Source organism: Oryctolagus cuniculus, chromosome 19, assembly GCF_051225735.1.
Source record: "Oryctolagus cuniculus isolate XC-2025 breed Fujian yellow rabbit chromosome 19, ASM5122573v1, whole genome shotgun sequence".
In the NCBI taxonomy this organism is placed as follows: domain Eukaryota; kingdom Metazoa; phylum Chordata; class Mammalia; order Lagomorpha; family Leporidae; genus Oryctolagus; species Oryctolagus cuniculus.
Genome location: NC_142885.1, coordinates 22,008,560 through 22,152,738, shown reverse-complemented (window position 1 = coordinate 22,152,738; position 144,179 = coordinate 22,008,560). Strand labels below are relative to the sequence as shown.

At 42.5% G+C, this 144,179-nt stretch overlaps 6 pseudogenes across 1 annotated transcript; 2 read left to right on the top strand and 4 right to left on the bottom strand.

Annotated features, from left to right (window-relative positions):
* The first annotated feature begins 1,792 nt into the window (after positions 1-1,792).
* LOC108175934 (egl nine homolog 1-like) lies at positions 1,793-2,814 on the top strand (annotated as a pseudogene).
* A 15,711-nt stretch (positions 2,815-18,525) lies between these two features.
* On the bottom strand, positions 18,526-19,889 carry LOC138847162 (N6-Methyl-AMP deaminase pseudogene; annotated as a pseudogene).
* Positions 19,890-40,852: 20,963 nt separating this feature from the next.
* Positions 40,853-41,746, bottom strand: LOC138846906 (Krueppel-like factor 13 pseudogene; annotated as a pseudogene).
* Positions 41,747-83,129: 41,383 nt separating this feature from the next.
* Positions 83,130-84,003, bottom strand: LOC149120408 (protein-L-isoaspartate O-methyltransferase domain-containing protein 1 pseudogene; annotated as a pseudogene).
* Positions 84,004-84,040: 37 nt separating this feature from the next.
* LOC149120407 (SURP and G-patch domain-containing protein 1 pseudogene) lies at positions 84,041-86,097 on the top strand (annotated as a pseudogene). Its single transcript, XR_016226189.1, has one exon. The product of XR_016226189.1 is annotated as an SURP and G-patch domain-containing protein 1 pseudogene (transcript).
* A 4,510-nt stretch (positions 86,098-90,607) lies between these two features.
* LOC149120406 (homeobox protein SIX4 pseudogene) lies at positions 90,608-93,404 on the bottom strand (annotated as a pseudogene).
* Between the last annotated feature and the right edge of the window lie 50,775 nt (positions 93,405-144,179).

Here is a 144,179-nt window from a genome sequence, read left to right as displayed (position 1 = left end):
TGGGGTCTGGTTCCCAGGTATCTCAAATTACTCCAGATAATTCAGGAAGGAAATGGTGGGTGTGAGAGCGTGGTCACACTCCTACACCATTAGACTGATTTTATCTGTTTGCTGTGTACTGCTTGTTTTTTCAGTTTTAAGTTCACCTTTATTGAGCTCTTATAATGGGCTGAGCACTCTTCTAATTATTTACATATAATAACTTATCCCCCAAACAACCTCAGCAGGGTGGGATTATAATTCCTATTGTACTCTACCCTTAGCATGGGTTTTAAGATTTTGAGTTTTTCTGGCTCTGTCTCTGAAAAGAGGAGCAGCTTTTGAGTATTGTCTTTCTCACCCCTTCTTCTCTTTTTTTTAAAAAAAGATTTGTTTGAAAGGCAGAGTTACAGAGGGAGGGAGGGAGGGAGAGAGTGAGCAAGTGGGAGTGAGCTTCCATCTGCTGGTTCACTCCCCAAATGGCTGCAATGGCTAGGGCTGGGCCACACTGAAGCCAGAAGCCAGAAACTTCTTCTGGGTCTCCCACATGGGTGCAGGGGCCCAACCACTTGGGCCATTTTCTGCTGCTTTTCCCAGGCTATAAGTAGGGAGCTGGATTGGAAGCAGAGCAGCCAGGACTTGAACTGTCAACAACATGGGATTCTGGCATCTCAGCCAGTGGTTTAACCTGCTATTCCACAAGGCCAACGCCTTGGCTATTTTCTTAACTGCCTTTTTCAAAAAAATTTATTTGCATGCATTTCACAAACACAACATTGGGAACATAGCAATTTTTCCCACTGTACTTGCCCTCCCACCCACTCTCCCACCCCTCCTCCACCTCCTCCCTCTTACATTCCCCATCCTGTTATTTTTTTTTTTTAGCAAGATTCATTTTCATTGAACTTTATACACAGAGGATTAACTCTACTTTAGGTAATGGCTTAACTGCATTTTATCTATTTTCTCATCTGTAAAGTGGAGCTATGAAGAGTACCTTATTGCTTAGGGTTGTCCTGAGAAGTGAGAGGCATCATCTCAAGTAATTAACATTCCAGTGGCTAGGGAACTGTGCAACAATCAGCGCTAAATAGCAGGGAGCAGATGAAATATTCTAGAATAAAAACGAAAGGTCCAGTACTGCAGAAGGCAGATGTCAGTGTCAGTCAGGAACAGGGAACAGAGAAAATGGCCAACAGTTTGATGCTCCTAGTAACCGCAGTTCCCCAACTTGAGGCAGAAAGGGCTCAGGGGTCGGAGAGATGGGGCTGGACCCTAGGCCGAGGCCATGTCCTGCAGAGTGCAGGAGATCTAAGGAGGAGGCCTAGGTGCCACACCTGCGACCAAGCCTGTAAGCAGCCACTGCCCCCCTTGGCCCTCCTGCAGGCCTCTCATGCCTCCCAACTGGGTCTCAAGTGGGCTGTGGTGTACATACAGAGCAGAGTACGCAGAGATAGAGGAGTCTGCACACCCTGCGCTCCTCCAGAAACTGGGCCTGGCTGCCCGGGATGCTGATGAGGTGGCCAGGAATGCTGATGATCTTGTGTGCCCAGAGTGGAGATCCTTGTCCACCATGCAGGCCATACACCCTCGGCCCTTGCGAGATGAGGCACTGAGGCAGCCGCTGATGCTGCGGGGTCGTCCCCAAGGACGAGAAAGCAGCCTGGCAGAGGGCGAGGGGCGCTGGCCTGCTTGAGTAGAGGGGCGGCAGGCGCATGGCACGGTAACATTCCCTACAGCTCTCCCTGCTCCCTGGCCCTGGGCTAGACATTGCGGCCACCACCTCTCTTACTCGACCACCGCCGCTGCCACCATGGGCAATGACAGTGGCGGGCCTGGCGGGCCGAGCCCCAGCAAATGGGACCAGCAGTACTGTGAGCCCTGTGGGAAGATGGAGAACCTGCTGTGCTGAGGCCACTGCCGCAGCTCCTTCTGCTGCAAGGAAGGACCGGAAGAAACACAAGCTCCTGTGCTAGGGCAGCGAGGGCGCCTCTGGTCACGGAGCAGGCCAGCACCAGCACCCAGGCCGCTGCCCAGCGCCTGTGGGGTCTGAGCCTGGGAGGCCAGAAAAGGAGCGGCGCTTCGGGACAGCGTAGCCGCCGCCGCCGCCGCCGCCGCCGCCGCCGCCGCCGCCAAAGTTTCAGGCTGGCCGGCCGCCGGAGATGCGACCAAGGCAAAGGCCAAGTTCCTGGCCAACCCTGCAGTAGCTGCGTCCCTGCCTCCTGTGAACCCTGCCCTCCAGGGCCCTGCATCGGTTAAGGCGGAGCCTGGGAAGGAGGCACCACTGACCGGCTGGTCGCTGTACCTGGAGAAGGGGAACCTGTACCCACCAAGCAACACACCCAGGGAAGGCTGGGCCACAGCGTCGGCCTGCGGCCCAAAGGGCAGAGAAGCCGCTGTGGTCACTGAAGCTTGCGCTCGAGTACATCCTGTCTTGCATGAACAAGCATGGTATCTGTGTAGTGGATGACTTCCTGGGCAAGGAGACTGGGCAGCAGATCCGCAACAAGGTGCACCCTGCACTACACCTGCAGGTTCACGGATGGCCAGCTGGTTAGCCAGAACAGCGACTCGTCCAAGGACATCCCAAGCGATAAGATCACCTGGATCAAAGGCAAAGAGCCCTGCTGTGAAACCATTGGGCTGCTGATGAGCAGCATGAAAGACGTGATCCACCACTGTAACGAGAAGCTGGACAACTACAAAATCAATGGCCGGATGAAAGCCATGGTTGTTTGTTATCCAGGCAGTGGAACAGGTTATGTGCAGTATGTTGATAATCCAAATGGAGATGGGAGATGTCTGACATGTATATATTATCTTAATAAGGACTAGGGTGCCAAGTGGAGGTATACTTTGAATTTTTTCCAGAATGCAAGCCCAGTTTGCTGACATTGAACCCAAATTTGATAGACTACTGTTTTACTGGTCTGACTGGCACAACCCTCATGAAGTATAACCAGCATATGCTACAATAACTGTTTGGTATTTTGATGCAGATGAGAAAGCACGAGCTAAAATAAAATATCTAACAGGTGAAAAAGGAGTGAAGATTGAACTCAATAAACCTGATTCAATCAGTAAAGGTGTCTTATAAAGCCTCTCATCCAGCAATACCCTCAGTTCACTACAATAATTGCTGACACTGTTAACTTATGAATGCAAATAAATGGGATAAAGAAAAATAGACAACCAGTTGGCATTTTAATGAGGAAAAGATACAACTGTTTTGTGGTGCATCAAACAAGAAGATTTAATTGCTGTGACTTTGTACTGCATAATGTACCCCAAATCTGTGATTGCTTATGAGAGGAAGGTAAGCTATCAGTTGAAAGGGTTTTTACATCTGTACATGAAGTAAGTGCCCTGTGTAGAATTTTTTCTTTCTTATATTTTGTCCAATCTGTCATCTAGCTGAGTTCATCTCTCCCTTTTTTATATCAAGTTTGAATTTGGGGTAATTTTTGTATGATTAGGTACAACTTATCAAAACTATATTGAGAAAAAATTACAGTATTATTTCTCAAAATTATTATTCTCAATCTATTTTTATAAACCTCTTCATACTATTAAATTTTGCCCTAAAACACCTTAAAAATGATTGTTGCTAGTGACTGATGATTAATTAATTTTCTTTTCATTTAAAATAAGAAAAGGAGCACTTTACCAGTGGTTTCAGATGTTTTGTAGTTCAATCTTGCTCTATTTTGGATTCTTAAAGATTGCTGCCATCATGTTTTTGACATTGTTAATAATAAAACCTAACAGTAAAACAGTCACCATTTATTACCAGTAACTTTAGTTCATGTTTTATAAGGAAAAATACACTGTATGAAGGATTTATCTTTTCAAACTTGTTTTTTTTTTAACAAAACTAAAATGACTGCCTCTAAATAAACTTGAGATTATCCTCAGCATCAAGTTCCTAAGATAAAAGGCTTTCTTCTGCTTTCAGGTGTTTCCTAAAGAGTTAGATGATGATTTCCCATTTCCAATGTTTTCTCAAATTGATTGTACTTTTAAATTTATTGTTTTCTTCCTATTACTATGATCCATCTGATTTGCAGATCAGAACCTTGTTTCTTTTGAAGAATATCAGGGGGAGATTATATTTGCACTGAGAAGGAAATGTGTTTATGCAGACTTGTTGTTCAGTGAGTCTTCAGACAGCTCTTGAGGCATTCCTCAAATGTGATGCCAGCCTTCTTGTCAGTACTGATAGATGTATGCTTAGTTTAGAAAAACAAAAAAGTGCAAAACCAGACAATTTTATTTTGGGGGGGGTTTCTTTTTTACATTTTAGAAAAAGAAGAAACACCACATAATCACGCAAGGCCTCTAAGACTTCTGTTATTTAAAGAATGAGTTGAGATAGACTTCCTGGATTTCATTCTCTTAGGCCCTTTAGCAAAGAGCCCTTACTAATTTAAGTTTTCTATCCTCCTTCCTCTATCTTCTTTGCCGAAATCTGAGTATACAGAAATATTCCTATATATTTCAATTTACAACAGTTTTAGAATCTGTATAGTTTGTATGTAATTACAGACCTTTTCTATGGAAATCTCAGTAATTTTTATTAAAATATTGCTATTGTTCATGTAAAAAATGAAAAAAATTATTTAGTGAAACTGACAGTGTGAATTTAGAATGATTAATTATTTGATATCATGTTCTCACTTAGGAGAACCTGCAGGAAAAAAGGTGATAGTTTATTGCTTCTCCTTGCCCATGTTCAGCTTTGTCTTACTTCCTCCCCCAGATGCTAACATAACATCCCTACAGTAAGTTCCTCTCTGCCAGCCTGATCTGGGAGTGCAAGTTATTCTTGCCATCTCATCTATAGTGCAGTGCACTGCCTTGGACCATATCTTGAAAGCACTATCATTTTTAGGGTTAGTAGGAATTGTTTTATGTAGAGTGAAGTCTGTTAAAATGTATAGCACAGCTTTTTAATTTGGGAGCCCCTGTTGTTCAAATGTGTGTACCTTTGCAGTTGTACAGTTATCAGATTCTAATATCTATCGGTTGTGCTTGATAGACAGGTCTTAAATTGTATATTTTTTGAATAAGTTTATATACTTTCTTGGAGATCATTGTGAAAATATCAAGAAATAAGGATAGTCATTTATTTTAATATTCCCTGAAACTATTCATTTGATGTTAGTGGGACCGTTAACTTGTCACCGAGCAGGACTATAATTAAAACTAAATTGAAAATGATTTGTGGCATCTATGTGTTTAATCCTGGTTAAAGATAATTCTTCACAATGCTTATTTGTATTCAACACATTAACCAGTTGTAAAACACAGAACTTTATCAATAGTAGGCAAATAATTTCAGGATTCCTATATAGAAAAGACTATAAAGTCATAATTTGGGAAGCAGTGTTTCTTTATGAAACAGCTCTCAAGTTGCTTGTAAAGCTAACCTAATTAAAAAGATATATAAATGTTCTTGAAAAAAAATTTAATGGTTCCTAGAGAAAATTCTGGCATGACAGACCCCTATTTAGAAAATTACTTAAAAGAAAAACAAAAAGCCAACCATTTAAATGTTCTTTAAATGATTGGAAGGTCATACAGCAAATAAAAGAAAAATACTTACTGAAGAAGATCTTCTAAGAATCAGTAACAGCATGGAGATCCAGTGGTATTTCAATCCAGAACTTCTCTCTCTCTCCTGTCAGTGAAATGGGAACTCTATTTCAGATATGTGGAGTCAAGAGCATGAGGCTTCCTCTCCCAGCAGTTGGTTGGTGAGTATTCTGAGTGTGACAAGACATGCTCATTTTTTCTCCTTTCCCAGGTACCTGCTGCTGGTCATATGTTATAGTTGAGTGCAACTGAGAGGTAGGTTTCTGACCTCATTTGTTGATGGGGGCTCTACATTGTGCATAAGAACACTTAGATACTATCATCAACTGCATGTAATGTTTACAACAGGCAGATTTCTCAAAATAGTAGATTTCTGGTTGCTGTGGATTGGAGGGATGAGCATGAGCATATAGTTAAGAAAGAGTAGGCCGGCGCCATGGCTCAACAGGCTAATCCTCCCCCTTGCGGCACCGGGTTCTAGTCCCAGTCGGGGAGCCAGATTCTGTCCCAGTTGCCCCTCTTCCAGGCCAGCTCTCTGCTGTGGCCCAGGAATGCAGTGGAGGATGGCCCAAGTGCTTGGGCCCTGCACCCCATGGGAGACCAGGATAAGTACCTGGCTCCTGCCATCGGATCAGCGCGCCAGCCACGGTGGCCATTGGAGGGTGAACCAATGGCAAAGGAAGACCTTTCTCTCTGTCTCTCTCTCTCACTGTCCACTCTGTCTGTAAAAAAAAAAAAAAAGAGTTATAAGGCACTAAATTTGGGGGAGTTTTTTACTTTAACAAAATTGGCAACTTCTTTATACAAAAGGCATAATTTCCATCTTTTAAAAATGTTTTTAAAATTATATTTAAGTTACACAATTTCATGTATCTTCAGCATAGTGATACTTCCCACTCTTCCCTCCCTCCCAACCATGCTGAAACACTTCTTCCTCCTCCCTCTCATATTCCCACCCTTAATTTTTTTTGACAGGCAGCATTAGACAGTGAGAGAGAAAGAGACAGAGAGAAAGGTCTTCCTTCTGTTGGTTCACTCCCCGAATGGCCACTATGGCTAGCGCGCTATGCCGATCTGAAGCTAGAAGCCAGGTGCTTCCTCCTGGTCTCCATGTGGGTGCAGGGTCCAAGCACTTGGGCCATCCTCCACTGCCTTTCCGGGCCACAGCAGAGAACTGGACTGGAAGAGGAGCAACTGGGACAGAATCCAGTGCCCCAATTAGGACTAGAACTTGGGGTGCCAGTGTTGCAGGCAGAGGATTAGCCTAGTGAGCCATGGCGCCGGCCTCCACTCTTAATTTTTACAAAGATGTATTTTCAGCTTACATACTGATTGTATAGCTAACCCTACACTAAGTAAGAGTTCAACAAACAGTATGAAGAAAAAAAAAAAAAAACCACTGCTCCTCAACAAGAACTGCAATCATCAAGTTTCAAAATGCCTATTTCACTCCAATACATTACATTTTGGGCACTTTATTAGTTATCCCAGGTTGGGAAAAACATATGATATTTACGTCTTGGGGATGCACTTATTTCACTAAATATAATGGTGTCCAGATGTATCCATTTTGTAGCAAAGGACAGGCTTTCTTTTTTTTTATAACTGAGTAGTGATCCATAGTGTATATATACCATAATTTCTTTATCATGTCATCAGTTGATGGACATCTGCATCAACGCCATATCTTAGCTATTGTGAATTCAGCTGCAATCAACATGGGGGTACAGATAACTTTCATATGCTGATTTCATTTCATTTGGGTAAATTCCTAGAGTGGAATTACTCTTCATCCATTGCGATACCCATATGGTTTGTTTTTTTTCAATTTGTTAATGTGATGTATCACATCACATTTATTCATTTGAGAATGTTGAAACATCCCTATCTATAAGAGATAAACTCCAGTTGGTCTGGGTGAATGAGCTTTCTGATGTGTTGCTCAATTAGCTAATATTTTTGAGGATATTTGCATCTATATTCAGCAGGGATATTCATCTATAGATCTCTTTCTCTGTTGTTTCTTATTCTGGTTTAGGAATGAAGATGATGCTGGTGTCATACGAGTTTAAGAGGTTTTCCTCTTTTTCAATTGTTTTGAATAGCTTGAGAAGAATTGGAATTAGTTCTCTTAAAATGTCTTGTAGAATTGAGTAGTAAAACCATCCAGCCCTGGGCTTTTCTTTATTGGGATGGTTTAATTAGTGATTCAGTTTCTGTCTTGGTTATTGGTCTGTTAGATTTTCTGTCTTCATACTCAATTTAATTAGATTGTATGTGTGCAGAAATGTATGCATTTCTTCAGGACTTTCAAATTTATTGGCATATAGCTCTTTGTAATTTGTCCCAGTGATTCTTTTCATTTCTATATTATCTATTTTTATATTTCCTTTTTCATCTCTGATTTTATTGAATTGGATCATTTCCTTCTTTTATTGGTTAGTTGGCCCAGTCGTGTATCAATTTTGTGTATTTTTTCGAAAAAATCAGCTCCTTATTTCACTGATCTTTTTTTATTTATTTTACTGGTAGAGTTATAGAAAGTAAGAAAGAGGGAGACAGAAAGAAAGATCTTCCTTCTGTTGGTTCACCCCCCAAATGGCCACTATGGCTGGAACTGCACTGATCTGAAGCCAGGAGCCAGGAGCTTCCTCTCAGTCTCCCATTTGGGGGCAGGCGTCCAAGCACTTGGGCCATCCTCCACTGCCTTCCCAGGCCACAGCAGAGAGCTGGACTGGATGAGGAGCAACAGGGACTAGAACCTGGCGCCCATATGGGATGCCGGTGCCACAGGCAGAGGATTAACCAACTGACCCATGGTGCTGGCCCTCACTGATCTTTTGTATTTTTGTTTCAATTTTGTGTATTTCTTCTCTAATTTTAATTATTTCTTTTCTTCTACTAACTTGGGGTTTGGTTCATTGTTTTTCTAGGTCCTTGCGATGCATTGACAGCTCACTTATTTGGTGTCTTTCAATTTCTTTCCACCAGATCTTATCCTATGCCTCATCCACTTTTTTTATTTTATTTTATTTTATTTTTTATTTTTTGACAGACAGAGTGGACAGTGAGAGAGAGAGAGAGAGACAGAGAGAAAGGTCTTCCTTTGCCATTGGCGCTGATCTGATGGCAGGAGCCAGGTACTTATCCTGGTCCCCCATGGGGTGCAGGGCCCAAGCAATTGGGCCATCCTGCACTGCACTCCCTGTCCACAGCAGAGAGCTGGCCTGGAAGGGGGGCAACCGGGACAGAATCCGGCGCCCCGACTGGAACTAGAACCCGGTGTGCCGGCGCCGCAAGGCGGAGGATTAGCCTAGTGAGCCACGGCGCCAGCCCTTCAATTTCTTATGTAGGTTCCAATTGCTATAAACGTCCTTCTCTACACTTCCTTTATTGTACCCCATAAGTTTTGATATGATGTATTGTACTCTTTGATTCTTTCCAGAAATATTTTGATTTGTTCTATGACCTACTATTCATTCAGAAGCATGTTGTTCAGTCTCCATTTGTCTGCATATGTCCTAGAGATTCTTAAATTGTTGATTGCCAGGTTCATTCCATTGTGGCCAGAGAAGAAGCATGGTAGGATTGAAATTGTTTTGAATTTTCTGAGACTTGCATTATGGCATAGCATATGGTCTATCCTAAAGTTCCATGGACTGGTGAGAAGAATGTGTGTTCTGCTACTGTGAGATGGAAAGTTCTGTAGATATCTTTTAGGTCCATTTGGTCTACAATATTGATTAACTTTGTTGTATCCTTGCTGATTTTTTGTCTGGTGATCTGTCCATTGCTGAAAGTGGAGTATTGAAGTCCCCCATTACTATTGGATTGGAGTCTATATCTCTCTTTAGGTCCCTAACATTTCTTTTAAATATCCAGATGCCCTGTAACTGGGTACATATAGACTTATTATAATGATATCCTCCTGTTGAATTGTTCCCTTAATTATTACATAGTGCCCTTCTTTTTCTCTTTTAACAGTTTTTGTGTTAAAATATGCTTTGCTGATATTAGGAGGGCTATATCAGCTCTTTTTTAGTTTCCATTAGCATGGAATAACTTTGTCCATCCTTTCTGTTTCAGTCCACATGTATCTTTGTTGGTGTTTCTTGTAGGCAGCAAATACATGGGTCTTGTTTTTCAATCAATTCGGCCAGTCTGTATCTTTTAATTGGAGAGTTGAAGCCATTTGCATTCAAGGTGCCTATTGATAAAGAACAACTTAGCCCTGCCATTTTTCTCCCTTTTTTAAAAGATTTATTTATTCTCTTGAAAGTCAGAGTTACACAGAGAGAGGAGAGGCAGAGAGAGAGAGAGAGAGAGAGAGAGAGAGAGAGGTGTTTCATCTGGTTCACTCCCCAATTCATCGCAATGGGCCGAGCTGTGCTGATCCAAAGCCAGGAGCCAAGAGCTTCTTCTGGGTATCCCACTTGGGTGCAGGGGCCCAAGGACTTGGGCCATCTTCTACTGCTATCCCAGGCCACAGCAGAGAGCTGAATCAGAAGAGGAGTAGCCGGGACTCGAACCGGCACCCATATGGGATGCTGGCACTTCAGGCCAGGGTGTTAGCCTGCTATGCCACAGCACGAGCCCCAGCCCTGCCATTTTTCCATGAATATTCCTTTTTTTTTTTACTTTTGACAGGCAGAGTGGACAGTGAGAGAGACAGAGAGAAAGGTCTTCTTTTTACCATTGGTTCACTCTCCAATGGCCACCACTGCTGGCACGCTGCGGCCAGCGCACCACACTGATCTGATGTCAGGAGCCAGGTGTTTCTCCTGGTCTCCCATGGGGTGCAGGGCCCAAGCACTTGGGCCATTCTCCACTGCACTCCTTGGCCATAGCAGAGAGCTGGCCTGGAAGAGGGGCAACCGGGACAGAATCCGGCTCCCCGACCGGGACTAGAACCTGGTGTGCCGACGCTGCAAGGTGGAGGATTAGCCTATTGAGCCACGGCGCTGGTGAATATTCCTATTTCCTATTGTTTATTTTGGATTTCCTTTGTACTTTTACTAGGACATTTTATGTCTTCACTTTATTTCATATTGATGACCCTGTTTCTGTGTTTCTGTGTATAGCACATCCTTAAACATCCTTCATAAAGCTAAACAAGTGGGGTGAAATTTTTTCAATTTCTGTTTAACAGGGAAGGTCTCTATAGTAATTGTAGAATTATTTAATCATATGTCCATCTCTAAATGTTTTTGTTTCTAAGTTGTAGGATTTTCTTATATGCAATATATCTCCAATAATGATCTCTTCTGTAATATGAATTGTAAAGACTTTTCCCATTAAATGGGTTCCCTTTTCACTCTGATAGTGCTTTTTGTTGTGTATAAGTAGTTTTAATTTTATACAATTCCTGTTGCAGTTTTCTTTTGTTGCTTTTGAATCATTAATATTATATAAATAAGTTACTGCAATCCTATTTTATTATATAAAATAAGTTTCTCCCTTTTTTCTTAACATTTTAAATCCAAAATTAAAATTTGATATCATAACAAACTATTAAAATATTGTCATTTATTTAGAGAGCAATATTCAAATTAAATTTAATACATTTCCAGTTAGGGTGGCATCCTTTGCTACTATTAGCTTTTTCAGTGTTTTAAATATGCCAACTTTATTGGCTCAGTAAGCCTTGGCCAGCCTACATTCAAAGGGCAGTAGTTTCTACCTCAGATGTGAGAGTCACAAAGACATTCTGGCCTCCATGTATCTACCACAGTTGTCATTGTTATTTTGTATTTTTGTTTCATTCAACACAAATTCTAATTTTCTTTGTGTTTTTTTTTTTTTTTTTTTTTTTTTTTACCCATAGATTATATAGGTTATTTGAGTTTTAAATACCCAAGGCTTCCGGGCTTCTATTTTTTTATTGACTTCTTTTTAAAATTTTTTTAGAAAGCTTTCATTTAATTAATATAAATTTCATAGGTACATCTTTAAGAATATAGTGGTTGTTCCCCCCATACCCACCCTCCCACCCCCACTGTCATCCTACCTCCTACTCCCTCCCCATCCCATTCTTCATTCAGATTCATTTTTAATTAAGTATATATGCAGAAGACCACTTCTACACTTAAAGATTTCAACAATTTGTACCACACACACACAACATATAAAATACTGTTTGAAAACAAGGTTTATAGTTACTTCTCACAGTACAACAAATTACGGACAGAGGTCCCACATGGGGAGTAAGTACACAGTGACTCCTGTTGTTGATTTAACAATTGACACTCTTATTTATGACCTCAGTGATCACCCATGTGTCTTTTGTTTCATGTCATTTGATACTTTCTTTTGGTCACCTTAATATTTACAATTGTTATATCATTCAGATATATGATTCATTTATTTCCATGAAAAGTCTTAATAACATTTGCCAATTTTAGAGTAATCTATAGAGATAATTCTATATCTACACTTCAGGAATAAAATGTGACTTTCAAACCATTAAAGATGAGTATGAAGATTACAAGAGAAATTGCATCCAGGGCACATCATAGAGTATTGTAATTTAAGAGTCTTGGACTGTCAAGAAATTTTAGAAACAATAAAAGTGAATGGGTATGTGGCCTGGCAGTTAAGTCACAAGTTGGGATGCCCACATATAATATAGTGCCTCAATTTGAGCCCTGGTTCTACTCCAGATTCTGGCCTTGTAATATCAGACACCCTGGGAAGCAGCAGGTGATGGATCAAGTATTTTTTTTTTCAATTTAAAAATAGTATTTTATTGACATCTTCCCTGAGCAGCAGAGAAACCAAAGGACGCTATGTTATTTTACACAGTGAGGTCCATATTCCAATATCTCATGCTGTGGCCACCAAGCACCTGAACATTTCTTAGGCTTCACAAATCCCTGTTTGTCCAAAGTTGACATTTGTCAATTTTTAACAGATAAATGAGGAAGCAACCATTTAAGAGACTGGGCCAAGTTCTAGTGATGGTCTTGATGTGGATCTCATGTAGGTAAAATAATAAACCATGAGCTAAATACACCCTTAAAGGAGCCACTGTTTTGGCACAGTGGATTAAGCTGCTGCCTGTGACACTGGCATCCCATATGAGTGCTAGGTTTGAGTCCCAGCTGTTCCATTTCCAATCTGACTCCCTGTTAATGCTCCTGGGAAGGCAACAGAAGATAGCCCAAGTGCTTGGTTCCCTGACACCCATATAGGAGACCTGAATGAAATTCCAGGCTCCTGGCCTTGGCCCGGTCCAGTCCCAGTAGTTGTGGCCATCTGCAGAGTGAACCAATGGATGGAAGATCTTTCTCTCTGTTTATCTCTATCCTCTCTCTCTCTGTAACTCTGCCCCTCAAATAAGTAAAAAAATCTTTTCAAAAAATGTATGTTTTTAGCATAGGGCAGAAGCAGCAGCCACTGTGATATCAAGTAGGTCTGGGAAGGAACTCTGAAAATTAAAATAGAATGTACTCATAGGATGAATTGGTATTATCAGTAGAAACCGGGCATGTTTTTCAAAATAGCAGATCATGAAAGAAATCAAGGAAATAAAGTTCCAGAGGGTCTGTTCCATATCTACATATATGTAGTTTTTTGTAACTTTTGTTACTTTTTTTCTTGACATAATTTAAAACTTAACAGAAAAAGTTCCAAAAGACTCCTGTATATCTAATTTCACCAAAGTAAAGTTTTTGGAAATTTGCTTTAGATTCTTTCTGTATATACAGACATATACCTATGTACACAGTTGTTTGTTTGTTTTTACTTTTTCTTTCTTTTTTTTTTTTTTTTGGACAGGCAGAGTGGACAGTGAAAGAGAGAGACAGAGAGAAAGGTCTTCCTTTTCCATTGGTTCACCCCCCAATGGCCACTGCTGCCGGCACACCACGCTGATCGGAAGCCTGGAGCCAGGCACCTCTCCTGGTCTCCCATGCTGGTGCAGGGCCCAAGCACCTGGGCCATCCTCCATCACCCTCCTGGGCCACAGCAGAGAGCTGGACCAGAAAAGGAGCAACCAGCACAGAATCCGGCATCCCGACCAGGACTAGAACCCGGTGTGTGGGCGCCGCAGGCGGAGGATTAGCCTATTGAGCCGTGGCGCTGGCCCCTATGTACACATTTTAAAAGTCACTTGATTGGGGCCAGCACTGTGGCATAGTGGGTAAAGCTGCCGCCTGCAGTGCCAGCATCCTATATGGGCACTGGTTCAAGTCCTAGCTGCTCTACTTCCGATCCAGCTCTCCACTGCAGCCCGGGAAAGCAGTAGAAGATGACCCAAGTCCCTGGGCCCCTGTACCCAGTAGGAGACCCGGAGGAAGCTCCTGGCTCCCGGCCCCAGGCCAGCACAGCTCCGGCCATTGCGGCCATTTGGGGAGTGAACCAGTGGATGGAAGACCTCTATCTCTCTCTCTGCCTCTGCCTCTCTGTAACTCTGTCTTACAAATAAAAAAATAAAATAAAAAGTAAAAATCACTTGATAGCAACTAGGAGACACAGGGCTCTTTACCCCTAAACATTTCATATTGTGTATTTCTTAAGAACAAGGACGTTCTCTGAAATAACCACAGAATAATTATCAACATCAGGACATTTAAAATTAATACTCTTCATTCACATTTTTAAAATCACTCCACTAGTGTTCCTTATAATGATTTTTTTCTTCATCCAATATGCAATCCAGTGTCATGTCTTTATGTAAGGATTTCTTTATTTGAAAGAATGACAGAGAAGGATAGAGACAGGGAGAGATCCTCCAAGTGTGGCTGGTTCATTCCTCAAATGATAACAGCCAGGGCTAGGCTTGGCTGAAGCCAAGAGTCAGAAATTCCGCCCAGCTCTCCCACATGGATGGCAGGGACCCAAACACCTGAGCCATCATCTGCAAGTCACATTAGCGGGAGCTGTATCATAAATGGAGTAGCTACGATTGAAACTGGCACTCCAATGTGGGATGCACGCCCATCTCCAGGATCATATTTTACATCTGACATTTCTTTTTAGTCTCTTTTAAATCTTACCCTTCATTTTTCTTGACCTTCACACTTTTTGAAGAGTATTAGGTCAGTTATTTTTTAGAATGACCTTCAGTTTAGGTTTAATTGATGGTTCCTCATGATTAGGTTCAGTGTGTGCATTTTTGGAAAGAATACCATAAAAGAAATGTTGTGTCTTTTTGAGTGCATACTATCAGGAGACACATGATTTAGTTTCTCCCAATATTGGTGGTATTAACTTTGTTCCTTGGCTATGGTGTGTTTATTAGGTTTATTCACTGTAGTTACTGTCCCCCATTGTTATTAGTAATATGTAGGAATACTTTGAGACCGTGTTTCTCATTAAAAACTTTGTTTCATCCACCAGTTTTAGCATTCACTACTTTTTCTTTTTTTAAAGATTTGTTTATTTGAAAGGCAAAGTTACAGAAAGAGAGGATAGAAAGACCTTCCATCTGCTCGTTCATACCCAAATAGCTGCAACAGCTGGGGCCGGGCCAGGCCCAAACCAGAAGCTTCACCCAGGTCTCCCACATGGGTTCAGGGGCCCCAGCACTGGGACCATCCTCCGCTGCCCTCCCAGGCTCATTTGCAGGGGGCTGGATTGGAGGTGGAGCAGCAAGGACTCAAACTGGCACCCATACGGGACGCTGGTGTTACAGGGACAGCTCAACCCGCTACATCAAAATTCTGGCCTCCATTCACTACATTTTCTAACTCCATCATTCTTTCCCTATAATCATCTCTCAGTATCCATGGAGAATTGATTCTAGGACCTCCCAGAGATGCTCAAGTCCATGTACATCCTTTCACATACTTTAAATCATCTCAAAGTCACTACAATGTAATCACTATATAAATGGTTGTCACACTACTGTTTAGGAAATGATGGTAAGTAAGTTTGTACACACTCTTTTGTAGGAACAATTGTTTTTCTGAATATTTTCAATCTGCAGTTAGCTGAATCCACAGATGCAGAACTCACAGATACAGAACCCATGGATACAGAAGACTGACTGTATATTAGCTGACATGCTACTTTAAGGAAAAACTTTCCCTTTTCCTCCATATATTATTACTACTATAACTCAAATTTTTTATTTTGATGAGTTAAAAATCCATTATTATCCTGAGGTCAGCACTGTGGCACAGCAGGTGAAGCCACCACCTACAACGCCAGCTTATTTATTTGGATGCCAGTTCCTGTCCTGGCTGCTCCACCCCTGATCCAACTACCTGGCAATGTCCTGGAAAAAAGCAGCGGAAGATGATCCAAGCACTCAGGCCCCCGCTACCCACATGGGAAACCCATTTGAAGCTCCTGGCTCCTAGCTTTGGCTTGGCCCATCCCTGGCCATTCTAGCCATCTGGAAAGTGAACTGTCAGACAGAGGATGTCTCTAACTTTCAAATAAATGAATAAATATTTTAAAAAAAGTCTATTACTATCCTATATTTCAATGCTAAAATTATCTCAGAGTGGACTGTAGGAGTCTCTTCAAATTAGCTCTTGTACTCATTTTGCACTCCCTTATTTTCTGATGCAGTAAGGTGTTTCCCATTGTGTGTTCTTCTACTATAATCATTCACCTTTTTCTTCAACTGATTTTTGAATATTGATTTCTTCCTGTGACTGTTACTTCATTTTGTAGAATTCTTTTAGTTGTTTGTAGATTACTAAGTAAATAATCATGTTATCTGTAAATAGAAATGGTTTTTACTTCTTTCTTTCTCTAATCCTTCTACTTTTTACTTCTGCTTGCCTTATTATATTGGCTAGGACCTCTAGATCAGTATCACAGAGCAGTAGTTAGAGCAGCTGTCCTTTACTTGTACTGATCTTAAGTGAAAACATTAAATATTTCATGATTAAATTTGATGTTACCAGGCAGGCATTGTGGCTTAATGAGTTTAGTCAGCATTGGGATGCCTGTATCCCATGTCGGAGTACCAGCTGGAGTCCTGGCTATTCCACCTCTGATCCAGTTCCCTGCCAGTGCTCCTGAGAAGCAGCAGATGATGGCTCAAGGACTTGTGTCCCTGTTTCCCATGTGGGAAATCCAGATGGGATTCCTGGCTGCTGACCCAGCCCCGGCCACTGCGACCACCTGGGGAGTGAACCAACAGATGGAAGATCTCTCTTTTTCCCTGTCTCTCCCTCTCTCTGTCTTTCAAACAAAGAAAAAATCTCCAACCAATTTTTTTGATGTTAGTCATAGCTTCATAAATGTTCTTTATCAGACACTATTCTTGTTTATGTGATCCCTTTGGTTTTTAGTCCTATCATTATGATCAATTGTGAACAGAAATTGATCACTGGGACTAGTGAGATGGCATTGGTACATGCCACCTTGATGGGATTGAATTGGAATCATCTGGTATGTTTCTAACTCTACTGTTTGAGGTAAGTCAGTCAATCCACATATTTTGAATTCTGGAACCTCAAACAGGAAAAACCTATTCCATCCTCACTTTCCCACTCCCAATTAAAACTAGTATGACTTTCATACTGTGAAAAGAATTTCATGATAAAGCTAATAAACTAGAATCACTCACATCACTAACTTTCATATATATACATAAACACTTTAAGTGGCTGCAAAATATCCATGTTTTATGGATAAACCATTACTTTTTTACTTTGTGATTTCTATATGAGTAGATGGGAGTAGAGAATAATATAATGTTATACGAAGTTACAAACATACATCTAAGTACTTCAAAAACCTCAGAGCTTCCTTCACCCTGTTCCCAAAGAGAACAAATGCTTTTCAGAAACCCTTAGCAACTGAAATTAGTATTAGCCCAACTTCCTGATATCAAGGATATATATTCTAAGGAACAAAGCAATTCAAGTATACTTTGATATGTAATAAATTCTTTTTCTTACCATTCAGAACTGTTCTTAGTTTGTCCCTTGTCTTCATCTGAAGTAGACATGTTACAAGTGTGAGTTTATGTAGGCCTGCTCCAGTAGTCTGATAGTGTGACCAGTAGTGTGGTTACTGGTCATGTACAGAACCCCAGTAACTCCAGTTTTGCCACTACTAGAGAGATCTTTGCAAATGAAGAAAATGAGTAGTGCAGTAGAAATCTGGGTAGCTCAAGTGAAAAAAAGAAAAAGGAAAAAACTACAGTGATAGAGTTCAAGTGAAAGGAGTCTGATTAGAGTAAGCACAACAAAACACAGGGCTATCATCACAAGCTAGCAGGCTTATAAGGGTCTTGGTGGTAATTTATTTTCCCCTTTCTGCTTTACTGTAGGCTATCATTCCAAAACTTTTCTTGATAAGAAATTACTTTGATTCCTCTAGTTTTATTCCTCTAGCTATTGGGGTGGGACTGCTAAATCGAAGAAATCACTAGTGGAACAGGGAGTTTAGGTAGCAACAGCACTTAAAGTCTTTCCAAGTAAACAGCAGGGAAGTAAGCTACATCTCAAGGCCTTAGTCAGTTTAAGACATATTAACTGAACACCAGCCATGGATATGGTTCAGTAATGGAGCCCATGGTACTTGGCTGCTGTGCTTCCTAAAAGCAGTGGTGGACAGCTTATGGGATATAACAAGAAGATTGGTTGCGGCTGGCGTGGCGGCTCACTAGGCTAATCCTCCGCCTTGCGGCGCCGGCACACCAGGTTCTAGTCCCGGTCAGGGTGTTGGATTCTGTCCCGGTTGCCCCTCTTCCAGGCCAGCTCTCTGATGTGGCCCGGGAGTGCAGTGGAGGATGGCACAAGTGCTTGGGCCCTGCACCCCATGGGAGACCAGGAGAAGTACCTGGCTCCTGCCATCGGATCAGTGCGTTGCACCGGCGGCAGCGCTGGCCACGGTGGCCATTGGAGGGTGAACCAATCGCAAAGGAAGAACTTTCTCTCTGTCTCTCTCTCTCACTGTCCACTCTGCCTGTCAAAAAAAAAAAAAGAAGAAGAAGAAGAAGATTGATTGCAACACTAACCCAAAGGTAGTTGACTTCATTATAGCTTAAAATTGTAGCACTTTGGGCTTCAGATTATTCCACTTCTTCCTCAGTTCAGATCTGGTGCTATCAGAAGCAAAGATGTAGTTGATGGATTCATACAATAAATCCCACACCTGAGACTGGGTCAAATTAAATGTTTCAGCTTCCAGCCGGTACTCTTGAGAAAGGTATGTTGCAAAAACACCTTTATCATCAGTACAGGTCACAGAAGGATGTGCAATGCTGTACCAGAATCCGAAATGATGCTGGTCATAAGATGGAACTGTCTGACTTTTGATGTTTGAGGTCAAACACAGTTGCAGAGTTATCCAATGTTGCCTCACAAAGTCCACCAGATCCAGGGATCCTCCCTCAGAAGAGTTGAGGAAAGTTCCATGCCCAATTCTGTCAGGAAGTAGGTCCAGGAACATTTGGGTTTCTTTTCCTTGGTTTGGGATCTCTGAAAGATGCAACGCCAACTTCAGACCTGCATTTTTAGCTTCTAAAAGAGGTTCCAAGAAGTCTTCTGCTCGTCCTATAGTAGGGTCTCCACTAAGGTCAAGGCCAAGAGCTACATCCTCAGCAGAAAGGAAGAACTCCTCCGCAAGTTTAACAGTCTCCTTGGCAACTGAAGGGCCGCCTCTTCTGCCGATTGCTATCAAATACCTAACATTGATGTCTAAGTTTTCTTGTTTGGACTGTTTTATACCCTCAAGTATAGATTCCACATAACTCTTTTTAGTCATTCCAATAGCATTTTCTCTTCTGGGAGTGCTCCTTAGTTCCAGGTATGTGACACCATCATCCGAAAATTCTTTAATGACATCTTTTGTGATCATTAGAATATCTTCAGGACTAGTAGTAAGCTGATGAATTATCTGAAACATCTGGAAACATTCTTCAAGAGTTCTTTTCTTTCCTTTATCAATCATAGTCATCTCATCGTGGATTTTAAAGTCTGGCTTCTTGGCTATTAACTTCTTCATGGTATTAGAACTAATGGATCCATTCAAGTGGGCATGAAGTTCCACTTTTGGTAGTTCCAAGTAAAAGTCTGTCTTCCATGACTGTTGCTGTTCCTCCACCTCCACCATGATTGCAGTAGGGAAAAAATGGTTCTACTCCACTCTTACTCTTGGTGTGCAAAATACAGTGTATTTCAATCAGTAAATTCTGTGGTCCTGAATTTTCTTCAGATTATTTCACTTCCACATATTTTGATGAGATGAGCTCACTAGGTAGGTCTGGGCTCAGCTTCACCTGGAGATTTCGCAACTATGAGGCTCTAAACATGTTTTCTCTTCAGACTGAAAAGCTGGTACAGAAAAATGACAAGCGGTGCTCCCCTAACACACATGTCACAGGGGTAGCAGGCTGTCTTCCCGGCAGAACCAAAAAAATGTCAATTGCCCTCATATTTTAGCACAAGCTACCCCTTCCTGAGCTCATTGGCACCACCGGATCAAGTATTTTGATTCATACCACCTATATAAGAGATCTGGATTGGGTTCCTGACTTCTGGTTTCAACAGGTTCATTCCCAGTTCTTTTGCACAAATGGGAAATGAACTAGTGTAAGAGAGTTCTGCTTCTGTCTTCTCTCTACATGGCTCCGTCTCTCCATTTGCCTCTCAGATAATAAAGAGCAAGGAAGACAACAAATTTGCCTCACTTAAATTGCGTGCATTCTTACAAAATTTCCATTAAGAATGTATACTTAAATATAGACAAAGATGCTTAGTGTTTCAAAGGAATCCATTTGGAAACAGTACTTAGAAATTCAATATAGGGGCAGAGCCAAGATGGCAGAATAGGGAGGGCGTGCAACAATAGTCCGGGAAAATTTAGTTTAATAAAAGTGGAGTTACGGTAGCCTCAGAAAAAGGATCAGGAAAAAATTGCAGAGGAAACTCTTCCAGATCTAGTGGCTGTGACTCGGAGGACCTACTGGGAGAACAAGGTCGCCCACCACGCAGAAACCAAGCCGTGGGAGCCGCAGGGTCTGCGTGCCAGTGCAGGAAGGGGAGTGGATGTCACACAGACACCAGCGGCGAGAGTTGGGATACCCAGGGCTCCGAGTCCACACATTGGCGTTGGAAGGGGAGGTGAGCTCAGTAACCCAAGACATTGGCGGGGAAACGGCGCTCAGAATCTAGAGGGGAGTGGGAAAGTTCACCAGTCTGACTACAGGAGAGAAGGAAAAAAGGTGGGGGGGTACTGTTAGGGATGAGTTTCTCTCTCCACCAACCTTGCAAAGGTGAGCAAGAGACAAACAGCAGGCCCCCATTCTGGATTTACATAACAACAGGGGAGAGCTAAGGAACTGAGTTACTACAATTCAGTAGCCTAGGCAACCCAGTGGGAGTCCAGAGGAGAAACAGAGCCTGCACAGACTCTTTGGGTAGAAGCCAGAGGCCAGAAGCTAAATACCATAAATTCTGCACAGCCGTACGGTGCAGTATTACTTACCTCCTGAATAAATAAAATAAATAAATAAAGAGAGAGAGAGAGAGAGAGAGAGAGAGAGAGATTTACCACACATAACCTGAGGGTGTCACCTTTGCACACCTGCAACCCGGAAGAACCAAGCAGAGCTCTCAGGCCACACCCATCTCAAGCCTCCAAGGCTCCTCCAACAGCAGGCAGTCCACTTAACACAGACATAGTATAAAATTTAAAAAAAATAAAAAAAACGCACAGTGACGAAAGAAGAATTAACTATGCCAAGCAACAAACACAAATATCGAGGGAACAAGATCAACGAAGACACTATGATGTCTCCAAATAAACAAAACACCCCAAGCCAAGATTATGAAGATGATGAGATAGAAGAAATGCAAGATACGGATTTCAAAAAATTTATGATAACATTTATAAGTTTTCAAAAGCAAATCCTTGAAATACAGAAATCCTTATTGGACAGGATTGAAAATCTCTCTAGTGAAAATGAAATTTTAAGGAAGAATCAAAATGAAACACAGAAACTAGTAGAACAGGAAAGTGTGATAGTGAAGAGAAATCAAAATGAAAAGAAGACCTCAATAGATCAAATGACAAACACATTAGAGAGCCTTAAAAACAGAATGGGTGAAGCAGAAGAGAGAATATCGGACTTAGAAGACAGAGCACAGGAAAACATACAGTCAAACCAAAGAAAAGAAGAGGAAATTAGAAATCTAAAAAAAAATTGTTGGGAATCTACAGGATACTATTAAAAAAACCAACATTCGAGTTCTAGGAGTTCCTGAAGGCATGGAGAGGGAGAAAGGATAAGAACACCTTTTTAGTGAGATACTAGCAGAGAACTTTCCAGGTTTGGAGAAGGACAGAGACATCCTAGTACAGGAAGCTCATAGAACCCCCAATAAACATGACCAAAAGAGATCCTCACCACGACACGTGGTAATTAAACTTACCACAGTGAAACATAAAGAAAAGATCCTAAAATGTGCAAGAGAGAAACGTCAGATTACTCTCAGAGGATCTCCTATTAGACTTACAGCAGACTTCTCATCAGAAACACTACAGGCTAGGAGGGAATGGCGAGACATAGCACAGGTGCTAAGAGAGAAAAATTGCCAGCCCAGAATATTATATCCTGCTAAGCCCTCATTTGTGAATGAAGGTGAAATAAAGACCTTTCATAGCAAACAGAAATTGAAAGACTTTGTGGCCACTCGTCCATCCCTGCAAAAGATACTTAAAGATGTGCTACACTCAGAAACACAGAGACACGGCCATCAATATGAAAGAAGGTAAAGGAAGAAAAACCACCAGTAAAAGAGGATGGGAAGCTCAAAGCATATATTAGAAAATATCTCTGGGAAAATGGCAGGGCAAAGTCACTACGTATCAATAGTCACATTAAACATTAATGGTCTTAACTCTTCAGTTAAAAGACACCGATTGCTGATTGGCTCAAGGAACACAAACCAACTATTTGTTGCCTACAAGAAACACATCTCTCTAACAAAGAGGCTTGCAGACTGAAAGTGAAAGGTTGGAAAAAGATATTCCATGCCAACAGAAACCAAAAAAAAGCAGGTGTAGCCATATTAATATCAGACAAAATAAACTTTAATACAAAAACTGTTAAGAGAGACAAAGAGGGACACTGTATAATGATTAAGGGTTCAATTCAACAGGAAGATGTAACTATTATAAATGTATATGCACCTAATTACAGGGCACCCGTCTATTTAAAAGATATGTTAAGGGACTTAAAGGGAGATTTAGATTCCAATAAAATAGTACTGGGGGACTTCAATACTCCACTCTCAGAAATAGACAGATCATCTGGACAGAAGATCAACAAGGAAACAGCAGATTTAATTGACACTATTGCCCAAATGGATCTAACAGATATCTACAGAACTTTCAATCCTACATCTAAAGACTTCACATTCTTCTCAGCAGTGCATGCAACCTTCTCTAGGATTGATCACATACTAGGCCATAAAGCAAGTCTCAGCAAATTCAAAAGAATTAGAATCAGACCATGCAGCTTCTCAGACCATAAAGGAATGAAGCTGGAAATTAGCAACTCAGGAAATCGCAGAAAGTATGCAAACACATGGAGACTGAACAACATGCTCCTGAATGAACACTGGGTTATTCAAGAAATCAAAAGAGAAATCAAAAACTTTTGGAAGTAAATGAGGATAACAACCCAACATATCAAAACTTATGGGATACGGCAAAAGCAGTATTGAGAGGCAAGTTATAGCAATAGGTGCCTATATCAAGAAATTGGAAAGGTACCAAATAAATGAGCTTTCAGCGCATCTCAAGGACCTAGAAAAACTGCAGCACACCAAATCCAAATCTAGTAGGAGAAGAGAAATAATTAAAATCAGAGAAGAGATTAACAGGATTGAATAAAAAAAATTGCAAAAAAATCAGCCAAGCGAAGAGCTGGTTCTTTGAAAAAAATAAACAAAATTGACACCCCATTGGCCCAACTAACTAAAAAAGAAGAGAAAATACCCAAATCAATAAAATCAGAGATGAAAAAGAAAACGTAACAACAGACACTACAGAAATAAAAAGCATCATCAGAAATTACTACAAGGACTTGTATGCCAGCAAACAGGAAAATCTATCAGAAATGGATAGATTCCTGGACACATGCAATCTACCAAAATTGAACCATGAAGACATAGAAAACCTAAATAGACCCATAACTGAAACAGAAATTGAAACAGTAATAAAGGCCCTCCCAACAAAGAAAAGCCCAGGACCAGATGGATTCACTGCTGAATTCTACCAGACATTTAAAGAAGAACTAATCCTATTTCTTCTCAAACTATTCAGAACAATCGAAAAAGAGGGATTCCTCCCAAATTCTTTCTATGAAGCCAGCATCACCTTAATCCCTAAGCCAGAGAAAGATGCAGCACTGAAAGAAAATTATAGACCAATAATATCCCTGATAAACATAGATGCAAAAATCCTCAATAAAATTCTCGCCAATAGAATACAACACATCAGAAAAATCATCCACCAAGACCAAGTGGGATTTATCCCTGTTATGCAGGGATAGTTCAACATTCGCAAATCAATCACTGTGATTCACCACATTAACAGACTGCAAAAGAAAAACCATATGATTATCTCAATAGATGCAGAGAAAGCATTCGATAAAATTCAGAACCCTTTCATGATGAAAACTCTAAGCAAATTGGGTATAGAAGGAACATTCCTCAATATAATCAAAGCAATTTATGAAAAACCCACGGCCAGCATCCTATTGAATAGGGAAAAGTTGGAAGCATTTCCACTGAGCTCTGGCACCAGACAGGGATGCCCACTCTCACCACTGCTATTTAACATAGTTCTGGAAGTTTTAGCCAGAGCCATCAGACAAGAAAAAGAAATTAAAGGAATACAAATTGAGAAGGAGGAAGTCAAACTTTCCCTCTTTGCAGACGATATGATTCTTTACTTAGAGGATCCAAAGAACTCTACTAAGAGACTATTGGAACTCATAGAGGAGTTTGGCAAAGTGGCAGGAAATAAAATCAATGCACAAAAATCAACAGCCTTTGTATACACAAGCAATGCCACGGCTGAGAAAGAACTTCTAAGATCAATCCCATTCACAATAGCTACAAAAACAATCAAATACCTTGGAATAAACTTAACCAAGGACGTTAAAGATCTATACGATGAGAATTACAAAATCTTAAAGAAGAAAATACAAGAGGATACCAAAAAATGGAAAAATCTTCCATGCTCATGGATTGCAATAATCAACATCGTCCAAATGTCCATTCTCCCAAAAGCAAGCTATAGAGTCAATGTGATACCAATCAAAAGACCAAAGACGTTCTTCTCAGATCTTGAAAAAATGATGCTGAATTTCAATGGAGGCATAGGAGACCTCGAATAGCTAAAGCAATCTTGTACAACAAAAACAAAGCCAGAGGCATCACAATACCAGATTTCAGGACATACTACAGGGAAGTTGTAATCAAAACAGCATGGTACTGGTACAGAAACAGATGGATAGACCAATGGAACAGAATAGAAACACCAGAAATCAACCCAAACATCTACAGCCAACTCATATTTGATCAAGGATCCAAAACCAATCCCTGGAGTAAGGACAGTCTATTCAATAAATGGTGCTGGGAAAACTGGATTTCCACGTGCAGAATCATGAAGCAAGACCCCTACCTTACACCTTACACAAAAATCCACTCAACGTGGATTAAAGACCTAAATCTACAACTTGACACCATCAAATTATTAGAGAACATTGGAAAAACCCTGCAAGATATTGGCACAGGCAAAGAGTTTCTGGAAAAGACCCGGTAAGCACAGGCAGTCAAAGCCAAAATCAACTATTGGGATTGCATCAAATTGAGAAGTTTCTGTACTGCAAAAGAAACAGTCAGGAGAGTGAAGAGACAACAGACAGAATGGGAAAAAATATTTGCAAACTATGCAACAGATAAAGGGTAAATAACCAGAATCTACCAAGAGATCAAAAACTCCACAAAAACAAAACAAACAACCCACTTAAGAGATGGGCCAAGGACCTCAATGGACATTTTTCAAAAGAGGAAATCCAAATGGCCAACAGGCACATGAAAAAACGTTCAAGATCACTAGCAATCAGGGAAATGCAAATCAAAACCCCAGTGACGTTTCACCTCACCCCGGTTAGAATGGCTCACATACAGAAATCTACCAACAACAGATGCTGGTGAGGATGTGGGGAAAAAGGGACACTAACCCACTGTTGGTGGGAATGCAAACTGGTCAAGCCACTATGGAAGTCAGTCTGGAGATTCCTCAGAAACCTGAAGATAACCCTACCGTTTGACCCAGCCATCCCACTCCTTGGAATTTACCCAAAGGAATTTAAATTGGCAAACAAAACAGCGGTCTGCACCCTAATGTTTATTGCAGCACAATTCACAATAGCCAAGACCTGGAACCAACCTAAGTGCCCATCAACGGTAGACTGGATAAAGAAATTATAGGATATGTACTCTTTATTATACTATACAGCAGTAAGAAACAATGAAATCCAGTCATTTGCAACAAAATGGAGGAATCTGGAACACATCATGCTGAGTGAAATAAGCCAGTCCCAAAGGGACAAATATCATATGTTCACCAATCGGTGACAACTGACTGAACACCAAAAAGGAAACCTGTTGAAGTGAAATGGACACTATGAGAAATGGTGACTTGATCAGCATAGCCCTGACTGTTAATGAACAACTTAATACATTATCCCTCTTAGTATTTTTTTGTCTGTTCTACTTAATACTACTGGTTTAATTCTGTAATTAATACACAGTTATTCTTAAGTGTTGAAATTTAACTGAAATGTGATCCCTGTTAAACATAAGAGTGGGAATAACAGAGGGAAGAGATGTACAATTTGGGACATGCTCAAGCTGACTTGCCCCAAATGGTAGAGTTAGAAACATACCAGGGGGCTCCAATTCAATCCCATCAAGGTGGCATGTACCAATGCCATCTCACTAGTCCAAGTGATCAATTTCAGTTCACAATTGATCATAATGAAAGGGCTAAGAGTCAAAGGGATCACATAAACAAGTCTATTGCCTGCTAATACTAACCGATACAATCAATAAAGGAGAGAGTGATCCAACATGGGAAGCGAGATACACAGCAGACTCATAGAGTGGCAGATGTCCTAAACAGCACTCTGGCCTCAGAATCAGCCCTAAAGGCACTCGGATCTGGCTGAAAAGCCCATGAGAGTATTTCAGGCATGGAAAGCCAAGACACTCTGGCAAAAAAAAACAAAACAAAACAAAACAAAACACCTAAATGAAAGATCTCTGTGAGTGAGATCCCAGTGGAAAGAACAGGTCTTCAAAGAAGGAGGTACCTTTCTCTGAAGGAGGAGAGAACCTCCACTTTGACTATGACCTTGTCTAAACAAGATAAGAGTCAGAGAACTCAAAAGGCTTCCAAAGCCTTGGAAACTCATGACTGGAGCATAGGGAGATTACTGATGCCATAAACAGGAGTGTCCATTTGTAAAGTCAACAACAGGAGTCACTGTGCACTTACTCCGCATGTAGGATCTCTGTCCTTAATGTGCTGTACATTGATGCTTAATGCTATAACGAGTACTCAAACAGTATATTTCAATTTGTGTTTCTATTTGGGTGCAAACTCTTGAAATCTTTACTTAATGTATACTAAACTGAACTTATGTGAAAAAAAAAAAAGAAATTATCAATTCCCAACTTGACTCTCACTGGGATTAAACATGACAATAGGTCTGATCTGATTTCATCATCATTTAAAAAAATCATCTATTATTTTTCACTTTATGTTTCTGTGTGGGAGCAAACTGTTGAAATCTTTACTTAATGTATGCTAAACTGATCTTCTGTATATAAAGAATTGAAAATGAATCTTGATGTGAATGGAAGGGGAGAGGGAGTGGGAAAGGGGGGGGTTGCGGGTGGGAGGGATGTTATGGGGGGGAAGCCATTGTAATCCATAAGCTTACTTTGGAAATTTATATTCATTAAATAAAAGTTAAAAAAAATTCAATATAAATATGTTTTGGTAATGAATATGGTCAAGATATCTTGTAACTCCCTTCAGGCGTATGTAATGTAGATAGGGCATAAAGCCTATCCATTCTCTGGTAATGTTAAAAATGTAAATCTAGTACCTATTAATATGCATATAATTATTAATAAACAAAGCCTTAGTAATATGTATTTCATTGCTTACAGAAGTTGTATAGTGAATACACTAAATGTAAGGAAGGAAGTCAGTGTAGGGAAATGTCAGTCAGATTTTTAAAGCTATGCATATCTATGGGATACCATATGATGTTTCATTACATGTATCCATCCATGTTGGTGCATTTAAGTTAACACAATGGACTCCAGTTTCCAGCGTTTTGCTGCAAAGACAAAACTTCATCCCTTTTATGACTGAGTAGTATTCCAGTGTGTTTATGTACCATATGTTCTTTTTCCATTCATTTGAAAATGAAACTCCATTGATTCCATATTTAGCTACTATGAATAGTGCTGTAACTCTCTGATACAATTATTTTATGTCTTTTAGATATTTACCCAATAGTGGGATTTCTGGATCCTAATTATAAAGAAATTGTCAAAATTTATTCTGAATCTCTGCTAAATGCATAGATAGGAATTATATATTACTATAGTGCTAATAATTTTGTGACTATTTTAAAATTTAATTTATGTAAGTGATGTTGCATATCTTTTCATTTGATTATTGCTTATAGCCCTTGCCTATTTTTCTGCTGGATTATGGTACTTTTAATTTTCATTTGTTTAACTTTTACAAATTAGTAGAACCATTAAGCCTTTGACTATGATGTAAGTTAACAATCTTATTTCCAAAATATACTTATTAAATTAAAAACAAAAAGATATTCTGACAGTTTTCCATAGTTGTTAAATAATTTACATTACCACAGATATGTGTGAGTTTCCAATTCACCACATCCTTGCTTGCATTTATACTTTCTGTCTCTTTAATGATAGCATTTGAACAGCATTGAGGTGATATCTCATTGTGGTTTCCATTTGAATTTCTATTTTGACCAGTGATATTTGACCAGTGAGCATTTTTCATGTGTTTCTTGGGGATGTGTATATCTTCTCTTGAGAACTGTCTGCTCATGTCCTTTGCCCATTTCTTCCCTGGATTATTTTTGCTCCTGAGTTTTTGTTTCCCATATATTCTTAATCATTTCTTTGGTAAGTAGCTTGTAAATATTCTCTCCCATTTTGTTAGATGTGTCACTTCCTTTGCTATGAAGTAGTATCTGAATGTAATATAATTTAATTTATCTAGTTTTGTATTCCTTGCCTGTGCCATTTCGTCATTGTATTCACATATTCTTTGTCTACATCAATATTTTGAAGTTTGTTTCCATAATTATCTTCTAGTAATTTTATAGTTTCATGTTTTATCTTTAGGTCTTTATTCATTGTGAGTTGATTTTTGTATATGGTGAGAAGTATGCATTTTATTTTTTACATCTGTATAGCCAGTTTTGACAGATCATTTGTTGAATGGATTATCCTTTTCCCAATGTCTGTTTTTGACACCTGCATCAAACATAAATAGGATGCATGTGTATGGCTTGATTTCAGCATTATCTAATCTGTCCCATTTATCCTTGTGTTGGTTTTTATGCCAGTATGATGCTGTTTCAATTATTGAAGTTTTGAAATCTGGTACTGTGATGCCTCCAGTTCTATCTTTTCACTTGGGTTCTGTATCTTTTGTGATTCCACATAAATTTAGGATTTTTTGTAATTCTGTAGAGAATCCCATTGATATTTTGATGGAGAGTCATTATATCTGTATATTGCTTTAGACTGTATTGACATCTCAACACTACTAGTTCTTCCAGTTCATGAACAAAAATCTTTCCTTTTTTCTGTGACCCTGATGATACCTTTCACTGATGTTTTATAATCTTAAATATCTTTCACCTTCCAAAATTATTTCTTAATATTTAAATTTTTGTATCTATTGTGAAGAGAATTTCAGAGAAAAAGTCATTATGTAATAATGCAAAAGATCAATGAAATGAAGAAGTATTATTTTGAAAAATAACAAAATTGATACATCCATGGTTTAAATAACCACAAAAGGGAGAAGAACAACATTAACAAAATCAGAGATGAAAAAAGAGATGTTGGGATTGGTACTGTGGCACAGCAGGTAAAGTTGCAGCCTGAAGTGCTGGTATCCCATGTGGGCACTGGTTGGAGCCCCGGATGCTCCACTTATGATCCAGTAGAAGGTGGCCCAAGTCCTTGGGCCCCTGCACATGCATGGGAGACCCAGAAGAAGATCTTGGCTCCTGGCTTTGGATTGGCCCAGCTCCAGCCATTGTGGCCATTTGGGGAGTGAACCAACATATGGAATCCCCCCCCTCTCTCTCTCTGCTTCTCCTTTTCCATCTGTGTAATTCTGAATTTAAAACAAATAAATATTTAAAAAAGAAAAAAGAGATGTTAAAACAGAGACCACAGAAATAAAAAGAATCATCAGGAATTACTGCAAACAACTATATGTCAACAAATCAGAAAATCTACAAGAAATGCATAGATTTCTACAAGCATACAATCTATCAAAATTGAGTCATGAAGACAAAAATCTTAAATCAGCCAATAAACAAGATGGAGACTGAATTAGTAATAAAGACCCTCCCAACATAGAAAAGCCCAGGGCCATATGATTTCACTGCTGAACTCCACAAAACTTTTAAAGAACAAATTCTAATTCTGAAATCTTCACAACAATTGAAATGAGGCCAGCATCACCTTAAGTCTAAGACAAGAAAAAGATACAACAAAGAAAGAGAACTATAGACCAATATCCCTGATGAACATAGATGCAAAAATCCTCTATTACATATTAGCTAATTGAATCCAACAACACATTAGAATGATCATCCACCTAGACAAGTGGTATTTATCTCTGGTGTACAGGGATGTTTCAACATATGCAAGTTAATAAATGTGATACATCACATTAACAAACTGAAAAATAAAAATCATGATTATCTCAACACGTGCAAAGAAAGCATTTGATAAACTACATCTTATTATTATAAAAACCTTAAGCAAATTGGATACAGAAACATTCATTTCTCAACACAATCAAAGAAATATATGACAAACCTACAGCCAGCATTATACTGAATGAGGAAAAGTTGGAAGCAGTGGGGTCCATAACCAGACAAGGATACCCACTTTCACAAGTGCTATTCAGTATAGTCCTGGAAGTTTTAACCAGAGCCACTAAGCAAAAAGAAAAAGAAAGAAATCAATGATATACAATTTGGAAAGGAGGAAATCAAATTCTCCTTGTTTGTAGATAGCATGATCTTATATATAAAGGAACCAAAATATTCCACTGAAGAAAACTGGAACTCATAAGAGAATTTGGTGAAGTTACAGGATATAAAAGCAATACAAAAAAATCAGTAGTCTTTATATACTCAGACAATGCCATGACTGAGAAAGAACTTGTAAATTCAGTACAACTCACAATAACTACCAAAAATCTAAATACCTTGGAATAAATTTAATCAAGTGTTTGAAATATCTCTACAATCAAAATTACAAAACATTAAAGAAATAAGAGAAAGCACAAAATATTTTTAAAAATCCATGTTTGTGGATTGGAATAAATAATATACTCAAAATGTCCATACTACCCAAGGCAATTTATAGATTTCAATGCAATCCTAATAAAAATGCCAATGATATTCTCATATCTAGAAAAAAATGCTGCCAAAATTCACATGGAAGCACAAAACACCTGGAAAGACTAATGCATTCTTAAACAACAAAAACAAAGCCAGAGGCATCACAATACCTGATTTTAAGACATACTATGAGACAGTTACAATCAAATAGCTTGGTGCTGGAAAAAAAAAAGACATGAAGACCAATGGAACAGAATAGAAACCCAGAAATTCATCCATGCATCTACACCCAATTTTGACAAAGGAGCTAAATCTTTGACAATGGAGATAAAAATCAATCCCTAGAGAAAGGACAGTCTCTTCAACAAATGGTTCTGGGAAAATTGGATCTCCACATGCAGAAGTATGAAATATGACACTTACCCAAAAGTCAACTCAAAGTGGATCAAAGATCTACATCTATGACCTGATATAATCAAATTAGTAGAGGAAAACAATGGGGAAACTGCAAGACACTGACATAGGCAAAGAACTCTTGGAAAAGACCCTATAAGTATAGTCAATCAAAGTCCAAATAGACAAATGGGATTACATCAAGCTGAGAAGCTTTTTCACTGTAAAATACTCAACACATTGAAGAAGCAACTGAGAGAAAGAGAGAAAATATTTGTGAGCTATGAAACTGATAATTAATATCCAGAACCTATAATGAGCCCAAGAATCTCAAAAACAATAAAACAAAATAATCTAGTTAAGAAATGGGTAAAGGACATGAACAGGCATTTTTTTTCAAAGGATGAAATATAAATGCCAACAGACAAATGAAACAATGCTCAGGATCAGTAGTCATCAGGGAAATTTAAACAAAAACCACATTAGGCTTTTCCTCACCCAGTTCCAATTGTAATCATCCAAAAATCAGAAAAATAATAAATTCTAGTGAAGATGTAGTAAAATGTTACCTTAAACACTGTTGGTGGTAATGTAAACTAGCAAAATCATTATGGAAGACAATAGGGGGATTCTTCAGAAATCTGAAAATAGATCTACCATATGACTCAGTCATCCATCTCCTGGGAATTTACCCAAATAAAATGAAACCACCATATGAATGAACCCTCATGTTCATTTCAGATCAATCCACAAATAGCTAACACATGGAATCAACCCAAATGTCCATCAATTGATGACTCAATGAAGAAAATGTGGAGGCCAGAGATGCACTGTAGCAAGTTAAGCCAGATCTGCAGTGCTGGCATCCCATGTGGGCACCTGTTCAAGGTCTGGATGCTCCACTTCTAATCCAGCTCTTTGCTAATGCACGTGGGAAAACAGTGGAAAATGCCTTGTGTTCTTGGGCTCCAGAATCCATGTGGCAGACTTGGGAAGAAGCTCCCAGCTCCAGTGTGGCCCAGCCCTGGCTGCTGTGGCCATTTGAGGAGTGAACTGGCAGAAGGCAGAAGGAAGATATTCTCTCTCTCTCTCTCTCTCTCTCTCTCTCTCTCTCTCCTTCCCTCACTCTCTATAATTCTAACTTTCAAATAAATAAATCTTCAAAAAAGAATTTTTAGTATATATACATGATTGACTACTACTCAGCCTTAAAAAATAATGAAACCCTGTCTTGAAAATGAATGGATGCAACTGGAAATAATTATGCTTAGTGAAATCAGCCAGTATCTCAAAGACAAATACTATATGTTTTCTCTGATACGTAATAGATATTGTAAAGCACAAAAATGTATAGGAATGAAATGGACATCTTGTGATTTGATGTTTTTAGCCCTCGTTTATACTTCTGTGAAACTGTGGTCTTTCTACCTTTAACTTATTATTGTTAGTGGTGCATTAAATCTGTGATTATACAATGGATTGAAATTGTGTTTTTGCAAAGATTAAAGGAAAAAAGAAGGGAAAGAAGAGCATTGGCTGATGGAGAAAAGGGAGGGAGTGAAGTACGGTTATCTCACTAGAATCATACCTCTGAAATATATTAAATCTGTTCTTTATATTAATGAAAATTAAAAAGAACTGAGAAAATATTTTAAAACAATGAAGGTAATTTTTAAAAATTATATTGAATGCATAGAAAAAGACAAAACAATAAGAAAGCAAAGTAGTCTTTGCATCATGTTTATAAAGTGTAGAATCCCCTTTTAATCTTCAGTGCTTAGGATTAAAGTCTAGTGACTATTTACTGTTACATAGGTTTTGCGACTCCCAGAAAGGAGTCTTTCAACTTGTTTAGGCATTTTTCTGTTATGCAGTGGCAGAAAATAACAAAAGGTCTTCATCCACTCACCCATGTGTCAATATCTATCCATTAATTGCTACCTAAACTTCAGTAAGTCAAAACGTTTTCAGAGTAGATTAAAAAGAGCAATATACTTCTTTAAGTTTGTATTTCTCCACCATTTGTGGAAAACCAATGACAAATGACTGTGGCTGCACTTAGAGGGATAAGGCATAATCCCAAATCTGTAAGTCTCTTAACCCCATGCTCAAATGCATTATGCAGAACAGTTTCTCTTTGTAGAATAAAAGAAAAGCATTTGTGACCTTCACATGCTACTTAAATTCACTGAGCCTCAGTTTCTGTTTTCAAAACATAAAAAGGTTATAGTTTCTACCTTACAGGGTCACTGAAAAAATTTAATGGTAGTATACCTGCCAAGTCCCTAGAACAAAATTTGCCCTTCATTAAGTGTTCAAAAATTATTAGTCATTATTTTTATTACCATAATTCATATTCACAGTTAATCATAGTAATTATAGTAATTACAGTAATTCCTCATGATAACAGGCATAGTGGCCTTGAGGGATAAAAATTAAAGTATTCTTAAATGTACAAACTATTACTGTATTTGCCAGAGTTACCCAGAGAAACAGCCAATAGAATATATCAATATATAAGTATATATATAAGAGATTTATTGTAGAAATTGGCTCAAGTGATTATTGTGGCAAAAAAAAAATTGCAAGATGAGAACCAGGAAACCAATGATATAACTCCCAGTTCCAGGTGAAGGCCTGAGATCCTGGATGAAATCCTCTATTGAAATGGATTCTAGTTACCAAGGCCCAAGGACCAGGAGCTCTAGTGTCAGTGGACAGAAGAGGGATGTCTCAGCACAAGAGTAATGAGATAGAATTGGCTTTACCTACACCAGTTTGTTCTGTGTAGACCCTCTGTGGTTTGGACAACACTGGCCAACAATGATGACGGTGAATCTTGACTCATACTGATACAAATGTTAGTCACTTCTGGAAATACCCTCATATACATCTGGAAATAATGTTTTACCACATCCCTGAGCATCCCTTACTCATAAAATTAATCAGAATTACTAAGTGAAGAGCCCTGGTCCCTAGTATTGAAAGTGCTGCTGAATTGTGTAGGTACCTCCCTAAATATGTGAAAGACCATGGAAGAAAGACAAGAGTCACATTGACAGGAAAGGTTGGCTTTCCACTCTTACAATGTTGAAAGCAGCCTGAAGAACCAAGAACATTTCAGAAGCAACATGTCAGGAAAATAAACTTGGAGGCTTTGGGGGACATAGTCTACAGTTTTGTTAGGGTCAGATCATCATTAGTGAAGTAAGCAATTTGCTGAAGTAGTCAGGTTTTCTTTTATCTTTAGAACATATGACCCAATACCAAATTACTGTTAGATTGATTTAACAGATGTATTGATATTGATATATGGGCATTTAAAAAGAGTTTGTGCTAGTGTTTCTTTCATGTCTTAGAAAAATGTATCTCTTTTGTGATACATAGCAATGTCTTATAAATTGTGATTTACATTCAATTCTAAGTCCCCCTCCCCTTTAGTCTACTTGCCAGAAAAGTCATTTTTCACATCACCAGAAATTAGTTTGGATTTTTCTAATATTTATAGGGAAAGATAATTTTTGGCTAATAGTAGTGGGTAGAAACAGAAATAAATAGTGTATTTGAGTAATATTTATGAGGCATAACTATTAGACTTGCTTAAGGTTAAGGGAAAAAGAAGTGTCAAAGATGCTTACTAGAAGTTAGAGTCGATACAATTTTGCTAAATATCCACATATATACAGCAAAATAACTAACCTGTATTAATATAAAACTGAATGAACAACAAAATATGTAAATATTGCATAGCCTATAATATATATTAAAGATTTATTTATTTTGTTTTTTAAATTTTTTATATATTTTTAAATTTTATTTAACTTATACAAGTTTCATGGAACTCATATATACAGGTTTAGGAATATAGTAATACTTCCTACACCACCCTCATTCCCAGCCATGCTCCAGACCTTCTTCTTCCTCCCTCTCCCATTCCCACTATTATCTTTTAAAAAGATCTACTTTAGTTTAATTAATGATCATAAACTTAACATTAAGTAAAAGAATTTGACAAGTGGTATGGAAACAAAAAAAAAATTCCTCAATGGAAGAAATAAGGGATGTAAACAATCATCAAATCTTACAATGTCCACTTCACTCCAATACATTACATTTTAAGTACTCTATTAGTTACCTCAGATCAGGGAAAACATATGGTGTCTCTATTTTTGGGATTGGCTTGTTTCATTAAGTATAATGATTTCTAGTTGCATCCATTTTGTTGCAAAAGACAGAATTTGATTTCAGAAATAGCTGCATAGTATTCCATAGTGTATACCTATAATGATTTCTTTATCCAGTCAACAGTTAATGGACATTTGATTTTTTTAATGAATCATAAATTTTATTTCAAAATGGAAACGTCACTAAACATGCATACACATTAAAACAATAAAATTTACAATTTCGTTAATTTTTTTCCTTTTTGCATAGGACATCATTACAATATAGAATCTATGCCATACAAAATACATACAAAGTTTTATCCGAGCAAGCCAAGGCCAGATTGGGAACTGTACACTGTAATACTTCACTGTAGTGATCCAGGAAAGACCTTCAGAAGTGTGGTGGGTGCTGGGGGGGGGGGAGAAGTTCCTGCAGGAAAGGAAATGTGAGCTCAATGGAAATGGTCTTGGACCCTTGCGTTCTGCCTTGGGATGCTGGCAAACAATTCCAGAGAAGCTCCACCATGGTTTGGGATGAGAAGGGGTCGCCAGTGAGGCCTGGGGATCAATGTATCCAATATACCCACACACACAATTCCAGGTCCCCAAGGAGCCACACAGCAAGCCCCAAACCTGACAATGCATAGTCTCCCAGTGAGGAGCCTCGTGTGATGCTGGGGTCCCCAGTACTCAGCACCAGGCTGGCTTTTCTAGGGTGAGGGTAGGGAGCAAGTCCCACTCACTCACCCAGAGGCAGGCACTCTGATACAAGCATGCACGCTAGGACCAATGTCCCACTGGGACGTGGCCCTCACTCCTCTCAGGCAGCCTGGGGAGGGATCTGCCGAGTACAGTCAGCTCTGCAGAGGATGGACGTGGCGGCCTCGAAGGGGTTTGGCTCACACCCTTGGCTTCAAATGAGCCTGCAAGCATCCATCAACGGTCACCAGGCAGACGAAACCTCCAGCCCCCACCCCCCACTTCCTGTGCCCACCCCCCCCCGGAATGTGTGACGTGGGTGGCAGGGGAGCAGGGGACACAACTTCTTTCTCATCCTGTTTATTCTTAAATAAAACCAAGTCTTAAAGCTAAAGAAGGGAGAGCTGAGCAGGGCCAGGCCTGGATCTCGACAGGGGTCAGCAGAAACTGAGTGTGGCCCCTCTTCCTTCGGGACATGGGGGTCCCCACTTCCTGCCAAACTCACTTTTCTGACTGATGGGGAGTGACAATGGGCAGCAGGAAGGCCAGCATGTCAGTATACGCTGGACTGTGCTTCTAGATTCTGGGGCAGACTTCTCTGGCATATGTCTAGGGCAAACACTCAAAGCCTCAAAATCAGGAGAATCAGGCACAGGCCCTGGCTCTTCTCCCAGGGGGGGCCGACCTGATTTCACATCTCGATTTTAGCTTTGGAAAAAATGGTCACCAAAATTCACACAGGAAAACTTCGGATGGCAAAAGCCATGCATGACCTGCAAAGCATTTCTCCCTGGCTGTGAAGTGACCAACACATGAAACCCCTTCGAGCCTTCCAGCACTGTGTCTTTGATGAATGACCTTTTCCAAATGGGTTTCCAAAAAAAAAAATTTTTTTAAATAAATACTGTCAGAAGTCAAAATGGTCAGGTAGCCTTGTAAACACAGCCACGCCTGTGGGACCCTTGCGCTGGCTGGCACACACGCTGCCTGCCGAGATCCTGGAGCCTATAACCCTCTGGCAAGAAAGAGGCCAGGGCTCCTGAACCCACTGGGCTGGGCCGGGGGCCACCCATCTGGGACGGCTCTGCCCGTACCCATCTCTGAATCACCCTTCCCTGGTCTGAGCGAGGTCCTGGGTTGCCAGCGTGTGGATGTTTGCACCAAGAAGCTGCACCGTGGCGAATCCTGCACCTGCCCAGATGCATAGCCTCAGAATAATGTCAGGAATTAGGGGGCGGAGCGGGGGCTCTTGTACCTCCAGTGCCATGGGGAGGGAGCTGCAGCAGGATGCAGTAGGGCACCTCCAGGCCTGCATTCCATCCCAGCATAGCACCGGGCAGCAGAGGACTCCAGGGCCCTGGGGGAAGGGCTGTGTCCAGCTGCATTTTTCGGTATGGCTGTAGGATTCAGTAGGCATCTGGGGGCTGACAGCCATCCCCCTGATATGGCTGATGCAAAAACGTTTTTTTCGTTTGAGACATGAGCTGAACCCTGGCCCCAGTGGCTGGGTCCAGAGTCACTTTTAGGCCTATTGATAGGGGTTCTCTCTTCGCTTCCAGACCTCTGCTCCTGTGGCCTCTAGAACTGAAGTCTGCCCCCAAAATAAAGGTTTGCATTTGCATTATTATTTAGAAGAACCCTATGGCTTCCTTAATCCCATCGAAACTGGCAAGCATGGCCATAAACCACAGAAACCAAAGACCCTGCGATGGACCCAGGCTGGGAAGACATTCCACATCCCAGAAGGGATGAGACGGGAACTTGCTGAGCTGAGTCTGAGACTCATGCTCCCCCCCAGGTCAAGTGAGATGAATTTGCGCCCCAGATGATGTAGGAGGGTCCCAATGGGGGGGTTGGTGAGAACACCCTGGTGGCGGTGCCCTGCCCCCCCCCATTTCCCAGGCTAAGCCCAAGGCTGCAGGACCACACCCTGCCACTAACCAGAACCACTTTGGGAGTGAAGAGGTTCATTTGCCAAAAATAGCCAGCGCCTGCATATTTCTGTTTTAAGGCAATGTTACCCTTCCATCTATCAGATGGAACAGCCCTGGGTCATTCAGAGGAAAAATTAAATTAAGTGCTCTCTTTGGAAACAGCCAACGCCCACTCTCCCTCCCCCACCCCCCACCCCACTCTAAAACAAACCAGCTTTTTTTTTTTTTATTCCAAGATGACTGGGTTTGGAGTCCTTTTTCTCCCTTCCCATGTGCAGACAGATGTGGAGTTCGAAAACTGCCCACAGTGATGTGGCGACCTCCTCCCCTCGGCCCCAGGGCGCTCTGCCTGCCCACCTCCCAGGGACACGCTGCCTCTCTCCCTGCCTTCAGAACCGTGGATGGTGAGGGCACCAAAGGACTTTGGAATAAAATTCCTGAACCTGGAATGTGAATTCCTGAGACATGAAATGTAGAGTGTGGCTCTCTCTACCTCATGCAGAAACAGCTTTGGGAGGGACCTCACTTTGGAACTGGGTACAAAGATCTCTGCACCCCAAGTACCCAGGGCTCTCTTCGGTCAAGACCCCACCACATGTTCCACCCTGTCCCCCAGACCCGTGCAACAAGCACGGCGGTGGGGGTAGGGCAGCTCTGCATCTGGCCAGGGCAGGGTTAATGCATCACCACCCCCAGCCCCGACCCACAGCAGGAACAACACCACCCATCAGCTCAGTACCCATAATAATGCTACTGATAAGCTGCTTCCACAACACTAGCCAAATCTAGCTGATGCACAGTGGAGTTAGTGCTGGGTGCCCAGAGTGTCACAGATGGCACACTGGGCTGTCCCCATGCAGTGGTTGTGCACACAGGGTGCCCATCTACTCTGAAGTCACCCCAAAACAGAAAACAGCAGCCAGGGGCCTTTGGGGTCTCTCTGTGCTGCACCCCATGTCATGGGAGGGCCGGAGTGGAAGCAGTATGGCCACAACTAAGGCACTCTGGGCCCGGGAAGCCCACCTATGGCCCTCTGAGACCCCAAGGGCAGCTCCTCATCAAAACAAGGAGAGGTCTCTGCAAGATACCCCAAGCCGCCCCCACTGCTTCCCCACGTGTGCACACACACGCGGGCACACACACATACATACATACACACTGTCCTGGGGCCCTGTGATTACAGGCCTGGCTTTCCAGGAGAAGGGAAGGAAGACCCTGGGCCACAGGGATGGGGAGTGGTCATTCGAGGGCCCGGCGAAGGAACTCACTGGGACACGGCCAGACTGTCCCAGCCCGGGCCTCAAACCTCAACCCAGTGCAAGTCACAGCTCTGTGGTCCTCGTCTCCTCCCAGGAGCAGGCTGGCGACAGGGCACTGCAGGCTGCTGTGGCCTGGGCCCCGCAGGAGGGGGCCAGGAGAAGCTGGAGACTTGATGAGTCTGTGCTGGGGACACAGAGGGTCTGAGAGCGTTTCCCACAGTCCTCGGCGCTCCCGGGGCAGCGGGAAGCAACAGCATGTTCTCCAGCAGCGCTTCCCACAATGTCGGCCACACTCCTGCCAACTTCCAAGTCCCAGTGCTCTGATCTGTCAGTACAGGACGGACTCCACAGAGTCCCCACACTGCCCAACACCACACAGACCCTCTGACAAGCTGGCCTGCCGGCCTCGCCCACAGAAGTGCCTGGGGGGCAGCCGCGGGGGCTGGATGGACCCACTGCACTTCCTGACACCTGTGCAGATGACCATGGTCCCCAGCCTCTGTTTGCCACACAACACAGGGTCCCCACGCACCTTCTGTGGGGACACAGAGGTCGGGGTCCTGGGCAGGCGGGGCCCAGCCGCTGTCTCCTGCCAGGTCAGATGGTGCAATGCTGTGCCCACTCAGGCTCTGATTCTGGTTCTCCCAGGTGCCCCAGGCAAGGGCTCCTGGAGGTGGGGCCGGTGGGCGAGGCTCCCTCCATGGCTCCTCCTGGTGGAGTGCTCCTCTGGCCTGTCCTGGCTTAAGGCATCCCCCTGAGGCGGTGCATCCCTCACCGACCACGCCTGAGGGGTGAGGCAGAGCAGGGGCAGGGGCCTGGTCGCTTGGGAATCTGTGGGAGAAGTACAAACGTCCATGAGGGCATGTGCCCGGGGCCCTGGCGGACTCCGCCTGCACTGGTCAGCCCGCGCTGTCCCCAGCGTGTTCCCGAACCTAACAGAAAACTCCAGAGTGCAAATCTATGTACAGAGTAAGGCGCCAGGAAGGGGTGTCCTCACTGACCTCACAGAACGCGTCCATCCCTGAGAAAGGGGGTTCAACACCACTGAATCTCAACTTCATGGGTACGTCTGTTGTGCAATTTGTGAATGGTATTTTTGGAAATTTTTCGTTGTGGCTTTTTTTTTTCCTTAAAAAAAAAAAAACTGACTGACACCTGAGGTGAAGAAAAGTGTTTTCCCGTGGACTTTTCCTAAGTTCGCGGCTTCGTTCTCATTACAAAAGGACAGGACGGGGCCGGCGTGCTCACGGCGAGCTGGCCGGGCTGATGGTGGGGCTGCTGGCGTCTGAGCGGCTGTAGTCGCTCAGCGAGCCGGTCCGCGAGCCCCCGCCGCGCCGCTGCAGCATGCCCGGGTGGAAGTTGGCGTGGCGTCGCGCATGCTTCGTCAGGTGGTCGCTGCGCATGAAGCGCTTCTCGCAGATGGGGCAGCTGAACTTCTTGCCGGTGTGCGTGCGATAGTGCCGCGCCAGCTCGTCCGAGCGCGCAAACTTCTTGTTGCAGTCCTGCCAGCTGCAGGCGAAGGGCCGCTCACCTGTGTGAGTTCTCAGGTGCGCCTTGAGGTGCGAGGATTTCCCGTAAACTTTCTCGCAGCCCGCATAGTGGCACTTGTGCTTCCTCTGCGGGGACTCGAGGTCGGCGCGGCTCCGGCCCCGTCGACCCCTTTGTCTGAGGCCGGGCTCGCCGCTCCCCGCAGGCGCCTGCTCCCGCTCGGGCTCGCTCCACGCGGGGCTGGGGGGCGCGGCCGCGGCGCCCTCGCCGCCGGGGGCGGTGGGCGGCAGGCGGCAGGCGGCACGGGGTCCTCGCCTTTCGGGCCGCGGCCCCCTCTCTGCGCTCCGCCGCGGCGGGTGCCCGCGCCTGTTGGTTGAGGTCCGCTAGGATCCGCGCCACCACGAACAGCGAGGCGCTGTCCTTGCCGTGGCTGCGCTCGTCGGCGCGGGGCATCGCGGGGGCGGCGGCGGCGGCGGCCGCACCCTCGGGCCAGGGCTCCGGCGCCTCCCGCGGCCCGTGCACGACCACGCGGCTGGACATGGACACGAGGCACTCGGCGGCAAAGTGGTCCACATAGGCGGCGGCTGCCATGCTGCGGGCTCCAGTGCGGGTCGCTGCGAGTCGCCAGCCGCGCATCCGCACCCACGGCCTCCGGAGAGCGGGCGGGGGGCGGGGGCGCGGCGCGCCCTCTCCTAGGCTGGGCTGGGCTAGGCTGGGCGCGCAGCCGCCTCTGTCCGCCGTCACCCGCGCGGCTCTGCGTCCGCCTGGCCGGCCACCGAGGCGTGAGCGCATGGGGGCGCGGGCCAGGGGGCTCCGCGCGGCCTCGGGGGCGGGCTGTCCTAAGGATGCCAAGCGGCGACGTCAGGGACGCCCGCGTCAAGCCGCGGCCGCAGTCTCGCCGCGCATTGTGGCAGGCGGGACAGCCGCCGTGCGCGCCACAGCTCAGTGTGGGCGTCCCGGCTGGACATTTGATTTGTTTCCATATCTTAGCTATTGTGAACTGAGCTGCAATGAACATGGGGGTACAGATAACTCTTTCATATTCTGGTTTCTTTTTGTTGGGTAAATTCCCAGAAGTGGGATGTCTGAGTCATATAGTAGGTCTATATTCAGATTTCTGAGATATCTCCATACTGTCTTCCATAATGGATTTACCAATTTACATTCTCACCAACAGTGGACCAAGGTACCTTTTTCTCCATATCCTCACCAGCATTTGTCATTTGTTGATTTCTGTATGACAGCCATTCTAACTGGTGTGATGTGAAACCTCTTTGTGGTTTTGATTTGCATTTCCCTAATGGCTAATAATCCTGAACATATTTTCAAGTGTCTGTTGGCCATTTGAATTTTCTCTCTTGAAAAATGCTTGCTTAAGTCTTTTGCCTATTTCTTAACTGGATTCTTTTTGTTGTTGTTGTTGAATTTCTTACACTCTTTACAGAGCATAGGTATTAACACTTTCCCTTATCAGTTGCATAGTTATCAAATATTTTCTCCAATTCTGTCAGTTGCCTCTTCACATTGCTGAGTGTTACTTTTGCAATGTGAAGCTTCTCAGCTTGAAGTAACCCCATTTTCAATTTTGCTTTTGTTTGCCTGTACTTCCGGGGTCTTTTCCAAAATGTCTTTGCCTATGTTAATGTCTTGCAAAGTTTATCCAAATTTTTTCTATAATAATCTGATGGTATTGGGTCATAGATTTATGTCTTTGATCCATTTTGAGAGGATTTTTGTGTAAGGTGTAAGGTAGGGTCCTAGTTTCATTCTTATGCATGTGGAGATCTAGTTTTATTAGCACCATTTGATGAAGACTGTCCTTGTTTCAGGGATTGATTTTAGCTCCTTTGTCAAAAATAAGTAGGTTGTAGATGCATAGATTAATCTGGAGTTTCTATCTTGTTCCACTGGCCTACACACACACACACACACACACACACACACACACATATATATATATATATATATATATATATATATTTGCCAGTACCAGGTTGTTTTGATTATAACCATCCTGTAGTATGTCTTGAAATCTGATTTCATGATGCCTCCAGCTTTGGTTTTATTTATAAGATTGATTTAGCTATTCAGGGTCTGTAGTGTTCCATATGACTTTAGCATTGTTTTTTCTAGATCAGAGAAGAATGTCCTTGGTATTTTGATTGGGATCACACTGAATCTGTAAATTGCTTTTGGTAGAATGGACATTCTGATGATATTGATTCTTCCAATCCATGAACATGGAAGATATTTCCATATTTTGTGTCTTCTATTTTTCTATGTTTTTAATTTTTTCATGATAGAATTGCTAAGCTCCTTGGTTAAATTTAATCCAAGGCATTTAAATATTTTTGTAAATACTGTGAATGGGAATGATCTTTTTTTAAAAGATTTATTTATTTATTTGAAAGTCAGAGCTACACCGAGAGAAGGAGAGGCAAAGAGAGAGAGATAAAGGTCCTCCAGAACCTGCAGGAGAGGTGGGCAGAGCATTACACACTCCAATGGCTCCCACAGAAGTTGTGCAAGGGATCAGGTTACCATCATATTTCTATTGGCATTAGCCACAAACTGGATACTCTGCTTGCACTGAGCAGTCAGGAGCTATTCAGGATACTCTCTGAAGACTAACTTACACTCTGGGTTGATCCCCATGAAGTGTTCTACAGAGTCAGACAGTACAGCCCCATCAGAGTACTGTAGGAAGTCTAGCCAGCAGGCAACCCCAGTCAAAACAGCACCAAAGTGCAAATGGTAGGCAGAAGAATCAGCTCAAAGGAGGGTTCTCGGGGCCGGTGCTGTGGGGTAGTGGGTAAAGCTGCTGCCTGTAGTGAGGCATCCCATATGGGTGCTGGTTCGAGTCCCAGTTGCTTTACTTCTGATCCATCTCTCTGGGCCTGGGAAAGCAGTGGAAGAAAGCCTAAGACTGTGGGCCCCTGCACCCACATGGGAGACCCAGAAGAAGTTCCTGGCTCCTGGCTTCGGATTGGCCCAGCTTCAGCTGTTGTGCCCAATTGAGGAGTGAACCAGCAGATGGAAGACCTCTCTCTCTCTGCCTCTCCTCTCTCTGTGTAAATCTTTCAAATAAATAAATAAATCTTAAAAAAGGATGGTTCTCTTGAGTAGAAAAAAACCCTTTCAAAAACTACAATATGATGACTATTAGGTTAAGATAGTCTGGAAAGACATCTTATAATGGATGGACAATTTGACTTTCATTTTGTGTGAGCTCCTCTTGAGGATACATTATGGAACTTAAACCATGTCATAGCTGTGAAGACCTTACACAAGATAGAATGATAAAATAATTTTTAAGTGTCAAAAGCCATGGGTTGTACAGTCCCTTTCAATGACTCGTTAGCCTTTTAGACCAAGTAAATGATCACTTTATTTCCTAGGGAGTGAAGTCCTATGTTTCAGTTTCTCCCAGGCATTATACCTAAAGTTTTAAATCCTTCTCTTTAATGAAAATCAATATTTCAATGACTTGTTCTCTGCATTTAAACCTTCCAGATAAATTTTCACTATTAATGCTTGAAAATTATCATAATTTTTTGGTAGTTCACTAGGAAAGATAAAAATAGTAGTACTGGAAATTTTTAATATTTAGAATAGTAGTACTGGAAATTTTATGACAAGACTTTTATCTAGCACTTGAATATCTATAAATGTACATAAAGACAAACTAGTAAGCATGACCTAGGGAAATGGCCAGATTTTGTATGCTGTTTTTTTGGCCTTTAAAGTAGCAAGTGACCAGAGTCTTCCATGTCAGCAGGCTTTAAAAAAAGGCTCTTGAGAAGACACGAGGCACCAGCCAGCTTTCTGTACATTTCTTAGTTTGTAGTTTTCTAAGACTGAGTAAACAATTTAATTTTAGAAAGTAGAGGTCTGGTTTGTAACTCTCCTTGGACTTAATTATGTAAAAGTCTTTCCCAAAAACTACTATCTATTTCATTAACTTTGTTAGTCATGTTTTATTGGGTAAATTAAGAACCAGTGTAAGTTTGCACAGATTGCTGCAAAGTTGTACAGATTTCTATATTTTGGATTTTAGATGAGGAATTTTTCTTCTCTATAGTAAATAGTTTCTTATCTTGGCATTGAAAACAAATGCTTTAGAAAGTGTCAGGAAATACATGACTCTATATGTGTTTTGAGTATTTCATTTTCTTTTTTTAAGGATTTATTTTTTATTTCTTTGAAAGACAGAGTTAGAGAGAGAGGTAGAGACAGAGAGAGAGCGAGGTCTTCCATCCACTGGTTCACTCCCCACATGGACGCAATGGCCGGAGCTGTTGCACCAATCCAAGCCAGGAGCCAGGAACTTCTTCCTAGTCTCCCACTTGGGTGCAGGGGCCCAAGGACTTGTGCCATCTTCTACTGCTATCCCAGGCCATAGCAGAGAGCTGGATCAGAAGTGGAGCAGCCAGGGCTTGAACCAGCACCCATATGGGATGCTGGCACTTCAGGCCAGGGTGTTAACCCACAGCACCACAGCGCCATCCCTGCTTGTAAAACAGGAGCACTGTCACAGCTCAGTCAACAGGAAGGCATAATTCTGCAGCTTTGCCTGAACTCCATCTTTACTGTAGATCTGCTCATGGGTTTTATTTTGGGGGGTTATTTTTTCAGCTCACTGTGAGGGAACATAATGATATTGCCTTGTTTTGTAACAGGACAATAAAGGAGTCCCAGGATTTCTTTGGACCTGCGAAACTTTGGGTCCTTTCTATGCAATATGAGGGCTTCTTTGCCAGAACCATTACAAAATGTAACTCTGCTGTACTAAAGATTATCTTTAAGGTGAAAGGAGCAAAGTTAACATGCTCGCGGATGGGTGCCATACTCCTCCCTCTTTTTTTTTAAGTGTAGTATTAAGGTCCTGCATGGGAAGTTAATACACAGTGACTCCTATTGTTAATTTAACAACTAACACTCTTATGTGTGATATCTGTGATCACCTGAAGCTCTTGACATGAGCTGCCTAGGTTGTGGAAGCCTTCTGAATCCACAGACTCTGTCAGTATTCAGACAAGGCCATAAACAAAGTGAAAGTCCTCTCCTCCCTTTGGAGAAAAGTACACCCTTCTTTGATGACCATTTTTTCCACTGGGATTTCACCTAGAGAAGTTCTCCATGCAGGGACACATTTTCCCTCAAGTGTCCTGGATTTTCACACCTGAAATACTCTTGTGAGCCTTTTCCCAGACTAGAACGCCTTTAAGGCTAATTCTGAGGTCACTGAGTGCTACTTAAAGTGATTGCCACTCTATGAGTCTGCTGCAAGAACTGCTTTCCATGTCAGAGCATTCACTCCTCTATAATTTTATTAATTTTGTTGATATGATCACTGTAACAATTAGCCCTATCTGTATAATGGCTTTAAAAAATCCTATCTAATATGGTCATTTCAAAACAATCTAATTTGCATAATCACATTAAAGCTTAACACACCACTTTCACCATCTAGCCCAAAGGGATTTGAGATCCCATGGTGAAAGAATTTAGTAGTAAAGTTACAATTTAAGCTCTCATTTTGGTCATGCTATTATGTAAAAATGTTAGCCACTCCTTTCATAATATCTGAAAATCAGTCTGTGCATCTTGCAGAATCCCTAAGCACAGAGTATGTTTCCCAACTTAAAGAATAGAGAAATGAGGGAACAGCAGTTTCAACCATTAAATAACAACTTATGAAAATATTTACTAGAAGGTCCAATGTATTTTATAAATTTTAAGAATGCATGTCTTTGGAAATCTCTCTTAAATATCTAACACAGTGTAGCTTGCTTAACCAGCAAACTTAAGCACACACATATGAAGCATTTTTAGTTTCATCTTACCAATAGATTTTAAACATCTGACAAAGATATTTAGGTCACATGAATTAAAAATATCTTTGATCAATTTGATCAGTTTAAATTTATGAGCAATTTTTAATTTATAAGCCAATTAAGATGGAGCTTTTAATAAATTTTCCTATTCAGATGTACAATATGTACACATGCATAACAAAACATATAAGATAAAACAATGAAGCAGCTTTGGTAATAGTTTCCCAAAAACTTCAGCTGTGTTTTATTACCAAAAACCAATGAGAATTACTTTCCCTTCTTAGTAATCTAAATAAATCAAACTTCTTGAAATTGGAACCTAGTACATTATTGGCTTTATCTGCTCATAGGACTGACCCAGAATATTGAACACAATAACAGTCAGGAAAAAGAGGTCCTTCAAAACCTAAAATGACACATTTAAACACAGAAACAATAATGTTTTGTGTTTTATGAGCAGCAAGTCTGGTATACAAAACTGTGGATGACAAGAATTCAAATAGCCATGTTTAAAACTATAAACTCATTAACCAAAAAGAGGTACTCGCTTACTCCATATAGTATTTTTCAAAGCATCTGTAGGATCTTGTAAGAGAAATAACCCTTTCATTCCTCTGGGCCTTTCTCATTAAGATAATCATCACATCTAGTAATACAAGATCATTAGAATTTTTAACCTTTAGACATTTGTATCAGTAGTACTTTATATTATCAAAATTTAAAATTTATCATCACTTCACATCTTGACAGTACTTCTAATATAATTCAAATAGCCTGATTAGTTGGTATCTCTACAAGATGACAGACATGTGTCTTTGTCATTTCCATGGGCCCATGTGGAAATTTCAAAGCCCAATTTTTTTTGGAATTTTGATTTTTTTGAATTCCTGTAAAGGATGCCAAGAAGGCTCAAAATCTAAAATATCAGGTTGAAATAGGATCCTTTTACATCATGACATCATATACACCAAATCTGATTATGGTTATAAAGTGATTACTCACATGTTTTAGAATAAGCATATATTTAAACAAATCATAACTCCAGTAAGAACTCAACTATTTTAGCTATTAAGAGAACATAATAGATTACTTTAACATAATACAAAATCTGTATTTTTTAGTTGAGCCAAGAATTATAAATAAAACCTTAAATTTAAGAGCTGGTGTACTGAATCAAATCCCATAATTTGGAAGTTTTAACACAATCAGAACTAGGGAAGACAGAATAGCTTACTGGCAGAGTCATTAATTAAACAAAGCTATCAAAAGAAGTTGCTGTGGGGCCGGCGCCGCTGCTCACTAGGCTAATCCTCCGCCTAGCGGCGCCGGCACACCGGGTTCTAGTCCCGGTTGGGGTGCCGGATTCTGTCCGGGTTGCCCCTCTTCCAGGCCAGCTCTCTGCTGTGGCCAGGGAGTGCAGTGGAGGATGGCCCAGGTGCTTGGGCCCTACACCCCATGGGAGACCAGGAAAAGCACCTGGCTCCTGGCTCCTGCCATCGGATCAGCGTGGTGCGCTGGCCGCAGCGCGCCGGCCGCGGCGGCCATGGGAGGGTGAACCAACGGCAAAGGAAGACCTTTCTCTCTGTCTCTCTCTCTCACTGTCCACTCTGCCTGTCAAAAAAAAAAAAAAGAAGTTGCTGTGGGATTTTGCATAGATTTTTGACACTAGTTTGGATATTTATTAATATATGTATTGTAAAAAACCTTGTTGTTTTAATATATTTTAGTTCTATGTCAAATAGAACTAAAACTAGACTAGACTAATAGCTTTTTTTCATCTACCAATTTCCTTGATTTACATTTTGAAATATTCCTTTAGAAATCTCCAAATTTAAGACTTTTTTAAAAATAAGGTAACATCAGATTTTGAGCTTAGTTAATTCAAAGCGGTATGGAACTATTTTACATTTAGCACTTAACCTAAATGACTTAAGATTCTGATATTATATCGGTATCTGAACTTACTCAAAACTAAAATTCCATTTTTCTATAATTAGCATTGATTACTCTGCTGTTTTCATTGAACACTGATTGATTGCATGTTGCTATAGCATTGGAAACCTGTTAAAATATAGATTGCAAAGTAAATTCAGTGAGTTACAAAGCAATTTTTTGACAGACATAGCTAGACAGTGAGAGAGAGACAGAGAGACAGGTCTTCCTTTCCGTTGGTTCAGCACCCAGATGGCCACTATGGCCAGTGTGCTGTGCCAATCTGAAGCCAGGAGCCAGGTGTTTCCTCCTGGTCTCCCATGTGAGTGCAGGGCCCAATCACTTGGGCCATCCTCCACTGCCTTCCTGGGCCACAGCAGAGAGCTGGACTGGAAGAGGAGCAACTGGGACAGAATACAGCACCCCAACTGGGACTAGAACCTGGGGTGCCAGTGCCGCAGGCAAAAGATTAGCCAAGTGAGCCACAGCACAGGTCCAAGGCAATATTTTTGAAGGCAGCAATTCACCTGGATTCAAAGAGAGAAATTTCTTCTTGGTATTCAGTTACAAGGTGGGGACAACCTGTGATGGTAATTATAGGGTTAATTGAAAGATCTTTCTCACCTGTGTCAGCAGCAGGTTGGCAAAGGAGCTGCAGAGCCATGGGAGCCCAGGTTGGGCTTGCTGGAGTGGGTACTGCCCTCATCCCTCATGGTGTCCTGGGGCTGGGGCACATGTCTGAGCTGCCAGAATGCAGGTTGCTATGGCACCTGTGGATGCCACCGTGGCCATGAGTGAGGTTCCCTCCCCCTGTAGAATTTGCCCACTGGTGGGAAGCCAATACCAGTCTGGGACAGATCTGCAAGAGCACACTGTACATCGCAAGCACACCCAATCTCCATTTTCCCCCTCCCCCACCTGCGGTCTGGGCAGGGGGTGTGGAGCAGGATGAGCGTAGGAGGAGAAGCAGAGCTTAAAGATGTGGGTGGCTATTTTTCACCATGTTGCTGAGTTGCTTTCCCACATGAGAAGCTGTGGCAGTGGCAGACAGAAGTCTTTGGGGCCAGTCATGGGAGTAGCCTCTATGACCAGATGCAATTTCCTCTCTCCTGACAGAGAGGCCCAGAAGCCTGTGAGGCAGATCTCTATAATGAGACATATAGGAGTTTTCTCTTCATCTAGTGGAGGTGGTAATGGGCACCCAGCCAATGGGATATGCCTCTCCACCTGGGAGGAGATGTCTTTGCTCTTCATCTACCTTATGCATTGAGGTCCATGTTTGATTGCCAGATGCTGCTTCATCTTGCTAAGCCACATTCGAGGATGAGCAGGGTGGTGGTACCTTTTTCCTCCACAAAGACATGGGGGACAGACTTCTGTGAACATGTCTGTGTTTATTCACAGGCACGTACATTATAAAGGGCAGGTGAAAGGGGTGTAACCAACTCTGAGGAACACTAACCATTGGACAGAATGGACACTGGCACCAATATACCTATTGAATCAGATTGAAGGTCAATTGGCTTCCCAGGTGGGCGTAATGCGCCTGGCCACACCCAGTAGTTTACCTGACTGGCAGAAGGTGGGGGGGGGGAAATGTACCTGGGCTCAGCTAACTGCTGAGATTGCCCACAGTCCACATAACCTTGTCATATGGCAGCTTCTTCTAACTGTAAAGCAAGGCAGAAAGAGGTATGTGCCATCCACCTCCTGTGGAGGATCACAGAATCAGCAGCATTGCTCCCATCAGGCCCCATGATTCAGCCAGGAAACTGAGGAGGAAAGGAACAAGGTGGCCCTTAAGGATCATCCAGTATGGGCAGGGAACACAGAGAGCACAAGGCTGGGCAAAGTTCCTTGGTGTCCATGGGAGATACTGGCTTTGATTTCAGGCTGTCCTTCCCAGGCAGAATACATTATTGTTGTTAGGAACTGAGAGAGGCTTCTCATGAGAACAGATGGACTGCCCATGGTTGGGTGAGCTGCTTACCCACAGTAACCATCCACAGGAACTGACTGATGTTCAGTTATGACCTGAGAATTGGTTATTGTTGGGATCGTGCAGCTTGGTGCCATCAAGAGTGGCATTGTCACAACCCTAAGAAGGTGTCCACTTGTCCATCTGTCTCTCCTATTCACTGACTGCATGCAACACCTGATTCCCCCATCTAACACCTGTCAGGCCCAGAGGATGTGATGGTCACCCTAGTCACACTGGCCCCTCCTTTTCCTGTGTGCAGTCAGCCTATAAATCCTGAGCCCAAGCCCACTTCCTTGTTCATAACACTTGCTTCATCCTTGTTTCACGTAGTTTTGGTAAGATACATTCAGAAAATTCCCCAAACCACTGCCATATCTGGTGCTCTATGGCCACCTTCCCAGTCCCTGCCTTTCCCTCCTGTCTAGGTAGAACTGTGAGAACAAACTAAAGACCTTGTTACTGCACACCAGGGTCTAATTCTCCAGTACTGATCTAGGGCTGGTCACAGTTGGTTGCAAACCTGCTGTGCCATGGTTCAGAATGAATGAGTCACTTGGTAGTTTCTTAGGTCCTGAGCTCACATCCCTGGCAGATACTTAAGATATTTTTCAAGAGGTCTTTAACTTAGTCCTGAAAATTAGTGACCTGCTGGGCACTTGTGATGCTAAGCCTGTGGTCACTGTGGAATGCTGCTGACCAAAGCATACAACACCAGGAAAGTTGCAGGGGCCTCAGACTGCACCCTCCCCAAATGCAGAAGCAAAGGCTTCAGTTCTGAGTGTACAAGTGCCTGCCCCATATCTACTGCTGTCCCTGTCAGCACTGAGCTGATTTTTGGGTCATGTGATTCTGGCTGATACTGACCAGGGTCAATATTGTAATTGCATTTGGGGAGAAGTGCTTTCTCAAGGAAGATGTCTCTGAAAATGGCCCAATCCATGAGATGAGATGTGGGATGTGTCACTACGGTATCAACAGTTTGGATCGTGTTCTCTTCCTTAGGCTTTACTTGCAGCTGGTCTTGGTAAGTCTATAACCAAGAGGGAATCTGGATAATTACTGAGGGACATGTAAGAGTAGGGTGTCTTGTAGACTGTATTTATATACATTCTACATGATTTCTAATAAATATTACAGTGTGAGAGATTAAATGTACACTGTTATGTTAATTGCTATGATTTACAAAAATTCATAAACAAAATCTCTGCCATCATTCTCTCACATGAAAACTGCTAACAAAACACAGCTATATCTTTTTTGCACAGACAAAAATTTTAAGTGTTTAAAACTATCACACTTTTTGAGTTATTTATTTTATTGAACTTTTCAACTGCAGTAGAAAGGTAGAAAATACACTATTTCTTTCGATTGTCACATCATATATAATATACTAGGTTGTTTATTAGTCAAAGTTTCTTGTACATATTATTATTCTGTACTTTGTTTTACTAAACAAATATATACATCTAAATATTTCTCACAATTTTAAACAACAATGAAGACAAAAATTCTTGGGAAAAATAATCCTTTAGATATTTATTCTACAAAAGTATTTAAATCACAGCAAAGACATATTAGTGAAAAGATCACCACCTCACTGTTTTTAATATAAAAGAATGATAGATCTTGTTCTATGAAAGTGCTTAAGAATAGTGTACAATTGGTGGGAGAATGAACACAGTATATCTATAGTACATGTATAGATATCATTTTATAACTCGATTATATTTAAACTCACTAAATACCACTATTTACTAACATTTGAGGTACTTAACCTTTTAATTGATTTTTAGAAATCTATTTCTTGAGTAGGAAAGAGAAACACAGAAAAAGAGAGAAAGTTTCCATGTTTTGGTTCATTCCATTGGCCAGTCACAATGAATGAATGAACAGCAGTCATTATGTCTGAAACAGCATTGCTATGTTAAAAAATGTCTACCAGGGTGCTGATTTTTTGTTTTTATACCATTGATAGACAGAGCAACTTTTTCATAATCTTACTCAGGAAAATTAGTTTATCCATTAGAAAATAATGACAAAACAATATTAGAAACATTAAGTAAAACGTGTGAGGGTGGCATAGCATAATGATATATTTGGCCCAAGCAAAATGCAAAATATTATTCAATAAATAATAGTTTGTTTAGTCAAGATTATCCAATTTATCATGAAATATTTGTGCATCCAACCTTATTAATGAATCATAGCTACACTCTTGTGTATGACACAACAAATCTAGCAAGCACAGATTAGTATTCTTAACATTGTTATGTATGGAGTTACTAAGTCTTCAGAAACTCAGAAGTACTATTTATGCTTTATATTAAAGTCAGGCCAGCATATCAAAAAGGCATCTAAAAGGCAGTCTATAGGAGTAGAATTGACACTTAGAGATGTGATGATTCTGAACAGCCTGTATCTCACTGTTGAGAAGCAATGTTTTTTGTTTTGTTTTGTTTTGTTTTTCTTCATATTATTTGTTGAACTCTTAGTGTAGGGTTAATCTTATGAGTATAAAGTTGAATGAAAATAGATCTTTGTAAAAAATAAGAATGGGAATCAGAGAGGGAATAGGAAGAAGTGTGGCAATATGGACAGGGATGAAGATAATGTGTGAAGAATCACTATGTTGCTAAGTTTGTGTATATGAAATGCATGAAATTTGTATTCCTTAAATAAATTAAAAATAAAAAATGGAAAAAAAGATATGTAAAGAATTTAAGAAAAAAATGACAAATACCACTTTAGTAATATTAGGAATGTGTGTCCTGCTGAAATTACCATAAAAAGAATGAAAATGCAATCCTGAAAGACAAGATACTTATGTTTACTAATGAGATTAATACCCATAATATATAAAGAACTGCTAATGCTGTAAGAAAAAGAAAAAAGATAACCATAGAAGAATAGACAAAAGACATGAATATACACTTTATAGACTAAGAAACTAGAACAATCACCAACCATAGAAAAACATTCAGAGAACCTGCGTTGTGGTGTGGGTAATGATGCCACCTGGAAATCCAGCATTCCATATGGATGCCAGTTTATGTCCCAGCTGCTCTACTTCTGATCAAGCTTTCTGATGATGGCCTGGAAAAAGTAGTGGAAGGTGGCCCAGGTATTTGGGACCTGCTACCCATGTGGGAGACCTACTACCCATGTGGGAGACCTCCTGGCTGCTACTTTCTGCCTGGCGTAGCCTTGGTCATTGTTGCATCTGGGGTATGAACCAGTAATAGAAGATCTCTCTTGCTGTCTCTTTCATTCTTTCTTTGTAACTCTTACTTTCAGATTTTCAGATAAATAAATATTAAAAAAAATTCCCCTTTGTAGAGAGAAACTTAAATTGTTTTTTTTTTTTTTGACAGGCAGAGTGGACAGTGAGAGAGAGAGACAGACAGAGAGAAAGGTCTTCCTTAACCGTTGGTTCACCCTCCAATGGTCGCTGCAGCCAGTGTGCTGTGGCCAGCGCACCATGCTGATTCGAAGCCAGGAGCCAGGTACCTCTCCTGGTCTCCCATGCAGGTGCAGGGCCCAAGGACTTGGGCCATCCTCCACTGCCTTCCTGGGCCACAGCAGAGAGCTGGACTGGAAGAGGGGCAACCTGGACAGAATCCAGTGCCCCGACCGGGACTAGAACCCGGTGTACTGGCGCCGTAGGCAGAGGATTAGCCTATTGAGCCATGGCACCAGCTGAGAAACTTAAATTGTAATAAAAATAAACAGCATTTAATTCACATCAGAATTTAAATTATTTATATCTGACAATACCAGCATTGACAAATTACAGAGCAACAGTGACTTTTACTGGTTGAGGGGTAATTAGTACAGCTCTTTTCCAAAATAGTTTGTATTATCCAGGAAAATGAAGTACATACCCTACAATCAGCATTTAATTCTAGGACATGATATCACAGAAACTATATTGCTTATGTACACCTGGAGAAGTGAATAGAGATGTTTATACAGTAATACCATTATTAACAAGAACAAAGGTAAACTATGTGAATGTTCATTAATAGGAAATGGCTAATTTACATATGGCTTATTCATATTCTTGTATACTATACAGAATTGATAACAAACTACAGCAACTACATTTATGAAGCTTATATATTTAATGCCAGATTAAAAGAAACAAGTGCAGACAAATCTATTCTGGATGACACATTTGTACAAAGTTGTCTAAGAATAAACACAAGTGTAGTAAACATAAAATATAAGTATATAGTAATTCATAAGTGCTCTTAATGTTCTCTTTATTGAGATTTGTGATAAATAAATGTTTCTCTGGACATAAGTAGTATCATTCAACATGAAGATAATTAAAATCTCATGGATCCAAGTTGTATGGACTATAAGAGTTTAAATATGCATAGATGCATACTTCCGACAAAACTTGAAAGAAACAGTACAAAATAATTAAATGAGTGGTAGCATGAAGAGTAATTGCTGATACACATATGTATACACATACAGAATTTTTCTTATGATTTTTCCTTTATATGTATATATCTTATGAGCATATAACAATATTTTATATAAAAATGAGTAGGGAATTTAATATTCAAAATGACTTCTAGTTATATTTCTTATGTGAAAAGGTTCATTGATATTAAGAGTTTTTCTATTATTCCATATACTTTTTAAATCATTAAAAGAAGCAGTGCTATATATTCAAATTGATAACTATAAAAGGAAACAGATACTTCAAAATATTTTTAATCTTAGCACTCTGGAGTATAGTAACAAAAGTATCAATTCAAAATTGTAGCATGTGTCCAACTTAAAAGAATGGATGACTGCATGGAGAGTGGTTGCAATTGTACTGTGAGTTTTATGGGATGCCCTCACTCCAGGCTGCAGGATAATCTGCTGTTCCATTCGTTGGCCCTTAAAGATCCTTTCTTTTTTTCCCCTTATATTCCTTTTATTTAAAGAATACAAATTGCATATATTTCATAATTACATCTTTAGGAACATGATGATCCTTCCCACCATTAATCTCCTACCCGCTTCCTCCTCCCTCTCCTATTTCCATTCTTGTTTTTTACCAAGATCTATTTTCAGTTAACTTTATACACATATGATTAACTCTCTGAGAAGTAAAGTGTTCAACAAATTGTATGGAAAAGAAACTATTCTTCTGTAGTCAAGACAAGGGGTGTTGAAAGTAATTGCTTCTCAAAGAGTCAATTTCACTTCTATAGATTACATTTTAGGTGCTCTAGTAGTTGTCATAGTTCAGGGAGAACATATGATATTTGTCTTTTTGTCACTGGCTTATTTCAGTAAGTATGATGTTTTCCAGTTCCATCCATTCTGTTGCAAATGACTGAATTTAGTTTTTTTATTACTGCTGTGTAGTATTTCACTGTGTATATCCCATAATTTCTTTATCCAGTCTTGAACTGATGGGTATTTGGGTTGATTCCATATCCTACCTATTGTGATTTGAGCTGCAATAAACATGGGGGTTACAGATCACTCTTTCATTTGCTGATTTCATTTCCCTTGGATAAATTCCCAGGAGTGGGATGGCTGGGTCATATGCTAGGTCTATGCTCAAATTTCTGAGGTATCTCCATATTGTCTTCCATGGTGGCTTTACCAGCTTACATTTACACAAACAATATATTATGTTTTTTTTTTAATACAGTCAGCCAGTCCGTATCTTTTATCTGGAGAGTTGAGGCCATTTACATTCAATGTGACTATTGACAAATAACGATTTGACCCTGCCATTTTTTCATAAATATTTATATTGTTTACTTTGGATTACTTTTGTGATTTAAAAAAATTTTTTTATTTATTTATTTTTTGAAAGGCAGAGTGGACAATGAGAGAGAGAGACAGAGAGAGAAAGGTCTTCCTTTTGCCGTTGGTTCACCCTCCAATGGCTGTCGCGGCCAGTGCACTGCAGCTGGCGCATCGCACTGATCCAAAGCCAGGAGCCAGGTGCCTCTCCTGGTCTCCCATGTGGGTGCAGGACCCAAGGACTTGGGCCATCCTCCACTGCCTTCCTGGGCCACAGCAGAGAGCTGGACTGGAAGAGGGGCAACCGGGACAGAATCTGGCACCCCGACTGGGACTAGAACCCGGTGTGCCAGCACCACAAGGCGGAGGATTAGCTCATTGAGCCATGGAGCCAGCCTACTTTTGTACTTTCATTGAGTGTTTTCTGCCTTCATATTCTTTCATAATCATGGTTATCTTTCTGTGCTTCTGGGTGTAACACCCTTAAGCATGTTTTGTAAAGCTGGATGAATTATTGACACATTATTTTAATTTATGTTTGCTATGGAAGGTGTTTATTTCACTTTCATTCATAAATGAGAGCTTTGCAGGGTACAGCATTCTGGGTTGAAGTTTTCTTCTCTTAAGACTTGGACTATATCTCCCCATTCTTTTCTAACCTATATGGTTTCTGATGAGAAGTTAGCTTTGATTATAATTTTAGATCCTCTGATAGTAGTCTGACATTTCTCTTCTGCACATTTTAAACCTTTTCTCTTTGTTTTTCTCTTGAAAGTTTGACTACAGTGTGTCATGGTGAAGTCATGTCTGGTCATGTCTATTAGGAGTTGTCTGTGTTTCCTGTTATTAGATGTCCCTTTGGTTCTCTAAATTGGGGTTGTTTTCTGTAGTTATTTCACTAAATAGGCCTTCTAGTCCATTCTCTATATCCAGGGCTTTTGGAACTCCTAAGAACTGTATGTTGATTGCTTGATAGTATCTTATAAATCTCCAACACTGTTCTTAAGTTTTCTATTTTCTTCTTTGTGTTTTCTTTTATCTGACTGAAAGATTTCAAAAGACTTGTCTTCTAGTTCAGATAATACCAATGGCTCACTGAATTTTTGTTAAGGCTTTCCACTGCTTTTCCACTTTATAGTTGATCTATTTTATATTTATATTTATTTATATTTGATCATTTTATATTTGATCTATTGAGTTCTTCATTTAATATTTCATTTTGATTTATATTTGAAATCTCAATTTCATGGGAAAAATTGATTCATTTCATGTACATTTTTCTTTTGTTCGTGGATTTGTTTCAGATTGCTTTTGATTAATCCTAGGTTTAATCTTTGGAATTCATTTCCTGTATTTCATTAATCTCTTCATCTTCACATTCTAATGTTGATATATTGTTGTGTTCCTTTGTGGGGATCAAGGTGTCTTCCTTTCTCTTGTTTCTTGAATTGCTACATTTATTTTTAGGCATTTGTGGTGTCTTGGTTTTTTTCCTTTGATGTCTTTTATCTCTGACCTATTCATCTATGGCTTAGTAGAATGTCTGCACTTTCAGGGAACACCAAGAAGTGTGTGCTGGGCGTGGCCCAGGAGTTCTGGTCAGTACTATAGGCTGGGGCAATTATCTAGGGTAAGACCCAAGTTGGGCTTAGAAGATCCATTCTTTTTAAAAGAAGAGGGAATTTTTCACCTCTGTTGATGCGATCACCCCTTCACCTCTTCTCCTCCAAGCTGAGTGATGCCCACTTGTTAGTTACCAGTGTGTTCAACACTTATCTGCACTGCTGTATGAACCACAGAAATTATCTGCACAGTCCTCACCCTGAGTATGGTTCCCACAGCCATGACCCACTCCAGGCAACCACTGATCATGTGGAGCACTGATCATTTGGGGCCACTCCCAGTGATGCCCAGAGACACAGCTATACCCTGTAGCCTCTCATGTAGACACCAAGTCCCCACAGTCTCAGCTCACAAGGCTCCCTCAGTCATTGGGTGCAGAGGTTTGGCTCTTCTCTGCCAGCCTCTCTAAGTCAAAAGAGAGGCAGATGTTTCCTGAGCCACCTCTGTCTAGGTGGCTTGAGCCCTGGAGCCTATGGTATGTTGGAGGGCTGGGAGCACAGAGTGGGTTCACCTCCACCTGTCAATCCTCCCAGCCAGGCTCAAAGTCTATGGAGACTGTGGATTTTTCCCTCTGCTAGAATCTCTGGATCACACTCATATACAAGAGCCACTCGTCAAATGTTGCCCTCTCCCTGCCACTGCCACCAGTACTGCTGAGAAGATGACATCTTATCTCAGCCGCTTGCTCTGCATATAAAAAGCCCAAAAGTGGTGTTCTCACTTTCTCAGCAGGAAGCAGGTGCTATTGTGGGCAGAATAAGGTGAGATAAATGTGGCTCTTTTACTTCCACTGGGTCTGCCACTGATAATCTCTTGCTTCTAGGCTCCAGGCTAACTCATGCAATGCTCTCCCTCCGGCTATATCACCACAAAATACTACAATCTAGTCTCACCTCTGTCTCCAAGCCTCTGCTTGCTTCTATCAGCTGCTGCAGTCATGTGTTGTGTCTGTGTTTGTGCTGTGAATTTGCACTTTTTTTATTTTTTATTTTTTATTTATTTTTTATTTTTTGACAGGCAGAGTGGACAGTGAGAGAGAGAGACAGAGAGAAAGATCTTCCTTTGCCATTGGTTCACCCTCCAATGGCTGCCGTGGCCAGTGCACCATGCTGATCTGAAGCCAGGAGCCAGGTGCTTCTCCTGGTCTCCCATGGGGTGCAGGGCCCAAGCACTTGGGCCATCCTCCACTGCACTCCCTGGCCACAGCAGAGAGCTGGCCTGGAAGAGGGGCAACCAGGACAGAATCTGGCACCCCAACCAGGACTAGAACCTGGTGTGCCAGCACCGCAAGGCAGAGGATTAGCCTAGTGAGCCATGGCGCCAGCCAGAATTTGCACTTTCTACATATGTATACAGTATTACCCTTTCTTTGTAGAATTTCTAGTGTGGTTTTTTCTCCAATTTTTCCCTGAGAGTGTACTTCCTTTTTTTTTTTTTTTCTTGACTATTTTTCGCTAGCCTAGTACAATTCTATTCATTCCATATTCTGCCATTTTGAAGTATTCCTAAGATGTCTCTCTTCTTTATTGTCCCTATTATGTGGTGAATTTATAAAGAAATCATGCTTTTCTAGATGCACATAAAACATGTGTCATCAGGTACTTCCTTGCTGGATTTTTGCTGCCTCCGGAGCCCAGTGATAGTGCTGTAGGTGTGCCAAAAGGTATCCTCACAAAGTGAAAACAGGAATATGTTCTAAACTCTAAGTTCAGGACAATAGTAGCACAGCAATGCTTCTAAATATGAATGCACAGCATGACTCTGGATGACTTACAATGTTTTTATGACATTAAAATATATTGCACAATAATACATTTACAATATCACAGTGATGATTTATGACACAATAATTGATTAAGACAATACAGTGTTTTAAAACATCACAAGAGTTGTTTTATGGCATGATAATATTGCTTTTGATATCAATGGTTTTCATGACAGCACAATTGATTATGATTTTTTTAAAGATTTACATTATTTATTTGAAAGACAGAGTTACAGAGAGAGAGGTCTTCCATCCACTGGTTCACTCCCCAGATGGCCACAACAGCCAGAGTTGCACCGATCCAAAGCCAGGAGCTTCTTCCAGGTCTCCCACGTGGGTGCAGGGGCCCAAGGACATGGGCCATCTTCTACTACTTTCCCAGGCCATAGCAGAGAGCTGGATTGATAGAGGAGCAGCCAGAACTAGACCTGGTGCCCATATGGGATGCCGGTGCTTCAGACCAGGGCTTTAATCCACTGCACCACAGTGCTGGCCCCAATTGATTATGATTTAATGTTGGTTTATGTTATCACAATTGATTATGAAGTCATAATAGTAGATTAAAGATATCACAGTGGATTTTATGACATCACAATTAATTATGAGGTCACAATACATATTTATTATATCAAAATGTCTTTAAGGACATTATAATTGATGTTGACATCACAATGTCTTAATGACATCACAATACTATATTTATGGCATAACAATTGTTTATTATATCATGTTTTTTATGTAAAATTATGACATAACAATGGTTTTTAGGACATCACAACTTATTATGGCATAATTTTGGCTTATATCACAGTCATGATTTATGACTAAGCAATAATTGATTCATAACATCATAATGGTAGGTTTATAGCATAACAGTGGTGATTTTTTAAAATTTATTTGACAGGTAGAGTTATAGACAGTGAGAGAGAGAGACAGAGAGAAAGGTCTTCCTTCTGTTGGTTCACTCCCCAAATAGCCACTATGGCCGGTGCTGCACTGATCTGAAGCCAGGAGCCAGGTGCTTCTTTCTGGTCTCCCATGCTTTTGCAGTGCACTTGGTTGCCTAAGAACTTGGGCCATTCTCCACTGCCCTCTTGGGCCACAGTGGAGAGCTGGACTGGAAGAGGAGAAACTGGGACTAGAACCTGGTGCCCATAGGGGATGCCAGCTCCACAGGCAGAGGATTAACCAAGTGAGCCATGGTTCCAGCCCCGACAATCATGATTTATGACATGAGAATTGATTATGGCATCTCAGTTGATGTCACAATTGTTCATTTTGAAACAATGACCATTTTATGACAGAATGGATTATATCTTCACAGTTGTAGGTTTATACCAGTCCAAAGACAGGAGCCAAGATATTCAACTGGATCTCCCACATGAGCACAGGGTCTCAATTATTTGGGCCGTCTTTGCTGCTTTCCCAGCTTCATGAGCAGTTAGCTAGAAAAGAAGAGAAGCAGCTGATACTTGGATTGGCATCCACATGGGATGTTGGTGACACAGGAAGTGGATTAATCTACTGTGGCACCATACTGGACTAACAACAATGGGTTTTTGACATCACAAATGGTTTTAACAAAGCAATGGTCTATTTATGACACCACATAAATGTTTTATGGCATAGCTATATTTGTGACACCAAAATTAAATGATACATGTTTTATGATAAATGTTTTAAATGATTAATGTTTTATGACAGCACAATTAATTTTGATGTTGCAATGGTAGGCTTATGATGTCACATTTTATATCTTATCATTGATCATGACAATGCCATGGTTTATTATATTGCAATGTTTGAATTATGACATACCATTATTGGTGTATGACATTAAATGGTTTTAATGATATCACAATCAATCTCAATATCATAATGATGATTTATGACATCACACTTGATTTATGGCATCAAAATGGTGGTGGTTTATGACACCACAATTAATTATGATGATCTGATTTGTGATGTTGCACTGGTTTTTATGAAGTCATGCTTAATTATGATAGCAGAATGGTTGCCTGAAGATATCACAATGAGTGGCCGGCACTGTAGCACAGCAGGTTAACGCCCTGGCCTGAAGTGCCAGCATCCCATATGGGCATGCCTTCAAGTCCTGGCTCCTCAACTTCTGATACAGCTCTCTTCTATTGCCTTGGAAAGCATTAGAAGATGACCCAAGTCCTTGGGTACCTGAACCCACATTGGAGACCTGGAAGAAGCTCCTCGCTCCTGGCTTCAGATCAGCACAGCTCCAGTCATTGCAGCGAATTTGGGAGTGAACCATCAGATGGAAGACCTCTCTCTCTCTCTCTCTCTCTCTCTCTCTGCCTCTCCCTGCTCTGTGTAACTGACTTTCCAAAAAAATCTTTAAAAAAAAGATATCACAATGGTAAATTTGTGGTATCACACTATTGGTTAATAGCATCACAATGGTTAGTGATATCACAACAGATTATGATACCAAAACATCGATTTATGACATCACTGATTATGATGTCATACTCTTAGAATTATCAATCCCAATTCCTTATGATATGACATCAGGTTTTCTATGACATCACAATATAGGTTTATTACATCTGAATTGAATATTTATGACATTAAAATTGCAGTTTAGAACATCAGAATTGATTTTGAACAAAATGATTTTTATGATAAAATTATTTTCATAATCTCATGATCTATTATGACATCACAATGGTAAATTTGTGATAACAATGATTCTTTTATTTTTAAAAAGATTTTGTTTATTAATTTGAGAGGTAGAGTTACAGAGAGAGACACAGAGACAGAGACAGAGAGGTCTTCTAGCCATTGGTTCAGTGCCCAAATTGCCACAATGGGTGGAGCTGAACATATATGAAGCCAGGGACCAGGAGCTTTTTTCTGGGTCTTCCATACAAGTGCAGAGGTCCAAGCACTTGGGCCATCTTCCACTGTTTTCCCAGGCCATAGGTAGAGAGTGGGATTTGTAAGGTGAGCAGCTGAGAAACAAACCATCACCCATATAGGATGCAAGCACTACAGGTGGAGGCTTAGCCCACTACACCACAGCACTGGCCGCATAACAATTATTTTTATTTCACAATTATGACAACACATTGTATTTTTATGATATCATCATGGTTTATTACATCACAATTGATGATGACAAAATCATCATCACAATCTTAGCTTATAACATCACAGTGTTTTTATGGTATCACAATAGTTTTTGAAAATACATTTCATTATGACATTACAATAGCTTTTAGGACACCACGATTATTTAAGATATCACAATGGAGGTTTATGACATTACAGTAGATTATGACAAAAATGATTGATTTAAGACATCATAATTGTTGGTTTATGACCTCCCAATTATTTCTGGCATCACAGTGGTTTTATGACCTCTCAATTGATTATGAAATCAAAATGGTTTTTAGGATATCATGATTTATTATGACATCACAATTTTTAGCACATCACAGTGGTGGCTTATGACATCACAGTTGAGTAAGTCAAAACAATGGTTGATTTATTATGTAAATCCTGTTTTCACTGTCCACCATATTATGCTTCTGTTTAGAATTATATCTGTGGGCCTGCAAGAACCTGGTTAGCAATTATGATACCTAATCTCATATAACTATGGAAGCCACTGCATCTTGATGAAACAAACTTTTTTTAAAGAAATTTCTCTCAGGTAGTTTAGTAAAATAACAAATAGTGGGGTAATTCAGAAAATTGGTGCCAAGAAGTTGAGTTATGCAATTAATTGTACATGAGGTTGTGGAGGAACCTTTGAAATTGCTTTGATGTGAAAGGTTGTAAGAAATTGGAGAAGGCTAGAGAAATCATAAATTTATGATAAGGGCTCAGAAGACTAGAATGCTGGTAGAAACGTGGACAGTAAAGGCCATACTGATGAGATTTCAGATGGAAATGAGATTCCTATGGGGAACTGAACTGAAAACTATGTATGTTACGTGGTGGCAAATAACTTCACTGTTTTTCATCCTTGTCTTGAGAGTGTGTGATGCTGAGTTTAAAGACTGTGTATTGATTTTATTTTGGCAGAGGGGACTTCAAAGCCATAATATATTCAAATGGTGGCATGGGTGTTAATCATATATTTTACAGTGATAATCAGTAGCCAAAGGGAACAGGGCAAAAATACTTGGAAAATTCCTAGGTTGGCCAGAGAATGAAAGAAGAAGCACTCTTATGTTTGGGACAGGCAGATGTCAATGACAAAAGTCTTGTTAAAAATGTCAATTCAGACAAAAGACAATCACGTGTTAATAAGCAAGACAATGGAGAAAGATCCAGAAGGCATCATAGAGGTATTTGAAGTTGCTCTTTCAATCACTGCCACATCAAATTCACAGAAGTGAAGAAATGTTTCAAAATCTTCCAAGAAACAGTAATTTTTTTTAAGAAATTGCAGGTGTGTCATCTGTTGATGTCAGAGCTTGACATTTTCCATGTAGCACTGGTTTTGGAGGCATATAGCACTGAAGAGATAAGATAATCTTACAGTCTTTGATGTCTCTGTGACATCAAACAGGAGCATGTAAGGCCAGGTTGAGTTGTACTTAATGGCAGGAAGACCTCTATGGAGAAATATAAAGTGAAAGTGTAAGAATTGAATTCCAGAGGAATTTACAAAACAGCATAGGTGCCAGCAAGGTGAAACATATGCTGAGGAAATCTACAACAAGTGTGTCACTGTAGTCTGGACAACAATATCAGCATGCAGCCTCAGAGTACACCTATTTAGTGAATACCAACAAATCCATGAAGACAGAGACTTCCACCCAGATTTCAAAGGATGGTTTAATCAGGGTGCCCATCCCAGCATCATAGTCACTATAAGGAAGTTCCACTAGTATAGCTCCTCATGAAGCTGTGTAGAGTAGACACATCTGTGACATATATCACCAGTGAAGAAATGATAAAACATAAAAGAGATTCCATTGAACATCATAAGGATTGAGGACAGAGAGATGTCTGCAGCCAGCTGTGTGGCACAGCCAGCTGCCAGCTGGGAATTACCACCTTCCCACTGTAAAAAGTTGTTTTTTGTGCCCCATTGGTGGCAGTTTCACTTGAGGGAGAATCTTTTTTTTTTTTTTTTTGGACAGGCAGAGTTAGATAGTGAGAGAGAGAGACAGAGAGAGAAAGGTCTTCCTTTTTCCATTGGTTCACAACCTAAATGGCTGTTGGGCCAGCACACTGTTCTGATCTGAAGCCAGGAGCCAAGTGCTTCCTCCTGGTCTCCATGCAGGTGCAGGGCCCAAGCACTTGGGCCATCCTCCACTGCCCTCCCGGGCTGCAGCAGAGAGCTGTACTGGAAGAGGAGCAACTGGGACAGAATCTGGTGCCCCAACAAGGACTAGAACCTGGGGCGCTGGTGCCACAGGCAGAGGATTAGCCAAGTGAGCCACAGCACCAGCCTGAGGAATCTTACAGTCCCTAACTCATGCTAACTGGGAGCCAACCATGTCTGAGCAACAATTTGGTTCTGAAAAATGACGCCACCTAGCTTCCCTCCCGTCCCCTACATCTGCAGAACACCAGACTCAACTTTCCAGGGTCATGCAGCTAATATCTGTTCTGCTGCTATTAGAAGTGACAAGAACAGAGTCAGAGCAACTCACACCATATAGAACAGATGTCTTGCCCCCTGTGACAGTAGGAGTTTTGGGCATAATCCCAAAAGCTGTATCCATTGACTCTATATGATTCAGGGGAGTTCTCTTCTGCTACTTGGGAATAGCAAGAACAGTAGCCCCCAAAATATCTGGATCTGACATGAGGAAGTTCCCGCATTACTTCCTAGACCATAGTGCTAGGAGCCATGGGCACAAAGCAAAAAAAAAAAAATCCATGTATGTCTTGTGAGAACTGGGGTCAGTTTCTTTGACTTGCAGAACTGGGACTGTTGACATTTATGTTATAAACTTTGGAGTGATTTGCACATGTGATATCTGGAGTGCTCTATCTACATCACTTTGCTTCAGATAGGTGGCTATCACTATCCCCCACACCTGACTCATACTCTGAAAGATCTAAATAATGATTCCATGGTTCCTGGATACTCTAGCACTGTAAAAATCAGTACTAATTTGCTCCACTCAACTAGAATTGGCCCTGTGGACCCCAAGGAAGATCTGTCTGCATTCTATTCTGAACCTATATCTGCCACTGCAAAATATTCTGTATACCTTATACTCATTCTGTAGGACTGGATATGGTTCAGTTCACATCTCTCAGTCCAGGGACTAGGAATGTTGGTTTTACCAGTCTGAGCACCATTGCCACTTTCTCAGCAAGACCTGAAGAAGGAACCAGTCACATCATACAGTGATAGATCCCCAGATATTGGTGCCAAATGCCCCCCAAATCTCCCAAGCTCTCTGGTGAGACAATGGGACAGTCAGCTTTTTGTCAATATGAACAAAAATTAGACCCTGGCAATCACAATCCCTAGTGTAATGCACCAAACTTTCTGGGGACTGAATATACGCAACTTGAAAGTCCACATTCACTTCCAAGTCACACTTCTATCCTATGAACTACATCAGAATAGACCACTGTGTCACTTATAGACACATCTGACACTGAATAAAAAGAAATCACTCAAAGGCTACCCTTGTGGGCTCACCTAGAATCAAAGACAAAGCAACAAATTAAATGATACTCTACATGCCATCTAAACCATAAAATCTTTTCTAATAAAACTTGCTCCATAGAGAAGGGATTAGTACATCAGATGCAAAGACATCAACATGGGGACCAAGTAAAACTGAAGCAATGTAGCAAGACACCACCAAAAGCACACAGGATTTCTCCATAATTAGATCATCATCTAAACAAAATCAATGAAATTGCAGAACTAGAATTCAAAATAATGATTGTGAGGAAACTTAATGAGATGCAAGAGAAATGGAGAGAGCAATGTTGAAATGAATGAATATTTCACTAGAGAGATACAAATCATTAAGAATAACAAAGTAGAAATACTGGAAGTGAAAACTTCAGTTGGTGAAGTAAAAATATAATAGTTTCAAAAGCGGAATACATCAAGTGGAAGAAAGGATTTATTATCTGGACAAAACTTTTTTATATTTTATTTTATTTAATGAACATAAATTTCCAAAGTACAGCTATGGATTACAATAACTTCCCCCCCATAACTTCCCTCCCACCCACAACACTCCCCTCTCCTAGTCCCTCTCCCCTTCCATTTATATCAAGATTAATTTTCAATTATCTTTATATACAGATGATCAATTTAGCATATGTTAAGTAAAGATTTCAACAGTTGGCACCCACACAGAAACACAAAGTGTAAAATACTATTTGAGTACTAGTTATAGCATTAATTAAACACCTAAGAGTAATTGTGTATTAATTATAGAGTTTAACCAATAGTTTTAAGTAGAACATAAAAAATACTAAAAGGGTAAAGTACTAAGTTCTTTTTTTTCTGTTTTTTTTTGTTTGTTATATAGTTATTTTTTTATTTAATAAATGTGAATTTACAAAGTGCAGCTTTTGTATTGTTGTGGCTTCCCCCCACAACCTCCCTCCCTCCCATGGCCCTCCCCTCTCCCACTCCCTCTCCCATCCCGCCCTTCATTGAGTTTCATATTCAATTACCTTCATATACTGAAGATCAACTTAGTATATACTAAGCAAGGATTTCAACAGGCTGCACTCACACAACCACACAAGGTATAGGGTATTTTTTTGACTAGTAGTGTTGTTTTTAAGTTTCTTAGTAGAACACATTAAGGACAGAGATCCTACTTGGGGAGCATGTACCCAGTGACTCCCGTTGTTGATTTAACAATTGGCACTCTTATTTATGATGTCAGCACTGGACAAAACTTTTGAAATAGCCCAACCACCCAGTGCTGTGATGTAGTGGTTAGAGCCATTGCGTGCAGTGCCAGCATCCCATATGGGCAATGGTTTGAGTCCTTGCTGCTCCACTTCTGATCACAGCACCTCTCCTGTTCTGGTCTGGGAAAATCAGTGGAAGGTGGCCCAAGACCTTGGACCCCCACACCCATATGGAAGACCTGGAAGAAGATCCTGGCTCCTGGCTTTGAATCAGTGCAGCTCTAGCTGATGTGTCCATCTGGGGAGTGAAACTGTAGTTGGAAGACCTCTCTCTCTTTGTTTCTGCTTTTGCCTCTCTGTAACTCTGACTTTCAAATAAATAAATAAATCTTTAAAAAAGAAAAACAAATAAGTAGAAAAAAACAAATAGAAAGTTATTTAAAAGAATGAACAAAGTTTATGTGAAATATGGGTTTAATGATTTAAATGGACAAATATTCACATGATATTGATTTCTGAATAAGAAGATGAGTAAAATATATTGAAAAGCTATTAAATGAAATAGTAGTCATAAATTTTCCTGGTCTTGAAAGAGACAGGGACATCAGGATACAAGGAACACAAAATACCCCAATAAGACTCAACCAAAAAAATCTTCTCCAAGGTATATTGTAGAAAAGTTGTCAAAAAAAATAAAGACAAGTAGAGAATGTTAAAGATAATAAAAGTGTCAAATTACATAAAAAGAAAAAACACCCTAACAGAAAACTTTTATTAGAAACTCTATAGGCCAGAAGAGAGTGAGAGGTTGTATTCAAGGTCTGAAAAAACATCTTCCAGCCAATAATATTATAAGCAGTGATGCTATCTTTAAAAACTAAATGTGAAATAAAGTATCTCCAAGATAAGCAAAAAAGAAAAAAAAAAGACTTCACCATTACCAAATTAGCCTTACAAGAAATTCTGGGTTGCAAGATAGTAGAATAGGGAAAGGATGGGCTGCTATAGGCTAGGGGAAAATAGTTTTTAAAAAGTGGAGAAAGTGCATTCTCAGGAGAGGGTTAGAGGAAAATCTCCATTGGAGATTCTGCAGCAGGAGGAGAGACATCATGGAACTGTGTGGAAGGTGCAAATGTGCAGCAATGAGCACAGACACAGCACAAAACCTCGACAGCACAGAGCCAAAAAAGTGCCAGCTTGGAGAGGAAGGTGAGATCAGACTGTAATTGCCCATGACACTGGAGATTTAGCCTGAGGGAGATCCTAGAAGACTACACTGTCTTTGATTCTAGCCAAGAGCCCTGAGAGGATCAGGATGCCTGCTCACTCAATCAAGAAAGGGACACTTTTCTTTTTCCCTATTCCCTACAATGCTGCCCAGAAACCAGATGAGAAAGGGAGGGCACCATTTTAGACGAAAGTAGGTAGCAGCTGTCATAGCTCTTTTGTGCACATCTCATGAATGTTGGAGCCTTGTGTGCTGAGACAGAAGGAACTTTGTGACTGCATAAGAGGGTATGAAGTGTAGCTGGATCTCAAGGAAATCACTGTGTGCAGCTTCACACCCTCAGAGTTCCCTGATTACCTGTGGTGGGTCACTGGAGTGGGAACCATGCTCACATTCAGAACTGCACAGATTCCTTGTTCATGTGGAATCTCAGATGAGTATCACATTCACTGATGGCTAATACCTAAGCATTGATCACATTTTTAGAGAGGAAGTGAGGGTGTGGTTAGAGAGATGACAATACCTCCCTTTCTGTTAACAAGAGATCTACCATGCCCAAATTGGTAGTCACCTGGATACTTGGCCTACCCTTTAGCGCTGATCAGAGCTCCCTGGAAACACTCAACACACACCTCTGGGTATTCATTGAAACAGCAGACACCCTATTAAACCACAGAGGCCTAGTTCAAAGGTAAGAACAGTAAGAGGGAAAAAATCAACAAGTATCTCCACAAATGCATAAAAATAAGTACAGAAATTCAAGAAGCAAGAATAAGGAAGTTGGAGGCAGTGTTTTGGCATAGTAGACTAATGCTCTGCCAGTGGCCTGGCATCCCATATGGGCACCAGTTTGTTTCCCAGTTGTTCCTCTTCTGATTCAACTCTCTGCTTGTGGCCTGGAAAACCAATGTAAGATGGCCCAAAAGCTTGGACCCCTGCACCTGCATGGGAAGCCTGGACAAGGAACCTGGCTCCTGGCTCCTGGCTTTGAATCAGCTCAGTACTGGCGATAATTTCCATTTGGGTAGTGAACCAATCGACAAAAACCTTTCAATATGTCTTTTCCCTCTATATTTGTAGCTGTATATCTCAAATAAATAAAAATCTTTAAAAAATAAGGAAGACAAAATGACTTTCCTAAAAGAAACATGAAACTTCAATATTAGAATGTTAAGATGAAGAGATTGATGAAATGTCTGAAACAGAATACAATCATAGGATTACTCAGAAGCAATGAGAAGCAAATTCACAAATTAAAGAAATCTGTAAATGACGTGAATGAAAAATTTGCCCATGAAATTAAAATTTAGAATTCAAAATGAAATACAACAAATGAAGAAATCAATATATCAATTAAAAAATACAGTGGAAAGCCTTAAGAACAGACTTTGTGAGGTAGAAAAAATATTATCTAAAAGACAAAACTTTGGAAATGTTTCAGTCATATACACACACACACACAAATGGAAGAGGAAAATAGAAAAATTATAAACAGTGTTAGAGATTTATGGGTTACTATTAAATGACCCAATACACAGGTCTTAGTATTTCCTGAATCTGTAGAAAGAGAGAACAGATTATAAGGCCTTTATACTGAAATAACTAAAGAAAATTTCATAATTTGGAGAAAGAAATAAATGCCCAAGTTCAGAAGTAACATAGAACTCTTAATACACATGGCTAGGAAAAATCTTCACCACAACACATTGTAGTCAAAATTTCCACAGTAAAACATAAGGAGAGATATAAAAAATGTGAATGAGAGAAAAATGGATTAGTTTCAGAGGATCTCTAATTAGACACATAGATGAATTCTCATCAGATTCTATAGGATATAAGAGATTAGAGAGACATAGTACAAGTCTTAAGATAAAGAAACTGTCAACCCAGAAAACTGTACATTGCAAAGCTCACATGTATGATTGAAGGTGAAATGACAACCTTCCATAACAAACAGAACTTGAAGAAATTTGTTAACACTCATCCAACCTTACAAAACATGATTAAGTATGTGCTACACACAGAAACACAACATGATATGCATCATTATGATGCAATGTGAAGGTAAAAATTCTCCTAGTAAAAGGTCAAAATATAGAAAGTAAACAATAGGAATATTTATGAAAATAATTGCAGGGCCACATTGTCACTTATCAATAGTAACCTTAAATTTAAATGGCCTAAAATCATCTCCAATTCAAAGATATAGACTGGCTGAAGGAATTAAAAAATAAGATCTAATTGCTGTCTACAAGAAACACTTCACCAATGTATATACACATAGTTTGAAAATGAAAGAATGGAAATAGATATTCCATGCTAACTGAAGGCAAAAAAGTAAGTGTAACCATCCTAATATCAGACAAAATAGACTTTAACATTAAAAAAAAAAAAAACCCGGTGCCATGGCTCAATAGGTTAATCCTCTGCCTAGTGGCACTGGCACACTGGGTTCTAGTCCCTGTCAGGTGCCAGATTCTGTCCCGGTTGCCCCTCTTCCAGGCCAGCTCTCTGCTGTGGCCAGGGAGTGCAGTGGAGGATGGCCCAAGTGCTTGGGCCCTACACCCCATGGGAGACCAAGATAAGCAACTGGCTCCTGCCTTCGGATCAGTGCGGTGCACCAGCCACAGCGCTCCAGCCAGCTGCGGCAGCCATTGGAGGGTGAATCAATGGCAAAGGAAGACCTTTCTCTCTGTCTCTCTCTCTCACTGTCCACTCTGCCTGTCAAAAAATAATAACAGCTAAGGAATCTCTAGAACATATGCAAACACATTGAGACAGTACAACATGCTTGTAAATGAACAGTGGATCTCAGAAGAATTCAAAAGAGAAGTAAAAACTCTAGAATTAAATTAAGAATAAATTACAGGGCCGGCGCCGCGGCTCACTAGGCTAATCCTCCGCCTAGCGGCGCCGGCACACCGGGTTCTAGTCCCGGTCGGGGCGCCGGATTCTGTCCCGGTTGCCCCTCTTCCAGGCCAGCCCTCTGCTGTGGCCAGGGAGTGCAGTGGAGGATGGCCCAGGTGCTTGGGCCCTGCACCCCATGGGAGACCAGGAGAAGCACCTGGCTCCTGGCTCCTGCCATCGGATCAGCACGGTGCGCCGGCTGCAGTGGCGGCCATTGGAGGGTGAACCAACGGCAAAGGAAGACCTTTCTCTCTGTCTCTCTCTCTCACTATCCACTCTGCCTGTCAAAAAAAAAAGAATAAATTACAACATATAAGTTTAATGGGATACAGCAAAATCAATATTAAGAGGGGAGTTTATGACAATTGGTGCCTGCATCAAGAAATTGGAAAGGCCAAAATAAGTGAGATATGAATGCATCTCAAGGAACTAGAAAAACTACAGAAAACCAAGCCTCAAATTAGTAGAGGAAATACTTAAAACTAGAGAAGTAAACAAAATAGAAACCAAGAAAAAATAAAAAATATTCAGTGAAATGAAAGAGCTGATTTTTTGAACAAATAAACAAAATTGATACACCATTTGCCCAACTAACCAAAAAAGAGAGTGAAGACCCAAATCAATAAAATCAGAGATAAAAAAGAAACATAATAAAAGATACCACAGAAATAAAAATAATCATCATGAATTACTACAAAGAGCTGTATGCCAACAAATTGGGAATCCCAGAAGAAATGGATAGATTCCTGGACTCAGACAATCTACCAAAATTGAGTCATGAAGACATTGAACATCTAAACATACCAATAACCAATACGGAATTTGAATCAGTAATAAAGACCCTCCCAACAAAGAAAATCCCATGTCCAGGTGGTTTCACTGCTGAATTCTAGCAGACACTTAAAGAAGAAATAGTTCCAATTCTTATAAAGCTTTTCAAAACAATTGAAAGGTAGAGTATCCTTCAAAACCCCTTCCATGGGACCAGCATTACCTTAATTCCTAAACCAGAAAAGAAACAGCAGAAAAAGAGAATTGGAGACAAATTTCCCAGATGAATATAGATGCAGAAATCATCAACAAATACTAGCCATTCTAATCCAACAGTACATCAGAAATATCATTCACCTGAACCAGGTGGGATTTGTATGCAATCTATTTGTATGCAATGATGCTTCAACACCCCAAAATCAATAAATGTGATACATCACATTAACAAACTGAAGAACAAAATCATATGCTTATCTCAATAGATGCAGAGAAAGCATTTGATTAAATTCAATACCTTTTTATGTTGAAGATATTAAGCAAATTGGGCATATAAGGATCATTTCTCAACATAATCAAGGCAGTTTATGACAAACACACAACCAGCATCCTACTGAATAGGAAAATATTGGAGGTATTCCCATTCAGATGAAGAACCAAACAAGGATGCCCACTCTCACCCTTGCTGCTTCATATAGTCCTGGAAGATTTAGAAAGAGCCATTAGGAAGGAAAGAAATTAAAGGGATACAAACTGAGAAGGAGGTAAACAAATTATTCCTATTTTCAGGTGATATGATTCTATACATAAGGGACCCAAAAGACTCCACAAAGAGAATATTGGAACTCATAAAAGAGTTTTGTAAAGCATCAGGATATAACATCAGTACAAAAAAATCAATTAGCTTTGTATACCCAGACAAGTAGGTGCAAGTAGTTGCAAACTATACAACTGATAAAGGGTTAATTTACAGAATGTATAGAGTTCTAGAAACTCGGCCGGCACCGCAGCTCACTAGGCTAATCCTCCGCCTAGCGGCGCCGGCACACCGGGTTCTAGTCCCGGTTGGGGCGCCGGATTCTGTCCTGGTTGCCCCTCTTCCAGGCCAGCTCTCTGCTGTGGCCAGGGAGTGCAGTGGAGGATGGCCCAAGTCCTTGGGCCCTGCACCCCATGGGAGACCAGGATAAGTACCTGGCTCCTGCCATCGGATCAGCGCGGTGCGCCGGCCGCAGCGGCCATTGGAGGGTGAACCAATGGCAAAGGAAGACCTTTCTCTCTGTCTCTCTCTCTCACTGTCCACTCTGCCTGTCAAAAAAAAAATTAAAAAATAAAAAAAATTAAAAAAGAGTTCTAGAAACTCAACAACTACAAAAAAAAACCCAGTTAAAAATTGGGCAAAAGAACAAATATTTTTGATGAGCATAAATTCGAATGACCAACAGACACATGAAAAAATGCTCAGAATGGATAGCCATCAGGGAAGTGCAAATCAAAATCACAATGAAGTTTTACCTTACACCTGTTTGAATGTCTTTCCCATAGAAATTAACAAACAAGTAATGCTGGTAAGGGTGTGGGGAAAAGTGAATCCTCTTGCACTCTTAGTGAGAAGGTTAACTGATACAGCAACTGTGGGAGACAGTATGGAGATACTTCAGAAATCTGAATATAGATCTGCCATATGATCTAGAGATCCCACTTTGGAATTTTTCCAAAGGAAATGAAATTGGTATATGAAAGAGTAATATGTACCCCCATGTTCATTTCAGCTCAGTTTACAATAGCTAAGATATGGGGGTGCCAGCATTGTGCTATAGTGGGATAAGCCTCTGCCTGTGATGCCCACATTCTGTATGGGTGCCAGTTCATGCCCTAACTGTTCCTCTTCCAATTCAGCTCTCTGCTTATGTTCTGGGAAAGAAGCAGAAGATTGCCCAGGTATTTGGGCCCCTGAACCTGTGTGAGAGACCTGGAAGAAACTCCTGGCTCCTGGCTTCAGATTGGCTCTGTTCCAGCCATTGTAAGGAGTGAGTCAGTGGATGGAAGACCTTTGTCTCTGTCTCTGTCTCTCTCTGCCTGTAACTCTACCTCTAAAATAAATTAAAAAAATCTTTAAAAATGAAGATATTTAATCAACCTAGACATCCATTAACAGAAGATTGGATATGAAACTATGGTATATATACACTATGGAATAGTACACAGTGGTAAAATGATATCCTGTCATTTGCAACAAAATTGATGCAACTTGAAACCATTATACTTACTGAAATAAGCCAGTCACAAAATGACAAATACTATATGGTCTCTCTGATCTGTGGTTACTAAAGGGATATCTAAAAGTTAATCTATAGGAGTGGAACACTTTTGATATGCCGAGATTTTGAACAGCCCTTGTCTTGACTGTTGAAGAACAATGTTTTTTGTTTGTTTATTTGTTTATGTTCTTTTTTTCTCATGCTAGTCAGTGGACTCTCTACTCATTGAGTGTAGGGTTAAACCCATGAGTATAAAATTAACTGAAAATAAATCTTTGTAAAAGTAAGAATGGGAATGGGAGAGGGAGGAGGAAGAAGAGAAATTGCAATGAAATATTAGGAATGAAGAATTCAACAGATCAAATAAAAATGTAATGGACAGCCATAACAGCAGACATGGTGAGGAAGAAGAAAGAATTTCCAAACTAGAAGAGAAATATTTGGAAATATTACAGTTAGACCAAAAAAAAATAAAAGCAAAACAAGATAAAAATAGAAAATGTAAAAATAGCTTTGGAGACCTATGGGATATTATCAAAGGACCCAACATCCAGGTCTTAGGATTTCCTGAAGGTGTGTAAAGAGAGAATGGACTAGATGGCTTATTTAGTAAAATGTTTACAAAAACTTCACCAATTTGGGGAAAGAGAGGGATGTCCAAGTACAGGAAGCACACTGAGCCCCTAACAGACATGACCAGAAAAAGATTTCACTTTGACACATTGTAGTCTAACTTTTCACAATAAAACATAAAGGAAAGATTCTCAAATATTCAAGAGAGAAATGCCAGATTACTTCTAGAGGATCTCCAATAGGACTCACAGCTGACTTCTCATCAGAAACCCTACAGGCTAGGAGGGAAGGGAGAGATATAGTCCAAGTCTTTAAAGAAAAAAAAGATTTCAATTCTGAATACTGTACCCTTGCAAAGCTTTCACTTATGAATGAAGGTGAAATAAAGACTTTCTACAACAAACAGAAATTGAAAGAAGTTGTTGCCACTCATCTAGCCTTTCAAAAGATGCTTCAGGATGTGCTACACACAGAAACACAGAATGATATCCATAATTGTGAAAGAATGAGATGGCAGAAAATCCCCTAGTAGAAGTACAAAAGAAATCCAAATTTAACAATAGGAATATTTATCAAAAAATGGAAGGGCAAGTCATTATTTATCATCACTCACCTTGAATGTAAATGACCTCAACTGTGCAGTTAAAAGATGCAAACTTATTAGAAATTAAACTGATTGAGCCGGCGCCGTGGCTCAATAGGCTAATCCTCCACCTTGCGGTGCCGGCATACCGGGTTCTAGTACCAGTCGGGGCGTCGGATTCTGTCCCGGTTGCCCCTCTTCCAGGCCAGCTCTCTGCTATGGCCAGGGAGTGCAGTGGAGGATGGCCCAGGTGCTTGGGCCCTGCACCCCATGGGAGACCAGGAAAAGCACCTGGATCCTGGCTCCTGCCATCGGATCAGCGCAGTGCGCTGGCTGCAGCGGCGGCCATTGGAGGGTGAACCAACGGCAAAGGAAGACCTTTCTCTCTCTGTCTCTCTCTCTCACTGTCCACTCTGCCTATCAAAAAAAAAAGAAATTAAACTGATTATCATTAATTTATACTTAATGAAGGCTGGAACTTATGATAACTAAGTAAACTGAAAGTAGATGTTTGTAAAAATTAAGAATGGGGATGGAAGAGGGAGGAAGAAGAAGGGTTGGTCTTGGGTATTAGGAGGTTTGCATGGGACGTATATCTATGTTCCTAAATCTGTACATATGAAATGCATGAAATTTGTGTAACTTCTATAAAATTTCAAAAAAATAATGCTTTTTATTTGGTGTGATTTTGCTATCATTGAAACAAAATGGTCACAAGTTTCATGAGTGATAATATGGGCTTATACTATCAGGGCTAAAGTAATAGCTTGATATGCGCTCTCCTATGTATATTACTTTTCTACGGGGATTGCACCACAAGGTGTAAATCTGACTTTCCTTCAGAAATAGCCTATAATAGTCATTTTAGATATAAGTTTCTGGCATATAATACTATATTCCACAAAATCTGCTTTATCATCTCAACTGAATAGTTAACTTATACTTAACAAATAAAGGCTAAATTACTTAGAAATGGACTTAGAACTAACTATAACATCAAGTGTGAAAAAATAATAGGAGAAATCCATTATGTCTATCCATTTATTTGAGCAAAATTATGACACAACACATTCTCTTCTTTTTAGTGAGGTTTAAACCCACCTTAAATTTGACTTTGGTGTAGCTTCAGTTTTGTCTTCTTTGTACTATTTCCAAGATGGTTCCAAGATCATTAGGAGGGCTAAAAAGAGTAAAAGACATAAAATATTACTGTAGAAAGTCTTTCTTTAGTTGTGACTCCCAAACTCCAAACTACACAGAATATATAAATCTTACACAAGGCTAATAATAGAAGTATAATTTTATTTTGTCAGTTGTGGCCAACCACATTAGGAGTATTTTCAATAAAAGCTACATCCAAATTGTATCTATGAACTACATGGAATACGTCTTCATTTTTGTATTAATATCATATTAACATGAGAATTGTGTCATAAAAATCTAATAGAAGCATAGAAAAATTGGCAATAATTGTCTGAGACTGAACCAAAGCCAGCAGCCACCCAGTTGTGGACTCCTTATGAAGTCAGAAAGAAAAATGTCCCTCATTTCAAGCTGCCATAATTGCATTTTCTACTACTTGCTGCCAAATGCATCTTTGAACTATACAAATACCTTCTAACCTCTTTAAAAATGAAGTAGTGGATAAAATATATACATAACTAAAGGGGGAGAATCTCTAAACTAAGTGAAAGTAAGGAGAGAAATTGAAGAATACCAAAAACTTGACTTATTTTCCTTTCTTGGCGGGCTTTGTTTTCCATTCCCTTTCTGGTGCCTTCTCACAGAGTGGGTATGAAGTGAAAGGGCTGCACACACACTTGGTACTTTCTAAGTACATCCTTTAATTCTCCATGCCTGAGGCCTCAGTGCTCTGCAAGGGAAGGGGAAAATTAAGGATCTCTTGTCCCCATGGCCACTCTTACAGTTTTCTAGGCACAAGCACTAACAAGTACTGGCTTCTAGCTGCAAGATGTTGTTATAGAGAGGCAAGCAGTTCCCCATCCTGCACATATACCCAATGCATGAAAGGCAGTTATACCAAGTGGGCAGGTATCTCTAGGCAGGCAAATACTGTGATGCAGCTCAGTTCCAAGAGAAAGACAATTGCAGTTTTCAGAAAAGAAATGCGCAGGTAATGTAACCTTTCATTAGCCTTCCTCCTGTTTTTCTGAATCCTTTTCTTTCCTTGGAGGTTCTCCTTCCTCCTGTAACCCACCTGCAGACCCATGGACCAATGCTGGCTGTCTGATGCATCCAGTTTCAGCAACTAACCATGTAGGATGTGTTGAAGATAATGTGCTTTTACATTAAGCCTTCTCTCCAAGGGTTGTACAAAAGGATTTGTCCTTTCTAAAGATGTTCAGTTGTGTATCAGTAAAATGAAAGGTAATATTAGAAGACAGGTCAAGTGAGGCCGTCTCTGTTATCCTTAAAGTCACATACAGGAGGTGGCCATAGCTTTCCAGATGCTAGGTAGGTCCTATCTTGAATCCTTCTGTTATTTTTCTAAAACATGAAACTCTCACATAGCAGACAACTGTGTGAGAGGAGGTCCATGGGATTTTCTTAGTAGGAGGCTCTCTGGTTTTGAAAGCTCATTTACTCTTGGGCCAAAGTTAACCAGTGTCCTCTGGGTGCCTGTATGAGGAGACAAAGGGATTGGCAGAAGGATGGTGATCTTGCTGAGGGGCTGCTGGCAAAGTCCATTCTTCTGGCAAAGTAGTAACCAGCATTTTCTCTCTCCCACTTCTCTGTCCTGGTGGGATGGTTGCAGGGGCTGACCTGTGGGAAGAGCATCTTGGTGAAATTGAGAAGCTGCACCAGCACGTAGAGGAACCCATCTACAGCAGAGGAGGGGAATGTGTGTCCCATGGGCCACATCAATTGATTCGTTGTAAGTGATTGTCCATGTTGTGTATGTGATTTTGTAGGGTGAAAACTGTGATGTGTGTTACACGTTTGTACATGGTACTAGTTGTGTCTGTAATGTAAAATCCCCTTACTATTTCTGATAATTTGGCACATGGACAAATGTGTACTCACACAAAGAAACTAATCTAAGTACTCTTGGGGCCCATGCCTTAAATAAATCTGTGGTACACTAGGTTGTCTGAAATTTGTTGGTAAAGGAGTAGGCATAGTGTGATGGATAAAGCCTTCACTTGCAATGCCTGCAGCCATATTTGAGTGCCAGATGAATTCCCAGCAACTATGTACTACTGATCTGGGTTCTTGCTAATGGGCCTGAGAAGGCAATGGGTATGTCCCAACTAGTTGGGTGCCAACCAAGTGGGAGACCAAGATTTTCCAGCTAATAGCTTTTGTGTGGCCCAGCCCTGGCCCATCCTTGTACTCTTTTCTTTCACACCACCCCATAACTCTGCCTTTCAAATAATTTTTTTGTAAAAACAAAATAAAAATGTTTTCAGAGTTATTAACATATGTCTGTGCCTAGGTATGCTAGTCAAGCAAATGTTACTTATTTTTGGTAGACATTTACAATAATAAAGGTATAATTTTGACCTAAAACCAAACAGTGTGCACTGCTTCATATATATGAAGTAAAATTCAGTTTTTAGAGTTTTTTTTTTTTTGTCAAGAAAATGGCCCAACCATGCTTGTCTAATAGTTTGGTTTCTTAAATCTAAGTATAATTGTTAAAACTTAGGTAAATATGAAGAAGGAAAATGTTTCTAAATGTAAAGTTGACATCTTAAATTCTATAAAAAGCACTGGGATGATAAGTAGCTGCTATCATAAATTATTAAAATATGTCAATTTAACATTGTCTGCTAATCTTTCACTAGATATTGAGTAACTAAGATTAAGGAATAATTCTAACAAATATATGATACTCAATATTAAGAGAAAAGTTTAAAAATCTCTTTGTCATAGACAGACATGCATGAAGTTATGGAATATAAATGATGTGTTTTGATTAAGGGGAAAAGTGAGTAATATTTGTCCTAAAGTAAAATGGTGTTGGCAAGGAAAAAGTAACAGAACAGGACAATGAGCTGAGAGAAATATAAAATGTTCTAGTTTTGTGAAAGATGGATCCTGTGTGAAATAACATTGGCTGATGTTACCATGGAATTGGCCATATGAGTTTCTATAAATTAAGTATTAATGTCAAAGGCATATTGTTATGAAGTTAGAATTTGTTAATGTTAAATGTTAATATCAAAACAACCAGGTTTTCTGATAGGAAAAGACTCACAAGAAATTTTTATCTTTGAATTTTGAAATCTGATCTTTGACATTCTTAACCCATCTTTGATTGTAATTTTCCTTGTTTCAACTTTTCTATTTTTACAGTTTGCTTTTAGTTGGAGATTTCCTCAGTTTTTCAATGAAGGAGGTACCTTTCTCTGAAGGGAGGAGAGAACTTCCACTTTGACTATGACCTTGTCTAAATAAGATTGAAGTCAGTGAACTCAAAAGGCTTCCATAGCCTTGGAAACTCATGACTAGAGCCTAGGGAGATTACTGACGCCACAAACAAGAGTGTCAAATTGTTAAGTCAACAACAGGAGTCACTGTGTACTTACTCCTCATGTGGGATCTCTGTCCTTAATGTGTTGTCCAATGTGAATTAATGCTATAACTAGTACTCAAACAGTATTTTACACTTTATGTTCTGTGTGGGTGCAAACTGATGAAATCTTTACTTAATATATACTAAATCAATCTTCCGTATATAAAGATAATTGAAAATGAATCTTGATGTGAATGGAATGGGAGAGGGAGCAGGAGATGGGAGGGTTGTGGATGGCAGGGAAGTTATGGGGGGTGGGGAAAGCCATTGTAATCCATAAACTGTACTTTGAAAATTTATATTTACTAAATCAAAGCTTAAAAAAAATGAAAAAAAATCTCCCCCCAAAAAAGTTTAGAGATTTGATTCTTGACCTTTACTTTTCTCAATACATTTAAACTGCTCCAAGTAGTAGGGTGAGTATGTGTGCTAATTCTCCTATTCAAGGGTTTTTTTCTTTGCTGTTTTAGTAACTGAGCTAGGAAATGAGGATTTCATGTGTATTGAGTCTTGGATTTTCTGCTATTGTTGTTAAGCTCTCATTGCTTGAAAATACCTAAGTCTTACTAATAGAATGACAATTGCTTGAAGTAGCACTCTGTTCTCAGAATAAGCCCTTATGGCTTTCTGGTGTGGCTGAAAAGCCCATGAGAGCATTTTAGTCATGGAAAGCCAAGATACTGTGGCAAAAACTGTCCTACATGAAGGACTTCTATGGGTGAGATCCCAATGGAAAAACATGGCCGCCAAAGAAGGATGTGCTTTTCTCTGATGGAAGGAGAGAACTTCCACTTTGCTTATAGCCTTGTCTAATACTGAAGTAGTTTGTGGATTTGAAGGGCTCCCATAGCCTAGGCAGACCATGTCAAGGGCCTCATGTGATCACTGACATCATATATAAGAGTGTTAATAGTTAAATTAACAAGTGTCACTGTGCACTAACTTCCCATGGAGGACTTCTGTCCTCCGAGAGTTGTATTATGAGAGTTAGTAGTAAAACTTGTTCTCAAAGATTTACTTTTTTTAAGTGTATTAAGTGGAATTTATTCTTATGTCTCATAAACTATAGTTATATCTAAGTACTCGCAACAGATGTATTATTCTTGGGTTCTCCTTTAAAGTAAGTTAAGTTTCTCAAAAAAGGTAAAAAAAAAAAAAAAACCTCAGATGTAATTTATTTAATTAAAGTTATTTTTTCTTATTGTAAAAAAAAACTTGGTGTTCTCTTGCACAGAGTAGGGTAAAAATAGTTAACAATAACATATTGTATATTTCTAAATAGCTAGAAGAAAGACATTTGAATGTTGTTACTTCAAAGAAATCTTGAATATATGAAGCAATAGATGCTAATTATTCTAATTTGATCAATACAATGTTTGCATATATCAAAATGTTACATTGTACCCTATAAAATGTACAACTATTGTGTGACAATAAAAACAAATAATCTAAAATTAAAATACCTGAGTCTTAAAAGAGTTAAGATTTTTCTGGAGTATCTACTCATTCTGAAATATTTGATTGATCACTTTGTGACTGGTTAAATCTAGTTTATATATAGCTCTGGCTGAAACACCTTATCTGGATAGATGATTGTTATTTTTCAGAATGGTCTGAGTTCCTGTTTTGACCAAGTGTTTTAAACCTCTGACATCTTTGATAGACTTGTTTTTAGATTCAGAGTTGTAAATTAATTCTTTTGACTTTGATGTTTCCAGTTGGATTCCTGGAGCTGTCAAAGGATATAAGCCTCATCTTGGAGATGCAATAGTTATTTAGGTTGTTTGGATTGTGTAGAATGCATTGCTGGGTTTGCACAGGTTGCCTAATTTTAATTGTGTCTATACAGGTATGTTACTCATGTGAAAGTTCTAAAAATTACATAAAGTTATGACTCCTTGTGGTCCTAGTGTGATGTTGCATTATTGGTGCACACATATATTGCTTGCAATATATCTACAGCAACACAGAAATAATGATGCAACAAAGTAAGGCAAATAGGTCTATAAAGCATTTGTTTTCCTTATAAGAAAGTTTTTGTAGAGGAAATAAAATAACTACTGTTCAAACCAGATTTATATGCTTAACAATGATTTAAACCTTACATAAAATTACATCTAAGCTTCACTATTATGAATCCATAAGGAGTCAGAAAAAGGATTTATAGGTCACAAGGTCTTGACTATGGTTGTATTCTACTTTCAAATCAGTCTGAGATAAATAGCATTTTTCCAAGATTTAAAAAAATAGATTTTATAAAAGAGATTCTTTTTAATGACTGAATACATCATTTTTGCTACTGAGAGAAACAGGTTATACTTTTTGCCCCACTATAATTCACTCTTATGAAAGAAATAATTCTCTTAACTTCTAGCAAATGTTACAGGTTTGAGACTACAGGAATTATCAGGAGTCGTTCTTTCTTATCAATCTGTAATTTATTTCTAAAATATGTCAAGTAAATTTTTAAAGACTCAACGAGGGGCAGCTTCATGTTTGCTGTCTCAGTGAATTCTGAGGAGGCTCTTCTGGCTTCACGGCTTCACTGTAGTCTTTCTCTTTTATCTAATCTTCCATTTTCTCATCCTCCTCACTGTCTAGAGGTTGAGGAATAAGCTTATTACCTACAATGACTTGCCTATTAATTCTGTTTCACTCTCTTTCTTTTCCTTTTGGGAAATCCCTTTGGCCTGCATCTTATCATTTATGAAAGTTCTAAGTTTGCAGCAAATGTAAATACTGGACAAGTCCTGCAGTTTTCTGACAGGTCAGGGAGGCAGTCCAACAATGGCAAGCTTGCCATAATCATTCTCACTTTGGTGCACAAGTGGAGCAAATGAAATAGCAAGGTTATTTTTACTTTCCCAAGTAGTTTCTCCAGTTAGCATAATCTGTGTTAACTGATTTTCTGTAAGCATGACTAGTATGCCTCCCACATTCAGTAAAATGTTCATGTAGTTTTTTCTGGACTCTAGAATCACAATAAATCTGATCGTACTGATGTCTGTCAGATGATCTCTGCAGGCAATTACCAACCACCAATGAAGGTTCACAGAACTCAAATTTATCAAAGCTATCACTATTTTTATAAAGCACCCAAATTTTTCCTTGGCATATTCTACCACATCTGAATGAAGCTGCATCCCATGATTTGTTCCAAAAGACCTGTGGCATGGCTGTCGGTCCAGCCCACAGCAGCAATGTGCAGGGCCAGGCTCCTGAGACCCTGGCAGCTGGCTGCCACTACCACCACAACACCGCTGCCTTTTAAAAATGTATTCTTGGAGTCTCAAGATGGACAACCGGGATGTTGCAGGTAAGGCTAACCGGTGGTTTTGGGTCGCTCCCCCCAAGTCTGCAAAGATGAACATGAACACCCTGCACCAAGAAGAGCTCATCGCGCAGAAGAAGCGGGAAATCGAGGCCAGAATGGAGCAGAAAGCTAAGCAGAGCCAGGCGGCCAGCCCTCAGCCCCCGCATCCCGGAGAAGTCGCGAACGCACACAACTCTTCTTGCGTCTCTAACAAATTCGCCAATGACGGCAGCTTCTTGCAGCAGTTCCTGAAGTTGCAGAAGGCACAGACCACCACAGACGCCACCGCCAGCACAGCCGGCGCCCGCCCAGCACACCCCCGCCCAGCGCTGGCAAGAGGCCCCTGCTGCTCGGCAAGCAGCAGGCCTGGGGCTGGGCAGCGCCCCGGGCCAGGTGAGGAACTACTCGCACGCCAAGCAGCTGCCCGTGGCCCAGCGGCCCAGCGTCTTCCAGTCCCCCGATGAGGACGAGGAGGAGGACTAGGAGCAGTGGCTGGAGATCAAAGTTTCACCCCCAGAGGGAGCCGAGACTCGGAAAGTGATAGAGAAATTGGCCCGCTTTGTGGCAGAAGGAGACCCCGAGTTAGAAAAAGTAGCTATGGAGGACTACAAGGATAACCCAGCGTTTGCGTTTTTACACGATAAGAATAGCAGGGAATTCCTCTACTACAGAAAGAAGGTGGCTGAGATGAGGAAGGAGGCGCAGAAGTCCCAGGGAGCCTCTCAGAAAGTTTCACCCCCAGAGGACCAGGAGGCCAAGAGCCTCGCAGCAAAGCTGGCCAGGTTCATAGCGGACTGGGGTCCCGAGGTGGAAACCATCGCCCTCCAGAACAACCGCGAGAACCAGGGATTCAGCTTTCTGTACGAACCCAACAGCCAGGGGTACAAGTACTTCCGGCAGAAGCTAGAGGAGTTCCGGAGCGCCAAGGCCGGCTCCACAGGCACCCCCCCAGCACCTGAGCCCAGCCCGAAGCACACGTCCCCTCCTGACGCCCCGTCGGGGGCCTCGCCCCCTGCCGCCACCTGCCCCACCTCATCGGCCCCCGCGCCGGCCACTGCCCCCGCGCCGGCCGCCCCCGGGAAGCCGGCCTCCGCCACGGCCGCCGTGAAAAGAAAGCGGAAGAGCAGGTGGGGGCCCGAGGAGGACAAGGTGGAGCTCCCCACTGCGGAGCTGGTGCAGGGAGAGGTGGACGCCTCGCCCTCGCCTCTCTCAGTTCAGGACCTCAAGGGGCTCGGCTACGAGAAGGGGAAGCCCGTGGGTCTGGTGGGCGTCACGGAGCTGTCAGACGCCCAGAAGAAGCAGCTGAAGGAGCAGCAGGAGATGCAGCAGATGTACGACATGATCATGCAGCACAAGCGGGCCATGCAGGACATGCAGCTGCTGTGGGAGAAGGCGCTGCAGCAGCACCAGCACGGCTACGACAGCGAGGAGGAGGTGGACAGCGAGCTGGGCACCTGGGAGCACCGGCTGCGCCGCATGGAGATGGACAAGACGCGGGAGTGGGCCGAGCAGTTGACCAAGATGGGCCGGGGCAAGCACTTCATCGGAGACTTCCTGCTACCCGACGAGCTGGAAAAGTTCATGGAGACCTTCAAGGCGCTGAAGGAGGGCCGCGAGCCCGACTACTCGGAGTACAAGGAGTTCAAGCTGACCGTGGAGAACATCGGCTACCAGATGCTCATGAAGATGGGCTGGAAGGAGGGCGAGGGGCTGGGCTCCGAGGGCCAGGGCATCAAGAACCCGGTCAGCAAGGGCACCACCACCGTGGACAGCGCCGGCTTCGGCATCGACCGGCCGGCTGAGCTCTCCAAGGAGGACGACGAGTACGAGGCTTTCCGCAAGAGGATGATGCTGGCCTACCGCTTCCGGCCCAACACCCTGAACAACCCGAGGCGGCCGTACTACTGACAGCTGCGCAGGCGGCTTTCCCAGCACCGGTCCTGGACCGTGGAACGTGGCCGCGCTGCGCCCGCCCCTGCCGTCACCAGTGTCGTGCTGTGTATTAAAGTCTCAGTGCTCAAAAAAAAAAAAAAAAGTATTCTTTTAAAAATGTATTTATTGGGGGCTGGCTCTGTGGCATAGTGGGTAAAGCTGTGGCCTGCAGTGCCCACATTCCATATGGGCACCAGTTTGAGTCCAGGATGCTCCACTTACAGCCCAGCTCTCTGCTCTGGCCTGGGAAAGGAGTGGAAGATGATCCAAGTCCATGGGCCTCTGCAGCCACATAGGGGACCTGGAAGGAGCTCCTTGCTACTGGCTTTAGATCAGCCCAGCTCCAGCCCTTGCAGACATTTGCAGAGTGAACCAGCAGATGGAAGACTTTTCTCTCTCTGCCACTGCCTCTCTGTAACTCTGCCTTTCAAAGAAAATAAACAAATCTTTAAAAAATGCATTTATTTTTTGGAAGAGCAGAATGGTAGAGATGGGGGGGGAGAGAGAAAGAGAGAGAGAGAAATGAATGGGAATGAGAATGAGAATGAGATTGAGAATGAATCTTATTTTCAGTTCTACTCCCCAAATTCCCTCAGTAGCTTCAGCTGGGCTAGGTCAAAGCCAGGAGGCATAAACTCCACCCAGGTTTCCTATATCTGTGGCAGGAACCCATCTAGTTGAGCCAATATCTGCTTCCTCACAAATAAATATCAGGACGGTGGATTGACGTGTACATTCTAAGTGTCAGCCTAACCTGATGCGCTACAGCAGTTACCCTAAGATAATTATTTTGTGGGTAAATAAGTGATAAAAATGAGCTAGGCATTACTAGCAGGAATTGAACATGTGTAACTAACAGGCAAGTGTTAGCATGCCCCTTCATAGATACTTATTTAAATTATAATATCTTTTCTTAATTTCTCCTGCTCTCTCACTGCCATCTGTTAATTAATCTAAAGGGAAAATTGTAAGAAATGTCTTGAAAATTGCTTTCTCTATACTTGTCTTTATTGTAGAAAAAGAAAAAAAAGCACATAAGTGAACTGATACTGAAGTAAAAATAATACTGCTGTTTTTGGTTTAGATTAATTATAACCAATAGTGTCTTTTAATAGAACAGATAAGAGGAACAAGTGTCATTTTAGATTTTAAAAGATATTATAGTCTGCAAGATATCTGTATGACTTGGTAGATCTTTCTCAAAGTTTTACTCCTGAAGTAATACTAGGATTATGTTGAAACTGAGAGGAGACAGCTACTGGGAAATCTTTTCCTCATTACCAGAGGGACTTAATGCTTCATTTGTTGGAGACTAAAGTATCATAAGGGACAACCTGGGTAAGAGATAAGGAGGATGATTTATAATAATTATAATTAAATAATAAATAAAATAAAATAATACTGTTTCCATTCAGTTAAGAATAAACTTGGCCGGGGCCACGGCTCACTAGGCTAATCCTCTGCCTTGCGGTGCCGGCACACCGGGTTCTAGTCCCAGTCGGGGTGCTGGATTCTTTCCCGGTTGCCCCTCTTCCAGGCCAGCTCTCTGCTGTGGCCAGGGAGTGCAGTGGAGGATGGCCCAAGTACTTGGGCCCTGCACCCCATGGGAGACCAGGATAAGCACCTGGCTCCTGCCATCGGATCAGCGCGGTGTGCCAGCCGCAGCGTGCCAGCCGCGGTGGCCATTGGAGGGTGAACCAATGGCAAAGGAAGACCTTTCTCTCTGTCTCTCTCTCTCACTGTCCACTCTGCCTGTCAAAAAAAAAATGATAATAAACTTGATTGAACATAATAGATAATTGAAGTCATAGGCTTATCTAAATCATTTTATTTTTCTGTGTAACAAGCTCCCCAAATTATATGATTTGGGACTAATATAGTAGTCTGAGAATGTAACATTGACATGATCCTGACAATATGGCTTATAGTCTCCATAATCTTACCTCATGGCTACATAATAGCTGCTGTATGACTAGCATACTGTGTTTCAGGAAGGAATAAGGAAAATGATTTTGCAGCCAAAGGTTTTTCCTTTATAATGAGCATTCCAACAAAATTATCTCAATTATTTCATCTTATTTTTCAAGAGAATACATCACAATAGATATTTTTTCATATGAATTGTAAGTTATTAAGCAAGATATGCTAACAGATTTTACATGTCACGTTGATACACATGAAAAAATATAGCAAAATGTTCAAAGTTCACTCTGTTCTCTATTTAAAAATAAAATTAAAAAGGCAAATATGAATTGAAAATAATGATCAAATATTAATACATTTAAGATATAACATGGAAAATTAACATTAAAGCATAGGGCCAAAAATATGACTCTAAATGAAAAATAAGTGTATTTGAAAACAGACAATATGAAACAAAGCAGAAGATCAAAATAGATGTTAAAAATAAAGAAGATTACCTATAGTGTGCATGATTTTAGGTAAAAATCATTTTCCTATATACAGATGATGAATTTGGGAGATTGATAAGGAGTGTGGTGTGATGGTGTTGATAAGATGCTCTAACTTTAATGATTTAAATATTTTTATTTATTTTGTAAGATATCAACATAATGAAAAACAGTATTCCTGGGGCCGGTGCCGTGGCTCACTTGGTTAATCCTCCACCTGCGGCACAGGCATCCCATATGGGCACCAGGTTCTAGTCCCAGCTGCTCCTTTTCCAGTCCAGTTCTCTGCTGTGGCCTGGGAAGATAGTGGAGGATGGCCCAAGTGCTTGGGCCCCTGCACCCATGAGGGAGACCAGGAGGAAGCACCTGGTTCCTGGCTTCAGATCAGCGCAGTGCCAGCTGTAGCGGTCATTTGGGAGGTGAACCAACAGAAGGAAGACCTTTCTCTCTCTCTCTCTCTCTCTCTCTCACTCACTCTCTCAAAAAAAAAACAGTATTCCTTGCTGTTCAATTATGTATGTCTTCACCCTTAAAGGCAGTGCATAACACTTCAATCTCCACTCTTTCAGAGATATTCCACACATCAAATAAATGAGTTTATACTTCATTGTTTCAGAACCAACAACAGAATAATAGTTACTTGTCTCCATTTTGTTACTGTATCCAATTGATATATATATATAGAGAGAGAGAGAATTATAATTCTATAAAGTGCTTTTGTACCTGTTTAAATGTCACATGATTTTACATTTTATATACCATATTTATTGTTTGAAACACAGATTTCCTCTATTCATTTTTTACAGAAACAAAAAATATTTACTTTTAAAGAAGACATGATAATATAGTGCAAACAAGAGTCATGTATCATTGCTTAACAACTGTTTCAAAAACATTTAGAATGAAGTTTCAACAGGATTTTGCTCAAGAGAATTTACAAATTCTTTCTTAACTCTATAATGGTGTTTTCATAGCCTGAAGAATTGCTTTTATGTGGTATCTATAATGCTGTTCTTATTTTCAGTGGAGTAGAAAGTAGCAACAATAATTAGCTGTTCATCAATTTGCATTATAAACTTTATACTTAAAATTTAGTGAAAAATTCTGTGATGAAATTAACCCTGTTAGATAGTAGAAAAGAACCATCAGTGCTTCCATGGACAGTTCCATATGTTACTACTAATTAAAAGGCCACAAAGTAACAAGGCATGCAGAATTCTATAGAAAACATATTTAAATGAATCAGAGTTGCTAACTAAAGAACAAAGATTTGAAAAACTTACCAAATTCCAACATTAGGTGTTAGATTTCTGATTTCAATGTTATTAATATTGACCTAAAGAGACTCCTGATAAAAAAGTCATTGCTTTTAAAATCCTATAAAAAGTAAAACTTTGTTGGAAGCAACTATGTTCACTTCCTGTTCAAACAATAAAAATAAACAGTAAGAAAACATTTCTCTTTTCAATTCACAGTGCCTGAAGTGTAAGAGGAAAATATATAATATAAATAAAATTCACTGCAATTACTCAAAGCCTGCATGTAGAACTCATATATTTACATTCACAGTGAAGTTTTTTCAGAGTTTTTCTTGGAGTTTCCAACTTGCTCAGCTACACTGAGCTATAAGCAATCACATTTGCAAATGTGCAGAGACCTAAGCCAAAGATGCTGAAAAAGAGAAGTGTGTCTCTCTCTACCTACACACAAATATATAATTAAGCCACTGAACTTTAAAAAGACACCCTTAGAACAGTTTGGAGTACAATTTATGCTTAACTTTATCAATGGCCATGGTATAAAGGTAAACAAAAATAATTGCATTGCTTCTAATGGTCTGCAGCTGTATTTAGTTTTCTGTGTTACATGTAAACATTTTTAATTTAAAAAATTATTAAGTTCCATTTTCACTTTAGAATGATATTGTCAATAAAGGGTAAAACTTTGCCTTGAGACATTTCATCTGATTCTTTTGTCTCCATCAATTTAAAAGAGATCATTGTATGTGAACAAAAAGGCTGCAGTAATGCAGTTGTACTCTATATAATTAACTGTGATCTTTGTGCAGATCTAAAGTCTCTTGAATGCATATGCTTGTAAAAGTAGAGTTTTCCTTTGAATGGGGAAATTCTTTGTGTTCTCAGGGCTTCAGGACAACATCTGCCTCTGATGCCAAAAAGGGAGAGGAGGGGCACATGAAGTTTATAAGCCTTGTATATCTTCATCCAACTGGACAGTTTGGAGCATAGCAAGCTCTATTTTGTCTGTTTCCAGGTCTTCACACACAGTCTCAATCATGCCATCTAGCACATATTTAGATTTGGTGTCCAGCATAATTAGGCTGCTTGTTGCTTTGTTCTCAGAATCTGATAAGAGGTTCTCTTTTAGGTTAGCTACTCATTGCAGAACCAAATGGTGTTCTCTGACAAAATTCTGGTGCACTGCTATGGAGGCATGGCCCATCTGGTCTTCAGAGGTAGGAACAATTTCCCCCAGGGCATGGACAACAGGTCCTGGCCAGTAATGAGGGAGCAGTTCTGAAGAGTTGCATAGTTAGCATTGCTGACCGCCACCCCTGCGGATTTGCCTGCCACAGGTGCAGGCATTGGCTGGTTATCAGTGATGTCAGGGTTGAGCTCAGTGGAAGTTAGCAGCGCAGGTGGAGTCAGGGAAAAACTGAGTTAGGGACACATTCACCAACAAAGAGGCCAGAGGGTGAAGGCCACTCCTTGAGGGATTTTTCAGATGACAGGTTTGTATTTCCTGAGCATTCTGATTGATGGCCATCAACTGAGAAAACACCAGGCTCCTTTCCAAGCCTTCCTGTTTCACAGATCCCAAAGTCTGGCCAGAAATACCAACAGTGTATACCACTGCACTTGGAGTGAGACAGCTTAAGAAAACCTTGCCTTGCTGCACTGGGGTGGACTCGCTGGTGAATGTGCTCTAGTCTGAAGTGCTTGAATTTATGGAACTGTTACTTGGTGAAGCTGCCACTGAGACAGGCAGCAACTGCAGTGGAGAGAATCCAATGCTCCAATTAAGAAACTGGCCCTTGGCTCTGGAATTGGGGATCTGGACAATGCCGTACTGGTTGATTTGCACTGGGGTAGTGAAAGTCACCACAGAGCTTCCCTCCAGGGAAGCCACTGTTTGAATGCCTTCTCTTTTCATCTCAGCACTGGGGATGAGCCCTGGGAATGACACTTGGACACTGGGGCTGTAGGAGGTGGTGGATGCCGAGTTGGCTGCAGAACACTGCAGCACATTGAATTCCTTCACATCCCAGGATGTGGGCCCCAGGATGTCCATCATGGAGATACCATTGTTCACAATGTTGGTTGACATTTTTGGTGGGCTAAGGACACTGTGTATTTCTCACATTTAATCCATTTAGGATGACTCCACTGGGTCCCTGAATGAAATAGTTACCATTAAGGAAAACAGGCGAAGTAATTGCAGGTACTAAGCTTCCATTCAACAAAACTCCAGAATAGCTTAAGGATATCTTTTTTTAAAGATTTATTTCTTTATTGCAAGTCAGAGTTACACAGAGAGAGGAGAGGCAGAGAGGTAGAGACAGGAATAGAGATAGAGACAGAGAGAGAGAGAGAGAGAGAGAGAGAGAGAGAGAGAGGTCTTCTATCCAATGGATGGTTCACTCCCCAATTGGCCAAAACAGCTGGAGCTGCACCAATCCAAAGCCAGGAGCTTCTTCTGGGTCTCCCACATGGGTGCAGGGGCCCAAGGACATGGGCCATCTTCTACTCCTTGCCCAGGTCATAGCAGAGAGCTGGATCAAAAGTGGAACAGCCAGGTCTTGAACTGATGCCCATATGGGATACCAGTGCTTCAGGCAAGGGCGTTAACCTGCTGAGCCCACAGCACCAGCCACTTAAGGATATCTCATTATTTCCAATTCGTGGGCTCCATGTGACTGGACAAGCTGAGGTTGGTGACACCATAAGAGGAACTCTGGAGAGGGTAAGGAGACAGATCCTCCTGTCCTTTGCTGGACTCACCTTCATTGCTGGAATTGCCATCTGACTCACTTTTGGACTGGCTCTCCAACGGGTTCCAGGCACGGTGCTGTTGGTTCTTGAATCAGTTGCTGACCTGGGTGAGGGAGAGGATGGTGATCTTGGCCAGGTGCAGCTTCTTGGAGGGCTAGGGGTAGTGATTCTGCTTGTAGAGCTCCTTGAGCGTGTTGTGCAACTTTTCCTTGAAACAATACACCATCTCCTCCCAGTCCAGATGGTGCAGGTCAGGGGCAATGTCCTGTGCAGCTGGTAGTTGTCTATGGCACACAGCCGCAGGGTCCCTCGGCCTAGGCCGCCTTCTCGGTGCACCTTCCCGGTGTAGCGCACCTTGTACCAGAGCTGCTGCAGCAGCAGGTGGTTGGGGCTCTCCAGGATGCTGTTTCTTATCCAGGCATCTGGGAAGATGCCCTAGTGGAAGGCCAGGAGCACCTGCCCCTTCAGCAGGCTCTTGTTGCCATGTAGCAGGTTGCTCTGGGGCATTGACCACAGGAACCTGGCCAGGTGGTCCAGGTTGCCCCCTGCTGCAGCGCCTCACGTAGGGAACATGGTCTAGCGAGAAGGTGAGAGAGGTCTCCGCGCCCACAGCAGTGGCGAAGACAGCGGCGGCGGCTTGGTGTTGGCCCAGAAGTTCCAAGTGGAGTTGTACCTAATTGGGCACCGCTCTGCTCATCGCCACGTCGCTTCCGCCACCACTGCCCCTTCCACTCTGCTCACCTTGGTGGCAGCGGGAGCAACGTCCCCTGGCTCCAGAGGGAAAGGGGCTGGAGCCTAGGTTGGGGGGTGTGGGAGCCCCGCCGCCGCACCCCCCCCCCCGCCGCTTCTCAGTGTGCCTCCTGTCCTTCTGAGGCACTTTCAATCCCATTCTCCTGCTTGATGTCCGCCGCACTTGCGATTGTTAAGATGGCTGCTAGAGCAAAGCAGTGTAAAGGGATAGCTGCTTTCTGCCGTTCTCCCCTCATTTTATCTATTTTTCCTGGACTTGGAGGATGGGGTCTCTGCCTGGTCTCTTCCAAGGATGGTAGGGAACAAAATGCCATCATGGCAGTAGAGACTGTAGCAGCCATGTGTACAGAGGGAAACATGGGCCTAACATTAGCTGTGAGTAAAGTGGATGGGATGGGGCTAGTGCTGTGGTGTAGCAGGTGAAGATGCCACCTGCAGTGCCAGCATCCCATATGGGCACAGGTTGGATTCCATGCTGCTCCACTTCCGATCCAGCTCTCTGCTATGGCCTGGAAAAGCAGTGGAAGATGGCCCAAGTCTTTGGGCCCCTGTGCCCATGTGGGAGGCCTGGAAGAATATCCTGGCTCCTGGCTTCAGATTGGCCCAGCTCCACTGGTTGAGGCCCTTTGAGGAGTGAACCAGTGGATGGAAGACCTCTCTGCCTCTGCCTTGATGTAACTCTGCCTTTCAAATAAATATATAAATGGTGAAAAAAAAGGATGAGGCCTTTCTATGACAGATGTTGATGCTTCTATGTCTACTCCAAGTGTCCCATAGTGTCCTTCCCTCCAGGCCCCTGTTCCAGCTCTTGGTGTGGAGTGAGAGAGGGATCTGAAGGACTCAGAGACAGCAAAGCAGCAAAAGCAGGGCCTGAGGATGGAGGTTGTCGGACTGATGGGGTGGGTTGTACACTCAAATGTGAGGGAATGTCTGGTTGAGAGGGGTCCCCCAGGCTTGCCCTCAATCTTCCCTCAATACTCATCAGGGCCACCCCTCACCACTGAGCCTCTGAGTCTGAGGGGAGAAGGGGTTGCTGGCTGAGCCCACCTGGCTGGGTTTCTTAGAGGGTCTGTCAACTGACACTGGTTCCTTTCCAAAAATAAATAATTTACTAAAAAGCATCTTGCCAAACCATGGTGATAAAGGCCTGGTAGCTGAAATGGGGTTTCCAGCCAGCTGGGCCCATTAGCAGCCATTCCTCTCCTCTCACCCCACCCAGGTACAGCTGTCAGGCCCAACAGGCCTGGGACAGCAGATGTCAAATCAAGGTCACGTTGCAGAGGGCAGCATGGGGGTTGGTAATGATGGCTTTCCTGATGTGATCTTATATAAGATATGACAATGATATGTGGTGATCTCCAGGACATGAGCAGCAACAGCTGTCCATATAGTATAGAAAGTACCAAGTTCACAAAGCAGTTATGTTCCTGAAAGCATTCCCCTAGCTTTGGCAAACTGTGGTGCCTGGAGCAGGCACAACATCTGGTAGCATTGTGGCTGGGACTTGTTATGGCCATGCACAGCCACATGATCATTATGGAGCCAGTAAGAGCAACACCAAACCAGAAGGCCAGACCATGGACCGTCCCTGAATACAGCATGTGGAGTTTGAATTAGCTATATTCTGTGCAAATCTCTCTCTTTGGCATCTAAGATGTCCCTGCTGGCATCTGAAATCCTGTCACAGCCTTCCCCACCACCCGCCTTTGCCACATATGACATTCTGCCACCAACCCTGTCACTCCTGCCGCTATGTTACATCCCACAACTGCTTGGGTTGACCACATCCTATATCACAGAACCTGGGCTTGAGTCCAGGCTCTGTTTCCAATTCTGCTTTCTACCAATGCATACCCTGGGAGGCAGCAGGTATGTGGTCCCTGCACCCACATGGGAAAACTAAATTCAATTCTAGAACCATGGCTTCAGTCCATCTCACCCCAAGTGTTGTGAGCATTTAAGAAGTGGAACAGCAGATGGAATATTTATTCTCTCTCTCTTTCTCTCATAATTAATTTAAAATCTTTGGAAATGCAAAAGATATTAAGTTCATTAGGAATTTGACATACAAAAAGTAGCCATAGGACTTTGACATAGAAAAAAATAATGCTTTTATCTGTTTTTGTCCATATATGTATTCTCTTCTTCATGTGACTGTTAATTTCTTATAAATTTATATATCTCACATTAACACATGATGTGCAATTTTGCTACATTCCCTTTCCATTTTATTTTTTAAAATTTTATTAGTTTATTTATTTACTTGAAGGATAGTGTGACACAGGAGAGATGGAGAGAGAGTGAAATCATCCTTTTTTTGTCAATTTACATAATTATGGGACAGATTTTCTGTATGTGGAATCATGGCATCAACGCATAAAAGAACATACACTTTGCTAAACATCCTCATATCCACATCCACAGAAGCTGTAACAATTTGCATTCCACACAGCAATCAGGGAGGGAACTTCCTCCCCATAAAAACATTTTCCAAGTTTGGGGACTTTTGCTAGTGTGAAAGGTCACAAAATTTCTTTATTTATTTGGAAGGCAGAGTTACAGAGATGCAGAGAAAGAGAGAGAGAGAGAGAGAGAGAGAATCTTCCATCTTTTGGTTCACTCCCCAAATGGTCTCAGTGGCCAGAACTGGGAAGATCTGAAGCCAGGAGCCAGGAGATTCTTCTGGGTCTCCCAATAGGGGGCAGGGGCCCAAGGACTTGGACTATCTTCCACTGATTTCCCAGGCCTTAGCAGAGAGCTGGATTGGAAATAAAGCAGCCAGGTCACAAACCAGTGCCTGTATGTGATGCCAGCACTGCAGGTAGTGGCTTTACCTACTACACCACAGCGATGGCCCTTCTATTTTTCTCCTTGTATCTTTCTGTATCTCTCTCTCTCTGCCTTTCAAATCAAATGAATATAAATACATAATTCAAATTTTGGTGAATTTATTTCCCAAGTAAATGGCTTCCATAAAATGCTCATGTATTATATCACAGTGAGACTACATTTTGGGAAATGCATCATTAGGCAAGTTTGTCACTGATGGACATCACAAAATATAACCACACAAGCTAGGATGTACACCATTACTAGTCAATATAATCTGATGTGATGACTATGGTTCTATGGGGTCCATCAATCACTGAACTTTTTTATTAAGTAAATGACAGAATGTCATGTTTTTTGAAGAATTAAATATTAAAAGTTTATTTTAGAACAATTTTCCATTGTGATGTGTGTGCTTATTTGATATCTAAGAAATACTGTTCAATTATAGTCAGCATGGTTTTCTTCTATAATTTGTTTTTGAAATTTTGTTGTGTTTGTTTTTGCCAGGAACTCTATAGTTTTCTAAATGTGTATATGCGTGTTTCCATGCAGGGATCAAGGTAAATTTCATTCCACAGAGACCATTTATAGAAAAGTCTAACTTTTAACCCTTTGATTACATGAGGTTCATTAGTTGAATATCATCAACTGAAATGTTCAGGTTTGTTTCTTGACTCTTAATTATATATTTGAAAAAGCAGAGTTCCAGAGATAGAAGAACACACACACACACACAGAGAGAGAGAGAGAGAGAGAGAGAGAGAGAGAGAATGAGATCTTCCACATGCTGATTCACTCCCCAAATAACCACAACAGCCAGGGCTGAACCAGGCTAAAGCCAGGGGTCAGGAGCTTCTTCTGGGTCTCCCATATGGATGTGGAGGCCCAAGCACTGGGGTCACATTCCACTGCTTTCCTAAGCACATTAGCAGTGAGCTGGATGGAAGTGAAGCAGCCAGAACATGAACCAGCACCTTTATGGGATGTCAGCATCACAGGCAGTAGCTTTATGCTCTATGCCGAAATGGCATACCCCCTTTTTAACTCTTGGTATCAGGTAGTTGAAAATCACAATATTTGATCTTTCTTAAAATAAGCTTGACTATTTTATGTCCTTTCCATTTTAAAGTACATTTTTCAACTAGGTGATTTTTTCACAAGGGCACACACACACACACACACACACACAAATTCATCTAGCCCTCCCACATGAGTGGCAGGACCCCAAGCTTTCAGTGTATAATCTCTGCCCCCTAGACAGATAAGTAGAGAGCTATATCAGATGTGGAGGTGGGATTTGATCCCAAGTAGTCTAATATGGGAAATTAGCACCCCAAATGGCAACTTAACCCACTGCATGACAATGACCACCCCAACACTGAGTTTTATAGCCAATGCACATATTCCAACTTTCCACTTCACTTGAATCTTCTTTACATACAACCAGTAATATTTTGTTTTTCATAATATGGGGTATTACATAACATGTTATTTTTTCCCAAGTATTTTATATTTTAATGCTTTTTAAAAAGATTTATTTATTTATTTGAAAGAGTTACACAAAGAGAGAAGGAAAGGCAGAGAGAGAAAGAGCGAGAAAGAGGTCTTCCATCTTTTGGTTCATTCCCCAATTGGCTGCAACAGCTGGAGCTGCGCTGATCCAAAGCGAGGAGCCAGGAGCTTCTTCTGGGTCTCCCACATTGGTGCAGGTGCCCAAGGAGTTGGGCCATCTTGTACTGCCTTCCCAGGCCATAGCTTTTGTAAATAGTTTTATTTCATTGAATTTGTTCCTATAACAAATTTCGTTGAATTTTGCATGCTCACCTTCCTTCCTGAGGTTTTTGCTAATACATTAAATTTATTTGATATTTTCCAAATATTCTTATTGTGATCCTAAAATCTTTTGAGAAAAAAATAACATTTAAATTCTGATATTAATGTGTCCTTATTTTTTAATTTTATTTTTTTCTATTGTAAGCTGTTTTACATTTTATTTATATCCTGTTGTGTTCTCTATGAATTTGGTTGTGCTTAATATGGTGTTACTTTCCAGTTTTTAAAATTATATATTTTTAAATTTTAACTGTGATAAAAAGTATATTTTTTTTTGACAGGCAGAGTGGACAGTGAGAGAGAGAGACAGAGAGAAAGGTCTTCCTTTGCCGTTGGTTCACCCTCCAATGGCCGCCGCGGCTGGCGCACCGCGCTGATCCAATGGCAGGAGCCAGGTGCTTCTCCTGGTCTCCCATGGGGTGCAGGGCCCAAGCACTTGGGCCATCCTCCACTGCACTCCCTGGCCACAGCAGAGAGCTGGCCTGGAAGAGGGGCAACCGGGACAGAATCTGGCGCCCCGACCGGGACTAGAACCCGGTGTGCCGGCGCCGCAAGACAGAGAATTAGCCTAGTGAGCTGCAGCACCAGCCTAAAAAGTATAATTTTTATGAATCAAACTAAAATTATATTTCTATTTATGGGATACCATGTGCTATTTTGAGACATGCATACATTGCATAACATTCAAATCAGGGAAAACAAATCTAAGTCTTCAAACATATCATTTCTTTTCTTTCTTTTTTAAAGGTGTATTTATTTATTTGAAAGGCATATTTACAGACAGACAGAAGCAAAGAGGCAGAGCTTTTGCTTATTGTGTGGGCTGAGGAGACTGACATAGGCCCTAGTATCTGAGGAGTGTACCATGGTGACAGGACTGGTTCCATGATGTCACAGTTGTCCAGTGCCCCCTCTATGTTCTCCTGCAGTTAGAGGAGACTGGTTTGTTGATGAATTACCGATTTGGGGCTTAATTTTGTTATAGGAAGTTCATTCAGCACAGGAGGATAATTTCAGGACCTCTGTGATTAGGACCCTCTTTCTTCATTTCCTGCAGAGTTGGGGACAGTCAATCCAAGGTGGGTGGCCCTGATTTTTCTTGGTTGCTGTGGAAGGTATTATTTGCTGTACCCTCAGTGGTGCACCTTGTATGCTGAGTATGAATACAGCGGTTTCTGACTCTATGGGGTGGGTGCAAATTTCCCTTTTATATGGGCCTGTGGAGGTACATGAGTCCCTAGGGAGGCATTACAGTCAGCACTGATCTCAGTGCTGTGGGTGCACCAGACTCACAGGCTTCATGAACTATAATGGAATGGGGATGACCCTTCACACTGGAAAATTGTAGCCACTGGAGGATACTCAGAATCCCAATCTGTGTGAGGAGTGGTCTTCTCATGTGTCAAGGAAGTTGGACAAGGACTCTGATACACCCTCTGTCTCTGTCCTTTGCAGAAGTCACTTTTCTGGGAACTAGATTCCAGGTGCCATACACCTGTCCGTGGATCTGAATCTTCCTTTGATGAAATGTACAAGAGCTCTGTGAGGAATAGTTACCTGCAGTTATCCAGTACTGTTTTATGCACATATTTCTGTCTTGCAGCTTTTAGCAGATGTGGGCCCTGAAGGTATGGTAGGCAAAGGGGTGAGCAGACATCATAGCCAAGAATGAGCAATTACAGAACTGTATACTGCCTGAAGGAGGGAGAACTGAACATTGTACTGTGCCCATGATCACAGGGCTCTGGGATCCTTCAGGACAGACAGGCCACCCTGCTTCCCCAAGACTCCAAGTGCCTCTGGTCATTCACCTGATTCCCCCTATTGGTTGCAGCACTGCAAAGGAGGGAAGCAGGTGGAGCCTAGGGAGGAGAAGGATATGAGCAGCTGCCTAGTGATAGACAGGTTAGGGGTCCTGCAGTGAGCAAGTCCCATCCAAGTTGCATCTAATCAAAGTTGTGAGACTGTGTGTAGAAACACCTGCCTTGAGATAAGACAGGTCTCCACAAGGTTGGAACCCTCCTTCTGGCTGCCATCACAGTGCTCATCCTGGTGCACATCAGATTAGATCTGACTGACCCAGTGAGTGACCCATGATGACTTGCAGGGGTGGAGCCAGATGTGAGGTATTTGTGGTTTATGCAGTGCTGAGGCCTCTTCTGCAAGTGGGGGTGGTCATTCTGAGGGTCTCACCTGTGTCTGAAATAGCCTGCTCTTTTCAGCACCATTATAGAGGGTGTGTCACAGGGTTAATGGCATCTATTTCTTAATCATGGCCAGTGGTCAGAAGGGGTCCAGTGGGTTCCTGAGTCTCAGGGGTCAGGCTAAGTCTCTTAAGGAAGGGCCCAAAGGGAGTCACCATATTGGGAAAAATATGATCCAGAGAACAAGAATTTCAGAGCAGGCCTTGAAACTGTGCTTAAGAAACAAACATGGATGGCGGAATAGTGAGGGCGCACACCGATAGTCCGGGAAAATTTAGTTTAATAAAAGGGGAGTTACGGTAACCTCAGAAAAAAGAACCAGGAAAATATTGCAGAGGAAACCCTTCTGGATTGAGTGGTCGTGAATCAGAGGACCTACTGGGAGAACAAGGTCGCCCACCATGCGGAAGGCAAGCCGCGGGACCGAGCTGCGCAAGCTGCAGTCTCTGCGTGCCAGTGCTCGAAGGGGAGTGCGTGCCACACAGACAACAGTGGGGAGACTTGGGACGTCCAGGGCTCCGAGTCCACACATCGGCGCTGGAAGGGGAGCGGACCTGCGTGGAGAGCATGGGAGCCCACCGTTCGGGACACCAGCGGCAGACTCAACACACCAGCGCTGGAACGCGAGGTGAGCCGAACCTCAATAGCCCGAGACACTGGCAGGCAAGCGGAGAGAGGAGACTAGACGGAACGACCCCCGGGGGTGGGGGAGAGTGGAAAAAAAAAAGGTGACTGATACGGACACGGGTTTCTCTCTCTCCGCTCACCTCTCAAGGGCGAGCAAGACAAAGAGCAGGCGCCATCTTGGACATACGTCATAAGCAGAGCGACCTCAGGTCTGCACCGGCCCTGAGCCCAGCAGAAAAACCTGACTCTGGGTGGGGCAAATTAACAGGAGATTAGGACCTAGTAAATTTGTGGTGCTACTGAACTGAGACTGTGAAAAAAGAGACGGTGGGGGAGAGAACTCACGGAATTCACGTGAGCACTCTCCAGAGACGCTACAATTCCATAACTTTGGCAACCCAGTGGGAGACTGAAGGAGAATTTGAGCCCACTCTGAGGGCCGAACAGATTCCCTGTGTGGTCCTTGGGAAAGAGCTTCTGATCTCTGGCTCCTGTGGGTATATCTTTTGCCTGCTAACTACCTCCAACTTCGTTCAGCTGTGCAGAATTACTTCCCTTTTGAATCAAAAAAAAAAAAAAAGAAAGAGAGAGAGAGAGAGAGGTTTACCACGCCTAACCTGGGAGTGTCACCTTTGGCACACCAAACAGAGCTCCCAGGCCACACCCATCTCAAGCCCTAAGGCTCCATCAAAAACAGATAGTCCACTTAATCTAGAGTCATAGTATAACAAAAAAAAGCACCAAAGTGAAGAAACCAAATATCTCCAATATGCCAAATAACAAACGCAAAAACCAAGGTAATAAAAACAAGGAAGGCACCATGAAGCCCTCAAATGAAAAAGACACCCCAATTCAAGATTATGAGGATGATGAGATAGAAGAAATGCAAGAAGCAGATCTCAAAAAATTGATAAGAACATTAAGAAGTTCTCAAAAACAAATTCTTGAACTACAGAAATCCTTAGTGGACAAGATACAAAATCTCTCTCATGAAAATGAAATATTAAGGAGGAATCAAAATGAAATGAAACAACTAGTACAACAGGAAACTGGGATAGTGACTGAAGTGAAGAATTCAATAGATCAAATGAAAAACACAATAGAGAGCCTTACAAACAGAATGGGTGAAGCAGAAGAGAGAATATCGGACTTAGAAGACAGAGAACAGGAAAGGATACAGTCAGACCAAAGAAAAGAAGAGGAAATTAGAAATCTAAAACATATTGTCGGGAATCTACAGGATACTATTAAAAAAAACAACATTCGGGTTCTAGGAGTTCCTGAAGGCATGGAGAGGGAGAAAGGATTAGAAGGCCTTTTTAGTGAGATATTAGCAGAAAATCTCCCAGGTTTGGAGAAGGACAGAGAAATCCTAGTACAGGAAGCTCACAGAACCCCTAATAAACACGACCAAAAGAGATCCTCACCACGACACGTTGTAATTAAACTTACCACAGTGAAACATAAAGAAAAGATCCTAAAATGTGCAAGAGAGAAACGTCAGATTACTCTCAGAGGATCTCCAATCAGACTCACAGCTGACTTCTCATCAGAAACTCTACAAGCTAGGAGGGAATGGCGAGATATAGCCCAGGTACTAAGAGAGAAAAACTGCCAGCCCAGAATATTATATCCTGCAAAGCTATCATTTGTGAATGAAGGTGAAATAAAGACTTTTCATAGCAAACAGAAATTGAAAGAATTTGTTGCCACTTGTCCAGCCCTGCAAAAGATGCTTAAAGATGTGTTACACACAGAAACAAAGAAACACGGTCATCAATATGAAAGAAGGTAAAGGAAGGAAACCAAGGAAGGAAAGCTCACAGCAAAAGATCACAGGGAATTCAAAGCATATATTAGAACTTATCTTTGGCAAATGGCAGGGCGAAGTTACCACTTATCATTAGTCACATTGAACGTGAATGGCCTGAACTGTCCAGTTAAAAGACACAGATTGGCTGATTGGGTTAAGGAACAAAACCCATCTATTTGCTGCTTACAAGAAACACATCTTTCCAACAAAGATCCATACAGACTGAAAGTGAAAGGCTGGAAAAAGATATACCATGCCAACAGAAATGAAAAAAGAGCAGGCGTAGCCATCTTAATTTCAGACAACATAAACTTTACCACAAAAACCGTTAAGAGAGACAAAGAGGGACACTACATAATGATTAAGGGATCAATTCAACATGAAGATATAACAATTATCAATGTATATGCACCTAACTACAGGGCACCGGTTTATCTAAAAGATTTGTTAATGGACTTAAAGGGAGACTTAGACCCCAATACAATAGTACTGGGGGACTTCAATACTCCACTCTCAGAAATAGACAGATCAATAGGACAGAAGATCAACAAGGATACAGTAGATTCAAACGACACTATAGCCCAAATGGATCTAACAGATATATACAGAACTTTCAATCCTACAGCTAAAGATTTTACATTCTTCTCAGCAGTACATGGAACCTTCTCTAGGATTGACCACATACTAGGCCATAAGGCAAGTCTCAGCAAATTCAAAAGAATTAGAATCATACCATGCAGCTTCTCAGACCATAAAGGAATGAAGTTGGAAATTAGCAACTCAGGAATCCCTAGAGCATACGCAAACACATGGAGATTGAACAACATGCTCCTGAATGAACAATGGGTCATAGAAGAAATTAAAAGAGAAATCAAAAACTTTCTGGAAGTAAATGAGTATAACAGCACAACATACCAAAACTTATGGGACGCAGCAAAAGCAGTGTTAAGAGGAAAGTTTATATCAATAGGTGCCTACATCAAGAAATTGGAAAGGCACCAAATAGATGAGCTTTCAATTCACCTCAAGGATCTAGAAAACCTACAGCAAACCAGACCCAAATCTAGTAGGAGAAGAGAAATAATTAAAATCAGAGAAGAAATCAACAGGATTGAATCCAAAAAAAAACATTACAAAAAATCAGCCAAACGAGGAGCTGGTTTTTTGAAAAAATAAACAAAATTGACACCCCATTGGCCCAACTAACTAAAAAAAGAAGAGAAAAGACCCAAATCAATAAAATCAGAGATGAAAAAGGAAACGTAACAACAGACACCACAGAAATAAAAAGAATCATCAGAAATTACTACAAGGACTTGTATGCCAGCAAACAGGGAAACCTATCAGAAATGGATAGATTCCTGGACACATGCAACCTACCTAAATTGAACCCGGAAGACATCGAAAACATAAACAGACCCATAACTGAGACAGAAATTGAAACAGTAATAAAGGCCATCCCAACAAAGAAAAGCCCAGGACCAGATGGATTCACTGCTGAATTCTACCAGACATTTAAAGAAGAACTAACTCCAATTCTTCTCAAACTATTCAGAACAATCGAAGAAGAGGGAATCCTCCCAAATTCTTTCTATGAAGTCAGCATCACCTTAATTCCTAAGCCGGAAAAAGATGCAGCATTGAAAGAGAATTACAGACCAATATCCCTGATGAACATAGATGCAAAAATCCTCAATAAAATTCTCGCCAATAGAATGCAACAACACATCAGAAAGATCATCCACCCAGACCAAGTGGAATTTATCCCTGGTATGCAGGGATGGTTTAATGTGCGCAAGACAATCAATGTGATACACCACATTAACAGACTGCAGAAGAAAAACCATATGATTATCTCAATAGACACCGAGAAAGCATTTGATGAAATACAACACCCATTCATGATGAAAACTCTAAGCAAACTGGGTATGGAAGGAACATTCCTCAATACAATCAAAGCAATCTATGAAAAACCCACAGCCAACATCCTATTGAGTGGGGAAAAGTTGGAAGCATTTCCACTGAGATCTGGTACCAGACAGGGATGCCCACTCTCACCACTGCTATTCAAGATAGTTCTGGAGGTTCTAGCCAGAGCTATTAGGCAAGAAAAAGAAATTAAAGGGATACAACTTGGGAAGGAAGAACTCAAACTATCCCTCTTTGCAGATGACATGATTCTTTATTTAGGGGACCCAAAGAACTCTACTAAGAGACTATTGGAACTCATAGAAGAGTTTGGCAAAGTAGCAGGGTATAAAATCAATGCACAAAAATCAACAGCCTTTGTATACACAGACAATGCCATGGCTGAGGAAGAACTTCTAAGATCAATCCCACTCACAATAGCTACAAAAACAATCAAATACCTTGGAATAAACTTAACCAAGGACGTTAAAGATCTCTACGATGAAAATTACAAAACCTTAAAGAAAGAAATAGAAGAGGATACCAAGAAATGGAAAAATCTTCCATGCTCATGGATTGGAAGAATCAATATCATCAAAATGTCCATTCTCCCAAAAGCAATTTATAGATTCAATGCAATACCAATCAAGATACCGAAGACCTTCTTCTCAGATCTAGAAAAAATGATGCTGAAATTCATATGGAGGCACAAGAGACCTCGAATAGCTAAAGCAGTCTTGTACAACAAAAACAAAGCCGGAGGCATCACAATACCAGATTTCAGGACATACTACAGGGCAGTTGTCATCAAAACAGCATGGGACTGGTACAGAAACAGATGGATAGACCAATGGAACAGAATTGAAACACCAGAAATCAACCCAAACATCTACAGCCAACTTATTTTTGATCAAGGATCCAAAACCAATTCCTGGAGCAAGGACAGTCTATTCAATAAATGGTGCTGGGAAAATTGGATTTCCACGTGATGAATCATGAAGCAAGACCCCTACCTTACACCTTACACAAAAATCCACTCAACATGGATTAAAGACCTAAATCTATGACCTGACACCATCAAGTTACTAGAGAACATTGGAGAAACCCTTCAAGATATTGGCACAGGCAAAGAATTTCTGGAAGAGACCTGGGAGGCGCAGGCAGTCAAAGCCAAAATCAACTATTGGGATTGCATCAAATTGAGAAGTTTCTGTACTGCAAAAGAAACAGGAGAGTGAAGAGACAACTGACAGAATGGGAAAAAATATTTGCAAAGTATGCAACAGATAAAGGGTTAATAACCAGAATCTACAAACAGATCAAGAAACTCCACAAAAAACAAAACAAACAACCCACTTAAGAGAAGGGCCAAGTGCCTCAATAGACATTTTTCAAAAGAGGAAATCCAAATGGCCTACAGACACATGAAAAAATGTTCAAGATCACTAGCAATCAGGGAAATGCAAATCAAAACCACAACGAGGTTTCACCTCACCCCGGTTAGAATGGCTCACATTCAGAAATCTACCAACCATAGATGCTAGAGGGGATGTGGGGAAAAAGGGACACTAACCCACTGTTGGTGGGAATGCAAACTGGTCAAGCCACTATGGAAGTCAGTCTGGAGATTCCTCAGAAACCTGAATATAACCCTACCATTCGACCCAGCCATCCCACTCCTTGGGATTTACCCAAAGGAATTTAAATTGGCAAACAAAAAAGCGGTCTGCACCCTAATGTTTATTGCAGCTCAATTCACAATAGCTAAGACCTGGAACCAACCTAAATGCCCATCAACGGTAGACTGGATAAAGAAATTATGGGATATGTACTCTTTAGAATACTATACCACAGTAAGAAACAACGAAATCCAGTCATTTGCAACAAAATGGAGGAATCTGGAACACATCATGCTGAATGAAATAAGCCAGTCCCAAAGGGACAAATACCATATGTTCTCCCTGATCGGTGACAACTGACTGAACACCAAAAAGGAAACCTCCTGAAGTGAAATGGACACTATGAGAAATGGTGACTTGATCAGCATAGCTAGCCCTGACTGTTAATGAACAACTTAATACATTATCCCTCTTAGTATTTTTTTTTGTCTGTTCTACTTAATATGACTGGTTTAATTCTGTAATTATCACACAGATATTCTTAAGTGTTGAAATTTAACTGAAATGTGATCGCTGTTAAACATAAGAGTAGGAATAAGAGAGGGAAGAGATGTACAATTTGGGACATGCTCAAGCTGACTTGCCCCAAATGGTAGAGTTAGAAACATACCAGGGGACTCCAATTTAATCCCATCAAGGTGGCATGTACCAATGCCATCTCACCAGTCCAAGTGATCAATTTCAGTTCACAATTGATCATAATGAAAGGACTAAGAGTCAAAGGGAGCACATAAACAAGTCTAGTACCTGCTAATACTAACTGATAGAATAAATAAAGGGGAGAGTGATCCAACACACGAAGCGAGATACTCAGCAGACTCATAGAATGGTGGATGTCCTAAACAGCACTCTGGCCCCAGAATCAGCCCTAAAGGCATTCGGATCTGGCTGAAAAGCCCATGAGAGTATTTCAGGCATGGAAAGCCAAGACACTCTGGCAAAAATAAAAATAAAAATAAAAATAAAAAACCCTAAATGAAAGATCTCTATGAGTGAGATTCCAGTGAAAGAACAGGTCTTCAAAGAAGGAGGTACCTTTCTCTGAAGGGAGGAGAGAACCTCCACTTTGAATATGACCTTGTCTAAACAAGATAAGAGTCGGTGAACTCAAAAGGCTTCCATAGCCTTGGAAACTCATGACTGGTGCATAGGGAGATTACTGATGCCATAAACAGGAGTGTCAATTTGTAAAGTCAACAACAGGAGTCACTGTGCACTTACTCCTCATGTAGGATCTCTGTTCTTAATGTGCTGTACATTGAGACTTAATGCTATAATGAGTACTCAAACAGTATATTTCGCTTTGTGTTTCTATGGAGGTGCAAACGATTGAAATCTTTACTTAATGTATACTAAACTGATCTTCTGTAAAAAAAAAAAATTATCAATTCGCAACTTGACTCTCACTGGGATTAAACATGACAATAGGTCTGATCTGATTTCATCATCATTTAAAAAATCATCTATTATTTTTCACTTTATGTTTGTGTGGAAGCAAACTGTTGAAATCTTTACTTAATGTATGCTAAACTGATCTTCTGTATATAAAGAGAATCAAAAATGAATCCTCATGTGAATGGAAGGGGAGAGGGAGTGGGAAATGGAGTGATGCGGGTGGGAGAGACAATATGGTGGGGAAGCCATTGTAATCCATAAGCCGTACTTTGGAAATTTATATTCATTATATAAAAGTTAAAAAAAAAGCTAAAAAAAAAAGAATGTGAATTTGCAAAAGAAATCGGTGATGTGTACCAAAAGGCTTAGCATTACAGGTTATATTTATTATATACTCTTGTCCCAAATAAGCACTTCCTAAAAAAATCTTTCTTTGGAAAAAATAGGTTTCAGAAGGGTCTATGGAAACAAAGAAATCAAGAAACTCCACAAAAACAAAACAAACAACCCACTTAAGAGAAGGGCCAAGTGCCTCAATAGACATTTTTCAAAAGAGGAAATCCAAATGGCCTACAGACACATGAAAAAATGTTCAAGATCACTAGCAATCAGGGAAATGCAAATCAAAACCACAATGAGGTTTCACCTCACCCCGGTTAGAATGGCTCACATTCAGAAATCTACCAACCATAGATGCTAGAGGGGATGTGGGGAAAAAGGGACACTAACACACTGTTGGTGGGAATGCAAACTGGTCAAGCCACTATGGAAGTCAGTCTGGAGATTCCTCAGAAACCTGAATATAACCCTACCGTTCGACCCAGCCATCCCACTCCTTGGAATTTACCCAAAGGAATTTAAATTGGCAAACAAAAAAGCGGTCTGCACCCTAATGTTTATTGCAGCAGAATTCACAATAGGCAAGACCTGGAACCAACCCAAATGCCCATCAAGAGTAGACTGGATAAAGAAATTATGGGACATGTACCCTATAGAATACTATACAGCAGTCAAAAACAATGAAACCCAGTCATTTGCAACAAGATGGAGGAATCTGGAAAACAATATGCTGAGTGAATTAAGCCAGTCCCAAAGGGACAAATATCATATGTTCTCTCTGATCGGCGACAACTAAGTGAGCACCAAAGGGGAAACATGTTGAAGTGAAATGGACACTATGAGAAACAATGACTTGATCAGCTCTTGTCCTGACTGTTGATGTACAATGTAATACTATATCCATTTTAGTATTTTCTCTTTGATTTGTTCTAGTACTATTGGTTGAACTCCATAATTAACACACAATTATTCTTATGTGTTTAAATTTTAACTGAAAAGTGATCCCTGTTAAATGTAAGAGTGGAAATAAGAGAGGGAGGAGATGTACAATTTGGGACATGCTCAATCGGACTTGCCCCAAAGGGTGGAGTTAGAATCATGTCAGGGAATTCCAATATAATCCCATCAAGGTGGCATGTACCAATGCCATCTCACTAGTCCAAGTGATCAATTTCAGTTCACTATTGATCACACCGATAGGTCTAAGAGTCAAAGGGATCACACAAACAAGTCTAGTGTTTGCTAATACTAGCTGATAGAATCAAAAAGGGAGAGAACGATCCATCATGGGAAGCGGGATACACAGTAGACTCATAGAATGGCAGATGTCCTAAATAGCACTTTGGCCTCAGAATCAGCACTTAAGGCATGTGGATCTGGCTGAAGAGCCCATGAGAGTATTTTAGGCATGGAAAGTCAAGACAACCTGGAAAAAAAAAGAAGACCTAAATGGAAGATCTCTGCAAGTGAGATCTCAGTGGAAAGAACAGGGCCATCAAAGAAGTAGGTACCTTTCTCTGAAGGGAGGAGAGAACTTCCACTTTGACTATGACCCTGTCGGAATAAGATTGAAGTCAGCGAACTCAAAAGGCTTCCATAGCCTTGGCAACTCATGACTAGAGCCTAGGGAGATTACTGACGCCAGAAACAAGAATGTCAAATTGTTAAGTCAACAACAGGAGTCACTGTGTACTTACTTTTCATGTGGGATCTGTCCTTAATGTGTTGTCCAATGTGAATTAATGCTATAACTAGTACTGAAACAGTATTTTACACTTTGTGTTTCTGTGTGGGTGCAAACTGATGAAATCTTTACTTAATATATACTGAATTGATCTTCTGTATATAAAGATAATTGAAAATGAATCTTGATGTGAATGGAATGGGAGAAGAAGTGGGAGATGGGAGGGGTGTGAGTGGGAGGGAAATTATTGGGGGAAGGCATTGTAATCCATTAACTGTACTTTGAAAATTTGTATTTACTAAATAAAAAAGGAAAAAAAAAACAAAAAATATATATACTGAATTGATCTTCTGTATATAAAGATAATTGAAAATGAATCTTGATGTGAATGGAATGGGAAAGGGAGTGGGAGATGGGAGGGGTGTGAGTGGGAGGGAAATTATGGGGGGGGAAGCCATTGTAATCCATTAACTGTACTTTGAAAATTTATATTTACTAAATAAAAAATAAAAAAGAGGGTAAAAAAGACTCCAGAAAACAGTTATGCTCCACTTCAAAAAATGAATAAGAGTTATTACAAGAAGAAAGGGGTGTAAGTGTGTTCTTCTAAAGGAAACAGAATGGGCAAAAGCTCTGAGGTAGAAGAATGCATGGCAAATCCATGGTATCATCCTATCAGATATTGCCAGCCAGACTCGAGGTTGTTAGGATTCAAATTCTACCTCTACTGGCTGATGCTGTGGCTCAATTGGCTAATCCTCTGCCTGCGGTGCTGGAACCCCAGGTTCTAGTCCCAGTTGTGGTGCCAGATACTAGCCCCGGTTGCTCCTCTTCCAGTCCAGCTCTCTGCTGTGGCCTAGGAGGGCATTGGAGGATGGCCCAAGTGCTTGGGTCCCTGCAACTGCATGGGAGACTGGGAGGAAGCACCCAGCTCCTGGCTTTGGATCAGCACAGGACCAGCCATAGTGGCCATTAGGGGAGTAAACCAATGGAAGGAAGACCTTTCTCTCTGTCTCTCTCTCTCACTGCCTAACACTGCCTGTCAAAAAAAAATCAAATTGTACCTCTACCAACTACAATTTGTGTTACCTTAGGCAAAATATAAAACCATGATAAGTGCCCTTCTAATGTAAAATGAAGATGATTATTTTACTTCATAGGCAGGTTGGATCAAGCAAATTAACATATAGACAGCACATATCTAGTAGTAGCATTAGGATTATTGTCAGATATTATTTATATATATTATATAATATGATTTGATATTTTATACTACTTGTCTAGATAGAATTAAAACACTGATTATTCTTTCTTCTGTTAAAGGTAAAAATACTATGCATACATTTGTTTTAATTTTTAGATTGAAATTAAAATTTGTGTATATCACATACATAAAATAATCATACATTCTAACAATACTGTTCAATTACTTTTGGTATACTGTCGCTCCCCCTCTTCACGGAGGAACAACACAGGACCCTGCGCTGTTCTTTTGTCTGCTTGGCCCTCCCCGGGTTTGCTGCTGGTTCTTCCCGGGTTGGCTACTGTCCCTTCCACCTCTGTGGAAGGGCGGTTCCCCCTGCCACTTTCCCCACTTCCGAGGGGGAGCGGCACACCACCGGCCGGCTCTCTCGGGGGCTGCTCAGGTGTTCCTCTTAGATGTTCCTGGTGCATGTTGTCTCTCTCCTCCTTTATAGTCCTCTTCCACCAATCCCAACTCTGCTACCCACATGCCAAGTACGCTGCTCTCCTCCAATCAGGAGCAGGTCCTGCTGTTTATTGGTTGAACTGGAGGCAGCTGTGTAGAAGCTATTTCCTCGTCTCCCAGCGCCATATTGTGGGAGAGCAGATGCATAGAATAAGTCTTAATTCGAGTAACAGTCTAGTCTGAGTTGCTCCCCACAGTATACCGGTGGGAAACCATCACCACAATCCAGCTTTAGGGAAGTCCCATCACTACAAAAGTTCTTACAAGCATTTTTGAAGTCTTTCTCCAATTTTACCAATTTTACCCAGCAGACCCATGTAAGTCATAAACTGCTATCTCTCCATATATATTTGCCTCTTCTGTATAAATGGAATTGTAGACTATGCAAAAAAAAAAAGATTTTGGTAGAATGAGGTGTGTGGTTGAAGAAAGCTTGGAAGGGCAATGGTTTTATGCTGTGCAGTGCTCCAATGAAGAGCAAAATCAGTAGAATTTCAACTTATTCTTTCCTCCATTTTGGAATCTCCCAAACCCACAGTCAATAAAACCATGAGATTGCAACCATTCTATTATTTTCACAGCAACATGTTGTAAGCAATGACCAGAATCACAAAACCATCTTTGAGAATTGTGGTGTTTACTTTGAAATATGAAAGGAAAATATTCCATAATGCAGTTCCAAGGATGAAAAATAACAGTTAATGTCAATTAACTGACATGAAAGATCTAGAACATATTTTAAGTACAAAGGCCATCATACATTTTAAATAGAAATCTATTATGCTCCTTGCTTCATTCAATAATCCTACAAACTCCTAAAGTACAGGACTGAATTCATAGACTACACTTGTTACACTACAGGCATGGATAGACACACATATTTTCAATAAATTCTTTCTGAGTTTATGAGTGAACTTTACAAAGAAGCTAAGAAAACACAGTTTTCTGATTATATCAAGCATTGAGAAACCTGATTGGGATGATTTGAGTGACGCACCTGGCCTTACATGTCAGTATTACTCTTTCTTGAGAGGTATAGAAATTTTTCATAGCAGCTCTCTAATGAAAATTGCAAGTGAGATGGAATCCAGTGTTAATTCTAAGAAACAGTAAAACAGCTTTGTAGGATCAACATTAGAATGGAGTCCTATTGCCACAACACGTGTGTCACATTATATTTTGATTGCCTAGAAAAACATAGAGAGTATACTCATTCTAAAACTAGTAAGAAAACATGGAAATGAGCTATTTAGCCAGCATACTTTCCAATAATTCATTTTGCAAAAGTTTCTCCATTCCTTCTGGTTCCCCTCTGCCTCTGGGTTTATGTTGCTCCATATTCAGTCCATCCCTATCTTGCTTTACATGTGAAAATAGAATGAGGATCTTTCTAATGTAATTGGACCTAGATATTTAATATTAAAATATATTATTCATTAAACACTTACTATTTACCTATTTTAAAATCACCATTAGAGATGTGTAGGATAGATGAATAAAACTGATACAAATCAGTGGCTTTGTAAACCTTACATTGTATGAGAACCACAGTTTGTCACTGAATTGGATGAGAACCACAGTTTGTCAGACACTGAACCATTTTGTTTTTATTTATTTAAAAGGCAAAGTAAAAGATAAAGAAGGAGGTAGAGAAGGGGGAGAGTGTGATGAGGGAGAATAGAGGGAGAAAGCATCCAACCACTGGATCAATCATCAAGTGCCCATCTTTAAGACTGAATCAGTCCAAAGTCAAGAGCCAGGAACTCCATCCAAACCTCCCAGAGGTGTGGCAGGACTCAAGCCCTTGCACCATCCTCTACTGCTTTCCCAAGTACATCAATAGCTAGCTTAATGGTGGTTGCTAGCATTCAAAGCATCACCCCAATATGAGATGTGAGCATTCCAAGCTGTGGCTTAACCTGCTGAGATGCAATGCCTACCACACACTGAATTATTTTACACAAGTTACACATCCCTCACAACAAGGAGGCAGATGCCTTTATTATCCACACTTTATAAGAAGTTGTAATAAATGTTTAAATGCATGGCTACATGTCCAGTTTTACACACACAGGAATGATTCCAATCCATGCCTCTAACTCCAAAGCATACAGACTTAATCATGACAAAACCCCACACTTTATGAAATGCTGGTAGCACACAAATATGTAGAAAGAGAGGCATACTATACAATTATTCCCTAGCATGCTAATTTGTAATTGTCCCAATTATGTTTACTTCCCACAAGAAAGGATGCTTTATGAGCAAAGCAGGCCTTAGAATACAGGAGTTAAGGGAACACCTTACTGTTTGTTGTCCAGCTGCTTGGCCTCTTTTGGCCTCAGTTTCCTTATGGATAAAAAAACCCACAATGTCCAACTCACAGAGTAGCAGAGAGAATGAAAAACAAATGTGTGCAGATTGCTTGGCTCACAAGAAGCACAATAAATTGCTGCTGCTATCAGTATTCCTAGACACAGCACTGGCTCCCACAGCATGAAGCCAAAGCTGGGTATTCAGAAAATCACTGAAAAAATATAGGTTTTTGGGTATTTCTCATATCTTCCAGGTTCCTTGGATATTTCTACCCATTCAACAAACATATGAGCAGCTTCTATTCCATGTTAGGCTGTTCAAAGGGTTAAACCAAGCAGAAAAGTTGTCTACTACTCACTACATAATGCTATGGTTGTCACCCCTAACTTGCCTTCCTTCCTAATACAAAATTAGAAGGCAGGCACTTTCTCTAGACAAATTTACCAACATATTAAACATCTAACCCTAATGTCACTAGAATTATTTTATCACGTTCTTGCAAATCAATGCAGTCTGAAAATGATTTCTTTTTTTAACCTGTAAAAATAGGCTGGTTGGAATTATTATTGTGAGGCAGGATGTTAAGCTTCCACCTGCAATAAGTTACAAATACAAATTTCAAAACACATGCTTCCATTATGTGGTGATTAACTGAGGCAAATTCTACTATGGCCTTGCTTGAGTGTTGATGGTGCAGAGGGACTTGAGGAAATGCACAGGCTCTTCATCAGCATACCCCATCTGTACAAAGCATTAGGCATGGTGGAGAAGAGATATTCCAGACTGTCCATGCCAACCAAGGATGAGAAATGGTAAATGAGAAGTGGGGAGAAACAATACCAGCGTTCATGGTAAAAGGAAGAGTCCCGCCTTAATATGTTGACCATGCAGGTATACTAAGGACTTGTCCTCCTTTTCGCCAATGACCCAGCAGGCTGGTTCACCACACTGATGAAGTAATACCTGATTCAGTGCCCACAGGTCACAATTATCTAGGCTATGAGCCCAGCAAACAGATGAGTGTCACCCACAGAGGTGCCGGTGGGGTGTATGAACTACTGTGCCAAGGGACCTAGTATGGAGACTATCTGGGGGGATGAGCCACATCAGTGCTGAGGAGTGTCTGAAGCAACACATGAAGTTTATCTGAAATGAGACAACTTGGGATCCCCCTTCAACACAGCATCTAATAGTGACCACTTTGATGTGGATGGCCAGATGTGGTATCAGCTTGTGGAAAGTGGATGAAGAGGTGTCAGGCAGAACAGCACCTGATGGCACACCTTTAGCTTCATAGTTCTGAGTGACAAGCACAGCAGGAAGCTGCTGCTGTGAACACTCCATTGCGTGGATGTACTTGGGTATTTTCTAGAGTGTTGAGGGTCTGCACAGCTTAAATTCAGGGGCTATGACCATCAGGGCCAGGAGAGTTGGTTTGGACTGTTGTAGGGCTCCTCTTAAAATAACAGAGGGGTGAGCATTGGGGAATAGCATGTAAGATGGCTCTTTCGAGACCCACATCCTATATTAGAGTGTGTAGGTTTGAGTCCCACTCCACATCCAATCCAGCTTCCTACTAAAGTGCACCCTAGGAGGCAGCATATAATAGCTCAGATACTTGGGTCTGTGCCACCCACACTGAGTTCTGGGATTTTCACTTCATAAAACCTGATGTTTTCACATCACAACCTGGCTGAATTCCAGCTATTGTGAATATCTGGAGAGAACTGTGGATGAGAGATCACTGTGCCTTTAATGTGAATAAAATTAATTTTCAAAATTTAAATAAACCTCCTGCATCCATGTGGTCAGACTGGGACTATTCCAGTTGGGCCCCTTCCCTGTGGGGATGGCAGCAGCATAGACTAATTGAAAAAATGCCTGAATACCTCAGTGGGCTGCTTTTCTCGGTTGTGCATCATTGTTTGACATACAAAGTTCATGATGGAGTGTTATTTTCCAGATCACCAACACACATTGCAGCAAAGAAACACCTTATGTTCATCCACTCTGCATGGAGGACCCCATCAGCTCTGCTTCCCAGATGATACGAGTCTCTCATGTGGGTTACAGGGACCCACATACTTCAGCCATCACTCCCTCCAAAAGTGCATATTAGCATAAAGCTGGAATTGAGAGTTGTGACTGTAACCTAGGCATGCCAATATAGGATGTGGACATACTAAGCAGGGTTGTAACACATGCCAAATGTCAATCCCTCAGGGAATTTTTGAAGTGCCTCTGTATATCCAAGGCTTTCAGAGAAAGGAGACAGAGACTTCTGGGCCCTGCCCCTTTACTACATAGTTTCTGCTTCTCCCCAACATTGCACACTGCTTCATGTGTCTCTCTCTGTGCATGCTCACTTCTGAGGTCTCTTCATGCAGACAGGGAAGAGCAGCAGAGCACAGAAGAGTGGGTCTGGGAGACAAGGCAGATTAGGGAAAAACTGGACTGTGACAGTTTCTGCCTGGATCCTGCCACTTAGTGTTTAGTGACCACATCTAAAGCAGAGGAAAATTGGACATCTACATGCCAAAAACTGAAATATAATATCTTTATATTACCCAGGCATGAAAGTCAAATCAAAATGAATTGAAGGCTTACATAAAAGGTCTGAGAATATAAAACCCCTTACAAATGGAAGCAAATTCATTGATATAAGTCTCAACAATGATTGTTTGATATGACACTAAGTGCATAGGTGACAAAAGCAAAGAGTGAAAGAAATCTAAGAAATATTCTGCATGTGATAGGAAAAACAGAACAGATAAAGCAAGAAATGAAGAAAACATTGGACAACCTGAGTTTGAACACAAACAACTCAAAAGCAAATATTGTAATAAAAATTGCACAAAGGATTGATCAGTTTTCCATTGAATATATACAAGTAGCCAACAGGTAACTTAAAAGGGGTTCAGAAACAGCTAATGAAGACTACAATGCTAATTAAGACCACAGTGATTATCATCTCATATGTGTTAAAACAATTATCCAAAAGTAAAAAGATAACATTGGCCCAGGGTGGAATAAAGGAATATAAAATTTGTTGCTGAGAAAGTAAATTGGTACATACAATATAGAAAACATTATGTAGGTCTTCAATCAAAATTAAACATAGAACATATGACAAAGCAATCTCACAACTGCGTGTATATCCAAAGGAAACCAAATCAGTATCTCAAATAGATACCTTTATCTCCACATTACTGGCAGCATTATCTACAAGAACAAGATATGGAGACAACCCCACTGTCAACATATGAATAAAGAAAATGTGATAAACACACATACACAGGAATCACAGACAACCTTAATAAGGAAATTCTTCCATTTTGTCAGGATGTGGATCCAAAAATATGAATGTGGACATTAGGCTATTTGAAATAAGGCACAGAAAGATAAATGCCACACAATATCACTCATATGTGTAAGCTAAGAAAGTCGCACTTAATCACAGAATAGAATGGTGGTTGTCATGGGCTGAGAGTGAAGGACATGGGAAAATGTTAGCTGAACACACATTTGCAGCCATGAGATAAATTAACAAAATTAACACCTCAAGACCTTAATAATCAACACAGTAAACAGTTGGTTATGATATCACATACTCACAACTTGCTAATATCTTACATATTCTTTAATAACATAGGGATGTAATGTGATGGATATGTTAGATTGTCTTAATCATTTCACAATGTATATGTACAAGAGGACTCTAGAAAGTTTATGAAAAAATGTAATCAAAAGATAATGTGAATTGTCCATAACTTTTTAACGTCCCTAACATAGCAAAACATCAGTTTTCATACCTTGATGATACACAAATTGTGTCAGTCATACTCTGACAATCTTGAAAAAATTAAAACAAGCAAAACTAAACAGGCTCCTATATTAAAATATAAATCCAAAATAACAGTAAACTAGACATATCTACAGGATTTGGAAGACTTTCATGCAAGAAAAATCATTTTTAAAACACACATAAATTTGAGTGGTCAAAATTTCTATTTTGAAAGTGCACATAGAGATGGCACCCTGTACAGAGAAAGTGTAAGTGCTAAGACGATGCCCAAATACCAAATTACAGGGTCTTTCTGCTTCTCTAAAACCTGGGTGCAAACCCCAAGCCAAATAAAACTTCTGTTTCTACCTTACTCAGTCTATGTTACTGTGATATTGGAAACATATGAAGGAGTGAGACATCCTAGAAACAGCTGTGTAAAGAGGTCAATGCCCTGGAAAGTACCCTGCAGGCCACATATTGAGAAAACTCGGGGGAACCAGGTGCCTGTGGGGAGGGAAGGAGGAACCGACAGCGCCTGTCCCACATGAACCACATACACAGAGCTCACATTCTCCCTAGAGACTACCCAGTCCCCACTGCACAATCGGGGGAGACGTGCAGCTACTGTCACACAGCTGGCCTGCTATGGCTCCGGGCTGAGAAGTCTCACCCAAGCAGGGAAGGGGCAGGACCTCGGGGGTCCTGGGTGCCGGTAAAACCCCCAACCCACGGGTCTGAGGGGACCGAGGGGAAGCCCTGTGCCAGCGCCAATATGGAGCCCACAGATGCCGGAGGCCTGTGTCCTCCTGGCCTTCGGCTCCGTTTTCCCCTCTCGGTACAACCAGGTCCACACACTCACCATGTCGCAGTTGTCAGCTTCCTAGGTGCCCAGCGTCCCCGGTGAGTGAAGGTGGAGAGCTGCAGAGGTCGACCTCGCTTGGGAGCCTCCTGGCGGCGGAGCTGTCTCCCAGGAGTTCACTCTGCAGGCAAAACTCTGAGAAGATTGTGACGTCCAGGCCCCGCGTGCTGATGCACTGTGGACGTCACCTTGCCTGATTGGACAGTTTGCCAGCCTTGAGTGCACGGAACGTCACAAAGCACGGAGCCAATCAGCGTCCCCCATAGCAAGGACCCCTAACTTCAAGTTGTCCTGGATGGGAACAGCGAGAGACAGACCTGGGTTCAGGTCTGAAATGGCTGCCCCTGGGCTCTGCCTCCCCGCGGCTGGAGGGCTCTCACCTCTGAGCTCCTGCTACCCACTGGCCTCGCCCTGGGTCCCCGTCCTTCTCCCTGCGGATGCTGCCTGGAGCTGGCGGTAACCTGTTGCAGTGAGTTACAGTTCTGTTTATCCGCTTCCGGCGCTTTCGTTTTCCTTGTATTTCTGCTCATTCTGTTGGGTCGTTTGTATTACTTATTGATTTGAATAACACTTAGATGTAACATAATTTACTCTTTTTTTTTCTTTTCTTCTGTTTTCTACTCTGCCTATTGATCTTTTATATTTTCTAGTTATTTCTTGCTGGCACTTGGTAATCTAATGGATTTTTAAAACATTGATCTTTCCCACAACATTAAATTCATTTATCAGTTTATTTGTTTTTAGATTTTATGGATTCTCCCTAAATAAATATCTCCAATATATTGGCAATTTATTGTTAAGAAATTGATCTTTACATCTTATTTTATTTCTTTTTGCTCTCCCCCTCGCCCCCAACTACTCCTCCAATAAGAAGTTGGCACTAGTGGAGACTTCTGGTCTAGGTTTACTTCCAGGGTAAAAGCTGTCAATGATTCTGTATTAATCATGGTTTTCGTTGTAGGATCCTTTTAAAAAATTTTGATCTGAATAAGAAAGCCATTGCTCTTTTTTACTATATTGCAAGCAGTTTTTAAAAATTACATGCTGATTTCTAAATGTTTTTGAACATTAAATTGTCATGTGATTTTCTCCTTGAATTTTTCACCTACCTGGAAAATTTACATGACTTGTTAAGAAATGTTAACCACCTCTTGTATTTTTTATTATATGTGACTTGTTATTCATTTTATTTTCATATGTGCTTTCATTCATTATAAAAATACTAAGGATTTATACATCTGTATATGAAAGAGAGTTTATACTTAATTTATATTGAAAGTTCTTAATTTATATTGCATCATTATCAATGTAATGCTGGCTTTCTAAAAGAAATCTGAAAATATGCTTTGCTTATTTATACTTTGATACATCTGAGAAATATAGGTTTTTTTATTTCTTAAATGTTTGAAATATTTTGTGTTTCTATAACTGAAGTTTTGTTTCTCTAACTGTTTTATTGGCTGGTGGCCTTCAAACTGGGATTCAACTTGCTTGTTTTAATTTGGAGTTTTCCTATTTTATACTTCTTATATTGGATTTTAGGACTTTATTTTTGTGTTTGTGTTTGGGAATTTGATTTTCAAAGTATAGTGGATTTTTATCTCTAGTCAAGTTTTTATCCCAAGAGTTTTTTTTTTTTTTTTGACATGCAGAGTTAGATGGTGAGAGAGACAGAAAGGTCTTCCTTCCATTGGTTGACCCCCCAAATGGCCGCTATGGCCAGAGATACACCATTCCAAAGCCAGGAGCCAGGTGCTTCCTCTTGGTCTCCCATATGGGTGCAGGACCCAAGGACTTGGGCCATCCTCCCCTGCCTTCCTGGGCTACAGCAGAAAGCTGGACTGGAAGAGGAGCAACCAGGACAGAATCCGGTGCCCCAACCAGTGCTAGAACTCTGGGTACTGGTGCTGCAGGCGGAGGATTAACCTAGTGGGCTGCAGCGCTGGCCTTACTGCTAAGAGTTTTACAATATTTTTTTCTGATCTTGACAAAGCTCTTTTCTCTGTAAACAATTGTTTTAATACATGAAAATGGACACTAGTGTTACTTTTCCCTGTGTTTCCTCAATTACTTTTACTCATAGTTTATTAATTTTGTTAAAATTAAAAAGTATATCCTGGGGCTGATGCTATGGCATAGTTGGTAAAGCCACCACCTGCAGTGCTGGCATCCCATATGGGCCCCAGTTCAAGTCCCAGGTACTCCCCTTCATATCTAGCTCTTTGCTATGGCCTGGGAAAGCAGTAGAAGATGGCCCAAGTCCTTGGGCCCCTGCACCCATGTGAGAGACCTAGAAGAAGCTCTTGAATTCAGATAAGGGCAGCTCTTGCTGTTGCAGCCCTCTGGAGAGTGAACCAGTAGATGGAAGACCTTTTTCTCTCTCTGCCTCTGCCTCTCTGTAACTCTGCCTTTCAAATATATAAATAAATCTTAAAAAATATTTCCAGAAATGAATGAAAAATCTGTCCCGGTTGCTCCTCTTCCAGTCCAGCTCTCTGCTGTGGCCCAGGAAGGCAGTGGAGGGTGGCCCAAGTGCTTGGGCCCTGCACATGCATGGGAGACCAGGAGGAAGCACCGGGCTCCTGACTTTGAATTGACTCAGCTTGCCGGCCATGGGGGCCATTTGGGGGTTGAACCAATGGAAGAAAGACCTTTCTCTCTGTCTCTCTCTCTCACTGTCTAACTCTGCCTGTCAAAAAAATAAATCTATGAGTGTGTGTGTGTACATATATATACACATATATGCATATATTATTATATTATATATTATATAGTTATACAATATATAACACAGTTATATAGTTACATAACATATATAATAATTATATAATTTATAATAACATATAATTATATATTAGAATATATCACATTAAACTATATATTATATATCTTAACTATAATATAATATATAATATAATAACTGTATAATATATATATAATTATCAAACTCAGTAAGATGTTTAATTTATTTAAAAATTGAATAAATACAAATTAAAGTATGTGTTTTTCATCAGATTCAAAACAATTATTGCAACTGTTGACATTTTGACATATATGAGGCAATGGCCATTGAATAGAATGTGAATTTGCAAAAGAAATTGGTGATGTGTACCAAAAGTCTTAGCAATACAGATTATGTTATTATATACTCTTGTCCCAAATAAGCACTTCTTAAAAAAAATCTTTCTTTGGAAAAATAGGTTTCAGAAGGGTCTATGGAAACTTTTTCTTAGGGAAACTTGAGGATAGAAAAGTAAATATCTAACAGTACAGTATTCATTAAATAGTATATGATAAATCCATATGAAGAAACATAGTTTAGCTATGAAATATATTTACATTATTAAGCAAAAAAACCCTTGCAAAGCAGGATGTATTATATATATATATCCACTATTTTTCAAAAACATGCTTATTTATTTTTTAAATATTGATTTATTTATTTGAAAGAGTTACACAGAGAGAGCAGAGGCAGAAAGAAAGAGAGAGAGAGAGAGAGAGGTCTTCCACCCACTCGTTCACTCCCCAATTTGCCGCAAGGGCCAGAGCTGCGCTGATCCCAAGCCAGGAGCCAGGAGCTTCCCCTGGATCTCCCACAAGGGTGCAGCACTTGGGCCATCTTCCACTGCTTTCCCAGGCCATAGCAGAGAGCTGGGTCGGAAGTGGAGCAGCCAGGTCTTGAACTGGTGGCCATATGGGATGCCAGCGTTTCAGGTCAGGGCGTTAACCTGCTGCACCACAGCACCAGCCCCCAAAACATGTTTATACAGATATATTTCCTCAAGCCTGTGTTACGTGAGCGAAGCCATCTGTTTGACTCACATAAGCGTACCTTAAAAAGATTGTGGAAATGGAATTAAAAGTTAAATTTATTTTGGTTCAAAACATGTTGAAATTTATATATACATGGGTTATTTAAAAAGTTCATGGAAAACATGTATTATGAGAAATACATATTTCAAATGTTATGCACCAACATAAACTTATCTTCTCCTTCTATTTCCCATGAAATTTTGAAATCCATCAGAAAAACATGGTGTTCCTGGGAAATATCTGCCCATTATTTAATATATTGTAGAGATGCTAAATCTGCCTGAAGTTACTAAGAAAGAATGTGGTCGTGATTAGACACTTTTTCATTTAACCTCTCTGCGTTGTAACCGATTGTCACATTTAAAGAAACTATTTCCAGGTGTTGTGCAATCTGTGATACCGAAATCAGAGCAGAGAGTGTCTTCTTGACGCGGCGGCTCACCGGCCGGAGCCCTAGGGCCAGTTGAAGGGGCTGCCCGCCAGCAGCGAGTCCCGGGTGAGCATCTGGGCGGGCGTCTTGCCCACCAGGCGCAGCAAGTGGAGCTGCGCAATGAGGGGCGCCTGGAGCGTGCGCAGGGCCGGGCGCGCTGGGGCTGGGACGGGTACTGGGCGCGCAATACTCCATGAGCGCCACCTGCGCCTGCTCCTGCAGCCTCTCAGCGCGCGCAGAGGCCGAGAGCGCCATGACATTGAGGCACCAGGCTCCAAGGAGTCCCCCTGCAGGCGGCCCAGCTCCTCCACCTGCTCCTGGTCCAGGAAGGCCACGCGCCCTTGGCCGGCAGTGGCGCCCTGTGCAGGCAGGGGCAGCGCTAAGAGCAGCCGCGCCGCCAGCGTTCTCACCTGGTCCATGCCCAGCGCCGCGCAGCCGCCGCCTGCACCTGCCACGCCCACAGCTGCACCGGGAACAAGCCTCTGTCCTCCGCCATGCCAGCACCCAGCCAGGAGGGCTGCCGGAGGAGGCGGCCAGCGCTGCTGGGCAGTGATTATGGGATGCGGCCGCGCTGCAGCGCTGCGGGGCGGCAGGAGGGAGAGAGAGAAGGGCAGGGAGAAGACTGCCAGAGCGAGGCTCTCTCAGAGTCCCCCCACCCCAGCTCTGGGAGAGCCTGGGTCGGGAGGGGGCCTGGGGTCTTCCCCAGGTGGGACTGGGAGCTGGGGCCTCGCCCGCAGCAAGCAGGTGAGGTGGGAGGAGGGAAACTGAGGCAGGGAGGGCTGGCTGCCAGGCAGGGCAAATTAAGGAGCCTTAATGAGCCCGCCCACCTGGCCTGATCGAATCCATGAGCTCCAGCCCTAGGCCAGCCTCATGCAGGGCACATTACCAGCCCTGGAGGGGACTAGGGGCTGGAGGTGGGGCTGAGTCCTGCGGGGGTGGGGGTCAGCTGTGCAGTAGGAGTGGTCAAATGGGGCCCAAAAGTGCTGCCCTGGTTATAAGCCCCGCCTGCACCACTCCTCCCCCCAATCCTACCCCAGGGCCTTTGCACCTGCTCACCCCCCCTTCTTCAAACCCCCACCCCCAACTCTCCCACCTCCAGCCCAGGCTGGGGCGTGGGGTTCAAATCCCACCCACAACTCCCTCTTTAACACCAACCCCCGAATTAACAAATCTGCTTTAGAGCAGTATTGGCCATGGAGGAAGGGCTACCCTGGTGGCAACTGAAGCCATGGGCTATTTACTGAGGGCCAACTGTATGCAGGGACCCTGGGGCACAACAGTGCACAAGACAAAGAGAGTCCCTGGAGAAGTCATTGGGTTCCAAAGCAAAGTAAGGGGTTGTGAGCTGTGATGGTGGGAGGCCAAGCATGGGGTGGGGGATGCAGCACGTGGCTGTAGGCGCGCCCACCTGAGGGCCAGGCCAGCGGGATTTCAGATCAGCCACGTGAGAAGAGGGGGCACATGTGAACCCCCCCAAACTGAAGGGAGTGGCTTTTCCAAGGGGCTCTGAGCCAACTTTATCAGCTTCCCTCACAGACGCAGTGAGGGGGGAGGACTTCGAAAGTGCGAGAGACTGGGGTCAGACCCTGGGAAGAACCGGCAGACAGAAAGCAGGTATGGGGTGCGCATTTATCCTGAGGCTGGAACCCCACCCCCACCCCTACCCCGAGACCACTGCCGCCCCCCCCCCTTGTGTGGAGCCTGGAGAAACTGCAGGGCATTGGCGTTTAGGGCCACGCTGCTTGGACTGTGTCTGCCCTGGGCCAGGCTGGGGCTTCTAGGGGAGGGAACAAGAGTGGGGTCCCCATGGGCTCAGGCTGCCCGGCTCCTGCCTTAAGCAAACAGAGGCAGGGGTGGGGGCAACGGAAACCAAATAAATGTGTGTATGTGCGTGTGTTGTGTGTGCGTGTGTGTGCATGTATGTGTGTGTCCATGTATGTGTGTGTCTGTGTATGTGTGTGTCTGTGTATTTCTTCAGGACGCAGTGGCCAGGCCTGGGCAGGGGGACCGGGCCCTGGCCACAGCTGTAATTGGATTCCTGCGCCAGTACAGGGTGCAATGGCCCTGGTCTTGTGGTTAGCAGGTGACAACCCCGGGCCCCACCAGCCGACTGCAGGGAGGATGGGGGCCGCTCACCCTCCTTCTGCAGGCCTCCCCCACCAGCTGCAGTGGGCTGGGGTGCCATTCACCCACCTACCGCACGCCCCCCCTAGGCTGCAGCGGGGCTGGGGGCTACTCACCCTCCTTCTGCACAACCCCCCCCGGAAGCACTTCTTGAGCCGGCAGGACTGGCACTGGTCACGCTGACGTTGGTCCATCTGACGGTCCCAATTGGACCTGCAGGTGTAGCAGTGTTAGGAGCCGATTGTCTAATGAATATACAGGTGTGTGTTTTTAAAGCCTGATAATTTTAGACATAACTTTCTCCAGGTTTTGTATTTCTATATTTTAGTTTTCATGTATCCATTTGAAAGGCAGAGAGTAATTCTACTGTGTGTGTGTGGCAGGAACCCAATTCCTTGAGCCCTCCTGTGCTGCCTCCCAGCGTCTGCATTAGCAGGAAGTTAAAATGGAAACAACACTCAGACGCCCTCATTCCATTGTAGCAAGGTTGTCTCAAGGGGATTCTTAACCACTTGGCCAAATGCTAGCTCCTGCTTACTACTTTTTAAACACCACTCTCTTACATTACATAGGCCCAGGATCACAAAAATTACCAATTCCAATGTTGGCAAAGCTAGTGAAAGTGGAGCTCTTACAAAAAAAAAAAAATGAAAGCCTAACGAATTATTTAATTAGAAGTATTAGCTTGAATAAAATAATACTTTGAGTTTCATGTTTCATCAGGTTAGATAAGTGATGGATTTTCAATATCAATATACACTGAACATAAAAAAGATGTAAAAATATTTTCAACCATCAATATTACACATTTGCAGAAGCAGTGGATACTTGAATAGTTCTACAAAAATGTGTTCCAAAATCATGTGATTAGTCTTTAAATAAAGGAAATGAATGTTTATCTCAATGAACCATTTCCAAAATGGCAGAAATACAAAATAAAGCCCCTAACATGAACTGGATATGACAATAATTATCTTTGAAAATTCATTTTGTTTTAAGAACTGTTTCTGAAAACTATATTTTTTAAAAAGTAAACAATATTTTAAAGGGGAATTACTAACCATGATATAATAAAATATTTTCTGGAATTCTTGATCAGTTTGAAGCCAGATTTAATTTAAAAAGTTACTAAAGGTGGGAAATAAGGCATACAAGAAAAACTTTTTAATTTTTAAATGTATCTATATCTTTAAGCATATCAAATGTCAAAATGAGATTATTGAGAAAACACATGGTAATAGAGAATTATTAGATTTATTTCAAAAATTCTTATTGAATTTTTAATAGGCTCTCAAAACTTGATGTAGCAATCTATTTTTTCTGGGACCACGTTTGTTCCTTTGTCCAGGCCTGTTAGCATTATTTGGCAAAAGTTGAACGTTGAGGTACATGTGAGAGAATTATTACTCAATTTTCCTGGCCGGTTTTAGGTAAGAAATCAGGAAACAACCACAACCACCACAACAAACACCACTTTCTCAAGAGCATTTGCAGATCAGTTCTGCAGACTTCAAACGTTTTCAGGTTTGGAATGTTTAAACTACCGCTCTCATGCTAAATTCTCTGTGGCTTTCTTTTTATTTCTGAATTGCTTTTTACAAACAGAATGCAGCATAAGGGACTGACAGCAAAATACACTGTTCCCCAGATGGTTCAAATAATAACTATGCCAATTGTTTGTATTTATATTGCAAACATCATATTTTCACCTAAGTATCACTTACCTCAAATGTTAACTGAATTGTTTTATAGAATTGTTTTTTAAGATTTATTTTCTTTGAAAGTCAGAGTTATTCTACAAAAAGAAATAGATATCAATACAAGCATAATTTTTATTCCTTCAAGTGATTCATAGAAAAGTATGTTTTGTACCTTCAATTTGAACAGGATCTCCCCAAAATTAAATTAGATATATTGTTTACCAGTGTGATAAAATGTATCTCACAAAGAGAAAATATGATACAAAAATATAATTTACTGTATTTCTCGAATATTCATATATGTCTTGCTAGACTAAGTTAGAATAGAATCAATATATTTTGGTCAATCTAATCATTCTGAAACAAAATCGAATAATGAGTAATTTGGAAATGTTTATGAATTAGTTTTCTGTTTATTTCTATGGAGGAAGGAGGAATGATGGTAATGTTTCCAAATTCTTCTGGTTAAATGTGGAACAGTTAAAAAATAACATGATATAGTTGTAAGTAGGTCTTAGGCATCCAATCCATGTGCAACCATGCATGACACAAAATGTATTAAGTTAATATAATCATTGACTTCTCTCTCTCTCTCTCTCTCTCTCTCTCTCTCTCTCTTTTTTTTTTGACAGGCAGAGTGGACAGTGAAAGAGAGAGAGAGAAAGGTCTTCCTTTTTCCGTTGGTTCACCCCCACAATGGCCAGGAGCCAGGTGCTTCTCCTGGTCCCTTAGGTGGGTGAAGGGCCCAAGCACTTGGGCCATCCTCCACTGCCTTCCTGGGCCACAGCAGAGAGCTAGACACTAGGAAGAGGAGCAACCAGGACAGAACTGGTGCCCCGACTGGGACTAGAACCCAATGTGCCGGTGCTGCAGGTGGAGGATTAGCCTGTTGAGCCACGTCGCCAGCCTATACTCATTGACTGTGAAATAGCGGATGGAAGACCTCTCTCTCTCTCTCTCTCCCTCCCTCTTTCTCTCTCTCTCCCTCTTTTTCTCTCTCTCTGTCTCTCTGTAAGTCTCTGCCTTTCAAATAAATAAATAAATCTTTAAAAATATTTGATGAGAACTGACATTATTACTGCTTACTACTCATAAGGATCACTACATGCATCATGTTACAGCATATGTGCTACATGTGCTTTATTTCTAATACACTTTCCCCTCATGTTGTGAACATTATTTCTATGTTATAAATGAGAGAATTGAGGTAAAGTTTACATGAACATGACACAGATGGAAACTCTAACCCCAGGATTTAAACACCTATGTCTTTATCTGGCTCCAGAATTGGGGTTTGTTTTTTTTATTTGAATTCTATCTCAAACTCCTGTTTTTAGAGCATTCAGGATAAGAAGGTAAAGTACAGGATTGTGCAATGCGTGAGCACCATCCATATGGTGACTCTCATTCATGTAATTCCTCCACTTGCTGTGAATGGGTTGGTAAATGGGGTGCTATTTTCCTGCCCTGTACTTTAGGTAATTACACTACTCAGCCTAATCACCGTGTGAGCTTGACAGTGCAGGTTACATTAGATCTGTTGCACATGAGCTGGGTACTACTCTTGGCTTCACTTCTAAATTTTTGTGTGAATTTGGGAAAACTACGCTTTTCTCTGTCTCAATATTCATATTTCTGATATTGGAATAATGAGGCTTTCAAGATTCTCCATAGGGATATTTTCTCCATTGACCATTCCAGATTGGGAAAAAAAAAAACACATAAGTCATCATCATAATCACTGTCACCAAGACTGAAATGTTCATGCAAAATAATCTTGACAGGAAACAAAAAATGGGAGGAATAGAGTTATTGAAATCCATGCTGATGTTCTTCTCTAGGAGAGGAGGTACAGTAATTCTGTAATACCAGCATCCATCTGTCATGTGAAATTTCACGTAAGAAAATTCTAAGAAGAAGGTGTGGATTTTAGGAATACCACTTTGTATTTAAAAGAAAGTATGTCAGTTGGTTTTCTTTCTCACCATATGACATTTTACCATTTTATTTTTAAAAATTATTTTGTTTTTATTCATTTGAAAGGCAGAATGAGACAGTGAGAGTGAAAGAGATTATCTTCCATCTGTTGGTTCACTCCCCATAACCACAGGAGCCAGGAGTGGGCCATACCATTGTCAAGAGCCAAGAACTCCACCTCTGTCTCCCACCTGGGTGGTAGGGACCCAAGTAATTCATCTATCAACTGATACCTCCCAGGGTGAGCATTAGCAGGAAGTTGTATAGGAAGTGGAGGTGTTACTGGAATCCAGACACTTCACTACATGGGCATCCCAAACAATGGCTTAACAGGTGCAGCACAACAAATGACTTCCATTTCAATTTTTAAAATAGACATCATAGTGGAAAATAAGAGCCACATACCTATAAATATTAATACACATTTACACATAAATATATGCATATACATTTATATACACATATTTATATGGGGAAAACCTTTGATGATTTTATAGTAATTGTAATGCCTTATATACTATTTTCTTTGAGAGTTACACTGCATATTTCATACCAAAATTCCACAAAGTTAGTAATGGAACAAAAAAGACAACAGATACATAATGGACACATGTTATAGAAAATGGAAGGACAAGTACAGAACTGCAAAAGTCAACACATTTACATTTCCATTCAAATATACTAAGAAGATTGGAGTGAGTTGAAATAAGAGGAAAATTTGGAGGAGACATGTTTCTTTATCTTCATCTCAAGATGAGCAAACACAATCTGAAAAAATAATTCCAGATTATAAATATTTCTATTAAAATAATGACATCATGGTAGATTTATACATAAAAATTTTTCTGGTTCAAGTTAGTATGACTATTAATCCAGCTTCATTGACTGGAATGAAAAAAAAATTATTTTTCTACTTTTGATGGCAGCTGAAGTATGAAGTGTCTTCAAACTGTTTAGGGAAAGAGTGTGTTTTGAAAAAAATTATTCACTGTGTTCAAAACTTTTTGCACCAAGATAAACTTTTAATTTTGTTTTCCACAAACTTTTTGAAATTCCTTTGTATATTCATCCAAATGCCTAAGACTTCAGCTATTCAAAATAAGTATTCTAATGATTTTTAGTGAAAATATACAAGCATGGTACATACAGTATGCTGAATTTACAAACCATATAAGCTATATAGAATGAAAAGAATCCATGTTTTCTTGATGACTTGTGATCTCTATTTATTCATCCATTCACAGGTTCTAAGATGTTACTTAATGTCCAGGTACCAGTACTGTGTAGAACCATGATGAGAGGGATTGAGTGAGGAATGCACAGAAAATAAAATGCAGACCTTGCCCTTAAGGCATTCCCAATGAATAAATGGGAGGCTTGTAAACAACAGATGGTTGTTGGCAATGCATGAGGCTTTCATCAGTGATGAGAATTGTAAAAGGTTAGCTCCATACTCATATTCTACAGAATGTTCCTAAACCATTCACTGTTCTGTGAGTGTCATTAAAAGTCCCCCATCCAAGTGGTGGCCTAAAACTCTATACTGTTGAGCTGTCACATGACTGTGACCACAGAGATTTTCCCTCTGAGAATCACACATCCTTGCCATTGTTAGCATCCTGTGTGCCTTCCACATTTTTTTTACTCCAGTAACCTAGGCTAGAACCTTGGGTTCTAGAAAGTTGACTTACCAAATATATTACATACAGCAAAGCAAATAAACTATTTGAGCATGGTACATGCATTTTATGAGTGCTGATGTTGATTTTATTTGGGGTTCAAGTCAATGATATCTTCTGATCTGCAACTTTTCTGAAAAGTGCTGAATAAAGGAGGGTTTTTAAATAATTCCCTTTTTTCAATACTGGATTTAAGGTAAGACTGTGTAAAATGTGTCATGTTATGGAGTGTGATTAACAAATTAGATAAAATCAAATCCAAATAGGAATAATGTAGAGAGGTTGTTATTCATGAACTCAAAAATACACGAGCCAAACCTTCTAAGTTATTAATATCTGTGCATGCAGGTGGTATTTTTCAACAAAATCTGCCTAATAAAAATAACTAAACCATGAAATAGATTGTTATAGTGGTAAATATTTAAAATCCCCAATTATAGACTTTACTGTTCAGAACATACTACCATGAAGTCTCCTTAGTCAATTAAGTATTTAATATTTACATTGTTTAGATGATTCAATTACTCCTCAAGTAAATAGAAAAATATGTGTTCTCAATCTTGACTCTATTTAATGAAGAAAGCAGCCAAGAGAATTTTGCTTTGAAATTTGTTTCAATGAGTACATTAGAATTTGAGAAACACATTTGCATTTAATGTGTATAATATCTGGTCTCCTAGGTTTACATTAGATTAGAGAAGAAAACAAATTATATATGAATCTATAGTGTCTCATAATTTCCTAAGGTGGCCACAGTGAATTAGGTTAATGGGAAGCTGAATCTATATAATGTCATAATCCATATTTATATTGTACCATAAATGTATGACTTTTGTAGAAACAAGCAACCATAACACCAAACATCTGGATGAAATCTGAAAATTTCAGTGACATATCCAGATATCTCTACACATCTGGAATTTTTAGATTTAATGTTCCAACTGCTTCCATTTTTGTCTGGGCACTTGAAACACTGTAGACACTGTCTAACAAATATTTATTCACATCATAAAGATGTGAAAACATGCAAAGAATCATTGTACAAATACAATTTTCAGATTTAATCATATCCCAGTGACTAAAGCAGCTCTGGCAGTTAATGTAGACAACCCAATGTCAACAGGCCCTGCAGACTTAACCAAGTAGTTCAGTGGAAAAGTGGGGAGTTGAAGTGAAGAATTCGAACCAAGAATGCTTTAAGGTAAGGATGAAAAAGAAAGAAAAGAAAGCCTCTCCACTTCTGCCTGCAAGGATAGACATATGTCTGCCTGCCAGTGGGGTCCCTCAGCTAGTTCCAAGCCACCAGCAAACTCTGCTCTGCAGATCTGCAGCTGTGCATTGAGGTTGGGGGTGCTTGATGGAAGGGGTAGAGGGACAGAATACATTGCATGACTAACAATTGAAACCCTATTTATTGGGCTGCCTCTTGCCTTTATCATTGATTTTAGCACAAAGCTGGTGATAGATGAATCATTTTTCTGTCTCTATAGTTTTCAGATCTGAAACTTGTTTTCCCCTTTACAAATCAATCTTGTAAAACAGTCTCTTTGATATAGTCATACAAGTTTTACTATCCCACTTTTTTTGCATTTTTATTTATTTCAAACACACACATATGGAGAGGGCAACAAAGAGGGATCTCCCACACAGTGGATCACTCTCCAAATGCTAGCTACTGCCAAGGCTGGGACAGGTTGAACCAGGAACAAAGAATTAGTCAGTATATCCCAAATGTGTGGCAGAGACTCAACAACTTGAGATTTTACCTGCTGCCTCCCAGGATGTGCATTAACCAGGAAACTGGAATCAAGAATGGAGGTAGGACTTGAACCCAGTCACTCTAATTTGAGATTGCAGGTGTCCCAAGCAGAGTCTTAATCTCTACACCAAGTGCCTCCCCCCCCATGCTTTTAAGAAAACTGAATACTCAACAGCTATTGTGAGCCATGGATAAATAACATGTTGAAAAATAAATAACTCTTAGGCTGGCGCTGCGGCTCACTAGGCTAATCCTCCACCTTGGGGTACCCGCACACCAGGTTCTAGTCCTGGTCGGGGCTCCAGATTCTGTCCCGGTTGCCCCTCTTCCAGGCCAGCTCTCTACTGTGGCCAGGGAGTGCAGTGGAGGATGGCCCAAGTGCTTGGGCCCTGCACCCAATGGGAGACCAGGAGAAGCACCTGGATCCTGGCTTCAGATCAGCGTGGTGCACCAGCCACAGCACACTTGCTGCAGTGGCCATTGGAGGGTGAACCAATGGCAAAGGAAGACCTTTCTGTCTGTCTCTCTCTCACTGTCCACTCTGCCTGTCAAAACAAAAAAATCAATAACTCTTGTTGTGACAAATAAAATTTGATGTAAGAAACATTAATCTCTTGATATTATTAAAACCAATCTTATGAAATCTCATTCTTCTTTCCAAAAATGAACCAAAGTAATAATTCATGTGATGAGCAGGAATTTGGAAAACATTATGTTGAGTGAAATAAGCCAATCCCAAAGGGACAAATACCACTTGTTCTCCTTGATAGGTGACAACTAACTGAGCACCAAAAAGGAAACCTGTTAAAGTGAAATGAACACTATGAGAAAAGGTGACTTGATCAGCCCTCACCCTGACTGTTGATGAGCAGCTTAATATGTTATCCCTCTTAGTATTTTTTTTGTTTGTTCTACTTAATACTTTTGGTTGAATACTGTAATCAATACACAATTCTTCTTAAGTGCTGAAACTTAACTGAAAAGAGATCGCTGTTAAATATAAGAGTGGGAATAAGAGAGGGAAGAGATGTGCAATTCGGGACATGCTCAAGCTGACTTACCTCAAACGGTAGAGTTAGAAACATACCAGGGGATTTGAATTCAATCCCATTGAGGTGGCATGTACCAATGCCATCTCACTAGTCCCAGTGATCAATTTCTGTTCACAATTGATCGTAATGATAGGAATAAGAACCAAAGGGATCACATAAACAAGAATAGTGTCTGCAAATACTAGCTGATAGAATCAAAAAGGGAGAGAATGATCCAACATGGGAAGTGAGATACACAGCAGACCCATAGAATGGCAAATGTCCTAACAGCACTCTGGCCTCAGAATCAGCCCTTAAGGCATGCGGATCCAGCTGAAATGCCCATGAGAATATTTCAGGCATGGAAAGCCAAGACACTCTGGGGGGAAAAAAAACCTAAATGAAAGATCTCCACGAGTGAGATCCCAGTGGAAAGAATGGGTCATCAAAGAAGGAGGTACCTTTCTCTGAAGGGAGGAGAGAACTTCCACTTTGACCATGGCCTTGTCTAAATATAATCAGAGTCAGTGAACTCAGGGGGCTTCCATAGCCTTGGCAGCTCATGACAAGAGCCTAGAGTGATTACTGATGCCATAAACAAGAGTGTCAATTTGTTAAGTCAACAACAGGAGTCACTGTGCTCTTACTCCTCATGTAGGATCTTTGTCCTTAGTGTGCTGTACATTGAGATTTAAATCTGTAACAAGTACTCAAACAGTATTTTTCACTTTATGTTTCTGTGTGGGAGCAAACTGTTGAAATCTTTACTTAATGTATGCTAAACTGATCTTCTGTAAAAAAAAAAAAATTATCGATTCCCAACTTGACTCTCACTGGGATTAAACATGACAATAGGTCTGATCTGATTTCATCATCATTTAAAAAATCATCTATTATTTTTCACTTTATGTTTCTGTGTGGGAACAAACTGTTGAAATCTTTACTTAATGTATGCTAAACCGATCTTCTGTAGATAAAGAGAATCGAAAATGAATCTTGATGTGAGTGGAAGGGGAGAGGGAGTGGGAGAGGGGAGGGTTGCGGGTGGGAGGGACGTTATGCGGGGGAAGCCATTGTAATCCATAAGCCATACTTTGGAAATTTATATTCATTAAATAAAAGTTAAAAAAAAACAAACCAATGGAGAGGAAATTAAGTAACAAACTATATAGATTCAAAATGAGGGAGAAGAGGAAACTACTAAAACAGGAAACAAAGTAAGATGCTAAATTCAGGTAAAACATATCACAAAATTTTAAATGTAAATTAACTAAGTGATCCAGCTAGAAATCAAAATTTTCTTATTTAATGGAAAAACAGTTAATTATTTGCTATTTAGGATACACTCCTTAAATGTTTAAGAGTAAAAATGTTGAAAATATACCTACACATTTTGAATAGAAGACTCTCTTGAGATCTGACAAGACAGACTTTCATGCAGGAACTATTACTAGATATATTCAGAGAGATTTCATAATGATATAGTTATCAATTCAGTGGGAAGATATAGAATTCTAAATTCTTATGTAGGTTAATATGGGAAGAGTTTTAGCACTTGTCTTTTTTTTTCTTAAAATTTTAAGCTTTTTATTTAGTGAGAGAAAGAACTTACCTTCAGAAACAGTAAAGATTCAGGTGAAAACAACAAAGAAAATTAAGAACATGCTCATAATTCATATTCATATGAATTGAACATGAGTTTTGCTGCACATAGAATCTTTCATCAAATAAACTTTATTAGGGTGAGCGTAGTGGCACAGTAGGTTAAGTCAACACTTACAGTGCCCATGTCCCGTATCAAATGCTTAGTTTGGGTCCCTGCCACTCTTCTTTTCCAGCTTTTATGAATGTGCCCAGGAGACACAGAAAATGGTCCAAGTCTTTGAGTTCCTGCCTCCCTTGTGGAGTGAGTTCCTGGTTCCTGACTTTGGCCTAGCCTAGTCCCAGCTGTTGCGGGTATTTGGAGTGTGAACCAGCAGTTGGAAAATCTCTCTCTCCCTTTTTCTCTCAATGTTGCTTTTGATCTGCAATACAAAGAAATAAATTCAATTTTAAAAAGATACACTTGATCAGCAGCCACTTCCCCTCCCAGGTGTAGGTTAGGCTTGACTAACTTGTGTTGACTAATGTGAGCCATGTGAGGCAGAAGTTGAAAGGGATAGGTTTTGTGTTACCATGTTCCCTTTTCCTTGTGCTGTCATGGGACAGGATTCTACTATGCTTGCTTGGCACGCCTGGGTAACAAAGATAGTATGACTTCTGTGAGGAGAGTCCCCTGCCACAAATGATGGACCTGTACAGTGAGTAAACCAGCAATCGGTTACTATAAAACCCTGCGAGTCACAGTGTTAACCTAGCCTTCCCACCTTGACCTCGTCAACTCTCCCTCCATCCCCTACCCCATGGCCACTGTCCAGCTTATGTTTTATTCACATTCACATTTTATTCAGATTCATGATAGGAGGAGGAAACCATATTAGATGATTTATATTTTCAAGATTTATTTATTTATTTAAAAGTCAGAGTTACAGAGAGGCAGAGGCAGAGAAAAAGAGAAAGAGACAGAGACAGAGACAGAGAAAGAGACAGAGACAGAGACAGAGACAGAGACAGAGAAAGAGAAAGAGAAAGAGAAAGAGAAAGAGAAAGAGAGGTCTTCCATCTTCTGGTTCACTCCCCAGATGAACACAATAGCTGGAGCTGTGCTGATCCAAAGCCAGAAACCAGGAGCATCTTCTGGGTCTCCAATGGGAGTTCAGGAGCCCAAGGACTTGGGCCATCTTCTACTTCTTTCCCAGGCCATAGCAGAGAGCTGGATCAGAACTGGAGCACCCAGGACTCAAACCAGCACCCGTATGGGATGCTAGTACTGCAGGTGATGTGTTTACCTGCTACATCACAGTGCTGGCCACAAGATTATATACTTTTATGAATGCTATAAGCAACTAGCACTGAAAGAAATTATAAAAAGGAGATTTAATAGGTAACACTTGTATAGAAACTACTTAGTGACTCTGTTTCCAAATAATTCAGGAGCATATTGTTATGATCTGTTTTCATAGGTTAATATTAAATAGAAATTTATTTTTAGATACATCCATCAGGAATGTCATATGTGCATACATCTGTATGTTCTCTGAATGGTTGAGAGTGAAATAAAATAATTGCTTGCATCTGAATCGATAGATTTGGTGAATAGTGATAGGTTTTAAGAGGGATATAATTTTTTCTAGTTGAAAATTGCTCTTCTCACACCTGGTAGGAATGGCTGGCAGTGAGGCAAGATTGTTGCAGATTCTCTATCTTAGGAGAATAGTGGGCTGGAGGGCTGGGGGGAAGAGGGTAGAGCTCATTAACCAGGTAGAGTGGGAGGAAATTAAAATCAGCTGTGGGTCAGAACAGCTTTAAGAAGCAGGAGAATTGTGGCAGTGACTGCATGGAGTTCCTGATGAACAGATTGCGGAGTGAAGCAGTGCAGCCTGAACAGGCTGTATTTGCATGGCGTTCATTGAGGCCTTCAGTATGGGGAGTCAGAGCAGGTAAAATGAAAAAGGGCAAGGAGGGGTGCAAGGCCCAGGACTTGGAGGGCGAGGAGGGGAGCAGGGCCAGGCCCTGAAGGGCGAGTAGTGCAGCAGAGCTTGGCAAGAGGGCGAGGAGTGGAGCAGGGCCCAGGCCCTGGAGGGCGAGGAGTAGAGCAGGGCCCAGGCCCTGGAGTGCGAGGTGGGGAGTGGCACCCATCCCTGGAGAGTGAGGAGGGGAGCAGGGTCCGGCACTGGAGGGTGGCAAGGGGAGCGGGGCCCAGTCCCTGGAAGGCTAGAGGAGGAGCAGAGTTTGGCCCTGGAGGGTGAGGAGGGGAGCGGGGTCCAGTCCCTGGAGGGCGATGAAGGGAGTGGGGCCCATTTCCTGGAGGGTGAGAAGAGGAGTAGGGTATGGCCCTGGAGGGTGAGGATGGGAGCAGGCTATGGCCCTGGAGGGCGAGGAGGGAACAGGGCCCAGGCCCTGGAGGGTGAGGAGGGGATGCCGGCTGGGCTCTGGAGGGCAACGAGGGGAGCAGGACCCAGTGCCTGGAGGGCGAGCAAAGGACCATGGCACAGGCCCTGGAGGGCTAGAAAGGAAGCGGGGCCCACTCCCTGGAGGGCAAAGAGGGGAGAAGGGCCCAGCCCTGGAGGGCGGTGAGGGGAGCACGGCACCGGCCCTGGAGTGTGAGGTGGGAGTGGTGCCGTCCCTGGAGAGTGAGGAGGGGAGCGGGGCCCAGGCTCTGGATAGCGAGGAAGGGAGCGGGGTCCAGCCCTGGAGGGTGATGACATGAGCGGGGCCCATTCCCTGGATGGCAAAAAGGGGAGTGGGGCCAAGCTCCTTGAGAGTGAGCAGAGGAGCAAGGCCCAGGCCCTGGAGTGTGAGGAGGGGAGCGGGGTCTGGACCTGGAGGGCTGTGAGGGGAGCATCCTCCAGCCCTGGAAGGCAGCAAGCTGAGCTGGGCCCAGGCCCTGGAGGGCGAGGAGGCCTGCACCTTAGGAGAGCATTTTCTGGCCCTGGAAGGCAAGGAGGGGAGCAGGGCCCAGTCCCTTTAGGGCAAGCAGAGGAGCAGGCCAAGGCCCTTTAGGGCAAGGAGGGGAGCTGGGTTTGGCCCTGGAAGGCGCTGAGGGGAGCAGGGCCCAGGCCCTGGTGAGTGAGGAGGGGAGTGGTGTCTGGCCTGGAGGGTGGCTATCAGGCCCAAATAACAAGATGGAGGCTCAGTCTAAAATAAGTGAACCGTGATCTAGGCTCAGATCTCTCACCTCCAGGGCCGGGCCCAGCTCACCTGTTGCCTTCCAGGACCTGGGCCCCGTTCCCCACGCTGCCCTCCAGTGCAGGACCCCGCTCCCCTCCTTGCCCTCCAGGGCCCAGCCCTGCTCCCCTCCTCGCTCTCTAGGGCCTGGGCCCAGCTCCCCTCCTTGCCCTTGAAGGCCTGGCCCAGCTCACCACCGCAGCCTCCAGGGCCTGGGCCCCGTACCCTCCTCACCTCCTCGGCCCTGCCCTGCTCCCCTCCTTGCCCTCCAGGGCCTAGTCCCCGATCCCCTACTCGCTGTCCAGGGCCCTGCCTTGCTCCCCTCTTCACCCTCCAGGGCCCTGCCCTGCTTTCCTTGCCGCCCTCCAGGACCTGACCTGCTCCCCTCCTCGCCCTCCAGGGCCTGGGCCCAGCTCCCCTCCTTGCCCTCCAGGACCTGACCCGCTCCCCTCCTCGCCCTCCAGGGCCTGGGCCCAGTTTCCCTCCTTGCCCTCCAGGGCATGGGCCCCACTCCAATCCTCACCCTCAGGCCCAGGCCCCGCTCCCTTCCTTGACCTCCAGGGCTGGGCCAGCTCCCCTCATCACCCTACAGGGTCAGGCCTTGCTCCCATCCTCGCCCTCCAGGGCCTGGAACCTGCTCCCCTCCTTGTGCTACAGGACCTGAACCTGCTTCCCTCCTTACCCTCCAAGGCATGGGTCCTGCTCCCATCACCGCCTTACGGGGCCTGACCCCGCTCCCCTCCTCACCCTCCAGGACCTGACCGGTTCCTCTCCTCACCCTCCAGGGCCTGGGCCCTGCTCCCCTCATTTCCTCCAGGGCCGGATCCGCTCTCCTTGCTGCCCTCCAGTGCAGGGCAGGATGCTGCTTCCCTCTATGCCTTCCATTGCCCCGCCCTGATACACTTGCTGTGCTCCAGGGGCTTACCCTGCTCACTTCCTTGCCCACCAGAGCCTGGGCTGTGCTCCTCTTGCTGCCCACCAGGGCCATGCCCCGCTCCCCTCCTCGCCCTCCAGGGCTAGGCTCTACTCCCCTCCTCACCATCCAGGCCAGGCCCTCCTCCCCACCTCCGCCTACAGGGCCTAGGACCTGATCCCCTCCCAGCCCTCCAGGGCCAGGCCCTGCCCCCTCTTTGCCCTCCAGGGCCGACCCCCCCTCCCCTAATCGCCCTCAAGGACCAGACCCAGCTCCCCTCCTCACAGTCCTGGGCCAGGCCCCCATCCTCTCCTTGCCCTCACGGGCCACTGAGTTCCCTTCGTCACCCTCCAGGGCCTGGTCCCCATCCCCACCTTGCCCTAAAAAGCCAGGTCATGCTCCCCTCAACACCCTCAAGGGCTGGGCCCAGCAGCACCCTCCTCAGCCCACAGGGTCAGGCCTTGCTCCCATCCTTGCCCTCCAGGGCCTAGGCACACCACCCGCATCACCATCCAAAGCCTGACACTGCTCACCTCCATGCATTCCATGGTCTGGGCCCCGATACCTTCACTGCCTTCCAGGGCCTAGAACCGTTCCCCTCACCAACATCCCCTACTCACCCTCCAGGAACTGTCCCCGCTCCCCTCCTCGCCCTCCAGGACCTGACCCCACTCCCCTCCTCACCCTCCAGGAACTGTCTCCGCTCCCCTCCTCGCCCTCCACATCCGTGCCCTCCATGGCCTGGCCCCCATTCCTTCCTAGCCCTCCAGTGCCTGGGCCAAGTTCCCTCCTCGCCCTCCAGTGTTGGGTCCTGCTCCCAACATTGCCCTCCAAGTCTGGGCCCAGCTCCCCTCCTCACCCTCCAGGCCCTAACCCAGGTCCCCTCCATGCCCTCCAAACCAGGCCCCGCTCACCTCCTCGCCCTCCATGGCCTGGGCCCAGCTCCCCTCCTAGGCCTTCAGGACTGGGCCCTGCTCCCCTCCTCACAGTCCAGCGCCGGGCCCCACGTCCCTCAGGAACGGCCATCACTGCCCTCCAGGGATGGGCCCTGCTCCCCTCCAAACCCTCCAGAGTCAAGCCTTGCTCCCATCCTCACCCTCCAGGGCCTGGGACCCACTCCCATCCTTGGTCTCTTGGGACGGGGCCCTGCTCCCCTCCTCGCCCTCCAGGGCCTGGGTCTCACTCCCCTCACTGCCTTCCAGGGCTAGGGTCCACTCCCCTCAGGAAGGGCATCACTGCCCTCCAGGGCATGAGCCCCGCTCCCCACCTTGCCCTCCAGGGCCAGGCTCCGCTCCCCTTGCCACCCTCCAGAGCTGGACCCTGCTTCCCCCGCCGCCCTCCAGGACCTGGGTCCCGCTCCCCTCACTGCCTTCCAGGGCCTCACCCCATTCCCCTTGCCAGCCTCCAGGGCCTGCCCCCGCTCCCCTCACTGCCTTCCAGGGGCTGGCCCTGCTCCCCTTGTGAGCCTCCAGGGCCTGACCAAGCTCCCCTCCTTCCCATCCAGGACCTGGGATCCACTCCCCTCACTGCCTTCCAGGGCCTGGCCCCGTTCCCTTCGCCAGCCTCCAGGGCCTGCCCCCTCACCCCTCCTCACCCTCCAGTTCCTGACAACACTCCCCCCCCTCGCCCTTCAGGACCTGACACTGCTCCCCTCCTCACCTCCAGGGCCTAGGCCCTGCTGCCCTCCTCACCCTCCACGGCCAGGACCTTCTCCCCTCAGGAACAGCCAACACTGCCCTCCAGGGCATGGCCCCACTCCCCTCCTCGCCCTCCAGGGGCAGGCCTGCTCCTCTTGCCACCCTCCAGGGCAGGGCCCTACTCCCCCTGCTGCCCTCCAGACAGGATCCTGCTCCCCTCTTTGCCTAGGAAGGTCGGGCTCTGTTCCCCTCCTCGCCCTCTAGCTCCTGGACCCCGTTCCTCTCCTCACCCTCCAGGGTCAGGCCCTGCTCCCAACCTCACCCTCCAGGGCCAGACCCCACTCCCCTAATTTCCTTCCAGTGCGGGACCCTGCTTCCCTCTATGCCCACCATGGCCCTGCCCTGCTCCCCTCGCGGCCCTCCAGAGCCTGACCCTGCTCACTTCCTTGCCCTCCAGGGCCTGGGCCCTGTTCCCCTTTTTGCTCTCCAGTGCGGGACCCCACTTCCCTCTATGCCATCCATGGCCCCGCCCTGCTCCCCTCCCCGAGCTCCAGCGGCTTACCCTGCTCATGTCCTCGCCCTCCAGGGCCAGGCCCTACTCCTCTCCTCACCATCCTGGGCCAGGACCCCTCCCCACCTCCCCCTCTAGTGCCTGAGAACTGATTCCCTCACAGCTCTCCAGGCCCAGACACTACCCCCTCCTTGCCCTCCAGGGATGGCCCCCCTCCCCTAATTGTCCTCAAGGACCAGGCCCAGCTCCCCTCCTTCCAGTCCTGGGCCAGGCCCCCCTCTTCTCCTTGCCCTCACAGGCCATGGGGAGTTCCCATCCTCGCCCACCGGGCCTGGCCCCCATCCCCTCCTCGCCCTAAAAAGCCAGGTCATGCTTCCCTCAGCACCATCAAGGTCTGGGCCCAACAGCCCTCCTCACACTGCAGAGTCAGGCCTTGTTCCCCCCAGCCCTGCAGTGCTGAGCCCTGCTCACTTCCTCATTTGCAGGACCTGGGCCCTGCTCACCTTGCGGCCCACCAGGGCCAGGCCAGCCTCCCCTCCTCACCCTCCAGGGCCTGGGCCCCATCCCCTCTTTTCCCTAAAGGGCCAGGCCATGCTCTCCTCAACACCCTCTAGGATTGGGCCCAGCACCCCTCCTCACCCTACAGGGTCAGGCCCTGCTCCCATCCTTGCTCTCCAGGGCCTGGGCACGACCCCTCATTGCCCTCCAGGGCCAGGTGTTGCTCCAGTCCTCACCCTCCAGGGTTGGGCCCTGCTCCCATCCTTGCCCTCCAGGGCCTGGGCCCTGCTCCTTTTCTGCCCACCAGGGCAGGCCCCGCTCTCTCCACTGCCCTCCAGTGCAGGAGCCACCTTCCCTCCTTGCCCTCGAGGGCCAGGCCCTGACCCCTTCCTCGCCCTCTAGGGCTTGGACCTTGCTCCCCTCCTTGCCTTCCAGGGCCAGGCCCCGCTTCCCTAGCCACCCTCTGGAGCTGGACACTGCTCCCCTCCTGGCCCTCCAGCGCCGGGCACTGCTCCCCTCCTGGCCCTCCAGCGCCGGGCACTGCTCCCCTGCTTGCCCTTCAGGACCTGAGCCCTGCTCCCCTCCATGCCAAACAGGGCCTGGGCCCCGCTCCAATCCATGCCCTCCAGGCCTCGCCCTGCTCAACTCCATGCCCTCCATGGACTGGGCCTTGATCCCCTCACTGCCTTCCAGGGCCTGGCCCCGTTCCCCTTACCACCCTCCAGTGCTGGACACTGCTCCCCACCTAGCCCTCCAGGGCCTTGGCTATGGTCCCTTCCTGGCCCTCCAGGTCCAGGCCCAACTCCCCTCCTCATCCTAGAGGGTCAGGCCCTCCTACCATTCTCGCCCTCCAGGGCCTGGGCCCTGTTCCCCTTGTTGCCCTCCAGTGCAGGACCTCACTTCCCTCTATGCCGTCCATGGCCCTGTCCTGCTCCCCTCGCCACACTCCAGGGGCTTACTCTTCTCACTTCCTTGCCCACCAGGCCTGGGCCGTGCTCCCTTTGCTGCCCACCAGGGCCATGCCCCACTCCCCTCCTAGCCCTCCAGGGCTACGCCCTACTGCCCTCCTTACCGTCCTGGGCCAGGCCCTCCTCTCCACTGCCCCCTCCAGGGCCTGGGACCTGATCCCCTCGTGGCCCTCAAGGGCCAGGCACTGCCCCCTCCTCACGCTCCAGGGCCTGACCCTGCTCCTCTCCTCACCCTCCAGGGCCAGGCCCGCTCCTCTTTCCACAGCCAAGGCAGGGCCCTACTATCCCTGTCGCCCTCTAGTGCAGGCCTGCTCCCCTCGTTGTGCTCCAGGGCCTTACCCTTCTCACTTCCTTGCCCACCAGGGCCTGGGCTGTGTTCCCCTTGCTGCCCACCAGGGCCATGCTTTCCTCCCTCCTTGCCCCCCAGGGCTGGACCCTACTCCCCTCCTCACCATGCTGGGCCAGGCCCTCCTCCCCACCTCCGCCTCCAGGGCCTGGGACCCGATCCCCTTGCAAGTGCCAGTCCCTGCCCCCTTCTCACCCTACAGGACTGGAACCTTCTCCCCTCCTCACCTCCAGGCCTAGGCCCTTCTGCCCTCCTCACCCTCCAGGGCCAGGCACTTCTCCCCTCAGGAACAGCCAACACTAACCTCCAGGGCATGGGCCCCACAACCCTCCTCACCCTCCAGGGCCAAGCCTGCTCCTCTTGGCCCACCAGGGCAGGGCCCTACTTCCCCCACTGCCCTCCAGTCAGGACTCCGCTCCCCTCTTTGGCCAAGAGGTCCAGGCACTGCTCCCCTCCTCATCCTCTAGGGCCTGGACCCTGCTACCCTCCCTGCCTTCCAGGGAAGGGCCTTGCTCCCCTCCTAGCCCTCCAGTGCTGGGCCCTGCTCGCTTCCTTGCCTTCAGGGCCTGGGTCCTGCTCCCCATGCTGCATACCAGGGCCAGGCCAGCCTCCCCTCCTCACCCTCCAGGGCCTGGGCCCCATCCCCTCCTTGCCCTAAGGGGCTGGGCCACACTCCCCTCAACACCCTCTAGGGCTGGGCCCAGCACCCCTCCTCACCCTACAGGGTCAGGCCCTGCTCCCATCCTTGCCCTCCAGGGCCTGGGCACGATCCCTCATCGCCCTCCAGGGCCAGGCCCTGCTCCCCTCCTCACCCTACAGGGTATGACCCAACTCCCCTCCACGCCCTCCAAACCAGGACCCACTCCTTTCAACCTCCATGGCCTGGGCCCAACACCCCTCCTAGCCCTTCAGGGCTGGGCTCTGCTCCCCTCCTCACAGTCCAGCGCCAGGCCCCACGCCCCTCAGGAATGACCATCTCTGCCCTCCAGGTCATGGGCCCCACTCCCCTCCTCGCCCTCCAGGGCCAGGCCCCGATCCCCTCCTTGACCTCCAGGGCCTGGGACCCGCTCCCTTCCTTGCCCTCTTGGGACTGGGCCCTGCTCCCCTCCTCACCCTCCAGGGCCTCAGTCTCGCTCTCTGCACTGTCTTCCAGGGCTAGGGCCCACTCCCCTTAGGAAGGGCATCACTGACCTTAAGGGCCTGGGCCCTGCTCCCTACCTCACCCTCCAGGGCCAGGCTCCACTCCTTTTGCCACTTTCAAGTGCCGGACCCTGCTCCCCATGCTGCCCTCAAGTATAGGACACTGCTCCCCTCCTTGCCCTCCAGGACCTGGGTCCCGCTCCCCTCACTGCCTTCCAGGGCCTGGGGCTGTTCCCCTCACCACCCTCCAGAGCCTGACCCCTCTCCTCTCCTCACCCTCCAGGACCTGAACCCGCTCCCCTCCTCAGCCTCCAGGACCTGGGACCCCGCTTTCCTCCTCACCCTCCAGGACCTGACCCCACTCCCTTCCTCGCTCTCCAGGGCTGGCCCTGCTCACCTCCATGCCCTCATTGGACTGGGCCCTGATCCCCTCACTGCCTTCCAGGGCCTATCCCCGTTCCCCTTGCCACCCTCCAGGGCCTGACCCCGCTCCCCTCCTCACAGGACCTGGGTCCTGCTCCCCAGACTGCCTTCCAGAGCTAGGCACCACTCACCTCAGGAATGGCATCACTGCCCTTCAGGGTGTGGGCCCCGCTCCCCACCTCACCCTCCAGGGCCTGGCTCTGCTCCTCTAGCAGCTTTCCAGGGCTGGACCCTTCTGACCCTGCTTCCCTCCAGTGCAGGACACCACTCCCCTTCTGGCCCATAGGGCCTGGGTTCCACTCCCCTCACTG